We start from the raw sequence: 141,367 nt of genomic DNA, 5'->3' as shown, positions 1-141,367 counted from the left end.
CAACCCTAAAAGTAGGGCCTTCTAAACAATCCGAAGAGTCCAAAACGCATCACATAAAACCACACGATGTCACAGTGACTGTTCACAGCGAGATGGCCATACTTCTTCATAGTAAATTACTCCTCCTTGCTTGACCTCACATCTGTATACATCATCACTCTTCAGCTCATGACCTGGCGTGGGGTAAAAGATCCCTAAAGCAGTGAATGTGCCATCAGTCTCCTGGAAGATGTCAAATGTGGTGTGTTTTTGTGTCACTGTGCTCTCATTAATCTTCCAAGTGATGTGTATTAGTTTGGAGTGTAATCCTGTAATGATACACGTAAGTATGGCAGAGTCAGTCGTCTCCGTCCAAAGTCCAAGCGGTAGCAAGATCTGTAGTTTGGGAGCCACGGTCTTGACACGAATGCCTGTGGGATACAATTATTTCTAGTAAGACCAAAATCTATAGGTACAAAATGCATGCTCAGAAATATAAAGTCCATCGCAAGGGCATCATGTACACACTCACACAGCCAATCTACCTACCGGAATGTTTTGGGGAGGTGGGAGAAAACCAGAAAACCCAAACAGACAGTAAACTGAGCTCATGATCGAACCTAGGGACCCTGGACTGGTGAGGCGAAAATGCTACCTGTCACCATACCACCTTCAGTGAACCTTTCTGGAAAAATCACGTGACGCTGCATTTGACCACGTGAAGCTTTGAAACCGCAAAGGTGAAGAGGTGAACTGTCACGTGAAAATAACTATTCACGTGAGAGCATCACGTTCCGAGAAAATGAAGCCGCATGCTGTAAATGCGAAAGCATGTAAACGCATCTGACAAGAAAGGAATCGTGTGGAAAATGAAGTCACGTGGGAAAATACACCGATCAGACATAACATTAAAACCACTGACGGGTGAAGTGAATAATTTTGATTACCTCGTTGCACCTGTCGAGGTTTGGGATATATTTATTAGGCGGCAAGTGAACGGGCAGTTCTCGAAGTTGACGTGTTGGAAGCAGGAAAAATGGGCGAGCGTAAGGAGCTGAGCGACTCGGACGAGGGTTAAATTGTGAGCGCTAGATGACCGGGTCAGATCGTCTCCAAAACGTCAGGTCTTGTGAGGTGTTCCTGGTATGCAGGGGTTAGAACCTATTAAACGTGGTCTAAGGAAGGGCAGATGGGGTCATGGACACCCAAGGCTCATTGCTGCACGTGGAGAGCAAAGGCTCGCACGGAAGAGCTACCGTAGTACAAATTGATGAAGAGTTAATGTTGGCTATGATAGAAAGGTGTCAGAACATACAATGCATCACAGCTTGCTGCGTGTGGCGCTGCGTAACCACAGACCAGTGAGGGTTCAGTCAGAGTCCAAAAGCACCTACAATTGGACCATGGAGCAATGTTCTGCTGGGAAACCTTTGGCTCCTGGCATTCATGTGGATGTTATTTTGACACGTACCACCTACCTAAACACTCTTACAGACCAAGTACACCTCTTCATGGCAACGGTCTTCCCTAAAGTCTTTTACAACAGGATAATGCTCCCGCTACGCTGCAAAAATTATTCAGGAACGGTTTGAGGAGCACGGCAAAGAGTTCGAGGTGTCGACCCGGCCTCCGAATTCCCCAGATCCGATCGAGCGTCTGTGGGGTGCGCTGGACAAACGCGTCCGAAAAAAATCCGATCGAATCTATCACGTGCGAAAATAAAGACGCATGCACCCCGTGTGAAAAATAACCAGTGTGCATCACGACACGTGTAAATCTCACACGGGACACCAATACAGACGTGAAATAAGCGATAAATATACGTTTCTTACCTTTAACAAATAGTTGAACGCCTGGACTAAATGAAATGACGTTAGGGTCCATGTGTCCTCCACTTAAGCTGTGAGACAGAAATTCCGATCGTCACAAACTGCAGAAGCTTGGGAGGTTTGCACTGATGGGTTTGATCAGTTCATATGAAAATATTCCTTACCTCAGCAAAAGAAAGCCTGGGATCAGGGTCTCCGCTCTCATCGTCAGCGTGTCTTCGGTGTACGCTCACTGCACACTCTGGCGCTTATGGTGTATAACGCTGGTGGTTATGTCGAGAGATCCCAAGTGTGTGTTTGGATGATCTGATGTTGCACAGCCCACTGCTCACACAGCCTCCTAAATAACTGACATACATACAGTACATTCTGACTGATCACAGCCAGTATCATATTCACACCTTTTCAGGATAATCCTAGCACTCTTGCTCTGAGTGTGTACGTGTGTGTGTGATTTTTTTCATGTAGATATAATCGATGTCCCTTCATTCGTTAAAATGCTCTTTTACTTGTATAACTGTGTCGTTTGTACTCGCACCGACCGCTTCTTATGCACAACGTGTTGCGTTTAGTCGTGTTCTTCTAACTAGTATGTATTTGTCCACGATCATTTGACGGAGAACTCTAGCATCTTCTCGCCATTTTCTTGAACGGTCGAATCTGTAAGATCGGTCTGCGTTCTCACTAGGAAGTCGCCTTGACTTAAAGTATCAGCGTGAACGTAGACTTCCTTCACGGCATTCATTTCTAAACATATTCGAATGGCGTTTTGTATCCTGAATGCTTTCTGATTATAGCCTGGATGTGATTCTAATGCTATTTGTTTGTTTTCTCGTGGATAAGAACGCTCTGTTCAGTAGAGACACGCTGTGAGGTTTACGCGTTACGTAGCTGCGGTTGGTGTTTTCCAAAGGCACCTGACAGTTATACTGTAAAAACAAGCTCGTCTGACAGTTGTGCACTTGGGAGCTGTTAAAAAACAGGAAAGAGCTGTTGGCATTGTCGCTGAGCCAGATGCACCCACTATAACTACTTCTGCTCGCAGCGTAGCATGTGTGTCATTTTGGTGTTTCTCCCTTCCCATGAAACATCATACATATATAGAGTATATACTGTGCATATTTGAGAACAAATGGCTAGAACATGCCCGGACTCATCATATGTGAAATGAAGTGTTTAAAAGATTTCACGTGGTTTATTATTCATCCTACTTTTAACTAGCAAGCCGAAGGATCTTTTTAGCTGGAGCAAGCAAAAACTGCTAGGAGCGTATAGCTAGGCCGAGCCCTCGTGAACGTAAAGGAGATACTGGAACAGCAGGATACGTTTGAGGTACATCCATGGCGACAATTAACTCTACAGAGCTTTGTTTTTGCGTATATAAGGCTCTTTATAGTATCCACCAGGTGCTTGGGGAAAAAGCTTCCCCTGGTCTGTTTTCGAATAAGGTGACACTAGAAAAGTTGACGTGTACACTTTATTATTCATTACTGTATGCCATATCTTTCCACTAGAACACAGTGTTGATTCCGCACAGGTTTATTCAACGAAAACAATCAAATCAATGATGTCTCACAGTCGTTAATATGAAATCAGCTGAGTGTAAACAATGTGCAAGAAAACACGATGACGAAAATGCTGTGTAGAAATAATGCTTTGAGGCTGATGAAAAGCTAGACAACGCTCTAGACAAAATAAAGGTTATTAATGATGTTTCACTCAAGGATCTGTAGAAGCACATGCACAAAGAGATCTTTACACAGCTTTAGAAAAATAATAATAATAATAATTATCAGCTGTACCTAAGGCATGTTTTTATTTCCTTCATTTTTTTCTGAATATCCACAGTAATAAGTTGCTGTGTCTTTTTCTTCAACGCGTATGATCCGTAACCGAAAATGCACTCTGGGCCTGTTCCGGGGTAACACCACGTATTTGTGTGGGTTAATTCCTTCACTGTAGCGCACATGCGGAGGCACAGTGAAGTTGTAGCTCAGCAGGAGTTGTACACCTTGAGCAGGCTTCTGCTTGTACCAGGTAATTACCCCGATGTTCTCTTTGGTCCTCAGTGGGCAGATGAGGGTGACATTTTTGCCCCGTTTCACTGAGATGCCTGTGGGGGTTTGCCATAAAAAGCCTAGAAGAACACACACACACACACACACACACACACACACACGTTTTACTATGCTTGTGAGGAGTGAGGACGTTCCATTAACATAATTATTAATGCAGCTAATTATTGCTATTCTGCACCTAAATCTAACCTTAAACCTGACCTCACTGACCACAAGGAAACCTTTTGGTTATTATTATAATTATTATTATTTTTAATAAGAGTGTTGCAGTGTTTGTTAAAAAGCAGCTTTTGTCATGAGGACCAGCCAAATGTCACTGTGGGGACACAGAGTATGACAACAACAACAAAAACCCTCGAATCTAAGCATCTAAACTCACAAATGCCGGTAAAAATCCCACTCCGGTTCCGATTTATACACGATGTTATTTCTCAGTTGTCATATCATACTATTACGTAGTAGTCATTACGTAATAATAACAACCGAAGAGAACTGTACCGTTAGATCAGCAACATATTACGAATGGGTTATTATAACACTTTTATATTGAGAGAATATGAACCCAGTGTAATATACTTTTCCATAGTGATTGCTCGGTTAGTACCAGAGGAAGAAATAAGGTACTCACTGTGCAGTGTGATACAGAAGAAGAAAAGCAGAGCCACTTTATGAATCATTTCGAGCTCCAGAAATTGGTTGTGTGATGTGAGCTTATAGGATGGACCGTCTGTATGACTCCAGGTATTATCTCAAGGACTACCGATGAGGGCAGTTTCTCACCGCCCTCAGGTTGATTGGGTGGACTTGAAGGAACTGAAACTACCACAATGAGTTGTTGTTGTTGGTTTTTTTTTTTTTTTTTAGTAGAGTACGTTTAGAAAGTAAATGACTATCCATTTACTTGTTCCTCATTCTTGTATGTTACAGTCTAACTGTAAAATGTATTAAATTCGTTCATTTATTTATTTATTTTCGAAATCCCTACACATGAAATGCATAGGTTTTCGGAATGTTTTGTAAATGAAAATCTCTGAAACGTCAAACGGCATGATTTCTAACTAGAAGGAGTCCGAAAACATTTCAGCTGCTTTGAAAGCTAGATCTTTCCGTTTGTAGTTCTCGTGACTATATTGATAATAATGCGTATTTGGGACAAATGATAAAATAGCCAAAAAGTGGGCCTCATTTATCAGAATTTTAGTGTAGCTGTGTGTAAATTACACAGGCAAAAACCAAACTAAAAATGAACTCAGTAGAGTTAAGAATGTCGTTTATCGACATACGCGCTCGAAGAAAATTGACCTTAGCGAATGTTTTACAGGAAGCACACTGGTGCTATGGACGGGGGCGGAAAAGTACGGAGAAATCAACTTCAGGGAAAGTGTCAACATCTTATTCAGTTACAAGTGGAAGAATCCAGCTAAAATGTACACAAGTGAAAGTAGTTAGTTAGTTAGTTATAGTTATATTTATACAGCGCTTTTCTAGACACTCAAAGCGCTTTACATAGTATGGGGGGGGTCTCCTCAACCACCACCAGTGTGTAGCGTCCACCTGGATGATGTGACGGCAGCCATAGCGCGCCAGAACTCCCATCACACACCAGCTATTAGCGCAATGTAAAACCAGGTAAGTTCATTTAACTCAAAAAATTCAAGGAAACTAATTACCTCAAATTTTGTAAGTTGATGAATCAATTCATTTAAGCCAAATACACGTAAATAGAGTCAACTGAGTTAAACCGTTGTTCTATTTAAGTGTATTTGGATTAAAGAATTTGATTTATCACCTTAAAAAAAAATTGAGGTAAAAAGTAGGTATCAAAAAGTAACAAGTAAATATGTTTAACTGGTGAAATTGCGTAGGTCATGGTTTCATGTGAAGGGTAACTTTTAGTGCACTTTAATACGGGACTGAAACTAGACTTAACATTATATGTAGATGACTACTGGGTTTTCGATTTGCGGACATAAAATGAAGGAAGAAATCCATCCTTGCCTCTAATCTTCTTGATATAGAAATTAAAGAGCTAATTATTCGGAAGTAAAATATCCGGTAAAAAAAAAAACTCATATTCACCATTAGCTAGAATTCGACTTTCTGCCTAGCCAATTCTGATAGCTACTGGAATTGGTGCTCGTCTAACCTGGAATTAGGAAAGAAAACAAGCTAATGTCCTTAAATAGAGCCATGAGCGTTAACGTTAGCCAAGAGCCAAGAGAGTTAATGTTAGCAGATCAGTGAAACTTAACATACCTTAACATGTTTTATCAAATTAGATGGCTACGCTAACAGTTCATGTCTGTCATGAGGCAAATGCACCTCATTTTATATGAGTATTTGCTTACTGAGGTAGGGCTCATCCTCAAGATTGACAGCTCGGCCATGCAGGCCTTATCAATCTTCAGACAAACCGGAAAAGCTATTGCACTGAATACATTTGCTATTGCACCGCTAAATGTCTTCTTTTAAAGGAGACCATGATTAGTAGTGTAAAGTATTCGTGAATTGCAATCATTTAAGTTTAGGTATGTCATGTTCAGGTCTATGCTCAAAAATGGGGATGACAGGTAAGAGGCTAATTAGGCTAACTAGCTAGCTATCTGGCTAACATCTCCAGATATACATTCAATTATATAGTCTATTTTTGTATGTCTATTTGAGGTACATATTTTAACATTGCTTTCTCTTTTATTACCCTTTGTTTTATTAACAATTAGGCACCCTTGTTTGTCTTATGTGTGCTTGCATTTCTTTATTTGGGTCTGAGTATAGCTCAGGTCTGGGCTCTTCCCAGCTTCCCAGACTTACCACCAACCAACACGGCCATCATGAAGATTCTTGACTTTTTTTTTTTTTTTGCATGAAAAGCGACTGCAAGAAACCTACCCAAACATGTGGGTGGCACTGAGGATATTTGGGACTATCCCGGTGACAGCGGCAGCTGCAGAGAGAAGCTTTTCAAAGTGATTAAAACATACGTGCGGTGTACCATGGCCCGAGACATTCTGTACAGTTGTGTGCTTTCAACATTGTGGCAACAGTTTGGGTAAATATGTATGTGACGGTCAGGTGTCCACAAATATTTGGCCCTGTAGTGTAGATGAATTAAAGAATAAAACATTTGTAAATCTGGCAGTCCTTTTTTTTTTTTTTTTTTAGCTCTGTCTTACCTATGAAAAATGTATACAGAACTTTACTAAAAGATTAATAAATGAGGCCCGTTGTCTCGATGAATTAATGAAACCAGTTAAACACAGTACGATAATATATTGGTTGTGTTACATAAAATGAATGATCCTTATCTAGACTTTCAAATTCTAAATTGATCCGGGAGAGAGTATAGGGTTTTGGTCTATATTTCTTATATAAGAGTGCATTTAATACTCCAGAGTGGCACAACAGGAACGCTTTCCGCTTTATTGTTGGGCGATCATGAGTTCCTAACAATGCCACAGCGGTTTGTTTATTTATTTATTTGTTTATTTTACAAATAAATCTCCCTTATATTTATATTTCTTCTCATATTCATAATGAATAAAGACAGCCGAGTAAATACAGCATTCCGCAAATAAATTACATTCATCTGTTATTAAAAACCTTTAAAGAAACCAAGCACGGTCTTAGATCAAGAAAAAGCACAGACCAAGAAACTGAGAATACCACTGTTTTGCCAAAATTCCTAAAAACACGTTGCACTTCCAACTTAAAACTTCAAAGGCATATTTCACTCAATTGCGTTACGGACGTAAATTTGGAGGACGGACCGTTATCCGTCATCGTTATGTAATCATGCTGAGTGACTCACAGTTCAAGAGAGTCCAGCGCTGAGTAATGTGTGAACCAGAAGAGGGTGCTCTTGGAATTTGGTGTAGACCATGTACAAACTTGAGGCTGAGATTACACAAAGCCAGACTGTCCTGATAAGAAACTGAAAACGTCTTTAGTGAGAGTGGAATGGGTAAATGATCATTTTATAAACTGCCCTGCGATCCAGGTTGTATCCCCGCCTTGTTCGGCAGTGTTCCTGTCTTTGGCTTTGGAGCAACCATGACACTCACCGGAATAAAATGGTTCCTAAGGACGACTAAGTTAGGATTACTTGTTGGATGGAACACATCATAGTAATGGTTTCCTACCTGCATTTGTATTTTTAACTCCTTTTCAACTTACATTCCTCACGCTGAACGTATAGGAGCTACTAATATTATATGTGTTAAGATGCACCACTGAATAATAAGATCAGAGTGTATGGGGTTCATTTGATTATACAAACTTTTAGTTTTTATGTTACAAAAAGCCCCACCCATTCCATCTTGAATCATGAAATCCCCTGATTTTTTTCGTTTGTTTGTTTCATTTTGCGCCTCTCACTTTTCCTCTTTACAGATGCAGGGGGAGGAATCCAGACCAACCCCTTTTAGAATGGCAGTTAAAGGAATGGCTGACTCTGTGTGTGTGTGTGTGTGTGTGTGTGTGTGTGTGTGTGTGTGTCCTCTCAAAACCTGGCATGGCGTCTGGAAACACTGAGTGGCTCCTGCTCTAGTGGTCTTATGAAAGTGTGTTAAACAAGACATAGTTGACGGGACAAACAATCTGCGGTACTTTCCTCTCTCCAGCAGGCTTCTTGTCCCAACGCTGGAGCTGGGAAACCTGCCAGAGCACTCCCTGAGACTGAGAAATGGAATCCGAAACACATACACAGTCGAACCTTTTCTCTAGAAACCGAGAGTGACTTTAACTTTCACTTTCTGATGAAATGTGATAAAAAAAAAACAAAAAAACAAAAAAACGATCCACATTGCTCTGTCTTTCTTTCTTATCAAATCTTTTCAACGTTGTACATCTATGCCTCATGTAAGGATATGGAGAAACGGTATGAGCAGGTTTTCCCAGGCACGCATCCCAGCACCAGGAGCAAGGCCACACCTCTTTTCCTGCCCAACAGTAGGCAGAGGTTTAAGGGGGAAGTCCAGCCCTGAAAATCCTCCTACCACAGCAGCCAGCCTCTGCTTCAAACACTCTCTCTCTCACACACACACACCGTCTTTGAGACTTTCAGTACTGACAGGACTTTTTTCATCGTTTGGTATTTTATTCCGAGAACTTATCTATCTAGAATGGCTGCCTCTAAATCGTCACACACGGTGCGCAACCTTATCTTCGCTGTGCTGACACTTTGGTCGATCATTTCACTCATCATCATTGTGGTATGGGCCACCTCGCCCGACTTGAAGGGGGCCAGCGAGTGCAACGCCAACCTGAAGACCCTCAAGGAAAAGTTTGCCAAGGAAAAAGACGTATGGAGCAAAGACCGGCATGCGTTGGAAGAACTGGTGGGGCAGGGCCGCCTCAACCAGAGCCTGTTGCTGACTCGCATAGACCAGCTGAAAGACCAACTGCAATCGCTCAATCAGTCCCTGGAATCTTGTCAGCAGCAAAATGTAAGTCTTTCTGGTTCACGGTTTCTGCCTGGTGGATATTATAGCTCGAGAACTGGCCGTTCAACTACGTTTATCTTGTCCTTGGGGTGTTTTAAAGTGCTTTCTATAACATGAGGTTGAAATGATCGAAATAATCATCATCGTTTGTTTTTTAAACGCTACAGGAAGAACATACACGCAAAAAACGCATTTAGAAGTAATTAACTGAACGGAAAATCACAAAATCGAACAACTAAGCGCAAACAATAAGAGCAACACTAATGTATAGAACGTACTGTAACCTCGGAAACCCTCACTGGCAGATTCACACACTCCTCACTCTCCTATTCACTTCATCATAGGTATTAGATCATTTTTTAAAATATAGTTGTCTGAATAAGATGCTTTAGCATGAATAACTGACTGATACGCTGTGACTTTTAGGGGTTAAAAGGACTGCACTGGCATTCCCAATAAGGTATCAGAGGTCCCAGGTCATTTCTAATACTCAGAGGTCACATAGGCACTAAGCGCTCACACCCTCTTGCGATGCAAAACACTCCTTAACACGGCAACGCTACTATCCACAGCCAAAGCTGCCGACTCGCCTCTAACCCACGAACCCATGAACTCACTTAATTAACTTCCATCTCGTGTGTGTGTCTGTGTGTGTGTGTGTGTGTGTGTGTGTGTGTGTTTCAGGACATGCTGAACGACAACATCACTAGGCTAAAGGATGAGATCGAGCTGCATAAAGCCATTGAGGCCAACCTTACTGCAAATATCACACAGCAGCAAGGTAGGAAAATCCAAGTCAAATTTTCCCCCCTCCCGTTCCAGGCTGCTGTGAAAGGAACGCTCTCTTACTGAGGATATTCTTAGAGGCTTTTCTCCCATGTAGTCATAGAAACCGAGAAAAGAAAACAAATAGACCCAGATTCGTCAGTAATGCAGTTCAACATGAAATGTCGGATTGTAATATTGAAAACGAGGCGTTCGCGTTGATTTGGGTTGCGACGAGAATCTTTTTTTAGTAATCGGTCAGATTGTTCATACTTTGCCCAGATAAGGCCAAGACTGGTCTGGTCTGCCTGTGCTCTGGGATACCGAGTAACAGACTATATGAGGGATTCTGTTTTGTCAGTCTGTTTAGCAATTCCTAGTCTCACTCCATCCTTTAATATCTTTTTTTTTTTAAAAGTATAAAGACTGAAATTCATATTACCATCTGCACAGCCATATCCGACCTATTTTTTTAAAAATTTTTTGTTGTTGTTGCTTTAACCCATATCCTGTGTAACCAAACCACAGGAAATGGTTTGCTGCTAAAAGCAAGATATATTTGCGTGATAATAAGAGAACCAGCTTAGGAGAAAGCTGCAGGTGGTGAACGAAATCAGACGTACACTCTCCGTCTGTGTTAAAGATTTCAAGCTTGAGATAGCTGGAGGAATCTGATCTAAAATCAGGACGCGATTTCATGCATTACTTAATCATTAAAGCTGTGCCAAAGATAAAACATGCTTTATGTGAACCACTTCTGCTCAAAATAGCCAAGTGACTTCATGGAGGCCTGAAACGCTCGGATACCTTGTTCTCTGGCAAGACGTGGCCTTATAAGACAATGGGATTCATTCGATATTTTCACGAAAGAATGTCTGGCTTTGGATGATGTTGCTGTTGAAAGATTGTTGATATTTTTTTGCCTTTAGTGCTGTGTGCTTGTTTATCGAGTCAGGAAATCCCATCCTAACATAAAGGAGTCGTATTTAAAGTCGAGTCAAACATGTTGCTCTCCGATCGCTCCGATTTTAGACACGATCGAACTACTGCAGCATAATCTGACCCAGACGGCCTTCGAGCTGGGGATGTGCACAGACTTGCGGAAGGCCGCTGTGAATCTTCAAACTGCAGCTGAGAAGCAAACCCAGGGCTGCCAGTCCAGCAAGCAGTTCTTACAGAAGCAACTGTGAGTCGTTTTTTCACATTCGATATGCTTCGTCATAATTCAGGTCGACTTTCATTAGTGGAATGAGAAGAATTTTGGCTGAAACCTTTGCCAGACAAAATAAAACATCTGCTGGATGAGGATGTGAAATTTCATGTTTCATGCTTGATTGTAGAGAAAAGTGCAAAAGCTTGCCCCAAACTTCATCCCAAAATGATGGACCTCCTGGACCAAGAAGTGGTGCTGTCCTGGTCGGGCTTTTGTGCATCAGCTTTCTTTTAGTACCATGTAAGTACTCAGAAGAAGTCCACAGAACATTATTATGCATTTGATCTTGTCCTTGATTATATGAAATGACTACGGCTAAATGCTTTTTTTTTTTTTTGCTTTTGCTTTCATTTCAGAGCGGAGCTAAAGAGAGATTTTGGATGAAGATAATCGGATACAAATTTCAGTACAACACTGTTTCAAGACACCTGTATGACGTGTGCAGCGAACCTGGACTTGAAGCACGTTACTTTCGTAAACGCACTGCTGTAAAACAAACAGGAATGTTCTGTTCATTTAGAGTTATTTACCTTTGAAGGGAATATAATAAGATGGGGTTTTTTTAATTATTATTATTTGTTCCTGTGCTATAAACAACAACAACAAAAAAATTCTGTTTCAGTACTGAATTCAAATAAGCCATTCAGCATTAATCTTTTTATTTTTAATTTTTTTTTTTTAGCTTAAAATCAAATATAGCCTGGAGTTTTGGCTATTAATTTATGGTAACGTTATCAGAAAGGTGTCTCTCCAAGTGAGAACCAGATTTTGATAACTGCTGAGAAGTTAAAACCTGCTCAAAATATTCTGTCATAATAACATATGTCAAATATCTCCGGTTCTCAGCTACTACTGTTTGTTGGAACTTCATTAGACTGATGTGTTTGTGCTTGTCTCGTATCGATTAATGGATTCAGACCAAAAAAATAATCATCCTAAACTGCATTATCTATTATTTCGATCATTTCTCACTTAACGCAAAAAAAAAAAAAAAAAAAAAAAAATTACTTATGCATTACTAATGCATTACTAATGCATTTTACAAAGAAAAAAAAAAATAGAAAAAAATTGACTTGGGCTGGCCTTAGATGATACAGACGCACATTTTGGTCATTTTTACAGCTCAAATACTTGACAGTATTAATTGCTGGGGGCTGATCTCGACTTAAAGCCCATTCTGATTGCACTGTCAACAAAGTTTTTGCCTGTTATGTCTACCGCAGCCTGTATTGTCTCTCGCTGATCTTCGTTTGCTTCTTTATCTTGGAACAAACTGTTACAGTATTTCTCCAGGCTCCAGGGATTACCCTGTCTGCCGTGACGATTCTTCAAATTCACTGACCAATCTGTGAAGCTCATTTGATTGCCCATTAAAACTCATTTGCTCATCTGGCACCAACTACAACTAAACCTAACTCAGTCTTCTTGCAGAGTGACCTGCAGCAGACGAAGCTAATCCTAGCTAGTCATGATAGAGAACATATTCAAATGTCCTGCATTAAAGCAGATATCACCCCAGAGCTTCTTTTGTGAATTCAGATTCACTCGCGCTAAAACCATAATTGAGTTTGACCAAAGTGGCTTCACCCATTTCCTTTAAACGGTCTCATAACTTGATGAAAACGGGCATCATTTCATATGGATGAACCCACCGTACGCCTAACACGTGAACACATATCACTTAGTAAACAAGGCCCAAGACAGAATGTTTCTTAACCGATATATTTTGATCATAGTGAACTATTTCTCACGTCATGAGCTCCCAATAAAGTGCGAGCGTAAGTGCTGAATTTGTTCGGCTGCATACTGAATGTTGTCTCAGATTATATTTGGCTTTATGAGAGATTTATTCTAAAAAGACTGTCATTAAGCAGTGTGTGGCTTGGTGATTTACAGGTCTAATTCACATGTGTAGTTGTACTGATTTAATGATGTCTTTATATGCTATTTTTCCTTTAAAAAATTTTTGCTCTCTTTCCACCTGCCAAAAATGCCAAACTATTCTGAAGGTTGGAAACTCTTTTTAAATTATTCCGGGAACTGAACAAATAAAGTACTGTCAAAATCGGACACTTCCCAGAAGTGAGTTGGGCTCTAGCTCAAATTAGCCCACACATGATAAGGCTTAGTGACTGTTGTTTGACTTGGGAGAAAGGAGGAGGGAAAAATATGGGAGTGATCACAGAAAATGCGAGTGCCGGCTGGTATGAGTGTATTGGAATTATCGTGGAAATAAACTTTTACCAACGAGACCATTTGAAGTCTTCGAGTTTGTCCTTGCAACCACTTGAATATGCAGACATTTCATATCGATCAGCCAATAAGACGAGCATCATTAAGACAACTAATGAGATTAAAGTGTAATAATACATTCTGGAGGTTTACCATGATTCTGGTTTTGCATTTTACATGCTGTGTAAAATGTCAATAAATGTAAATAAAAACAGAACGCGACGACTGGGAAATCTCGTAAACCTGTATGTTATTCACAGTAGAACATAGGAAACATATCAAAGGTTTAAACTGAGGAAATTTATCGTTTTAAGGAAAAAAAAATAAGGTCATTTCGAATTTGATGGCCGCGACACGTCTCGAAAAAGTTGGGACGGCGGCAACAAAAGGCTGGTAAAGTAAGCATTTGTTAAAAGAAACAGCTGGAGGAACATTTCGCAACTAATTAGGTTATTTAGCAAGAGGTCAGTATGATGACTGGGTATAAAAAGAGTGTCTTAGAGAGGCGGAGTCTCTCGGAAGTAAAGATGGGATGGAATCTGGAGAGAAGCAGATGTTGGTCTAAAACCTGTATATACCTTTCAGCATTGATGGTGCTTTTCCAGATGTGTAAGCTGCCCATCCCATAGGCACTAATCCACCCCATACCATCAGAGATGCAGGCTTTTGAGCTGAGCGCTGATAAAAATCCGGATGGTCCCTCTCCTCTTTAGTCCTCTTTACTTTAGAGGACGTGGCATCCGTGGTTTCCAAAAAGAATTTCAAATTTCAATTCATCTGACCACAGAACAGTTTTCCACTTTGCCTCAGTCCATTTTAAATGAGCTTTGGCCCAGAGAAGACGGCGGCCTTTCTGGATCATGTTCACATATGGCTTCTTCTTTACATGATAGAGCTTTGACCAGCGTTTGTGGATGGCACGGCGAACTGTATTCACAGACAGTGAGTTCTGGAGGTGTTTCTGAGCCCATGCAGTGATTTCCCTTACAGAATCAAGCCTGTTTTTAATGCAGTGCTACCTTGTAGAAATAATATGGAAGAATCTTCTTCAGGAAATAAACACTCTAAGAGTCTCTGGGTGTTGATGTCAAAAAAGATTGACTTTATGAGTCAAACAACAAAGTCGAGCTGGTCTGCAGAGCAACTGATATAAAAATAGTCTGCGTTATATAGCGCCTTTTAACCTTAGCGGTTCTATAAAGCATTTTACACTGTTTCCCATTCAGCCGTTTACACACACACACCAATGGCATGCCATGCAAGGACATCTGGAGCAACTTGGGGTTCAGTCCCTTGCCCAAGCAATTTCTTTACAAGCTTTATATAATTCTGAAACACTGATCTCATCTGACAGGGATTTCCCTTTTTTATTATTTTTTTATTTAATCACACCTTGGCCTCATGCCACTATTATTTCCAACTCCTGATTTACCCTCCCTGACTTCCTTTTAATGGTGGTGTAGTACAGCCAGCTCTCTTTTCCTTTTTTTTTTTTTTTTTTTAAAGATTACATTCCAAAAGGCTACATACATTCCCAACACAGACAGTATACTGTTTCGCCCTTTGGGTACACGCTTAATCAAAAGTTTTAGTGGATAAATTCGTTTCCTTGATAAACATGTTCCTTTAATTAATCACTCGAAAATGGTCTTTCGCACCTTATACGTTGGTTATACATGAGCTGGTTAAATATTGATTGATTTAAAAACATTCTCTTTCGGCTGCTCCTGTTCGGGGTTGCCATAGCGGATCACCTGTCCACGTATTTTGATTCTGGAACAAGATTCCCATCCTGACGCAACCCTCTCCATTTCCAGGCTCGGGACCGATACTGAGAACGCACTGGCTCATGCGACCCTCCAGCAGATGTGATCGGTTCTCTGATCGGGTCTCGAACCCGGGCCGAGGAGATGAGTGCGCCGCATGCTAGCCACTAGTCCACCAGGGAACCGGATTCTGCTAAATACTGTGGGAAAAGAGGATTTTCAGAGGCAGATTGCATCTACTTCAGTACATTTCAGGCTGAGTTGTCAACACTGAGCAATAAAATATAGACTGTTTGAAGGGACTTGCCAGATAAGTGACCCTTCCTGGGGTTTTAGGTACGGCATTGACTTCCGAGCACAGGTAAAACTCTAAAACTAGTGCTTCTAATAAAAGTCAAAGCAATACGTTTGCATGAACATGTGATATACATAGTAGGCATGCAACTATTGGTGTGACATCCATATACACAGTACATTCTGAAAACATTCCCATGGTTGGGATTTATAGAGAGACAGCTGACCTGTGTGAGTTGATCATAATTACTACAGACATCCTCCAGCAATATTACTTCACAGCAGCGAAGTAACCGAATATGAATACGTTACTTGGAATCAACAGATAATGTGTTCTAAACAGATAGGAATGCAGCTACAAATAGGCATTCTTTTTTTGGGACTGGAATCCCGCAGGAGGTTTTTTTTTTCTTTAATGCAGGTGAGCGGTCTCGTAACGCTCGTAGCTCAGAGAAAGACCACGTTCATTAACATACAATGGTGCTTAAAAGTTTTTAGATATCTGCATGAATATGACCTAAAACATCATCAGATTTTCAAACAAGTCCTAAGAGAACCCAGTTAAACAAATGAGACGCTTCGTCATTTAACTATTGAGGAAAAGGATCGCAATGTTACATATCCGTGAGTGGCAAAAGTATGTGAACTCTCGAAGTTGCCTCTAAGATGCTTAAGAGAGACAACTCTTGCAGTTGCCTCTAGGATCTAGGATTAGCAATTAATTTGAAGGTGAAATTAGAGTCAGGTGTTTCGAATCAACGGGATGACGATCGGGTGTGAGTGAGCGCCCTGTTTTATTTTAAGAACAGGGATCTATCAAAGTCTGATCTTCACAACACGTTTGTGGAAGTGAATCATGGCACGAACAAGGGAGATTCCTGAGGACATCAGAGAAAGAGCTGTTGACGCTCATCAGGATGGAAAAGGTTACAAAACCATCTCTAAAGAGTTTGGACTCCACCGATCCACAGTCAGGCAGATTGTGTACAAATCCAAGAAATTTAAGATCATTGTTTCCCTCCCCAGGAGTGGAGACCGACAAAGATCATTCCAAGAGCAAGACGTAATAGTCTGTGAGGGCACAAAGGAACCCAGGGTAACGTCTAAGCAACTAAAGACCTCTCACATTGGCTAATGTTAATGTTCATGAGTCCACCATCAGGAGAACACTGAACAACAATGGTGTGCATGGCAGGGTTGCAAGGAGAAAGCCACTGCTCTCCAAATAGAACATTGCTCTCCTCCGCAGAAGTCAGAAGGTTATTGTAAAAAATGTTTTCTATTTATAGAGCAAAATAGAACTTTTTAGTTTAAATGAGAAGCGTTATGTTTGGAGAAAGGAAAACACTGCATTCTAGCATAAGAACTTTATCCCATCTGTGAAAAATGGTGGTGGTAGTGTCAAGGTTTGGAACTGTTTTGCTGTATCTGGGTCAGGACGACTTGCCATCATTGATTTAACAATGAATTCTGAATTATTCCAGCGATTTCTAAAGGACAATGTCAGGACATCCGTCTGTGAACTGAATCTCAAGAGAAAGTGGGCCATGCAACAAGACAGCGACTCTAAACACACAAGTCGTTCTACCAAAGAACGGTTAAAGAAGAATAACGGTAATGTTTTGGAACGGCCGAGTCAAAGTCCTGACCTTAATCCAATAGAGATGTTGTGGAAGGACCTGAAGCGAGCAGTTCATGTGAGGAAACCCACCAACATCCCAGAGTTGAAGCTGTTCTGTACTGAGGAACGGGTTAAAACTCCTCCAGCCGATGTGCAGGACTGATCAACACTTACCCCGAACGTTTAGTTGCAGTTATTACTACACAAGGGGGTCACACCAGATACCGAAAGCAAACGTTCACATACTTTACACTCACACGTGCAATATTGGATCATTTTCTTCAATAAATAAATGTCCAAGTATAATATTTTTGTCTCATTTGTTTAATCAGGTTCTCTTTATCTACTTTTAGGACTTGTGTGAAACTCTGCTGATGTTTTAGCTCATATTTATGCCGAAATCTAGACAATTCTAAAGGTTTCACAAACTTTCAAGCACCACTGTACATTCACAGCGTTCATTCATTAATCCTTAGCAGCTGCCTGGTCAGGGTCAGGGTGCTATAAATTAGGCTACTAGTTTATATTATGGGAAATAGAACCAATTTAAAAAAAGTGATTAGAAAATGTTGAGGTCAGAAAATAAGAACTGTGCAAGCAGGATGAAAGAAACAGGCTCGTGCACCAATTATGCCAATCATGGAGTGATTATGAAGTGATGTAGCTGAGGCTGAGGAACTGTCAGAGCCAGAATTCACACACCATGCTGACAGTGCTAGCATTTCTATGAATAAATAAATAAATAAATAAATAAATACAGGCAGGAGGAGGGCGAGACAAATATTTGGAGCACTAAACAACTCTACACACAGAAACAGTTATAGAGACAGATAGTGAAGCTTCATATACAGTAGTAAGTACAGCTTTATTTCTATAGCACTTTTTAAAACAATGCCTACAAAGTGCTTTACAGAAGACATCCAGTAAACACACGGAAATCAAATCAGTAGTAAGAACTAAAATTAAATAAATAAAAGAAATAAAATGCCTGGCAAATAAAACAGAATAAATAAAGGAATACAATTTTTTTAAAATAAATAAATAAATAAATAAATAAATAAATAAAAAAGGGAAGATTAACCGGTTTGAGGAAAGGCCCCAGTGAACAAACGCACTTTAAGATACTTTTTAAAAGTGCTAATTGAATCAACTGCAGGTAGGTTTTTTGTTCTTCTTCACAGCTTTATTCTGAACTCTTTGTAAGTGTTTATTGGAGCTCTTTGGTAAGCCAACCAAAACACCGCTGCAGTAGTCGAGGCTAGATGTAACAAATGCATGTAGGAGTTTCTCGATATCTGGGGGGGGGGGTATCACATACTTTATAGCTGTTACGAAGGTGATAATATACTGTTTTACAAACATTGCTAATATATATATATTTTATTGTTTTTTTTAAAACTGAGATCCCCGTCAAACACGACCCCTAAATTCTTAACGCAGTCATTAGCCTTGAGAAACAAGAAGTCTAGATATGGCATAATTCACTTTCTCTATGATAAAAAGTACCTCGGTCTTATCTTTATTTAGCTGCAGAAAGTTCTGTGACATGCACAAGTTTATGCAGTTTACAAGGGTGCTAATCGACTTGTGGGCATCTGGTGCAAGTGAGAGATAGAGTTATGTGTGTTCTGCATCCTGATGAACGGCGATCAGTGGTAGCGCAGCGGCTAAGACGTTGGATGACTGATTGAAAGGTCATGAGTTCACATCCCAGCAGTTCTACACTGCCACTGCTGGGCCCATGAGCAAGCCCCTTAACCCTTAACTGCTCTGTTATATAAATTAGATAAATGTAAGTCACTCTGGATAAGGGTGCCTGCCAAATGCCTTACATGGAGCAGCTGTGGGTCAGGTGTTAGAGCGGGTTGTCGACTAATCGTACGGTTGGCGGTTCGATTCCCGGCCCACGTGACTCCACATGCCGAAGCGTCCTTGGACGAGACACTGAACCCCAAGTTGCCCCCGATGGCAAGTTAGCGCCTTGCATGGCAGCTCTGCTACCGTTGGTGTGTGTGTGAGTGTGTGAATGAGGACCAGTGTAAAGTGCTTCGGAACCACTAAGGTTTAAAAAGCGCTATATAAGTGCAGACCGTTTACCATAAATGTAAATATCCACTTCAAATTTTGGGGCAGCCAAAATGTTGGGCACTTGAGCAAGGCCCTTAACCCCCAAGTGCTCTGTTGTATAAATGAGATCAATGTAAGTCGCTCTGGATAAGGGTGTCTGCCGTAAATGTAAATGAGATGCTATACCGATTAACTACACCAGCTTTAAATAACAGATGACCCAAAATTGAGCCTTGGGGAACACCACAAGATATAAACTAGCCTATAAGTCATTTTATTCCTAATAGTACTTATGAACATGTTGCACACAAATATATATATATATATATATATATATATATATATATATATATATATATATATATATATATATATATATATATATATATATATTTAAAAAATAATAATAATAATAATAATAATAATAATAAATATATATATATATATATATATAAATATTTTTTTAAAAACTACATTTCCCACAATCCATCGCGAATTCGTATCGGAAATGACGCTGTTACAGACACCCCACCCCCCCCACCCCCTCCCTCCTCCCTCGCTCCAAAATAATCATCCAAGATGGCGGCGCCCGTGGAGGTCCTGGTTACTGCTGATTCCGCAGGGCAGCTGTGGAACTGCGCTATTTTCGACCCTCACACCGGAACAAATCTCTTATCCTACCGAGGGGGGAATTCATCTGCTCGCTCTTTAACCATCCTCAACGGAGAATACATCCTCGGAGCTCAACTCGGCAAGAACTTCATCAACGTGTGGGAGATACAAAGAAAGGTAAGAGGAGAGCTCGGCCATGCAGCTCGGCCATGCAGCTCAGCCATGCAGCTCAGCCATCTCCATGAAGAGCTGCACTTTCACCGGGCATGAAATAATGGCTTCCACGAGCTTCTATAATGCACTGTGTATCCAAAACAGAGCTGTTTGGGATTAAACAAGTGAGTCATTAATCACAAATGTCAATGTAAATAACTTTCATTTGTATTTTTAGTAATTAATCAGAAGTTTCTACTATAAACAACAGATTACACACAACTCATGTTCCCTAGCTGTCATCTTCCTGGTGTATACACTCCTGCCTCTTTACTCCCTCTACCCAAACACACACCCCTCCAGCCATCAGTCAGTCAAACGGAGTTCAAATGGAGTCACCGTAATGGTCATGAACAACCAGAATCAAAGATACTGTAGTTATTATTAGGTCTAATTGTCTGTTCAGTCAGCCTGTTCATTCATCCATCCATCTTCAGTAACCGCTTCATCCTGGTCATGGTGGTGGATCCAGGGCCTAACCCGTGAACACTGGGTGCAATGCACTGGTGAATCAGTCATCAGGTTATTATAGGGCACCATGAACGCACTCATTCACACTTTATCTGCAGGGATCTCCAAAATCCGGCCCCTGGGCCAAACGTGGCCCACAGGCAGATGTTAATTGACCTGCGGCAGCATGCTTAGCTAAATGGTAAGAGCCCGGTACTGCCTACTCAGCGAGGCGTTTTCCAGAACCTTCAGACTGACTGCCTGAGTGGTGGAATGACCTTCCAACTTCAATCCAGACAGCAGAACCTGTCACCATCTTCAAAAACCGGCTAAAAACCCCACTTCTCCTGTGAACACTTAACTCACCCCTAGCTTGTATTTTGATGCGGTCTAATCTGGCTCTCCTTTGAAAAAAAAAACAAACAAAAAAGTTTGGATACCCCTGAACTATTATCATGGACTGTTGGAGGAAACCAGAGGGAACCCCCACTAAAACAGTAACCTGCTCTTGAACCAGGGATTCTAGAGCTGTGAGGTGGTAACACCTTTTTTTTTTCCCTCTTGAAAAAGTTTCGTATTGTTTTTCAGTTTAATTATAGGTTGCAGTTTCACAATAAAGGTAGAAAGCTTCTGACATGAAGGATCACAAAAACCTGCCATTTTAACAGGGGTGTGCAGAGTTTTTATTTCCACTGTTTTTGACCAATGCCCCTGATGTATGAACAGCCAGGTTTTGTTTATTAAGTAAAGAAGTGCTGTGAACTTAAAGAGGGCTTGGGAAATCCTTTCTGCTGAAAAGCTTCCTTGCTTGGTTCGTTGTACTGGGAGATGATTTCACGTCGATGAAGCCAGATTTCACTGTGGTAATGGACGTCAATGAATCTAAATCGAGATTTTGAGACCTTTACATAGGGGCTTTGAAATTCAGTCCTCTCCCAGTCTTTATTTCTGTTCCCTTATGGCTGTAAAGGGTTGTATCAGGTTCGGTGGAACAGGGAATGAGGCTGGAGTTCAAAACACTTTCATTAGAGTCTCTATGATGGCAACTTACATGCAAGTGTAAACATTCACTAACAGGGTTACATGCTTCCAAACTATCTGGACAATACATCTGCACTTAGTAGCAGTGTGATTCACACACCGGGCACTTTATTAGGAACACTCAAACTGGCTCTTGGCCCATTAATAATGAGTCTTTATTTATCATATATTTGCACAGTGAAATTCTTTTATTCGCATGTTGAACTCCCGACCTTCTGTTCAGTAACCCAGAGCCTGGCACTGCTGGGTCTTGAACCCCCGACCCAGAGCCTGGCACTGCTGGGGCTTGAACCCCTGACCCAGAGCCTGGCACTGCTGGGGCTTGAACCCCCGACCCTCGACCTTCCTATGAGTAACCCAGAGCCTTAACCGCCAAGCTACCACTGCCCCAGTTATTCTCAGAACAGCCTAGATTGGCAGCGCTGGGGCTTGAACCCCCAACCTTCCAATCAGTAGGCCAGAGCCTGGCAGCGCTGGGGCTTGAATCCCCGACCTACAGCCTGGTACTGCTGGGGCTTGAACCCTCGACCTTCCTATGAGTAACCCAGAGCCTTAACCACCAAGCTACCACTGCCCCAGTTATTCTCAGAACAGCCTAGATTGGTCATGGCATGGATTATACAAGGTGTTGGAAAACTAGATTTTGTATCATGTTGACGTGATTGTGTTACATAATTGTCATGTTCATGGGACGTAGTTTATTTTTGGACTACTTATGTTTTGTTACATTTATCACACTGAAAGTAGCCATTCTTAGATGGGGAATTGTTTTCATAAAGGGATGTAAGTGATCTGCAACAGTATTCATATTGGCTGTGACATTCAGACGATGCTCGATTGGTGTTGAGGGGCCAGTGTGTGCCAAAAAAAAACTTTCCACGCACCATTGCACCACCAGCAGCCTGAACTGTTGACCCAAGTCAGTTTGGGTCCATGGATTTGTGCTCTTTATACGATCTCATTACCCTCTCCATGTCACAGCAGAAATCAAGATTCATCATACCAGGTGATGTTTTCCAATCCGTAAATTGTTCTTGTTTCAGTGAGCCTGTGCCCAGTGTAGCCTCAGATTCCTGTTCCTGACCACCAACAACCATGACGCGGTCAAAGTCACAGAGATCAGTGACTTCCACGTCCCCTCCCCTCCCTTTCTGAAGTTTGTCCCCATTCCAGTGTTTGTGAACATTGGCATGATGCTGCCGCGACACGATTGGCTGATCCAGACTGTAAACACTCAAAATGAGATGAATTGTTTGGAAACTTTGCTTACCGCTTGCCTTCTTTCACTCATTTTCATTGTGCGCTATTAATAACACTGTATGTACTAATCATCCGTTGCCAACTAGTCTTGAACTGTAGATGTGTTGCAGGCTGTGTTCCATCATTTAGAAACTTAGTAGGAAATGGAAGTATGTAGTACATAGATAGAGAGTACAATGAGAAACGTCAATGCAAGCACGTGTCATGAGTACCCTGATGTATCTAACATCTCAGTTGTCGTCCCTCGTCATATGATTGCTGTTCGTGTCTTCAGCCCGGCGAGGCTCGGTGACGGATCTGAACCCGGGACTATCTGTACCCTCGCCGAGTGTGTTGGGGTTCATACGATTTAGGAACGGTCCACTGGAGTAGGTTTGAAGGGGTAACGGTCTGAATCCGGAGGGGCCACGGGGTCTCTGTTTCCCTTCCAAAAACACGCATGTTCATGGATTGACTACGTTAAATTCCCTCACGCCGTGAACGTCTACATCGAGCATTGCAGTGGTCTGGCGTCTCGCTCCGGTGCGGGTGCGTTCAGGCCATGTGCCCGTTGTTCCTGGGATAGGCGCCGGATTCACCGCGACTCTGACCCAGATAAAGCGGTCACTGAAGTCGAATGAATGTATAAGTATGTATGTTTACCAAATGATTCGTTCAGAGTGTCAATTACTGTGCGTGAGGCAGTTTTGCACATACACCTAAATACAAATGTGCCAATACTTTATCCTTAGTGAAAATGTCGCAAAGCTTGAATGGCCTTGTTGAGCATTTTTGGTTGAAAAAGCAACCATGTAAAGAGTTAAGAACGAATATTAGCGTACACGTCTTGCTTTTGAAGCAATATGAAATAAAATGAATCCAGTATGATGCATGATTTAAAGCACAGCTATACTGCAATAAAGGATTCTGAGAGAGCTGAACGGCCTTTTTTAAAAAAAATTTTTTATTTTATGAGAATGCTTTTCTTCATTAAACCAGACTGGGATACTTTTAAATAAATTTAGTGAATAAATTTGCGTAACGAAACCGTTCCTGGAGTATAAAAACGTATTAATGCATTTTTATTTCCTTCAGATATCACCACTGGTTTGAAAGCGAATTCGATTTTCGAGTTCATCACCTGCCGCGGATTTGCTGGTGCAGGATACACCCTGGATCGTTCCTTTCGTCTCTTTCTCTTTTCTACTAAGTGGAGTCTTTTGGTTTCTTCCGTCTCATCTCCGTCGCGCTGTTTTAAGTATTTAGGTTCGGGCGCATCGCCGGCTGCCCTGATGAAAAGCGTAACGGGTATTTTTATAATATTCTTTTACCGAGGAAACCACCGCGTGAGTCCTCCATCCCTTCAGCCACCTCGTAGGTTGTCCTCCATCCGTCACCCCCGAGCCTCCAGATCACGGTGGTTGCTGTAAACGTGCGCAGTTGGTTTTTGTTGAAAGCGGTGCATGGAAAAGGTGTTTAGGGTTAGTCGCCCTTCAAAGAACCCTCGTGCTCCCCTCTACGTGTCGAGAACTCCTTACGGTTTTTACATCACCTTTTATGTTACCCTATAGACCCTGTTAATGATTAGGAAGCCATTTGTGATTCAGTACATGTAAATGGGAAATATAAACTTGGAAGTGTGTGTGTGTGTGTGAATAAAAACGAAAGAACTTGAACCATTATGCGTGTGATGCTCATCCTGGCAGGAAAGTAAAGGACGTTTGACAAAAACTGATAGAAAATCCCGACATTGCTACTGAAGATTGCAGCGCTGTAGTGTCTGGTAGAAGATCAATTGAAGCCAGAGACATTTTTAGGATGATTTTGCTCTGATTGTCCTTGATTCAGCTCACATGTTACCTGAGCGAGAAGGGAATCCACGTTCTCTACAGATATAGCCCGGGTCATATTGCAGTGTGTGTATATATATTACAACTAATAAAAAAGCAGCATGCTGAACTAATTTAACCAGTTCAACATAATTAGTTGCACTTTTCCGCCTTTGTTAACTTGTTATCCGCATTAACCCTGATTCCTTATGAGCAGTTGATGTTGAGTACATGTTCAATATACAGAGTACTGTGCGATTAAAGTGTGCTTAATTCAGCTGTGAGAATGCCTTTGTCTGATTCGTTATCGTGCTTAACGTGTAGCCGAATACCTATGTCTTGAATCCTGAATTTTTTACCTCATTTTCTGTTCTTACGTCTGTGTTCTTCTACTTCTTACTCTAAGGACCAACTTCAGCAGAAAATTGTGTGTCCTGGGACTGTAACCTGCCTTACAGCCTCCCCTGATGGCCTCTATGTGCTGGCGGGCATTGCTGAAGCGATATATCTATGGGAGGTGAGCAGACAAAATACAATCTGTGGGGTTTTTTTCCCCTCCTATAATGAAGTAGTTTTAGGAAATAATTAACTTGATATTCAACCATCGGTCTGAGGTTTTTCTTCTTCTATTGCCGCTGCTGTCAAGCAGTTCCTGACCACACAGCTAATATTATTACTTATTATTAGTACGTCCCGTACTCTTTAAACCCGAAATGGTAAAAATGCTTGTTTTCCTGTATTTTGTTGTCATTTTGGATGATTAAATCATTCATCGTCTGTGATTTATTTATTTTATTTTTCAATTGTAAATTGCAAACAGGAAAATCAGTACCACACAAGCCTAGTACGCTGGGAAAATAAGCTCATTGAATTGACTCAAATTCAAATATCATTGAATATTTCAAATTCATTAGAGATGCACCGATACTAAATTTCTCAGCCGATACCGAGAGCCGATTATTCAGAGTGATATCGGCCGATACCGGTAACCGATTATTCAGAGCGATATCGACCGATACCGATAGCCGATTATTCAGAGCGATATCGACCGATACGATAACCGATTATTCAGAGCGATATCGGCCGATACCGGTAACCGATTATTCAGAGCGATATCGACCGATACGATAACCGATTATTCAGAGCGATATCGACCGATACCGATAGCCGATTATTCAGAGCGATATCGACCGATACCGATAGCCGATTATTCAGAGCGATATCGGCCGATACCGATAACCGATTATTCAGAGCGATATCGGCCGATACCGATAACTGATTATTCAGAGCGATATCGGCCGATACCGGTAACCGATTATTCAGAGTGATATCGACCGATACGATAACCGATTATTCAGAGCGATATCGACCGATACCGATAGCCGATTATTCAGAGCGATATCGACCGATACGATAACCGATTATTCAGAGCGATATCGACCGATACCGATAGCCGATTATTCAGAGCGATATCGACGATACGATAACCGATTATTCAGAGCGATATCGACCGATACCGATAGCCGATTATTCAGAGCGATATCGGCCGATACCGATAACCGATTATTCAGAGCGATATCGGCCGATACCGATAACCGATTATTCAGAGCGATATCGGCCGATACCGATAACTGATTATTCAGAGCGATATCGGCCGATACCGATAACCGATTATTCAGAGTGATATCGACCGATACGATAACCGATTATTCAGAGCGATATCGACCGATACCGATAGCCGATTATTCAGAGCGATATCGACCGATACGATAACCGATTATTCAGAGCGATATCGACCGATACCGATAGCCGATTATTCAGAGCGATATCGACCGATACGATAACCGATTATTCAGAGCGATATCGACCCATACGATAACCGATTATTCAGAGCGATATCGACCGATACCGATAGCCGATTATTCAGAGCGATATCGGCCGATACGATAACCGATTATTCAGAGCGATATCGGCCGATACCGATAACCGATTATTCAGAGCGATATCGACCGATACGATAACCGATTATTCAGAGCGATATCGGCCGATACGATAGCCGATTATTCAGAGCGATATCGGCCGATACCGATAACCGATTATTCAGAGCGATATCGGCCGATACCGATAACCGATTATTCAGAGCGATATCGGCCGATACCGATAACTGATTATTCAGAGCGATATCGGCCGATACCGATAACTGATTATTCAGAGCGATATCGGCCGATACCGGTAACTGATTATTCAGAGTGATATCGACCGATACCGAGAGCCGATTATTCAGAGTGATATCGACCGATACGATAACCGATTATTCAGAGCGATATCGACCGATACCGAGAGCCGATTATTCAGAGTGATATCGACCGATACGATAACCGATTATTCAGAGCGATATCGACCGATACCGATAGCCGATTATTCAGAGCGATATCGACCGATACGATAACCGATTATTCAGAGCGATATCGACCCATACGATAACCGATTATTCAGAGCGATATCGACCGATACCGATAGCCGATTATTCAGAGCGATATCGGCCGATACGATAACCGATTATTCAGAGCGATATCGGCCGATACCGATAACCGATTATTCAGAGCGATATCGGCCGATACCGGTAACCGATTATTCAGAGCGATATCGGCCGATACCGGTAACCGATTATTCAGAGCGATATCTATTGATAGCCGATTATTCGGAGCGATATCGGCCGATACCGATAACCGATTATTCAGAGTGATATCTATTGATAAGCGATTATTCGGAGCGATATCGACCGATACCGATAGTTCTGCCTTTTATACCTTCTTTTAAATGAATAATAATTAATTCCACAATTCTGAAAGAAATGCACATAAAAACTTTATTCTCTCCATTTCAGCAAGTTGTTTGACAGTAACTGTCTCATAAACATTAACACATGACTGTAATGAACATGAACACATGAACTCAGTTCTGAAGATTAAAGTAAGATTATGAATTTATTGAATGTTATTAATTCATATTAACACTGACTGAAGTGTAAAAATCCTCCCGTTAGTCTCACATTCACTCTCCACACACACAAGCGTTTCTACTTCATCACCGACATCAAACTGGTCGTATATAACATCAACTTTTTATATATTAATACTAACTGGATATGAAATATACTACTCGATAAATATATTTTTCTGTACAATATAAACTTTTTTGTCAACTCGTCTTCATTTAAATCTTTCAGCGGTGTACTGGAGCTTTAATTCAGCTCGAGCAGCACGGGGGGGGGGAAATAATTTCGACTCGACGCTGGAACTCCCGCTTCACTGCTGCAGCGTCCGGCGCAAAATTTGATCAGTGCAGAGATTACAGAGATCACACACCGCAGTTTTATCCTCATTCCACACGAGAGACATCATCTTCACACAGCACGGATACGATGTGTTTTCCCGCCCTCTCTTGATTGACAGGATACAATCTGCCCTGACCGTCGGACGCTTTTAAACGATCTAGCGTGAAAAATTGCCTCCATCGGCCGATACGTCAGTGCATCTCTAAGACTCATTTCTCGGTTCCACGGGATCAAACGGCGTCACATTATCACAGGTTGCTCTCGTACGCACACCGTGATTGGCTCGTTTTGAAAAGTACCGGACATGTGGATACGTAGGTGAAAAATGGATACCGTGTATGTAGATGGAATAATAGCGCGTAATAAAAGGGTCTGGTGTGTTTATGGGATCTGATATCGATGACCACGCCGCATGCGTCTCGTCACGCCAGCGTCGCATTATATTCCTAACAAATTTCTTTTCATATCTCTGGACACGTTTATTCACCTTTCGAGTTGTAAATGAATCATGTCTGCTTTATGCTTTAATGTAGGTTTCAACAGGAAACCTGCTGGCTATTTTGAATCGCCACTACCAGGACTTGAGCTGCCTGCGTTTCACTGACGACAGCAGCCATTTTGTGTCGGGAGGAAAGGACAATCTGGCACTTGTATGGAACCTTGCCAGGTACTTGATGATTTATTCATTTTCCCTTTTTCTGTGTGCCACTGTTCAATTGTAGTAAAGGCCCAGAACGTGTTTCCTCTGCAGGAATTCACTCCGCTCGCTTGCTTTTTTTTTTTTTTTTTTTTTTTTTTGAGGCGTGTACTTGTAATTTTATAAATCCCGTATCTTTTCTCGCTCTCTAGGTTTAGACGAATAGCTTGTTTGTGTCCAACAGGTATTAATTGGTGTGTGATAGCTTTGCCGTGAAAGGGATTATTCTATTAGTGGTTTTTAAAATAGTTTTAAACGCGATGTCGGTGAAAAATGTGAACAGCAACGACAAACGATTAAAAGTATTCCGAATACATGCTTAGAATTGGGACAGGGTTTGATATGCACTACGATGCGTTCTCTATTCTATACATGATTCGCTTTCATTTGATACATTCTGGCCAATTCAGAGTTGTCGGAAAAGCTCTGGGAAACATCCTTGGCCACCCGGTTGCCGTGACGACAGGCGTCGATTTTCCCACGAAACACTTTGAACGCCCAGGAATCATTTGCTCATAATTTAGATCGAACGTTCCAGACGTTCGTCTTGAATTCTGACTCGGTTTCGTGTGTGCAACTCTCCCATCATGCCCATAGATGGCAATGCATGTCTTTTACAACGTGACCACGAGCACTGAGGGAAATGGAAAAACATACGCTCTGCATTAGAATTCCTGATCTGCTGCTGGAAATAAATGTAGGAAAGAACTGGGTGAGACTTTTCACATCTACATTTATTTATCCGGCCAACGCCTTTGTCCAAAGCAGCTTCTAAGCGAGGCGGTATTATATCCGGTCGGGTTGTTTGAGAAGCCTCCGAAATGAAGAAACGAGTATCCACCGACTGACTAGATGCAAATTGTTGTTCTAAGAAAAGTAAGAGCAGAGACGAGGCACAATAGTGCAGCAAACCCTGATCACTACACGGTGAATCGACTATACGCGATATAGCCATGATACCTAATAATACACACAGAATTCAACAAGAGTGGGGTATAAGTAACCATAACGTACATTGGGTGGTTTTAAAAAAAAACAACAGAACTGAACAGATATATACACACAAACGTATATATATTCAGGAAGAACTGAAGTGTGTGTGTTTTTTCTTTTCTTGCCATTAACGTTGAAGTGAAACTCGACGAGCTTTGTCTGTGGATGTTTTCATGAGAATTGGATCTGCAGATTCAGTCAAGTTGAGCAGTAGGGATTGGGATATGATAAACAGATCACATTACCATTCTCAGAGACTTTACTACGATACACTATATATAGATTTTTTTTTAAATAAAAGAATCAAATTTACCTAGAATTTAGAATAAATAATGAATAAATATTACAATGAATTGGTCATTTTTTTTTCCTCCATTCCCCAAAATTGGTAATCTGTCAATTCCCACCCACCCACCAGTTCTACCCCTATCATACGAGAGCTACCAGTCGTCCGAGACACACGTAGCCAGTCCACCACGCTCGTGCTGCGTCGCAGTATAACACGTCCGGAGGAAAGCGTATCTGCCTTCTTTCGCATACATGAGCTCACAGGTGCCTGCGAAGGGCCGGTGTCGCTTTGATTGACAGGGCAGAGAGATTATACCATCTCTCCAACCCAGACAGCACAGCCAATTTTGCTCTCTTGGCTCCCAGGTCAGTCCACCATTGTAGAACCAAAAGTGAGAACAGGCGGTCTTACGTGCATCAAGGACTTGACGTGAGGAGCTCTGTGGAGTCAGAGGAGCGAGGTAAGGAGTGGTGAAACGTGCTTATTTCGGATGACTGAACACCAGACACGCAATGGTTTAATAATGCAAGTGGTAAGGACCGCCAGCAGAGAGTTGCAGTAGTCGTGCCAAGAGAGGCATAATGCCTCAGGGGTTGAGAAATCATAAATGTATTCACTAGCCCATGTTGAAAGCAAAAGCTCCAGTATACTGACCAGTCCCACGGTTTCATTCCCGCATATTTATAAAAAGTAATGGCGAACATCATGTATGGTGAGCTAGTTAATTGTATTAATGCAGACTCGGTGAAACAAGCAATTTTTTTTTTTTTTTTATCATTCTCCCGTTCTGACAACATTTCTAATATAGTGTATTGAGATCGCTCCATCGGCAGTGAGCCGTGGCGTCGTGTCGTCGCGTCGCACATAAAATAAAAAAACAAACAAACATTTGTCATCCGTAAGCACTGATTAATCTGCGCCTATGTGTGTAGTGCAGCAGGCTGTACTATAGTTATGGTGTTGAGTATAACCTTACAATCCAAATGAACCCCCCCCCCCCCCCCCCCCTTTGTTAATTTAATTTGTCTGCTTGGCAACTATGAATTTAAATTAGTAACTAATAGCCTAGACACAAACTATTCTTGTTCCTCCAAGACTCAGTCTATGGCTTTGACCACCCAGGATGTCTGCTTTAGGAGTTGTTGCATAGTCCGACAGGTACTATGTAACTGTGTTTTATTTATCTGCACTACTTGAACCCAGGTCTAGGTACTCGGACCTCGGTGGCAATGGCACCACTTGGTTTCTAATAAACGCTGGGGATTAACACAGCAGAGCAGCAACGTGGAGGCTCATCGCTTGTCTTGCTGGACCAGCCTGGATCCACTCTTATTTTGATGGGTGCCAGCGGTTCAAGAGATGACTCATACTAGAGATCATAGTGCTCGGCTCTAACGGAAGCTTGGAAGAAAGTCGAGCAGGAGTTTCCGCATGTCGAAGGCTGTAGAGGGAAAACCCAAGCGGTGTTCCGAGGTGTTAACTTCCAGTGAAGGCTGGAAGAAAAAAAAAAAAAAAAGTCGTATTTTGTTTTTGTTTTTTTTAGCCTGTGACGATACGCCTTGACATCTCTTAGGGCAAGTGACCTATGTAGGAAGACCTAGTCATTCATTATCTCTCATTTGGTGTCATTTTGTATTTATTTCTGTTTTCCTCCACTCGATAGCCTCTCTGTCTGAAGTTCTCACAAGCGAAATACCTTGAATGTCTCAAGAAGCTACGAGTCCTTGCCTTAATAATTGAAACAGTGTTTCTGAACTCCCAGCCGTGCCTTCTAGTTCACCCCTACCGTAAATCATTTTTTCATCGACGTCTGAAGTCGAACACTCAATAGCGGCCGTAAAAAGTGCATCAACCCGCCACCCCCCACTCACCCTTTGTGTTTGAGCATTTAAAAAAAAAATTATATATATATATATATATATATAGCACATGGTGAGTTTGAAGAAGCTTTATTTTGTTAGAAATTAGTTTGAGAAATGATTGTTTGGAAATTGTAATCTCACAAAAATGTTCCGATGTGCGTCTCTGAGGATTCCGAAAGCGTCCTCTTGGCTTCCCTGATGTCCGTGTCCTTTCCTGTTAAGTGACGACGTCGAGTGCAGTGTCGCATGAAGAATAATGAAGCGGCGTATGAGGAGAATTTAAAGCACAAAGGCCGCGGGCACTGTATAATCGCCCTCTTTCCCATGAAGGATTGGCACCGCTGTGGCAAATCTCGATCGTAAAATGCTCGAATTCCACCAGCAGTTTCCACCCTTGGCGTATCTGCGAGAACAAACTCACGCCTTGTCTAAATGAATGCAACATTTAAACAACCCGGGTGGGGTGGGGGGGCTTAATTTGCCGTTAAATAATAAATAGTATGTAAGTAGAGTGATAAAATAGCAAAGTTGATCATCACGATCGAGCATGCAAGAACGTCAAATTAAAATGGAAGTAATGGGATTTTGCCATTTGTAAGTACGAAGCAGAATACTCGGATGTGGACGTGCTCTTCAGACGATGAGATTTAGCCGTAATCCAGATTAAAACAGAAAAAAAGGCTTCAGATATTTCACTTTATGTGTGACGAATCGAAAATATGTGAAAGTTATTACGATTATTTTTTTTTTTATTAAATGAAGAATTCCACGATATTCACGTTTTTCTGAGACGCACCCGTATTTCATGAAGTGTAGCCCACACGCACTGCTCCGGACGCGTAGCTTCCTCCGTATGCCGAGTCAGGAAAGGATACAGGGATTTAAATTCAGTCTGCGCAATGCTAGATAGATAGATAAATAAATAAAAGGCATGTAGCTACAGGTCAAGAGCGTTAGTTGGTTAATATTCACATCAAACATCAGAATAGGGGGAAGGATGTGACCGCAGAGACCATGGCGTCGTTGTCGGTGTCAGACAGGCTGGTTTGATGATTGGGACCTTGACTCACAGATGACTGTACCCTGCTGAGTGCTTATTGGCTCACTGTTGCGAGACACGCCTGACGCGTATTGTGCTTCGTGTAAATCAGACGGAAGGCATGACAGGTTCATGAATCAGAGATGGGTTCTGTCCTACCGCTTTCGCTGCGTTCGTTCGTATGCAGCTTTGATGAACGAGGGCCTTTTGTCACTAATCTAAATGTTTGTCTCACTGATTAAAACTGACCTTTTGGGTATTGATACAGACATATGGAATCAATATCCTCTTGGACACGTTTGAAGTTCTGATCACGTTTAGAGCTTAGTCATGCCCCGACCCCCTTTTCCCACATAGATACAAAGTCCATTTTCACACTTGCTCTCTCGAGGCATCCGGCGCAGTCTACTGCCAAATTCCCTTGTATCAAACCCCAGATCACTGTTTTCAGGTGGAGTGGGGAGATTTTTCTCTGAATCACACCTGAGTTTGATAGCAGCTTTCATGCTTTCTTACCAGACTTGGTAAGATGCGGTATCTATGAGGTATCAGCCATTTAAAGGGCTAGGCAATATGAAATATATATATATATATATATATATATATGTATATATAATATAATATTATTGCAACAAATTGCTGTTTTATGCTTTGCGATTTTCACTGTCTGAAATTTCATCACGAAACGGCAGTTAAGCGGAACTGTAGAAGACGACAAAAGATCTTGGAAGACCGAGAAAACTTTGAGATCGAACTGCCTATAAGCTCGGCAGAAAGGTAAAACGGAAACCCCGTCTGACTCTAAGGACCTGCAGGAAGGTTTAGCTGACACGGAAGCGGTGGTGCGCCGTCGTACCGTGCAGCGCTGCTTACATAAACATGATCTGCATGGAAGAGTCATCAGAAAGAGACCTTACCTGCATCACAAAAGAGAGCACTTGATGGATGCAAAACAACATCTAGGCAGATCTCATTGTCGCAAGAACCTAGAAGCCTATGTATACATTTCAACAGAAATCGTCCGGTCTGTTTTATACGCTCTTTAAAATCGCCTTAACAGTGTCGTGCCTGCAAACAGTCACGTGGTGCAGTATTCGCAGCACTGCTACCGCTTCCTACATCTTCACTATTGTATTACACTCAAATCAGGACAGAAGCCTATGCGCTCGTACATAACAACACGTCTCTTTTGGTACTTTAAACGACACCCTGTCCGAAGTAAAAAGCCATGACGATGATGATTGATTTTAATTTGAAATATAATTGATGCAAGCGAAGGAGTCTGTAATCGGTGCAGCTCCAGAAGCAATTAACGATCATTCTAAGGTGTTACCTTAAAGTGCTCCCGAAGTGGTTCCTTCGATTTGTAAATCGCTTCACTTCGATTTGTAAATTTATTCCGCGGTAGGTTCGGTCCACCACGTTCTATACTGTGTTATGTCCTTCCATGGAAGTGCTGCTGAGCAGAATTATGGGATTGCATTTGCTGATAATATTATATGTTGTTGCATTCATATTTGCCAAAACACCCTTCATGTGTAACAGCTCTTATCTCGGGAAAATTCCCCCCCCACACACACACACCCAAATGCTGCCATCCTGGAGATAATGAGCGTCTGTGGAATTCTGGGGATTAACAGTTTGCTGTGCCGCTCAGGTTCCCATCCCTGGCCCAGGGTTGATGTTCATGACAGCTGTTTCAGCAGACAGGTTGGCTTTGCCAGAGGTTCTGCCAGTTAAGGAAGGGTTGACAGAACCGGGCACAAAAAAAAATCTTTCTCTTTTCATCTGTCCCGCTGTCTGTTCATGTTTTTCCTCAGTCTATATCTTGCTCTCTCCCTGCCTCTCAAGTATGTTCTTTTGCTCTCTTGATTTTTGTTTCTTTCTTTGGCATATGTTCCTTTGTTGTTGTTTTTTTTTTTTCCCCCCCTCCCCGTTACCCTCTGTTGCTCTCTCTGCTGTCACCGGATCTTGCGCTCGGACTGCAACAAAACAGACGAAAGCTTTAGTTAAATGTGATGTGTTAACTTGGATCTCGGAGCTCCGCTACACATGCACACCTCGCACACGCAATTCACAGTTCTTTTTGAAAGACGTAAACGATCGTTTGCGGGTGCCAACATTTTCTAGGTGGTTTAGAATTGATCCGAAGAGCAGAATTTTAGGTCACGCGAGAAGAACTCGGGCAGAAATGCACGTCGTCTGTACCGAAATATATGTTTAAAGGACCGAAGTGTAAATTAAACCATATTCGGTTCAAAAACCAACCAGAAAATGGGACTAAATTAATATCATTTGTTTGTGGGGATTTATTTAAGCCTTAAGCCTGTACCTTGAAGACGACTTCAGTAAGTGAAATTATCCTGGAGTAAATGCAGGTGCAGAAGAGATAGGGGAATGTTGCTAGGGAAGGTTATCTCCATGTAGAGTGTGTGACCTTGAGTACCGAGGCACAGGTCGCTGAAGGCTGTACTCACGAAGCTTCAGTATACCCGAACATATTCTGTACTTCTCCGCATCCGCATTTTCTGAAGGAATGGGGAGAGTTCTACAGTCTAACATGCAACATAAAAATAAATCAATAAATAAACCAGTCTGCGTCTATTTCCCCAGTTCACTGTAACATCACTCTCGGCCGTCGATTCCCACCGTTATATTTATATACATGCGACAAACGGTATTTTTTTTTTACTAACCAAATTAGAGCAGCGGTTTGCAAACTCCTCCTACGTTGGCGTGGGTTTCCTCTGGGTTCTCCAGTTTCCTCTCACCTACCAAAAACATGCTGGTAGGTAGATTGGCGACTTTAACCGGCGTCCCGTCCGTGGCGTATTCGCACTCTGTGACCCTGACCAGATTAAAGCGCTTACCGAAGATGAATGAACGAACATCACAGAGGTCATTTAATCGACCGGCGTAATACAAGTATATCATATCGTTATCGTAGTAAACTCTCAGAGTGCGTGCCTGTGAGTAATGTCAGTATGTATAAAAATTTATCGACTTTCATTTCCCCTAGGGGACAGTACAGTTAGTGACAAATGTATTGGCACCCTTGGTAAATGTATGGAACAATGTATTTGTGGCTTAATTTTACACTGGAATGGAATAGACATCTAATCTTTTAATTGAAGTAAATACATTTTTTTTTTAAAAAAAACAAACAAAAAACAACCCCTAACAAATTGAAGAGATGACCAAGCACCCTGAACGACCGAGAGCTTCTGAACTGAGAAGTTTCAGTTTCATTCCTCTGTATGCTCCAATCTCAACAAGCATTATAGGAGACTCTGTTATGTTGGTCTCGGCAGGTGCACGAAGTACTAAACGAAGGGGTGCCGATAATTGTGACATGATTTTGTTAAAAAAAATTTTTTTTTGTCTTTAAATGAATACATTTCAATTAAAGGTTAGATTCCTCTTTATGTAACGCTATTAACCTACCAACACAAGCCTTTTGTCCACCTTTGCCAATGGGTGCCAATATTTCTGCACATGATTTTTGGTGACAAACTGGTACAACATGGCCTATATTGCGTATGAGTCAGTAGTTGTTTTTATTAGCAAGCCGGAAAAAAGAAAAAAAGTTTGCACCCCCTTTGATGTATGCTCTTGTTAATTTATGGGAATGTGCCTTATTATGGTGTCTAATGACTTCGAACCCATGTTTACTTTGGTCCATCTTATTTAAGGCAAAAAAATTCAAATGCGATTCCAACTCTCAAGCCATTTTCTTTGAGCAATCAAACGGGTATGGAAAATACCTAAAGACCTAGAACGGAACATTTTGACATCCCAGAGACACATAGATACAAGCACATAACACTTTGAAGTGTAACATTTATATATCATATATCAAATGATATTATAATGAAATAACATATATTATAAAATAACTTTCTATCATAAAGAGAATTCTCAAAAATCCAAATCAAACAACACGTGACCTGAAAAAAGTTCTTAGAAGCAAGTCTGAATTGTAATATATACCTCTGGATCATTTTCATGTTTAAAATAAAAGTAATGATGTAAACACTGTAATAAAGAAACCTCTAGAAAGCCTAACCTGAAGTAAATTAGAATTTCAAAATAAGGCTGTGCAAACGTGTGCGCTTTTTATTTTATTTTATTATTATTATTTTTTTAATAATGTAACGTAATGTAGTTTTTTTTGCAGCATAATATCATTATAGATGATCTTTTTGTAAATGATACTGAGGATCTTTTCCACCAGACTTGGTAAACAAGTTAGTCAAGTCTATTAATAAGGTTTGTCCCGTCCCTTCAGGCCTACACCTAAACCTGTCTCCAAAAAGCCCCTCTCAACGAACACACGTGCACACTGACAATGCCGTTGTGTCATCATGTCGCATTGTGGTCTAGAAAGTGCTGGTCTGGGTGCAGAGTTTTGTTCCAAGCAAGCAATTACACACTTGATTACAGATCGGGACACTTACCTGTGTCTGCAGTCACACAGTCGGGCAAATCACATCCATCTAAACCCTGTCCATAGACCTAGACCGGAAGACCTCTGAATGTTTATTTTTTCTAGCTAACTGCATAATGCATGTTTTAATGTTACACCGCAGGAGGATATTAAATAGCACTAATTTTTGGGAGGATAAATAATCAGAACCTACCGGGAAAAATAGGTGTCTAAACAACAAAGGAAGGTCAGCATCTCTGTTTTCATGCCCTTTGAGTCTCGCTGGATTTAAAAAAAAAAAAAAAAAACGGACCAATTTTCGCTCTGCTCCTCCTTCTTGCAATGAACTTTCGGTTGAAGGTCAGCTACTGCTTCCATTACATGTGTCATTAAGTCCTCCATAATCACAGGCTTATCTCCCACCCATGTAAGCTGAGACGCATAGCCTACACTTGTAAAAAATAAATAAATAAATAAATCAAAATAAAATAATTGACAGCCAGGAAGATCTGCCTTCCTGATTGGAACGATTAGTTATTGATTACAGAGCATAGATCGGTCACAGTATGACCTCAGTATTAGGTTAACCAAATAATCTCCCTTCAATTCAATTCAACTTTATTTGTGTAGAGTTTTTTTATTTTTTTTTTTACAGTGAACGTCGTCACAAAGCAGCTTTACGGTCAAGATCAAATTGTCATTTAAATCGATCTCTAGCGAACAAGCCAGACGTGCCAGAGTCAACTAGAGGAAGGAACCAAACTCCGCAGGGAACCCATCCTCATCTGGGTGACACCAGATTGTAAATAATTTCCCTTCTTTAACTGTGTACTATAAAGTCAAGCAGTGCTAAGTTTGTGTGTGTGGGGGTGGAAAAAGAGCTCGAGTCGGAGCATCGTTAGAGTTTCAAGCTTCTTGTATTGAAATGAATTCATCGATTGTTCAACGAAGAGTAAGGATCACCGCTATCTCAGGAGGAACCTGTAGCGTGGCAGGCGGGGGTTGATGTTCGGGAGAGAGAACACAGATTATTAGGTGTGCTTTTGTCTTGTGATGGTTTAACATACGTCGTGCGCAAACAGGGACTCCGGCGAGACGAGCTATGACAGCATAAATAAAAAGGGTGAGCCGGGAGGTAAAAAAGACATGAGGACACCCTGGGACATAAAGCAGCAGGCCAGTCGACTGTCAACAATCCTGAGTGAACATGTGAGAGTAGGGAGGCCACAGCATCCAGACATCCCAGTTTACCAAAAAACTTAAGGAAACAGATTTTAGGTTGAAGGAAACAGGTTTTCAGCCTATACCTAAAGACCGAGAGTGTGTCCGAGTCCCACACTAAATGGAAGGATGTTCCATAACTGGGGGAGCCCCCTGCTGTAGCCTTCATTATTTGAGGTACCAACAAAGAGCCTGCTCCTTTTGACCATTAAATGCTTTATAAGTCAATGGTAGTATTTTATAATCCAAGCGAAATTTTTTTACTGGGAGCTATTGCATTGTGGATAAGATCGGGATGATCATATTGTCTGGTTTGAATAACATCGGCTGCATTCTGGACTAACTGGAGCTTACAATAACTAACATCAAGGCATTACAATAGTACAACCTTGACGTATCAAAAGCACAAACTAGTTTTTTCTGCGTCATGTAGTGACTTTATAATTCTCATCTTGGCAATATTTCTGAGATGAAAGAAGGATATCCTCGTGATATTATCTACACGGGCTTCAAATGAAAGACTGGAGTCCGTAATCACAGCAAGGTCTTTTACTGCTGCGCATGATGCAACTGACCAGCCATCCCGAGTTGCTATGTAATCAGAAAGCTTGCTTCTAGCTGCCTGTGGTTCTAGAAGAAGTACTTCTTTTCTTCTTGTCAGAATTAACTAGGAGGAAGTTACTCTGCATCCAGTGTCTAATATCCTTTACACGGTCCTCAGCTTTATTAAGCTGGGGTCTGTCAACTGGCTTTGCTGATATAAAATAGAACAGATCACCGTGCGTCGTCGGCATAAGAGTGGAAGCCAATACCGTGTTTATGAATAATTGCACTCAGATGGAGCATATATAGAGGAAAGAGCCTTGTGGAGCATTAAACTTTACCTTAATATTCATAGAGAACTCACCATTTATATCCCCAAACTCCTAACAATCAGTCAAATAAGACCTGAGCCAGGAGAGACGATATTTTCTAGTCTATTTAGAAGAATATTATGATCTATCGTGCCAAAATATGCACTAAGGTCAAGCAACACAACCCTGATTCGAGTCCAGACTCAGCAGGTCATTTACCACTTTAACCAGCGCTGTCTCGGTACTGTGATGAGGCCTGAATTCTCGATAGGTTTCATGAATGTTATTCCTATACAAGTAGGAGCAAATCTGCTGTGCTCCAGCATTTTCTAGGCGGTCTTGGGATAAACGGGAGCTTTGATATCGGCCTATAGTTAGACAGGTCAGGTTTTTTTAATCAGGGGTTTTGATCACTGCTAGATTTTTTTTTTTTTTTTTTTTTTACAGCTACAAGGATTTAGGTATTTAGCCAGTGCTAAGGGAAATATTTTGAACTTTAAGTATTTGATGTAATGGTCTATATATAATTCACAGATAAACCTGGTTTTGTAAGGTTCTCTTAGTCAGCCACTTTATTAGGAACAATATGCTAATACTGGGTAGGCCTCCCTTTGCTCTGAAAACAGCCTCAGTTCTTTGTGGCATGGATTCCAGAAGATGTTGGAAACATTCCTTTGAGGTTCTGGTCCATGTTGACATGATTGAATCACACAGTTCTTGCAGAATTTTTAGGAGAACGTTCATGCTGCGAATCTCATGTTTTACCACATCTCATTGGTGTTCTATTGGATTCAGATCTGGTGACTGGAAAGGCCATCGAAGAACTCATCGTCATGTTCATGAAACCAATTGTCGATGACTTTTGCATTGTGACATGGTGCATTATCATGTTGGAAGTAGCTATCAGGGTCAAATAGACAGCGACAATACTCAGATAGGCTGGCTTGTGGTGAGCCTGAGAGCACTGCAGGCTCAGCTTTCTGTTCTCGGCTCACAGAAGTGGTATCCTATGTGGTCTTCTGTTGAAGCGCATCCACCTCAAGGTTCAACGTGTTGAGGATTCTGAGATGGTACAGAGTGTTTATCTGAGCTACTGTATTCTTTGTCAGCTCGAACCAGTCTGGCCGTTCTCCTTTGACCTCAACAAGGTGTCTCCATCCGCAGAACTTCCGCCCGCTGGATGTTTTTTCTTTATCGCACCATTCTGAGGAAACTCTAGAGACTGCTGTGCATGAAAATCCCAGGAGATCAGCAGTTATAGAAATACTCAAATCCGGCCACCTGGCACCGACAGCCATGCCACAGTCAAAATCACTTGAGATCACGTTTCCCCCCATTCTGATTGTTGATGCGAACAGCTGAACCTGAAGCTGTGCGCCTGTATCTGCATGATTTTATCCATTATTATATAATAATAAGTCACAAGGCATATGATACTGCCTATAATGCGAAGTCACAGTATATGAATTTGGAAAATAACGATCAACTATACAACCTAATTCCACTTGTATAGTTCAGGCAGAGAATCTATGAAGCAATGTTGTGTACGTTTAATAATAAATAAATAAATAAATAAATAAGATTTAAACAAGCAGAAGAGATGGTGATCGGGTTTAAACTGTAAGTGATTTGTGTTGCAGCGTCATACAGTTGGACTCATCTCACACTCCAGAGCCTCGGCACGTGTTATCACGTCACTCTCTCCCCATCACGGACATCCACTGCGGGCTGATGGGACCTCAGGCAAGAGTAGCCACTGCGTCGTTAGACCAGACCGTTAAGGTAAGAATATTTATAGTCTGAGTAATAACAATTTGATCGTGATTATAAATCACATTGGACAATAAATAAATAAACAAATACATATATACATATATACGCGTGTGTGTATATACAGTATCTCACAAAAGTGAGTACACCCCTCACATTTGTGTAAATATTTGATTAGATCTTTCCATGTGACAGCACTGAAGACATGACACTTTGCTACAATGTAAAGTCGTGAGTGTACAGCTTGTGCAACAGTGTAAATTTGCAGTAACTAGTATGAGGGAGTGTGAGAGCGATGACACCAAATTTAACACACCTGCTCCCTATTCACCCCTGAGACCTTGTAAAACTATGTCACATGACACTGGGGAGGGAAAATGGCTAATTTGACCCATTAATGGCTGTGTGTTGAGTTATTTTGAGGGGACGGCAAATGTACACTGTTATATGTTGTGTGTGCGTTTGGGGGAAAAAAAGCGTTATGAAGCACATTGCTTAATGTGTGTTCGTCTGCCCCAGATGAGTGTAAGCTTTTAATGCTGGGTGTTCAGGAAACATTTTATGGGGAAGCACTTGCCACCGAAATGAAATTTTCCCGAGCGGCGATCTTTCGTAATGACTCCATGGTTATTATACCGTACTCGCATGTAGTAGTAATATTATTTAATATCCTCCAGTGACTTGACTCCAGTTTATTGCAGCTTGTATATTGGGTCGTAGGAATGGTTTAATTTTCAGTAGTAACTAGGATGGAGCTCTCATCAACTGGTACCGCTTGAAGTACCATGGACCTCATTTCCACATGGACGTTCTCGCTGTGGTTGCTGGGACTACGGTTGCAGCGATCGTCTCGGGACTGCAATTCCCACATACAGTTCTGCACTCGGGTCTCCTTTAGTGAACAGTGGACTAGTTCAACAACAGACTTCATGTATAAACCATAATAAACTTTCTTTTACTTTCACACTATCCGTCGTTACCCAGATGAGGACGGGTTCCCTTCTGAGTCCGGTTCCCCTCAAGGTTTCCTCCTCATATCGTCTTAGGGAGTTTTTCCTCACCACCGTCACCACCGGCTCGCTCAATAGGGATCAATTCACACGCTTAAAATCTCTATCCTGTGTTTCTGTAAAGCTGCTTTGAGACAATGTCCGTTGTTGAAAGCGCTCTACAAATCAAATTGAATTGAACGCACAGAAATAACGAGGCTTCAACTGTCGCGATCCCTTCTTTAAGCCGAACTTAAACTTAATCTCGTTTATAGATGGCCCTGTGTTCATCATACCTTCCGTCAGCTCTTCAACAGGAGTCGTTAACAACCTGGCACGTGTAGTGTTCACTGATTTGTGTAGTGGTATTCAGCTCGTAGTGTCAACTGCTCAAGGGACATAAATATTTATAAACATATTTAACGACTTGCACACCCACTACCGTTAATCCCGTTAATCCTGTTAAATACGAGAATGATTTTTTAACTTGCAGTATAGTAATATAGTTTTAAAAGAGACCAAATTGCAGAATTATCTTTCTGACGTGCGTGGCGTATGAGACGACATCCGTGTATTTACGCCGTAGTGGACCTTTGCCATTTTATTTTGTTTGCACAGAGTAGTCGGTGACTTGAATGAGAGCTCGCCAGGCATTTACAAGGCTCTCCGCTATTTAAGCAGTTCAGGAGGTTAATTTTCAACAAGAACATAAGCACCCTCCTCCTCCGGCTCTTGTATTTATTTATTTATTATGATAAAGCTCTGTAAAATCCTCCTTGCCGTGTAATGAATGCGACCTGACAGTCAGTGCTGTTGATTGAATGAAATCGGATCACCAGTAATCCATTCAGTTGTACGGTGTCTGTATTTCTACTTACGTATGTAGCGGTTTATGCTCGTAAAGTGTAGTGCAGTCTGTAACTACTCCCAGACATACCACTGAATTACAGCTAAACACTATGCCAATATAATTAGCGTTTCATTCTGAATCCAATGACTTGGAGTACGGAGTCTCAACAATGAAAAAATACGTCACTGTCCAGATATTTACGGCCTGCGCTGAAGCTGGTTCTCCTGGGTGGTTGGGGTTTTGTCGGTCACTTGGAATAAGGTCAATACTATATAGATTAAATGTCTATGTGGAAGGTCCAGAGACTGCTGTGATTGATTGAGGGTGGTGGCGTGCTGTCGCCGTTGGTCTGAAGGCTTCGCTAAGCTTCTTATCCGCCAGCGAAACAACATATTGTGGGGGAAAACAGTACGTGTCACGCTTGGATCATTTCCGATGGTCTGGATTTAAGGGAATTGCGTGTATTTTGTATGGCGTGGAACTTTCTATAAACTACGCTTGTGTTCAGATATGTCGGATTGCCTGTAACCCTTGACCCATAGCTATAGGCAGAGGCGTGGGTGGTTAACATAACACAGCACAGATTATTATTATTATTATTATTATTGTTATTATATAGGTGTCAAATAACATTGTGCAGTAAATGTATTATATTGAAGTTCATAAAAGGTCAATGAAGCAATCATTACCAACGCAAACTAGAGCATTACTTTTTATGGGCTGGTGCTATGGTGAGAAGCAGAATTAACCAATCAGGATCGTGCTTTTTTTTTTCCTGTTTCTATTTGAAAGCTACCGTCACGCTAGCTGCACTCTGAGTATAGGGATTCGAGATGACTGCCAATGAAGTACTTAAGGTTAAAGTAGAGAAAGATGGTTCTGGATTTATACGATTAAATATAAATTCCCCACAATTAACATCTCGTTTGAGTGATTATACAACAGTTAGTTCCGGTCTACTAATTTGATTGGTCGAGCGGTCTTCTCAGAGTGTTTTATATTTACTACACGCCAAACTGGGACGCGTCACTGTGTGTATCAGTCTGCTAGTCTGTGTGTGTTCGCTACATAAAATTCCACTTCCTAGTTTGAAACTGTTCCTACGGTAGTGTTGGAAACATCATCACTGGACATGACGAATGAACTTTTTAGGAATAGGACTATCGACTTAAAATGTGAACGCTAGACAGTTGACGATGAAAAGGACGAAGGGAAGCCAGTTTCATCAGAAGCGCCTTTAACAGGAATGTACAAATCAGTGTGTGCGCCTGCTAGCTAGCTAGCTAGCTAACCGACGTGCTATAAAGTGAGGGTAGCTTCTTCGGGAACTATTTCCGCTAGCGGACCAAAAATAAACAGGACGTTTGGCCATACTGTGTTTCCGAAATGTTTATGGAACTGTTGTAGGGGCGCACGGTGGATTAGCGGTTAGCACGTTCGCCTCACGCCTCCAGGGTCCGGGGTTCGAGTCCCGCCGTGGCCCTGTGTGCACGGAGTTTGCATGTTCTCCCCGTGCTGCGGGGGTTTCCTCCGGGGTACTCCGGTTTCCTCCCCCAGTCCAAAGACATGCATAGTAGGCTGATTGGCGTGTCAAAAGTGTCTTTAGTGTATGAAAGGGTGTGTGAGTGTGTATGTGATTGTGCCTTGTGATGGATTTCCCCGTGACCCTTAAAAGGAGTAAGCGGTAGAAGGTGTATAAAAGCAATATCGTCCTCGCTAGTTTGTTTTTATACTGAATATCCGCACTCACCCTGCGGCCTCGTGCCTCGTCCGATTCACAGCCATAGCAATATTCGGTATCACTGCGTTATTAACGTGGCGAGATTGGATGACGGTAGGTGGCTTAAATAATTAAATCGCAAATTTATGCCACCACTCTGCTCCTGCTTCTGTCTGGCATCTACCTCAATGCATGAACGTATCAAATTATCCATATAATATAATTGTACAGATCACATGGTGATTAAAAAAAATAAATAATTCAGTACCTCTGAAACTTATTCCTGGCTTTGTCATTGTTCTACAGGTGAATTTTATTTTATTTTATTTATTTATTTATTTATTTTTTAAAAAATTCCTAGTCTAACCACGTTAGGCTTTTAGTACACATCACCGAAGTTCTGCTGTGTCCTCTAACACAAGCCCGTTAAAGCACTCTCTGGCTGAATGACTCTCATTGTCACTGGATGTACGAAAGGTTACCTGTATACATATAGTGCCTCCACATTTTGTCGAAAGACTGGAATTGAAATGCACCGCTACCATTTGATTTACACAATATGTTTAACATTTGAAGGAGCGGGGGGGGGGGGGGGGGGGGGGGGGAACAACAACAACAAAAAAACATTTCTGTCGTGCCAGAAAGGTTAAATATTCACCACGTATTCGCCCCTCTGGGTCAGTCCTTGGTACAGCCACTCGGGTCGAGTCTTCTGAGATGAATACGTGACCGTTGTAAGTAATTTGCCGCATTTCCGTACGTTTTTTCAATTAGGTATCAATTTTCTGATTAAATAATAATAATAATAATAATAATAATTTAAAAAAACGAGCAAAGTATGTGTTTTAAAAGTGAGCTGCCTTCCAAAAGGAACTACCCCAGTTTCTCTAGTCTTTGCAGATTCTCATGTTGTTGTTGTTTTAATTGGAAATTCGGTTCTCTAATTAGGTTCCACAATACTATGCTGGTTAATACCCTATGTAGTGAGCATATATAGTGGATAAATAGAAAGCCATTTCGGATTCAGCTTGACTGTGTAAATGATTTCTGCGTAAATTCACTAAAGTAAAAAAAAAAAAGGAGCGTGTATGATTTTTGCCTTGTAGAAGGTATACACACCTACACAAGTCCATGTAAACGTCAAATAACAACATGGATCATTTTCGAGGGAAATGTTGTGGCCTTTTGTCGAAGAATAGATTTTTATTGGCCCTGCGATGGACTGGCACCCTGTCCAGGGTGTACCCCGCCTTGTACCCGATGCTCCCCGGGATTGGCTCCAGGTCCCCCCGCGACCCTGAAGAAGGAGTAAGCGGTAGAAGATGGATGGATAGATTTTTATTGATGCGTATTTGTCACCTAAATTCAGGCCTGTGGTGATATAGGGACAATTTCTGATAAGTTAACATACATTTTTCAGTCGTTATCTCTCGGAAACAAGGTGCTGCAGTTCCGATTATGAACTGTTAACACTTGGTCGACAAATATTAGTAAATAATTAAATTAGTAAATCGGGGCCATTTTAAATTTGGGTACATCCCCTAAATGTTTGATGTGTGTTCATTGACGTTAATAGTACAACCGAAATGGTATTACCGCTAATTGACAGGCTGCTAATTAATTGGAGATAGATTGCCGTGAATGATAAACCGATGCAGCTGGTGCTGTTCCGTCACTTGTGCATTCTGGACATGTGTGACCTCATGGTGGGATACAGATTGTTTGGACTTCGTGCCAGCGTTGCTGTGAGAGGATTAGGTGAAGTAATCAAGCCTGTTAACCATGACTGATTTTGAGAGCGTTTGCAGGAATGAGTTTTCTACCATCCAGACGTGTGGCTAGAAGGTCTCATCTGGGCAAGTAGACACACAGGTGCTTCTCGAGGTAGCGAGTGTTCTCGGTCATCACCGAGTACACACTGGATTTTTCACCTGGAACATTGGTGATGTTCACAGGGAGCCCAGATGAGCAGGAGTGACAGGAGAGGTGCAATCAGGTTTGATAAAGGCCAGACGAATGCAGTCATTAGGGATTGGGACTGCAGAGTACATCCCTTTTGCTTGTCCCAAAGCATAGCCGGATAAATGAGATGTCTTGTATGTTGTAGAAACATAACTGCACTTCAGAATCTTCAGAATCACATCGTACAAGCTGTTAAACAAGAACTACTCTTTTGAAAAGTGGTGTGGAGAACATCGAGCATTTTGAGAGTGTCTGCACACCTAGCGTTTGTCCCAGACACCTAGCGATTTCTCAGCCCTAGAAGAGTGTCGATCTGATCAACTGTATATAACTACAGCCTGCATTAACCCAAGAGCAAATTATGACATTTATATGCATATAGATCAGAGCTGCCACAGTCTGTGTAGAACAAACTGTAACCCAGTTAGTAAGGGGTTTTTTTTTATAAAAAAGAAATATATATATATATGTATATATAATGTGTGTGTGTGTGTGTGTGTGTGTGTGTGTATGTATGTCTGTGTGTGTATATATATATGTGTATGTATGTATGTGTGCGTGTGTGTGTATATATATATATATATATATATATATATATATATATATATATATATATATATATATATATATATATATATATATAAATATTTGATGATATCTTTTCATGTGACGACACTGAAGAAATGACACTTTGCTACAATGTAAAGTAGTGAGTGTACAGCTTGTGTAACAGTGTAAATTTGCTTCCCCTCAAAATAACTCAACACACAGCCATTAATGTCTAAACCGCTGGCAACAAAAGTGAGTACACCCCTAAGTGAAAATGTCCAAATTGGGCCCAGAGTGTCAATATTTTGTTTGTCCACCATTATTTTCCAGCACTGCCTTAACCCTCTTGGGCATGGAGTTCACCAGAGCTTCACAGGTTGCCACTGAGATACTGTATATATATATATCTGTCTGTATGTTATGTGTGTATATATGTATGTGTGCGTATGTGTAATATATATATATATATATATATATATATATATATATATATATATATATATATATATATATATATATAATCAAAGTTTTATATATATATACATACATATTTATGTATACATACACACATATATATATATATGTATGTATATGTGTATAAATCTAAATATTTTTTATTTGTCAGTTTTATTTATACCGCATCCCTATCAGTGTATTTCTTGAAATGCGCGTGACTGTAGCAAACCATGATCCATCATATCTACAGTGACATGACAAGCTCAGATAATAAATGACTCCCAGAATGTCCTTTGAGAGCTTTTTTGAAAACCTGCCAGATGTTGGGATTGTATAAGTATAAAACTTACTTTACTACTTTATTACAAATTGCAATTATGAATGTAATGAAGAAGCTCGATTTTTCTCGATCCAGTCACAGATGATTATGCTGCTCTGGCTTTCGCTCACTCTTCCTTCACAGGCAATTATGCTGCTCTGGCTTTCCCTCACTCTTGCTTCACAGGTGATTATGCCGGTTTGCTTTAGCTCGGCCTTCCTTGTGTTCTCGTGCACGCAGCGGGGCTTCCGACAGCCTCATACTATCATGTTTCTCTCCGATTTGGAGAGGTGAGATAGAATTCAGAGTGCGTATACGTTGCCAAAGCTGCTTAGCCTTCACGCCGAGATGCCCGATTGCTCATGATTGGTGAGCGACTCGAGGCACCTGCCCCATTCATTGCTATTCCTTTTCTTTTTCTGGCTGGTTATAAATCTTACATGGACCATCTTTGCGATTTTTTATTTTTTATTTTTTTGAACCATTCTAATGATTTCAGTTGCTTTACATTGTAGTTTTAGACCTTGATCTTCTTGTTTAATAATATTATATAATAATATAAGATTTTGAAAGAACGCTTATATACGAGAATAAACATCAATCCGCTCGGTACTAATAGTTGATTTGTGTAAATCCTCCGTTTTTTTTTTTTTTTCCGTACCGAGGAATGACGAAGAAAAGAGTCATCGACTCCTAAAAGAAGGAGTCGATTCTGAACAGCTGAAACGACTCGTTAGTGATTCCAGACTTTACTACCTGTACTAACCCACGTAGGTTTGTAGCACAAAACCCCACCGCCGGTCTTCATCGGCAGCTCGCTGACAGCGTGTACTTTGACCCGCCCTCAAACATTACACTGCAGTAGTTGCGTCCTGAAAGAGTCGCCTTCATGTCTAGAAGACGTCGTTTTCTGCGCTGCAAAAGCAAAACCACTGCGCATGGACTCCTGGAGCACGAGGATGCGAAGCGTCAGTGGTTAAAGTTCGTTTTAAAACGATACCACAGCAGTTCAGGTCTCGTCATGCGTTCCCGTCATTTCACCGATGACTGCTTCTCAGGTCCACGTGGGACTTGCGAAACGGTTATCCATTAAAGACGGGGCCGTACCCACTTTATTTGGACCATCTTGCACATCTGGATCACAACCCGTGCGAATGATGAATTATTTATGTATATAATTTCTACTTTCACCTCACGCCTCCAGGGTCGGGCCTTGTGTGTGGCCCTGTGTGTGTGGAGTTTGCATGTTCTCCCCGTGCTGCGGGGGTTTCCTCCGGGTACTCCGGTTTCCTCCCCCAGTCCAAAGACATGCACGGTAGGCTGATTGGCGTGTCCAAAGTGTCCGTAGTGTGTGTGAATGTGTATGTGACTGTGCCCTGTGATGGATTGGCATCCTGTCCAGGGTGTACCCCGCCTTGTACCCGATGCTCCCTGGGATAGGCTCCAGGTTCCCCCGTGACCCTGAAGAAAGGATAAGCGCTATAGGAGATGGATGGATGGATATTTTCTAACGAGTGTTCCAAGTGCGTAGTTTTGTGTTGTATACGTGTACAAACAGTGCACAGCTGTTAGCCTGCTAGCCTCTGCTAACCGGCTAACTCGCGTTGTTCCCAAACTACATGCAAACTTACCACCGAGAAACGTCCTGTTCTCCTCGTACTTGCGACTGGGTTCGGGTTGCCCTTCCGATGTACCGCTATCGGACTCGGGCTCAAATCGATAAGGTAAAACCGGCGCCATTATTACCGAGCTGAAATTTTGATACGGTTGTGGGCGTTTCCTTTCCGACACGCGCTGTGAGCGGTAGACCGATCACAACAGACTGGAACATCTGACCAATCAGAGCAGAGTAGGCTCTCTGAAAGGCGGAGTTTAGAGTGAACGAGTCCTTGAACGAGTCGTTTGTGACCCTGAGAGAAAGCTGTGACGCTACAATGTAAATTATGAGAACGTTTGTGGTGTTTTTTTTTTGTTTTTTTTTAACCTTGGAGGCATGTAAACCTATTGTATGACACCTCTAAAACAAAATCTGGCACGTTTATATAGCATAATACGGGAACTTTAATATCCCCAGAAATATTATTCCTAGCCACATGAAATCTGGCAGACGTTTTCTATCTGTTTAAATGCTTAGACACCACAGAAGGCTATCGTTTTCTAATGGCGTCCCGAATATGTCAAAAAAAAAAAAAAAAGTGCACGGTTCCTTGCGATACCAGTGGCTTATAGACACAGATGCTAAGTGCCGTAGTTTTTCCCTGAACTTCTATATTTCGTTGACTGTGTGTCAAAATTTAAGCTTTGAACAACCAATAGAATTCAAGATATTAACATAATTACCGGATACATTTCGGAATGTGCACGGTTGACACGCCTCGATAGTAGAATCCTGCGAAAGCGTGTGAAACACGTTTGAAGTGTTGTCAAGAACACAGGAAGAAGGAGTCTGGAAATCTGAGACGTGCAGTAACAACCCTGGCTGAACTGACGTGGAACGACCGTACCGTTTGTGTGTGCACCTTCAGATTCAACAGTAATTCCTCTTCGATTCTGCCTTTTCTGGGTTTGCCTGACATGTATTATTTATTACATTAGATCACATATGGTGAGTCAGTATAAATATTATATGCACCTGTAAGTAATTTCATACTTTTTTTTTTTTTGGTCAAGTCTCAATGTTCTCCAAAGCAAGCCTTCCTCTGTTTGTCCCGCGCTCCCAGAGTGTCGCTGCCAGCTACTTTCATCAATCAGCTGAATAATTTTGGGGTTTAATTTCTCCTGGCTGCCGCACATTCGTCATCAGCCGGGTGTCTGGTGTTCAGTGTCGTCGGCTGTGGTGGATGCGTGTCCGTCGCCGTAGATGAACGATTCTGTCCGATGTAGTTTGTTACATCCGAGCCAGAGGTCACACGAGTCAAACCATCGGAGGACCTAATGAATGGGGAATAAATAGGTTTCCTTCATTACCTTTACTGTCGAGCGGAACCTGGCTAGAGGCAGCAGAGCTATTCCCAACCATCACGTTAAGCCCTGTCCTTTTTATGGATGTGCCGATATTATTACGTTTTCTCATTATGGTAATTCTATAACCTTCCATTTGTTTTACGATCATATTATAGTTTCTTTAAAAAAAAATAAATAAATAAAAAAATCAGTTTTTGTGCCGTTCCTCAGGTGTTCATGAAACACGTCTCAAGTGATTATTGTTATTTTAGCTTTGAAATTCATGCTTATATTTTTTTAAATATAAATGATTATACCTTTTTCTCCCTCTCCAATGACTCATGATGTCTTGCCTTGGTAAATCATCTCTACTTAGAAGAATAATACGCAGTTTGAGATGTAGCCTGTGTGTATCCATTGTGCTGTATGTTTACTGGCCAGCAAAGGCCAATGACAGTCAGTTGTTTTTTTTTTATTTTTTATTTTTTTGGTTTTTTTTATAAAAGAATCCTGTGTGTGAAGCACTGGCTTGTCTCGTATTTAAATTTCAGTCATGTTCCAGTCACAACGAATTATTCAAATGAATCTCTTGCTTTACACAGATAAAGTTTGTACTTTTGGACAGTGTAAAAAAAAATGGGTTGAGTATTTCACCTCTGCTGAAATGAAGGGAAAAATTCACTCGGTACTGTCAACTTCCGCAATATACGCCGTTCAGTAGTACCGTTTAGATGTGACTCGGGCTGCAACTTACGATAATTTTCATAATCGTGTAGTTGGCAGATTATTATTTATTTATTTCGATTAAACAGATTTTTTTTTGGGGGGGGGGGGGGCGCAAACTTTCAGTACCATTTTTTTTTTTCGTTTATTTAAAATAAAATCCACAAACTGAGTGTTACAACTATAAACTTCAGACTAAAACTTTCTACAACTGTTTGTCCAATTATATAAGACCATATATAACCAAGTGTATAAACAGTAAACTGCAGAAAGTGATTGTTGTTGACTCTGGGTATGAGGCTAAAGCTAGCGTCGTGAGGTTACGCGCGTATGACGTCACGCGCCGTCGACTAGGAAGCGGCTCATACTTCCGGTTAGTAAAAAAACCGTTAGAGTTCCTTTTAAGACGATGTTACCGTTCTGAAATCCATACACTAGACGGTAGAGTACACAGTGCATAGTGTAAGTGCACAGTACGTCATTTGGGAGAAAACTTTAGTATTTAGACGTCTGTAGTAACTCAGCAATTACAAACCGATTGTTTTGACATGTACGATCACCGTTTATACCGGATACACAGAAGACTTGAATTCTCAAATCTGATTGGTCAGAAGGTGTCCATTTGTTTTTGTATAACAGCATGGCTCGGACCGTAGTTCTAGCTGTAACATGAACAACAGGTAATGTTAATGCACTCGTTCTAATACGTTGTTGTTGCTATAGTAACGGTTCATACACAGGGACTTGTACGGCGGACGCGCCACGTAATCTAACGTGTATATAAATTCTTTAAAAAAAAAAAAATGTTAACAAAGTAATTCTTATTGTTGATGTGCCATGGTTGTGTTTTTTTTTTTTTTTTTTTTAAAGGAGACATTTATTTAACATTTGTGGAAGTCTCAGTAACAGTCACTCAGTAATGTCTTGCAGATTTTCCCAGCATGAGAAAGTCTTCAGGACAGACGAGTTTATGCTTCCTGGTTTCTTGGTGAAATGACAGGCTGTGTTTTTTTGCGAGAGAAAGACCGAGAGTAGAGGGGAAGGAGATGCGGGCGAGGGAATGACTGTTCATAAGTGAGAACAGGAACTAACTCGTCTCTCCGACGTTCCACCATGCTAAATCTAAACCGATAACATGCGCAACATGCCGCTCATTAATAAATTAAATGTCGTAACCATTGGCAAAAGATTACAGTGTTTCATTTATTATACAGTTGGCTGATGGATAAGTGGACGAACATCTGGAGGAACTGCAGATCATGCAGCTGTGGGAAAATAATACACCTCGGCTTGCCACACCCACACCTGAGAGAGAGAGAGAGAGAGAGAGAGAGAAATGAAATATAAATTATATATAAATTAAGTTTCATTAAGTTGCCTAATGGCAAAAAAGTAAAAGCTTTCTTTAAATAGGACGGTAAAGTGCTAAATGATTTTGGCCCATTAGACCAGTGGTTCTCAGCCAAGGGGGGCGCAAATAGTTTTCAAGAAAAAAAAAAAAAAAAACACACACGAGGCATCATTTGTGCACTCGGTGTATTTTATTGCTTTTTAAATAGAATGTACGTAAATGAAAAAACTCCACGTTTTCTCTCCCTGTGTGTTTTCTTTTTGCCGGGGAGAGGCGGAGCTTAGCCTGCCTGTTATCTAGCCGTCAGTGCAGTACCAGTCTTGACGACTTGGCGACTTTTCAGACCCCTTTAGCGACTTTTTTGCACACACACACACACACACAAAAAAAAAAAGCACCTATTGACAAATCTAGAGACTTTTTGGACAAACCTTACGACTTTCCAAATATCAGCAGTACTGTCCTGTAAGCGCGAGGTCCTGCTTTCCGGCCGCACTCTCACCTCTCTCTGCGTCTGCTCTGCTCTGTTCAGTGAGGGGCCGAGAGCCGGAGATTTAACACTGTCATGGATAACGAGACGCGCCCTTCCTCCCAATTTCCATCATTCGTATGCGAATGTTTGTTTTTAGAACGCGGGACGAATGGAATGCGACATGTTTTACATGTAGAATAGTCCACGTTATTACAGCCTAGTTCTCTTGTACAAAGTAGTTCTAGTGTTCTGAAACATTTTCGATCTATCTTACAAAACAGATGATCGATTAGGTTATGTATCGATAGCTTTTATATAGAATAGATAATCATTATACCTGGTCTCCTCCAATATGGAGGGCAGCGTGCTACGTGATAGGGGAGGCTTGGAGGGGGGGGCGCTATAGTTCTGAAAAGTTTGAGAACCTTAGAAATGACCTAAATGTTTTCGGTATCTGTTCCTGTTGAATCCCGATTCCTCCCAGCTTTCCGCTTAAAGGTATCGTGCGTCTTTCATGGGGCGAAAGACACGGACGTTCTTTTTCCACTCGACTTCAGCACTTTTTGTTTTACGACCGGGTCGTCACACTGATCTCGTCCAATTATTAGTCCAATCCCGGCTTGATTTTATGGTCGGTTTGTCTCCTTTATGATGGCCCATCCGTCACTCTGAATCGTGGAAAGGGAGCCAAGGAGGGAACGCTAGAACACGATCGCAAACTAGAAGAACACGTTCACACCGGGGGTGCAGCCCTCTAGACGAGGATCCGATACCATGATTAAAGGTCAACAGGAAAGGGCAGGGAGTAATTCCAACGGGGCCATTTATGCTTATTAATCATTACCCGGTAGAAGTTATCTACGTGTGTCGGATTTCTTTTAACTCCGTGAGCTGTCTGTTGGCTTTGAAAAGGTAGTCTGTGAGTTGGATTAAAGGAGGATGAATGGCCTTAACCTACCTCTCTGTGAGATAAGCCGCATTCCTTCTGTGGACTTTTAAAACCTCCTCCTCAGCACTTCCTCTAAGCCTATATTATATTGGCTCAGGGCGCAATGACCGACCATCAAAGTTCTTGGCAAAAGTATTATCGTCTCTAAATAATTAGATCTGTCGAGTCATTAATTTGGGGGAACAGGTTGGAACAGAAATGTGCAATGCAGAGCAGACTGATATTTATTGTCCTCAGTATCAGATGGTTTATCGCTCCAAGTCTTCCAAGGTGATAGAAGAGGGGTCTTTCCTTTCATGTCTTCCCTGCGCGATGGGAGTCTGGTTTATTGTCTCCGTATCTGGTTTGTTTGTTTGCGTAAACGTTTCCCAGCTCAGAAATAAGTGCGTTACAGAATTACCGGCACTCTTTTACCGAGTGGAAATCGTCCACCATAGTTCAAAGTGGGGAGTGCGTACAAGGAAAAGCACCTGAACGCGGACCGTCGCTCTTTTAGGGGCTGTTTTGCAGCTGGTGGTTCAAAGGCGTTTGGGAAGATTCACGACGGTGTCAGTTCTGCTAAGTTGCGGGGTATTTTGCGTCTGCCAGGAGGTTAGGCCAGATGGATCTTTCAGTATAATAATGAGCACAGACGAACATCCGAATCAGCGAGACGTGATCGCGGGGGTCACGAAACCCAGGTTCTGTAACCCCGTGGTCTGATTCGAAAGGGAATCGTTCACACGAGCGGACCGAAAACATCTACCAGAGAGAGAAATGTTCTGCAAGGGGTCCAAGAACCTTCTGCATGTGTCTCTAACCATCTTAGACTTTTATAGGAAGAAGCTCCAAGGAAGGCTTCATGAAGTATTAATTGTGGTCATGCCAATAATAATAATAATGTACGTAATAAAACTTCTGTCGAAATCATTTTTACTGTGTGTATAAATTAGGTTTATCAGTAAAAGATTAATGCGACATGTCTTTCCTCGTGTATTCTTACAGCTCTGGGAAATTTCCTCTGGAGAGATGCTTTTGTCGGTCGTCTTTGACGTCAGCATCATGTCAGTGACCCTTGACCCCTGTGAGTACTTCCTGTTCTGTGGAGGAAGTGATGGAAATATCTTTCAGGTGTCCCTCTGTAGCACGGTAAGTGTAATTGTTATCTAATTTGACTAGCTACGTGTTCATCTGTTTCCATGTGAATGTAATGTCATATTTCAGTATAATTCATTACACATGCATGGTGTAAAAAGGTTCAGTTTATCAGTAATTGTGGGCCCTATTCGGTGTCGGAAGTCACATCGATATTTGCGCGGATGCAAGCGGAAAGTATGTTTATTTAAACGGGACGGTGTGTAAAATCATGTGTGGCTCGACAGAAGGAGAGAGGGAGAGGGAGGTAAAGAGAGGGAGAGATTATTAGGTATGCTTACTTTCCCGTGATGGATAAGACTGTGTACTTTGTGTAAAAGGAATACTATTCATGGTAAGCTCGAGTAAACAATTACGTTTTCAGCCTGGACTTAAACACCGAGACTGTGTCTGAGTCCCCGAACACTAATTGGATGGCTGTTCCATAACTGTGGGGCTTTGTCAGAGAAAGTTTTTCCTCCTGTTGTAGCCTTCACTATTCCAGGTACCAACAAATAGCCTGCACGTTTCGATCTAAGTAGGCGTGGCGGATCATAGAAGACCAAAAAGTAGCAAGGGGCAGGTAGCAAACAATCCAAAATCACGAGACAAAAACGTAACCAGCGTAACCTAGTAATGGTCAGGCGATCAGAATTAACAAGGGAATCCAGGATCAAAGAAACCAAAGGACAATAGCAGAATATCAATATCAATAAACAAGACTTGGAGCGTCAGGAACAAAGAATACCGATCAGTACTACACAGAGGATATGTTTAGTGTGTGCTTATAGAGTGGTCAGAGGAGATTGAGTCCAGTTGTGTTGTGTGTATTGAGAAATCAGGTGACAGTGTGTGTATGTGCTGGAGGCTGGAGTCTAGGGGAGGGGGTAGGGAGAAGTGGGGGGGCTTGGCATGTTTGTCGGCTAGGAGCAGAGTCCCTAGCCGATTCCAGCGTATCCATGACAGCGAGGAAAGTTCCTTGTATTCGTTCACCTTACCTTGTCCCTCGTGTTCGCGGTCACGATACACAGGTATTTAAGTAGATTTTCTGCATGGCTCATTCAGATTATTAAAATCTCCTGTGTGTAGTCCATGCCTCAGAGGCTGCCAGGGTTTTTATTTATTTATTTATTTATTTACTTTTTGGAGCAGATGTTTCTGAGCTGTTTTTCTTCTCTAGCATCTAGACCACCACCTTTAAACACAAACACTTGCATTCAAGGATTAATGGATTGTCATATTTATATACTTAATATTGGCCTCTACTGGCTGTCCGCTGATTTCCGATCGCATTTACAATGCCCACAGCGTTGTGTTCCGCCCTGCCCGACTCCCGTGAAAATGTCTGAGTAGCGTCCAAGTCCGTAGGTACATCTGAGGTCTGAATAGCGGTGTGCGAAATTCGGGTGTTAACTCCACACCGCACGCACCGCGTAACTCAAATTTGCGGGACTGTAATGACTCCGGGTCGGATGGAGAAACGGCGCTTCGTGTACCCATTCGTTGTATTTTTGCGTTCGCAACGGAGTTGCAGTTAAAACTCGAGAGAGATCTTTTCAGAATAATTACTGGATGGAATGAGATTATTATTTCTGGTTCTTTCTAAACGACTTGAGATCCTGTAGCGATCACTTCCGGCGAAGTAATGACTTTACATCGCACGTCCGATGGGCAAACATGCCGGAGTGGTGTCATGCAGGAGAGTGCTGCATGACACCAGGAGAGTGCTGTTACCGCTCTGTGTACGTCTGCTTCGGTACCAAGTCGGTACTAAAACTCAAAAACAGTCAACGGTACCAGATTTTCATTAGTACCGGGTCAACCCTGACAGGTGATCAGGTGGGAACGTTTCATGGGTGCAACAAGAAGACATTGGAGCCAAAGCATCAGCAGCTCCACCGGTCACCATGGCTACGTCCGAAACCGCATACTTACCTACTATATAGTAGGCGAAGTACTGTACACGTGTTTCTCTCGAACGCTCGTTTTCCACTTTCGCCGCTATTCTTGCAAAGTGTGTAAAAGCCGCGCCCCTTAAAGATCCGTGCGGGTAGTGTACCCGTGCTTTCAGGAAGAGCGGCTGCTTCCCCGCGGTATTTATTCAAGCAGCCGAGTTTAAAATCATGGTAGCGGTTGCATTCTAAATGTTGTAGAATAGTTTAATTCCAGTGTATTATTGCGAAAAAAGAAAAATCCTTGTTTTTGCTTGCTTCATGGTTAGCATACGCGCGTTTGACGCTAATACGGTCAGGAGTCCTTATTAAAGAGCTAATGCTTTAACTTTTATTGGGGTAAAATAAATGTGGGGGGGGGGGGGGGGCATGATGGGGTTGACAAATTGTATACACCAGAGGCTTTTTGACGAGCGATATATCTGAAATGTTTGTCTTTAATATCAGTCAGAGAAACATTTCTGCTCTTGTCTGGAGAACTCTCGTAGCTTTAATAATGCACGACTTGAAGTATACAGAATGGCGTTTTTAAAAAAATACATACATTATATCGAGATTTAAGTTTATTCATAAAATAGCGTGTTGCTCAATTAGCATGTTTTTGTGTTTTGCTTTGGTACCGAAATTGGTACAGAGTACCGTGGAGTTTTACTGGTATCGCTACCGTGACAACCCGAATTATTTCCGTTTAACAGCACGTGTGTTTCCGCTTCTACCACGGCGCTTTGTTGCGGAACGTCCGCGAGACAGGTCCGTTCCCGTTAGCGCCGCGTTATAGCAACGACAAACATTCGTTCTCTCCGCCTCACAGAAACGCCGCCTGTCGTCGTGCGGAGAAACTGGGAAGCATCGACGACGCTGTCTTGAGGATTTTCCCGTGCTGCGATGCTTTACAAAGCACCACGGCGGTTAAAAACCCGGACGCACAAGACCCCTTTCATGAACGTTCAAGAAACCGGCCCGTACCGGATTTCGCCGAGTTTTTCGCGTGATCGTTGCAGCCGAAAATTTTTGTGCTTTTTAAAAAAAAAAAAAAATTCTTTATGTAGAACATTACGTGAACTGGCAAGATTTCAACTCTGGAAAATTGCGTCTTGGCCCAAATCTGCGGAAAATCTGTGGTAATTTTGAGGAATTGCTCAAGTCCTGTAAACTGTTGCTGTTTTCATTCCAGAGCAATATTAATTGAATAGGTGAAGGAGTACGCTCAGCATACAGGTCCTTCATGTGTTCCTTCAGCGTTGATTCACTGTGACAGGTTCACCTCTTATGAAAGACTGCTTCAGTTTGTTTGTTTTCCCTGCATTGGGTATTTTCTGATGTGTGAAGGTTAAGACACGAGCAGAAAAGCGTACATCGTGATAAGGAGGAAGGATGTCAGAGCCTTGGCCCTCAAAGATTCGGTTCTTATGTGCTGTCACCTCAAGCCGCCTTTCCGCAGGAAGACGGCATCAAAGGGAATTTTCAGTTGAATCAGTAAAAGGGTCCAGGATGATACTCGGGTTTATGATATCGGATGCTTACTTTTATAGAGATCCTTTTTCCTGTCTGTTTGGTTGAGGCCTGTGCTGGAAATTAGGACCGCTGGACAAAGATCACAGTTTAGTGTACACTTTCGACCCACACGGACGTATAACGTACCATTTGAAAGCGTTACAGAGGCGGCTTCCTGGTTAATTGTAGTCTCTCTGAAGGTGTTTACACCCGGTATTAATTTGTGTCTCGTGATTGGATCACGAGTGGTCAGCTGAGACAGGTAGGCGTTAACACCTGGCGTTTTCATGCGTCTCGGATGAGTCAGCATCGATGACGTGACTAGAAAGGGTTGAAAACCTGCAAAAAAAAAAAAAACAACACGTCACTAATATCAGAACTCAAAAGAAGACGTGTATACACCGATCAGCCATAACGTTAAAACCGTTGAATATTGTGCCGCCAAAACAGCTCTGACCCGTCGTGGACTTCACAAGACCTCTGATGATGCGCTGGGGGAACTGGCACCAAGACGTTAAAGCAGATCCTTTAAGTAGTGTAAGTTGTGAGGTGGGGCCTCGGTGAGATTTGGAGGCCGAGTCAACACCTTGGATTCTTTGTCATGTTCCTCAAACCGTTCCTGATCACTTTCTGCAGTGTGGCAGGGCGCGTCATCCTGCCGAAAGAGCCCACTGTCATTAGTGAATAGCGTTGACGTGAAGAGGTGTACTTGGTCTGTAACAGTGTTTAGGTAGGTCATGCACATGAATGCCAGGACCCAAGAACATTCCCCGGATCATCACACTACCTCCACCAGCTTGACTTCTTTCCATAATGCATCCTGGTGCCATGTCTTCCCCAAGTAAGAGACATGCACGCACCTGGCCTCGACGTGATTTAAAAGAAAACGTGATTCATCAGACCAGGCCACCTTCTTCCATTGCTCCATGGTCCAGACGTGCCCATTGTAGACACGTTCAGCAATAGAAAGGGGTCAGCATGGGCACTCATGGGTGAGCATTTTACGCAGCTGAACCTATTTCATGTTCTCCTTTCATTAATCACATCAAAGGAAAATCAACTCCAAAGTGGCGGAGGTCAATAAACGAATTAAATGTGAATTGCCGGCACGGTTACCGCGTAGTGTGAGCGCGGACACCGCTGCGAGTGTTCAGGCATATTTCCCTCACACACGAACCAGACCACTGTACTCAGGGCTATCCATTATGGGGAGCGCTTTATTTGTCTTGAATCTCTTACATTATTTCCAAGACACATCTCATTAATCTGGAGAGAAGACATCAGTATACACTGTAGTCCTTTTTAAAGCTGGTCCTAATATAGTGATCATTGTCTAACACTAACAGAGAGAAGTTATAAGCTCAGTATCTGGTGATTCGTGTGTTGCATACTTTCCGACAATTCGTTGTGCTTTACCGCTGTAATATTCCTCAACGTGTTATGATGCAACAACGATAATAATAACAATAATGTCCAGTGCCTTGTCTTTTTTTCTTTTCGGTTTCAGTGAGCCTGGGCCCACTGTAGTCTTGACCGCTAGTGTTCCCACATCGGAACTTAACTGAGTGTTAAAACATATCAGATGATGTGATATCTTACATCAATACCACATGTATTACCGATGTGACCGTTCTAGAAACATGGTCTGGTTGAAAGAGTCAGGAGGTGTTGTGTATTGTTGCGGAAGGCAAATATTATTCCTAGCTTATACAGAAAGCTTCCTGTGATCTTAAAGTGCACCTATTATGTTTTTTTTTTTTGTCTTTGTTTTTTTAGATATTACCTTTCATGTAGTGTGTGATAGAGCTGTTTGCGAATGTAAAAAGTCTGCAAAGTTTCAAAAATCTAAGCGCACGACAAACGGAGTCATCGACTCCCGACAGAAGGAATCGATTCTGAACAGCTGAATCGAGTCGTCAGTGATTCCAGACTTTACTTCCTGTACTAATCTACGTAGGTTTGTAACACAAAACCCCGCCTCTGGCGTTCATCGGCTGCTCGCTGACGGCGCTAGACCGATCACAACAGACTGGGACGTCTGACCAATCAGTATGCTCTCTGAAAGGAGGAGTTTAGAACGAATCCTTTAGGACGGATCATTTAAGGAGTCGTTTGTGACACTGGGAGGAAAACGGTAACGCTGCAATTTAAATTATGTGTTTTTTGATCTCGGATGCATGCATTAAAAAAATTTGACGCGTTTCAAAACCATAATAGGTGCGCTTTGAGTTGCAAAAACGACTACTGTGTGCATCTTTGCCAGATCTCAAATCTCAGGCTGTGGTGTTTAAACTATATCTTTAATAGAGAGCCGATAAATGAATGAGATTATTCTGTTACTGGGTATTATGTAGAGATTGTAGCATTCAGCTGGTTTGTAACATGAGTTATCATGCTAGCTAACATGATAGCTAACATGAATAATAGTTGTTAGTTATCCATGTCTAATGCTTTCCCATGTTCCAAGGGTTCCTTGGCACTAATTTACCATCAGTAACTAAAATCAGTGTATGATTGGAGGCAGATTTCTTTCTTGTACTTGTACTTTCATTTTGTCCTTCAAGTCAACTTCAGAGTATTTATTTTGATTAGTAATTACACTTTTATTTATGGGAAGATGACACTGTACAACAACTATTTCGCTGCCTGAAAAGTTTTGAGTGTATTTTCGGCTGCTGAGCTCGAAATTCACCTTGAAAACTTTTACATGATTGCATAAAAAATGTCAACATTCTCGTCACTGCTTATATGAAACTTAATTTAAACCGGTTTCGAATTGCTAGATTGAATTACCGTATGTAGAATGAGCGTGATCATCCATCCATCCATCCATCCTCTATACCGCTTATCCTTTTCAGGGTCACGGGGAACCTGGAGACTATCCCAGGGAGTATCGGGCACAAGGCGGGGTACACCCTGGACAGGGTGCCAATCCATCACATTCACACACCCATTCATACACTACGGACACGCCAATCAGCCTACCATGCATGTCTTTGGACTGGGGGAGAAAACCGGAGTACCCCGAGGAAACCCGGGGAGAACATGCAAACTCCGCACATACAGGGCCACGGTGGGATCGAACCCCCGACCCTGGAGGTGTGAGGCGAACGTGCAAACCACTATGTTAACCAGATGTTGGTACTGACTGTTTAAACCGTGCGATTAGGCCATGTGTGGTAGAATAGCGCAGTGGTAATACGGCAGGATATATGTATAACGTATGGAATAATATGTAGAACACCTGGGTTCGATCCTCAGTTTAGGTAAGAGTGCTGTGAAAATACACGATCGGATCATGTCGGATGTTCATCCATCCATCCATCCATGCATTTTCCGTACCGCTTATCCTACACAGGGTCACGGGGGCATCCTCGAGCCTATCCCTGGAAACTCGGGGCACAAGGCAGGGGGACACCCTGGATGGAGTGCCAACCCATCGCAGGGCTCAATCGCACACCCATTCACACACCCATTCACACATCAGCCTACATGTTGGATGTATGAAAACAAATTGTGTTAATATACCTCACTTCAATCACGAGGAAACCGTGTGCGCAATTGAATCAAGTACATTTATCAAGCTTTTTTTTTTTTCCTTTTCCTTTCCTCAGTGCAGCAATGCAGCTTGGATACACCAAGTACTGTCGTTTAATTTGTGAATAGAACAGCTGTGCTAAAAGGTCTCATTACATTAAAAAGGACTGGCCATGCTGTACGGATATGCTTCCAGGACCGACAAGTGTGGAGCATAAAGTACTTGTCGACCCAACAGAGATCATTTTGCCTCCTCTTCAAATAAAACTCAGGTTGATTCATTTTATTTTTTTCCCTTTTTTTTTTTTTTATTATTTTCTTTATGAAAGCAATAAACAAGTCAAGTGAAGGATTTCATTGCTTGAGACAGATGTTTTCCAAACGAACTGAAGCCAAGATAATCTTGGTGCAGTCAGTGATGAACCCGGTGAAAGAATCTCAAGACACTGCAGTGATGGAAAAACCGTAGCAGTGAAACTGGAATCCAAAAGATGTTGGCAGATTATTGCTGTACCCTTCGATGAGAAGCACCAGATGCAAATCAGCAGCAGAACATGAAGTACTTGTCCACAAGTAGCACTATCAAATGATTCAACACGTTCATTAGGTAAAAGTGGGGGCACGATGGGGGCTTAGTGGGTAGCACCACGTGTTGCCTCACGCCTCCAGGGTCGGGGGTTCGATTCCCGCCTCCACACTGTGTGCGCAGAGCTTGCACGTTCTCCCCGTGCTTCGGGGGTTTCCACCGGGTTCACCGGTTTCCTCCACCAGTCCAAAGACATGCACTATAGGTTGATCGGCGTGTCCAAATTGTCCGTAGTGTGTGAATGTGTGTGCGGTTGTGCCCTGCGATGGGTCGGCACCCCGTCCAGGGTGTCCCCTGCCTCGTTCCTCCAAGTTACTCCAATGTTACTTCTAGGAGTTGATGTTTTTAGTCGGCGGTACGTCAAACGGAACTTAATAATGACTTCCAGGCCTGGTGAGTCAGAGTGAGTGTGGGATGTTAACCCTGGCAACTAGGCTGGTGTTGAAATAATCTTCGTCGAGAGTTAAGAGAAACGCGAGTTGTGCTCGTCATACTCGCAAACAACAAATACTGAGAGATTGAATGTTTTCTGCACAATCGAATCCTGCCAAGGACGATTTCTTTTGTAGTTTTGGACAACCTCGGTGTCTTTTTAAGCACTCAATCGTTCATGTATACACTGTGGTAAACATTTTGACGTTTGTTTGAGATACTTCTTTTGTGCAGGGAACAGGCCTTCATTGCGGTAGGCTTCCTCCAGCCTACCCTCTCTCACAAACTCTTCCAGTTTCACAAACTTGCGTGATGTCTGTAATGCATTTTATTGTTTAAAATGTAATGCTTGGATTCATTTCTGCTAATTATGTGATTTTTTTAAAAAAAATTTTTTTTAAATCCTAGCCGGACCGGAGTGCCTACTGAAAAGCGTTCATATATGAAAAGGAAATAAATGACTTTTCGCGGTCTGTGGCGTAATCCGTGCCTTTGAACTCCACTTGTCATGTTTAATTAAGAATCCTTGAGAAAGTCATTTAAACAAAAGGAGGTGGTAGTGGGGGGGGGGTTATGATTTGAGTCAGCAGCAGTGCAGTTTAGTAATCTGGACCACCCATGTATCTGCGGCGACTTTTTCGCCCCTAATTGATGCAATTAAGTCAATTGATCAAACCCGTTTAGAAGATGATCAGGGCCAAAAAACACACTTTAAACTAATGGATGTCGAGGCGAGGATCGCGCTAGCTTCGTACCTGGATCGTGAGCTCATTTGCTTAGAGCCCGTTCTACGAGAGTGCAACATCTGTCTTCCTTTTATACTAAATGTTTCTCTCTTGCGTTTTCTCTCTTTCTTCCTTTCTTTTCATATCGACAGGCTGCAAGTCGGGATAAGAACTTCCAGACGGATGGCGAAGGCAATCAGCTGTTCAAAGGCCACAGGTAAACTGACGATCACTTTTAGCATACAGTGCGGTCTAGCTTGCTCTTTCACTGCTTTGATGTTCTGAAAGCATCTTACCAAACTTTTTATTTGGATTTTTACCCAGATTTTCCCCAGTTTTGTCAAAGCCAATTCCCAACGGCTCCTTTATTGCTTGACAGCTGCCAAGCAGTGAGAGTGATGCCTAAGGCTGAGAACGCTGATATGCATGCCGATGTGTTGTAGGCGTGTTTGTTGGCGGGAAAACTTTTTTTCCGCCCCACCCTTTTTTCTTTTTTTTTAACCAGTGTAACTGGCAGTCATGTGACCATGTTGAAATATGGATGGTCTGTCCCAGATTATCTCCAGTTGCCTGAGGCATGGTAATTTCATAGAATTCAGGAAGGGAACCCGTCCTTATCTGGGTAACGACGGATAGTGTGAAAGTAAAAGAAAGTTCATTATGGTTTATACATGAAGTATTTGTTGAACTAGTCCACTGTTCACTAAAGGAGACCTGAGTGCAGGACCGTATGTGGGAATTGCATTCCCGAGACCATCGCAGCAACCGTAGTCCCAGCAACCACAGCGAGACCGTCCATGTGGAAAAACTATTTCATGCTACTTCAAGGTAGGGCATCCGGATGGATCAGGCATCCGGAGTGCAGAAATGGTCAGGATCTCTGGCATCTCCATAAAAACGTGTGGCTCAAGAGAAGGAGAGAGGTAAAGAATAGAATGTTCAATCAAACTCTGGTAAACATTTAAATGTATCCAACTGATCCTCTGCCCGTTGGATAGCCTCGTTCGGAGACCCTGCAGACAGTTGCCCTGGACCCAGCCCATCGTTCTTTCTGGTGGATGTGTGATGAAGTATTGTACTACCAGAAGATCGAAGACCTCTCTGGTGATGTTGCAGGTTGCAACCCACTCGGTCACGGACCATCCACACGCAGCCGGCACGCTCTTGAAGAATCCACGTAGGCTTCCAGATCGTCCTTGGAGACATCTTTGCAACCGTGAGCTGGTGACATTGTGGCGCGGATGAATTGACCCCAGCAGGATCGCTTGCGCTTAGCAGCAAGCTCCAGAGAATCTACCGGTCCCTGGCCCCCTTGTACTCGCACCTCAAAGCACAGTTGGTCTTCAGATCACTGGGCAAGGATGGCTTGACGTCTAGTGGAGGATGGCGACGGACACGATCGTTTCGGCAAAGTGGAAGGACTCCACGGCGGCGTAGCAGTCCTCGAATACCGAGTTTCGGCACCTCTGTGACACCCCTGGTCAATCACGAGGTGATTGAGGATGCTGCAGGCCGGAAATGGAGAGAGCAGAGATGTTCTTTTTCTTTCTATCCTTTCTGGTGCTCTGGAGTGTGCACAGTATGCACAATCCTTCCTTACAGTTTGCTTTCTCTATCATCTGACTGCCATAATAACAAGCCAGAGAGCAAGGCCAATTATGCCTTCGGTGGTCCTTTTGAAGCAGGAGCAGGTTTTCATCCTGAACCATCATTTGTTTAGACCCACGTTGATATTATTTAGTGTGCCATATCTGAGCACAGCCAGAAAAAGGAAAAAAAAAAAAAAAAAGCATTCTACCTGGCAAGGGCCGTCCTCTTTCTGTCAACTGAAGCATGTGTAGTGTTTGCACAGGCAGGTGATGTGATCATGCTCCATCCTCGAGTGGGATACACGTGCATAAATAATGCACCCCAAGCGTGCCAAGCGACACCGGCTCAATTGCAAATCCGTGTCTCGTGTGTGCAGGAACCTGGTGACGTGCCTGTCCGTGTCCATGGACGGTACGCTGCTGCTGTCAGGCTCACATGACGAGACCGTCAGGATGTGGGACGTTCAGAGCAAGCAGTGCATCCGCTGCATCAACCACAAAGGTGAGTTCCACCCACTCCTCTGGCAGCATCTCTCGCTCTTTCCTGCATTTTAAATCGCGTCACGCTCTAAAGCTCTACTCATAAACATCCGTGCTTAGTCATGTTTCCAGCACTCGCCAGATGACCCGTATGCCATGCACTCTTGGAACGATACCAGAGATCTCTGTTTGCTTCTAAGCTTTGTAGCCATCGTTTCAGATGGATCATGGAAATAGGATGTGGAGTATTATACAAAGAGAATACAACACGAGCAATGCAATCCAAAGAGCGCCTTGCGGTCACGAGTTACACCGAAAGCCACCCAGTACCATGAAACTACTAGTCTGTCCGAGTCTTTTGTACACTAGAACGTAGTTTTGGAGAAATCTGGCCTTTGTTAATCAGTTTCCCTTTTCACTGACCAACTTTCTCAACTTACCCAAGAAATATTCTAGCGTTTCGGTCATCTCCACTGTTTCCAGTCAGGTTTTCTCATCTCTAAGCACAACAAGCGAAGGCGCGCTTCCATCTCAAACCTTTCCGAGAAGTAACGGAGTAAAGTTTTCAGACCTGGAACGGTTTCCGAAAAATGACGAACGAGACATCAGGTTTAGGAAAAAGTTCGTTTTTTTTTTTTTTTTTTTTTTTTTTTTTTTTTTAATTAACCACAGCATTATCGTCACACTCAAACGAGCTCATTTTTGGTTTCACGTCCTAAAGGGAAGAATTCATTAGACTCGTTTGGACTCGTCACGGAAAGTGTATCAACACGCACCAAAACATGTCTTAAAAAAAAAAAATAAAAAAAGGAAATTTCGCTTGAAGTTAAAGAAATAGGCGTGGTATTTATTGAGGTGAAAGTGTGCGGGAGCCCTGCACATTGGAAAATCTTACTGCTGGGGCTGTGTTCAGACTGCATGAACACAACGTGTTCTTTCTGGTCAGTATCAAGGCCTTGAAGGTTTTGCCCGCATCCCTTTCCCTTCCCTTTTCTTCTTGTTTGGAGCCCTGATTAGCCGCTTAACATACCGATGACTTGGGTCATGTTGACTTGCAGCCAATATTTTGAAAGCTTTTTTTTTTTTTTTAAATATTTATTTCAGTGCTGCCAAGTTCAGTTAAAGGAGTTAAATTGCAGCACGTCACCTAAAGTCTAGTTTAGAATTTCTTCCTAATGGTCGAGGTATGTTTTTTTTTTTTTTTTTTTTTTTTTTTTTTTTTTTTTTGTTTTGTTTTGTTTTTGTTTTGTTTTTTCCTTCCCTAACTGAAATTCTGGCAAACGGAGAGAAGCAGCAGGTTGGAACTGCAGAGTCAATCTCAGCTTTCATGACACATACAGTGAGGGGAAATAAGGATCCGCACACTGTTATTTTTTTTGTTATTTAATATAGTCCTCCTGCATATATCCACTTCAAATTTACCCACATACTGTCTCCTGACTTTGCACAACAAATATGTTTTTGTTTAGTTTTTTCCTTTTTGTTGTCGTTGTTTTTTTTTTTTTAAGCTGATAGGGAATGAAGTATTACAGTTTCAATACATCCACGATAAGAAGGGCTTTATTTATTTATTTATTTATTTATTTATTATTTATGTGGTTTTTTTTTTTGTTTTTGCTTTGTGCTTCGCCCTTTTTCCCCACTTGAAAATCATCCCAAGGTTATGAGGATCTCTCCGATGCAGTTGCCATTTCAAAATCCTCTATAAATCATCAATGGGATTCGAGTCAATTATCGACGAGGCTGCTTTCCTGTTGAAACATCCATCCTCTGCTATATCCGAACACGTCAGTCCGTTCACGTTCGCCGTCCACACGGTGATGCGTGAAGCCCCAGTGTCGTTTGCAGACAAGCAGCTCGTATCACGATGAACGCGTCTCCTTACGTCACGAAGCTTCTTTCTCCGAATACGGCAGGCTGTATTATCGCTCCACGAGAGTTGTGATTGGTGTAAATGTTTTCAGACGTGCATCTCTGCGCTTCTTTTTTTTTTTTTTTGCTTTCGTTTTGTGGAGATTATAGGAGATTTCAGGTCGTCCTGCAACTCGTAACCGCTGGCTTTTCTCTTACCTTACTGATCGTTACGAGGGAGCGCGTCGTGAAACTTTGGGTGGCGCACCTGTCCGGGGAATCTCAGCACATGTCCTTCCACCTTTTTAAATGGACCGAAATTAATTGGACAAACTCCTATAATACTAAATGACATTTTTTCATATTTGATTGTAAAACCTTTAGGGTATACATAGGCATCGCCAGATGCTGGGTTTCTTCGCCGTTCTTCTTCCCGGCCAGGCCTTCACTCCAGCTGTCTTCAGTTCCTGCCTGTTCTTGGAGCATTTTCTGTCATACAGGCGGTTTTGTTTACCAGTGGGAAAAAAATTCCGTTTTTTCAGCCGGATGACTGGCAATGGCAGCTCTTTGGATTTCATATCGAGAGTTAACAGCAGCACGTTCCAAATGCACCTATACCACATGTATGCGACGTCGACTCCAGACATTGTATCCTCTCACTTTTAAGCGCAATAATGAGAGAATAACACATTATCTGGCCACGGAACAGCTGAGAAGCCAACTGTTCAATTACTTCTGGTGAGCACGTATTAAAAAGCGCTGTAATTCTTACACCGTCTACCTGATTCGCAAAAGTCTGCACTACCGCTATCGAACTCCGATGTATCGTCGTCGACGGCTTTTCTGCTCGTATTTTTCAATGCGACGTCAAAAGACGTTCGCGTCTGTAAATTCGAAGCGGATATATGCAGTGGAAGTATAACGAAACGACGAAACGACCTCGACGATGATCGTCGGCGTCCAATAGACGTGCAGTGACAGATGCGCATTTAATCGGGCGGAGAAGGAGTATGATCAGGCTTCGCCGCCTGTCTGAATAGGGCACTTAACACTGTAGTACCTGCAGTAATTAAACAAGCATCAAGAGCTTTTGTATTTTAGTTAATAACCTGCCATGTGCTTGTCGTTCATCCCACTAAGTCTTCACAATCCCTCTAAATCTCAAACCGCCGTTCAGCCTCGTCGCCTCCGTTCGTTGTTGGAAAAAGAAGTTCACATACCATCCCCACATACAGTTGTTTTTTTTTGTGTTTTTTTTTTTTAGGTCATTTTCCAGTACTCCTTTCTTTAACATGGAAACTGCTTGTGAATTGAGAAACGCTTTCCATTTGGACAAAATAAATAAATAAAAGAAATCTTTTCTATTTGAGTGTTTATTCAACACTTTCATCTAAAGCATTTGATCTGGAAGGCAATTAAGCCCACTTTCACGCTTATTCCCCAGATACTGTTGATCCCTGCCCTCACTCCCTTTTATCTATTTTCATTAAGGTCTGCAGCTAGACACGTATGTAGCTGAGCATCGAGCCAGACCCAAACAAATCATGCCGTTTTACAAAATGACTTTTTTTTTTTTTTTTTTCCCGAGCTCAACGCGTAGGCAAGAGCGGTTATGTATCGGCGTGTCGGAGCGTCGGGATTATCAGACACGAACGCATCCTCCTTCGTAACTGTCGACATGGGAACAAACCCTTTTAATCACCCGCTTTTTAGGTATCGTCAGTGATGGCGAAGGGCGAACGGTGTTATAGTTAGGAAAAACACGCCGGAGTGCAATAGGGCAGCAAGCTCGGTGGTTCAAAAAGAAGGCGGCGTTCGTTAAAAACACCGCTCGCGCTCAGCACGAGCGAACTCTGTCAGATGTGGCCGGCTGTGCTGTCGAAACTCGCGTTAATTACACAGCCGATTGCGATCTTGACTCGGCAACTTCAATCCAAATAATCCTGGAAGGACTTGAAGCTGGAAGTCGATGACGCTGAACGGAATGCATCCTTACTCATAAATATTCCCGACGAGTATCGTATCGTATCGTATCGTACAGGGCATCGTGGCGTACACTCTACTGTGTCTTCAGACATGACGATAGCGTCCAAAATAATGGACTATGTAATGAATAGGACGTGATATCAGACACGGAGATCGTCGGAGACACTTCATTAAGAAGCCAGACAAGTTCTTTTCTCATCCCGTCTCGATCTCTGCTCCGAAGATCGGAGCGGGGGGATCTGATACCGAGTGCGTTCTTTTACGAGTCTTTGCTAGGTGTCGAAGAAAGTTTTCAGTCCTGCAGGTCATGGACGATTCTGTTCTGATAAGTCTTGACTGATTTCTTTCTTTCTTTTTTTTTTTTTTTTTTTTTTTTACTTGTCTAGGCTTCATCACTTTCCTGGCATCCTCTGTGACTCACAGCTAAACTGCAGCAAAACTTAAGGTCATATTTACAGTCAATACTGATCAGACCTAGATAGATTTCCCAGTAGTGTTTCAGTACTGTGAGCAAAAATAACAGAGCATCACGCGCTAAGCTACTATAGCTTTCAGCGCAGATGGCTTCTCCATGCTCTTGAGTTTTAGTAACTCTGTCCTTTTTTTTTTTTTTTTCTCCCCCCCCTCCATTTCGCTCAGATTCTTTTCTCGTCTTAGAAAGACGTCTTTGAAAACCGAGGCTTGTGCGTAGCGCGAGTTGTTACTCGTACAAGGAATTTGCCTTGGTGTGCTGGTGCCGAACAAGAATCGTTACATACGAGAAGTAAAATCATATTAATGAGATAAACGAGAGAGAAAGTTATGGAAATGAGAAGCGTGAAAACAAAACTATAAAGCTATACGAACTATGAGCGTAAATATGGAAATAGAACGAACTAGGAAATGAAAAATAAAGATATTAACATGTACATTAGTGCAGGATGTGCAAAAGTAGGCCGGTGGAACGCATGTGAAACAACAGCGCGGGGTCGTTCGTTGATGTAATGTCCACGGAGGCGGATAAGACACCATGGTGTGGGTCATGAGTATTGTTAATGAGGTCGAAACTGGTTTTTGTGCCCACGCTGAGAGGGGTCAGCCACAATCTTAACTGCCCACTTCATGGTCCTGGAAGTGTACGGGTCATGAACGGGTGGCGAATGACACGCTGCAGTCTGTCCTGAACCGGATGCTGACGCAGGAGGCGAGTATGGACTCGATGATGGGAGTGTAGTGCACCATCATTGTCTTTGGTAGGTTGAACTACTTCAGCTGCCACAGGAAGTACATCCTCTGGTGCACTTTTTTTTCATCGGAGAGCTGATGTTCAGCTCCCACTTGAGGTCCTGGGTGGTTCCCAGGAAGCGGAAGGAGTCCACGGGATCGACTGGCGAGTCAGACAGGACGATTGGGGCAGGTGGGGCAGGGTTCTTCCTGAAGTCTACCACCATCTCCATTGTTTTCACAGCATTGTGCTCCAGGTTAGTTCTGACTGCACCAAGTCACCTGATGGTCAACGGTGTGTTGAAATCAGATCTGAAATCCACAAACGGGATCCTGGCGTAGGTTCCCGAGGAGTCCAGGTGCTGGAGGATGAAGTGGACGGCCATGTTAACTGCGTCACCTGTTGGCTCTGTAGGCAAACTGCAGAGGGTCCAGGAGAGAGTCTGTGATGGATTTGAGGTGGGACAGCACAAGGCGCTCAAAGGACTTCATTACCTTAGATGTCAGAGCGACGGGCCTGTAGTCATTAAGCCCAGTGATCCTGGGTTTTTTGGGGACAGGGATGATACTGGATTGCTAAAAATAGTTTAAAAAAAAAAAAAAGTATTCCTGAGACAGCTCAAGAAACTTAGCATTGCACAACTTATTCTCATTGCATTTACGTTTATATTCACCGCATTTGGCAGATACGCCAAACGTTTGTGGACAACTGACCATCACACCCATTTGTCCTTTTGGAAACATTCCAAATTTAGTCCCCCCTTTGCTGTTAGAATAACCTCCAGTCATCTGGGAAGGCTTTCCACATGAGCATTCATGAGGTCTGGTACTAATATTGGATGAGGGGGTCTGGGGTGCACTCAGTGTTCCGGTTCATCCCAAAGGTGTTCAGTGGGGTTGAGGTTATAGCTCGGTACAGGACACTCGAGTTCTTCCTCTCCAACCTTTACAAACCATGTCTTCACGGAGCTCGCCATGTGCACAGGAGCATCGTCATGCTTGAACACGTTTGGTTCCAGTGAATGGAAACTGTAATGCTACAGCATACAAAGACATTCTATACAATTATTTACCTCCGACCCGGATTCCCACAGGAGGTTCATTTCACGACCTGGGTTCAAGCGCTGAGAAGAGTCTTGTATGCGTGCCTTCCTCGGACCTTCAGGGGTGGTGGGTGAAGTGGAGATGAGATGGTATCATAAGCTGGTCGGGCTCAGCTGCTGCATCGTCCAAAATACAACCACCCCTTGCAGAGTGGTCGGTCAGGAAACCCCCCCAAAGCCTCTCCAGCAAGTGTCCAGATAAGCTAACCAGCACCTCTCTAACCTCTTTCTTAGTAAACGCAGTGACTATTGCGATATCACAATTTTAGTACCTTCACATGTAGTGCACACCACCAATCAGTCTATTTTTTTTCTTTCTTTCTTAAATTCACAGGCAAATTCTACTAAATCCCGAAGGCTGGGATTTGCACAGACTAATGTGCCCTTTTCCGACACCCCTCTATACCAGTATATCTTCTACACCTCACTCCATAAGCCTTGGCACAGTGAATAACAGTGTCCCCCTGTATTAGAGCTGTTGAGATGTGATGTGTAGAGGAACAGCACTCTGAAAGCTGTTACAAAGAATACAATGCAAATCAGTTCGGCTTACGGCTGCATCAGAGCAAAGTCGTCTTTGGAAGCCTCGCGAGTCGTGCGAGTTCTTTCACGTTGTCGCCGCCATTAGCTACACGCGTAGCTTTTTTATTTATTTATTTTTGTAACGTTCACCCCCTCCATCCCTGTGGGAGTTTACCGTGCCGAGAGGCTGTATCTGCAGTGTGTTGGCAGCGCTTGCACCGAGCCCACCGCCCTCCCTCTCTGTGATTCCATAACTTTGTGGTTCTGTGACCCTACCTGGCATTGTGCACAGTTTATGAATGCGTGTCGCAGTCGGAGTGGCCCAGGCCATTAGTGTAATTCCAGCAGTAGGAGCCAGCACGCAGTAAATCGATGGTTGTAATTGAGTGAGAGATAATTAGCCAGCACTGATAGCGCACGACAAGGAATAAATAAATACACCAGGCTTCTCGCACGACATGCGGCATGGGATTCAAACAGACGATAGGTTTATCGTTTGTTTAATGCCTCGGTTCACTTCTACTGCTTAAGTCCACTAATAAAGGTAATGTGCCAGTTTTGGATTAGAGAGTAACCAGATTTGCATTCTGTTCCGTTTGATTAGCGGGTACGTTTTACAGGCTCCCAGACGGACGGACCGCCCCGGTCTTCGGCTCCCGGCGCCCACCTTTTATTTCCCTATCTTTTATTTATGAGGTTCTCAGCTGTTAAGCTGGGAATTTACATTTACATTATATTTACTCATTTGGCAGATGTGCAGCTTGGGAGCGAGTCAGAACGCAGTCCAAGCAAAGAGATGAGCCGCTGAGTGTTACGGCGTAAAGGTGGAAATTCTGGCACAAACGTCTCGTCACGTGTATGGAGTGGTGGTTACAGCACCCACCCCCACGTCACCCCCCCCCCCCCCCCCCCCCCCCTAAAATGCGACGTATAACCCGGTTTTCATGACTAAACACATACCCTGGGTCTCTGACACACATTCTCACACTTCTGTCACTCTCTCACAGCCGAACCAAACGCCACTCGCGCTACTCAAGACTCCCCGTGATGCGAATGCATTATTCAATTCCCCGCGTCAACTGGAAGGCAGACAGAAATTTGGAGCGCACCTCGTAATTCTTTAAATATGGACTCTTTTTCTTCTTGGGAACACGTACTCTTTCGGGAACACGCAGCGCGCTCGACATCGCGATGAGTTTGGCGGGGTCATGAACCGTAAAGTAAACTTTTACGACGCATTTTTACATTCGTTTATTTTCTCAAAACGGTGAAAATAATGATCCAAGTTTCAAACTGCTGAATGTTCGAAAATTACCCCGGCATGCAAATGCAGGCCTAGGGAATATTTTTATACTGTAGTAGCTGATTTATTTATTAATTTATTTTTTTTTTTTCTATTCCAGTCGCGTTCATTAATCAGCGTTATGCAGTCTCGAATCGAAAGTGCAAAAGCCTTTAGCCAAACTGAATTTCAAATATTAATACGCTCACATTATTATTTAACGCGTCGTATTGATGTTCGTTGTTATTTGCCCGTAGAGGATAAAGTAATGTATACGAGCAGTGTGTGTAATTAATATATTGTTTTTTTTTAAGAAATCTGGGACTCGGCATTATAATATAATACAGTCGAGTCTTCCTGAAGGGAGAAGTTTTGAAATGGAATAATTTGGACAACAAAATGTGTGAGAGAACTTTTTCCGTTAGTCTGTTATTTGAAAGTCTGAAATCCCAGGTCCGTTTTTTCTCAAACGTCCTTAACTTTCATGTTTATTTCTTGTAAATACTATACACCTACGTCCAGATTTATTGTGACTGCATATCGGTAGTCTAACCGAACAAGCCTTCGGTGTAGTGTTGAAGCATCAAATCAGCCAGTTTGCGGTTCTCGACTCGGCCTTCCGACGTTTCCACGTTTATTTTTGTACTTTCCTACGAACGTATCAGCTGGCGTCAGTACTGTACGCTCTCCAAGGAAGGTTCTTTCCCTTCGTGTCGAGGCTTTTGACAATCGGAGGGGATAATCTCCAGGTTCTCTTGCATTAAATCAACACGCACACGGGCTTATTCTTTCATTCGAATCAGCCTTTGGCAGGAAGCTCGGTGCACTGATGAGAAATTAGCTCCCCGCCCAACCTACGGGCCCGTGCTGATGGGAAAGTCTGGTGATGGAGTATTTGAAGCCTTTGGAGAACTCGGCCACGATTAACATTTAAACGAAATTCATCCGATGCCCGTAAGGGCTTCGGTTCCCTTCAAAGGAGCCAGCTGAGGAGAAAGCTACGCGCTCGTGTACATAAACCTGTCTGAGCTCGCCGGTTTGCGAGCGCGGCGGTTCGACAGCGTAACGTTCAATTTCCTTTTAAAGCTCAATCTGTGCTTAATCTCGACCTAAGACGCTGACATTTAAGTTAATGCGGTTATGTCACTACCTAGGGGGCAAACTGTGAAACATGGCAAATTCTTCCTTGTATGTCGTGCTATATATATATATTTTTTTTATTTTAGTAGCAGTACAACTTGCCAAGCTTTGTGGTCTGTAATGGAATTTAAGTTCTCATGATTGGGTATTGTAAGGAGCTACCCATTGGGAAGCAAATAAATAAATAAATAAATAAATTCTACCCCCCTCCTGTTAGTTTCTTGTTGATTTTGATTCATTCCTGATTCAACGAGGCACATCTCTTTCACCTCGCTGCCGAATCCCCCAGCCTATAAGTGCAGGGCTATAATACAGCGATGATTTTGTTTTTATGGCGCCGTCTGAGAATCATTTGATAAATTCATAAATGTTTTGGAGAGGGCCTTTGCATGTCTGCTCTATTTCTCTGACTAGACAGCGTGCACACAGAGAGGCGGTCCTTCATTAATAAATCAGGGCCAGTTCACAGAAAAGAGTTGGTCAACCCTGAAATGTCTGCCAGTGAGGAATTGTGCAAATCATTATGGGGCAGTGGTGGCTTAGCGGTTGCTGATCGGAAGGTCGGGGGTTCAAACCCCAGCACTGCCAGGATCTGGGTTGGTGATCGGAAGGTCGGGGGTTCAAACCCCAGCACTGCCAGGATCTGGGTTGCTCATCGGAAGGTCAGGGGTTCAAGTCCCAGCACTGCCAGGCTGCCACTGTTGGACCCTTGAGCAAGGCCCTTAACCCTCTCTGCTCCAGGGGGCGCTGTATCATGGCTGATCCTGCGCTCTGACCCCAACTTCCTAACACGCCGGGGTACGCACAGAAAAGAATTTCACTGTGCTGTAATGTATACGTGCCCAATGAAGACTCATCATCATTATTATCCTTTGTATCATTATGAAACTTATGAAACCCTCATGGCATAGTGTTGCAATATGCTAGTCTTGTAAAGTTCCAGATGCTAATAAAAGGTGAGAAGAGATATTGTTAATGTGACCCGTTGGTCGTTTTGTTTTTTTCCCATGCGCTTAGAAATGTCTCAAAATTCATCCAAATCGTACAAACCGTGAAGAAATAATTGTAGAATCAAACTATAGAGTCACTCGGAACGTAACGAACGCAGAAGGAGGTACAATACTCGTTCAAGCCGATTTAGTGCGGCTCGGCTTCGTATTTTTGTACTGCCGCTTCGTGTGTTTCAGGTATTTCAGTTCACGCGTGCTTAAGGACGAACCGTACGGAAAGCCTCATAGATTTGGGAAAGACGTCCCGTCATTTATGCTTCAGAAACCAGACCGTTAGGTTAAAAAGACTTCAAATAGCATCACGTTGCTACAGTCGGTCAGTACTGTACAGCTTGAGCTTAAACGCTGAAACGTTAGCCACGATAGCAATACGCAGATATAAAGGCTACAATAAACGGCACAGTTCATCCGCTCACGACTGAAACAAATCGACGACACACAGGTTTGCCGACACTGACCACTGTTATGTAGTTTTAAAGAGCAACCGGTTGTACGTTTTATCGTTTAGACTTACGATTAATGTTGTGGAAGCGCGTCTGCAAAACAAGTCAGTTCCCGTTATCGCTTTGTTTTATAACCGCTATAAACCGTTCCCTCACCCGCCTCTCTCTCTCTCTCTCTCTCTCTCTCTCTCTCTCTCTCTCTTTTCCCTTTCCCCCCTCAAAGACGCGAAATAAATGTAGCTCGCCACGCTCCAGAGAAACTGCGAAACCTTCCGTTCTGTACAATTTATAGTGTCTGAAAGCTTAAAGTAACAGCTTTACCTTTGACTTACAAAGCGCTGACACTGGAGACTCCTTCCAGAATGGTACGTTTTCACCTCACATAAAACTTTATCAACAATTACATACTTTTGATCATTTTTTAAATCAGTCCCTGTGTCCATAATGTATTAATACAAGTACGTTGTTGTTGTTGTTGTTATTATTATATATCATGGAGGCATTCTGTTATAGAAAATTCATCAACACCGTCTAACCAATAAGAATCCACTTTAATTATGACTATAAGGATGATGAGCGGTCACAGCAGAGTGAAATTCTTTTCTTCGCATACCCCAGCGTGATAGGAGGTAATAACCGTGTTCAGAGCACAGGGTCAGCCGTGATACAGCGCCCCCTGGAGCAGAGAGGGTTAAGGGCCCGATAGTGGCAGCTTAGCAACGGAAGATAAATAAGGAAGGAAGGAAGTAAATAAATAGATCATTTTCACTCGACGGATTTAATGTATCGAATGATTTTCTCGCGTAAACAGGGCTGTGAGTTTTGTAGCCCGGACTCTCGATGATATTTGGCCTTCCTCACATTTTAACAGCTGGAAATATCTGGTCAGAGGAAAAACTTTCTTGAGGCACAACAGGAAAGGGGGGGGGGAAACCCGATAGCGCTAATTAGGACAAGGAAGTGTCTGTACTCGCCTGTCAGTCACGTTGCTTGTCTTTCCTTCTCGGACTAGCATTGGGGAGTTTGGGAGCGTGGCTTTGGGGGAACACTGCACGTCTTGGCTGTTTTGATTCTGAAGTTTTAAAACAGCTCGCTTCAGCAAAACACTGCCAAGATCTTTAATTATCTTTAGTACCTTGAAGCCGCTTAAGGTTTCCACATCGTTTACGTCGTCTGGAACGAGACTTTCCAGAAATGTGACTCGGCCGCCGCCGAAATGACACCTTGTTGTCGAACGCGTTAAATAAGAACGACGGTTCGACATAAGACGCGTACCATTTAAAATAAGGGAGCAACAGTAGCAGAGGATATGTACATGTGCAGGAAACGTCTGTGTGTGGAACTGAAAGTGGAGCGTGGCATATGTAGGGAAATATGTACGGTGGTGCTTGAAAGTTTGTGAACCCCTTTGAATTTCCTACATTTCTGTGTGCTAAAACATCATCAGATTTTCACACAAGTGCTAAAAGGAGGTAAAGAGACCCCGATTAAACAAATGAAACAAAAATATTATACTTGGACATTTATTTATTGAGGAAAATGATCCAATATTACACGTGTGAGTGGCAAAAGTATGTGAACGTTTGCTTTCGGTATCTGGTGTGACCCCCTTGTGTAGTAATAACTGGAAGTAAACGTTCGGGGTAAGTGTTGATCAGTCCTGCACATCGGCTTGGAGGAGTTTAGCCCGTTCCTCAGTACAGAACAGCTTCAACTGTGGGATGTTGGAGGGTTTCCTCACGTGAACTGCTCGCTTCAGGTCCTTTGATAGAACGACTTGTGTGCTTAGGATCATTGTCTTGCTGCATGACCCACTTTCGATTCAGTTCACGGAAAGATGTCCTGACATTTCCTCGGAATGCAGTGTTTTTTCCTCTCTCCGAACATCACGGTTCTCATTTAAACCGAAAAAAAAAGTTCTTTCTTGGTCTCACCCATCCATAAAACATTTTTCCAACGGCCTTCTGGCTCGTCCTTGTGATCCGTAGCAAACTACAGAAAGGCAGAAATGTTCTTTTCAGAGAGCGGCGGCTTTCTCCTTGCAACCCTGCCATGCACACCATTGTTGTTCAGTGTTCTCCTAATGGTGCACTCGTGAACATTAACATTAGCCAGTGTGACCGATGACTTTAGTTGCTTAGGGGTCGGGTTCTCGTTACGTACGTCTAGGACCCGTGTGAAAACCTGCTAACGTTTTAGGTCATATTTATGCAGAAATGTAGAAAGATCTAGATGGTTCACAAACTTTCAAGCACCACCGTAGGTCTACGATTTAACGCTGATCGCAGGATGTGACGCTCTGTAAGAAGTTTCGATTAAATACAGCACCTTTCTCAAACCCAAGCTTGCTTGACATCAGCGTGATAACGTAACAGTTCTTACGTAATACCGCTTTGTACTTTCGCACCGTCCGTTGTTACCCAGATGAGGACGGGTTCCCTTCCGAGTCTGGTTTCGTCCTCATATCACCTTAGGGAGTTTTTTCCCCACCACCGTCTCCACCGGCTCGCTCAATATGAATAAATTCCCACACTTAAAACCTCTATCCTGTGTTTATTTATTTCTGTAAAGCCGCTTTGAGACAACGTCTTTTAAATGTTAAAGGAATATTTTTATTCAAATAAAACTGAATTGAAGCGGTTAAGCGGTGTGTGTAGCATGCATAAGCCAGGAGTGATCTTGTATTTCTTTGATGCGGACGGCTCTTGCCGAAAATGACTGCATCTCGGGGAATGATGTAGTTTGTTGTAACACGTTCCTTGTGCTGTTGTTAATGGTGGTATAGAGAGCCATAGGGAAGGGCAGATGACAGCTAATTATATTTTCTGCCGTCTGGATTATGCACTCCAGTCAAATACTCTCCTGTAGTCATTGACCCAGAGCTGATACGTATATGGTAATTGGTCCATAAGAAAACACTCTGTGTCTGTGTTTCGCTTGTATTGTTAGTCCTGGTTAGTGGGAACCTGTCAGAGGCTGCACTCGTACGTTCAGGCTGGATTCTGAATAAAAATAAAAATGAAAGTAGCGTCAGAAACAGGGGCATATCTGGAGGCTTGTGGCATTGGGTTTTAATCTGTTTTCAAAAGATTAGTGGCTGCCTGAATTAGATCTCCTTGTTGACATGTTTTGCACAGTGCTGTTTGTGTGGGAATTTTTTTTTTTTTTAATTAGACCACTTGGGCACTGATGTGCGGTTTGCTATGATTTGTGGTTTATGTTTTGCATGTTCTGCTTTGACTTTTTCAAACCATGGCTGGTACAAGAACTGCTGTAGAGGCTTCCCATGTGGTTCATTTCAGTTTTTTGATGCAAGTCTCAACAACCAGACTTTTCTCCACTGTAACCCAGGCCACGGTTTCCAGGGTGTCGTTTCCCATTTAACTTCAAAAATAAATAAATAAATGCATAGGAGAGTGCAATACAGTATGCGACAACGATACTTAAAGACATGCACACGATCCATAATATGCATTGTAGCTGATTTATTTATTTGTTTGTTTGTTTGTTTGTTTGTTTGCTAAGAAACCAGCAGCAAAACTGTAGTGTTACATTTTTTTATTTTTTTTTTATTTTGAATTAAAAATAAATAAATAAAACAGTTTGCACTCAGTTACTAAGTGTGTTAAGAATATTTAATATTGAAAAGGAGGGAAAATATATTCTGTAAAATCGAATATATCCAATCAGCAGCTTTCAGTCAGAGTTCACAGCCGTCATAAAACGACATTAAAATGTTATGTAATGATTTTGTGATTAACGGTGATCTCAGAAAAGTCTGTTGTGATATAATTTAGATAGAGAGAGAGAGAGTGCTTTATTGCTTTATTGATCCCTGAGGGAAATAGTGTTTGTCACAGCCCAAAATCTCAAATCACAAGGACACATACAATCAGATAGTGAGTTAGGTTAAAAATACAATTATATATATATATATATATATATATATATATATATATATATATATATATATATATATATATATATATATATATATAATATTGTGCATATATGATGTGTGGGTGTGTGTGCATATATACGTGTGTGTGTGTGTGTGTGTGTGTGTATGTATATTTTATATATATATATATATATATATATATATATATATATATATATATATATATATATATATATAATATTGTGCATATATGATGTGTGGGTGTGTGTGCATATATACGTGTGTGTGTGTGTGTGTGTGTGTGTGTATGTATATTTTATATATATATATATATATATATATATATATATAATGTGTGTGTGTGTATGTATATATATATATATATATATATATATATATATATATATATATATTTTTTTTTTTTTTTTAATTTGTGTGTGTGTGTATATATATATATATATTTTTTTTTTTTTTATTATTATTTATTTTTTTTTAATTTGTGTGTGTATATATATATATATATATATATATATATATATGTATATGTGTATGCATATATGTGTATATATATATATATATATATATATATATATTTTTTTTTTTTATTTTTTTTTTTTAATTTGTGTGTGTGTATATGTATATATATATATATGTGTGTATATATATATATGTGTGTGTGTATATATATATATATATATATATATATATATATATATATATATATATATATATATATATATATTTTTTTTTAAATTTGTGTGTGTATGTATGTGTGTATATATATATATATGATATGTGTGCGTGGGGGTGTGTATATACACACACACACACACACACACACACACACACACACACACACACACACACACACACACACATTGTATATCCACATATGTAAAGTTAGTTTGATCTGCCGTAGTAGTAAGAGACAGTTTCTAGTTTCTGACTATGAAGAACCTGTTGAAGATGAAGTGGATCTTTGGCTTTTTAAGGTGCTTTCGGATGTGCAGAAAATCACTTCGGTGCCTATCGTGATGTCAGACAACTAATCCCCCGGATCCTTTAGACAACCCTGTTCCAGAATCTCAGAATTGTATACCTTAATCTCCACGAACTCTGCCCAGGTGATGCTGAGATAACAGGGTACATTGTGCTGTCTATTTTATGGATCTTTTTTTTTCTAAGAGGCAATAACGGAGAAAGATCCTTTATTTAGTTGGACAGATGGGCAGCTTAGATGATGTGAGACTTGTGTGTTTGACTGGAAGTAATGAGCAAATAAAATGGGTGGTTTTCAGTACTTGAAAAGCACTTGAGCAATTGTTTCGGTCATAAAATTTGAAGGGCATCACTTTGAGTTAATGCACTTTCCTGATTTTATCATCCTAAAAGTTGGGTGTAAGGTTTCACACCCGAACAACTCGTCTGATTTTCGGGAATTTTCTCCCAAGTCTTAGGTTGTTTATTCTCTGCAGTCATACTTTCTCATTGAAACTTTTCTTTGGCTCTGTTTTTTTTTTTTGCTTCATTCGTGTCTGTGTTTTTATTCGTTTTATGCTAATTGATCCAGTTTTTGTGATTTAAACTGGAAAAGTGCAGCTTACTCCCGTCGACATTCATTGTAAAGCTTTTGTGCTTAACATATCTTTTATCCTGGGGTTCTTTATCGATGTGGAACAGCATGAAATATAAATTTACAGGATGGCACTTAAATTTATTGAAGCCCTGCAGGAACCTAACGAGGAGATGCGTCATATGTTTTTGCCAACAGGTCAGGTGACAAATGCTGCTATAATTCCAGCCCCCGGCAACATGTTCCTGCCTGATAGTCGTCCTGGCATCCCGTTACCTCGCTTCAGCCGCCATCTGAACAATTCAGAGCAAGCAGAGGGAACCGGAACGGGAGGAATGTCTCTCCGGCTGGGCGCCAACTGCCAGGTATTGTATGGTTAGAAAAACATGATGGGACTTATCGGAGAAATCCAAATGAACAATATTTCATAATCTGATACTGATTGGAAGTTATTAACGATTTACAGTTATTACTGAGGGTATACGGAAGCTGTTTCCGTGCAAAATGAGGTCTTTTAAGCAAGACCGACATGGCGGTTCCAGTTTGTATGCTGATGTGTACAGAACTGTTGACCGTGTATTTTGTTCTGAGACCTCCCCATCTGTGATTGGTCCAAATTCCACTGAACGACACGTCAGTTTCATTTCCAGGTCTGTTCTGGCGTTTTTTTTTTCTTTCTGTACATTTACTTGCAGTCGTATATCCCGGACCTTAACATGCCGCATACGAGAGATAATCAACCCTATTATTGAAAATGGAGACAAATGGTCCCATATTTGTCATTAAAACAGTGTGTTGCACGGTAATTATTTAGAGCGTACCGTGTTTGGGACCCGTTGTAACGATTAGTCGTAGGAGATGTCGTGGATGCACCGACAGCCGTTTTCACGTCTTAACTAGAGTATGATAAATGTTACATTACTGCTAACAAACAGCTGTTTGTGGCCCATCGGTAATCCATTCACCGGCCAAATCAATTATAGGCTCGTGAATAATGTGGCTTTTCAGAGCGTTCAAATTGCCTGCCACCTGCTGTGTGTTTACATCTTTTTCTGTTTGCTCTTTAACATTTCCAGCCATTTCACATTCACTGTTTACACTGCAGCCCATCCTGCAGGTATTCTCGTGTGTGCCATGCTTCCACATTCTCCAACGCTGTGGTTTGCTCTCCTCGTTTACTTTAAGGCTAATCCCCGTAGCCTGTGGGAATATCGTCATCTTGCCAAAACAAGCCTTTTCAATAAAAGGTTTCAAATAAGCCTGTATGGTGTCATAGAGCCTAAAACAATTGAGTGGTAAAGTGAATGATTTTGTTTTATTTTTTTAAAAAAAGGTAGAAAGAAAAAAAAAAAACAACACTATTCCTACTACGACCAAACTCACTCTCACTGAGGCAGCACACAACATGCAAATGCACATCGCTATAAAAATCTACATTTTCACAGCGAAATTTCTATATAGCGAAATTTTATAGCGAAATTTCCATATAGCGAAATGTTGTAGTGAAATTTCTATGTAGCGAAGTTTTATAGCGAAATTTCTTTATAGCAAAGTTTCTATATAGCGAAATTTTATAGCAAAATTTCTATTTAGCGAAGTCTTACAGCGAGATTTCTATATAGCGAAGTTTTATAGCGAAATTTCTTTAGAGCGAAGTCTTACAGCAAAATTTCTATATAGCGACATAGCGAAATTTCTATATAGCGAATTTTTATAGCGAAATTTCTATATAGCGAAATTTTGTAGTGAAATTTCTATGTAGCGAAGTTTCTATATAGCAAAGTTTCTATATAGCGAAATTTTATAGCGAAATTTCTATATAGCGAAGTCTTACAGCAAAATTTCTACATAGCGAAATTTCTACATAGCGAAGTTTTATAGCAAAATTTCTATGTAGCGAAATTTCTATATAGCGACGTTTTATAGCGAAATTTCTATATAGCGAAGTTTTATAGCGAAATGTAGTGAAATTTCTATGTAGCGAAATTTTGTAGTGAAATTTCTATATAGCGTAATTTTGTAGTGAAATTTCTATATAGCGTAATTTTGTAGTGAAATTTCTATGTAGCAAAGTTTTATAGCGAAGTTTCTATATAGCAAAATTTTGTAGCGAAATTTTATAGCGAAATTTCTTTATAGCGAAGTCTTACAGCAAAATTTCTATATAGCAGTTTTATAGCGAAATTTCTATATAGCGAGATTTCTATATAGCGAAGTTTTATAGCGAAATTTCTTTATAGCGAAGTCTTACAGCAAAATTTCTATATAGCAGTTTTATAGCGAAATTTCTATATAGTGAAATTTTATAGCGAAATTTTGTAGTGAAATTTCTATGTAGTGAAGTTTTATAGCGAAGTTTCTATATAGCGAAATTTTATAGCGAAATTTCTATATAGCGAAGTCTTACAGCAAAATTTCTACATAGCGACATAGCGAAATTTCTATATAGCGAAGTTTTATAGCGAAATTTCTATGTAGCGAAGTTTTATAGCGAAATTTCTATGTAGCGAAGTTTTATAGCGAAATTTCTATGTAGCGAAGTTTCTATATAGCGAAATTTTATAGCAGATTTCTAATGAATTTCTCCTGCATAACGGTGTCTACATTTGGTTATTTGGATATTATTTGGAGGAAGGTTAGGCTGTTTAGGACATATGTTGGTAACGTATAAACACAGGAAGGTCATTACCTTACGAGGGAGTGAGGATCAAAACCATGCTTTCAGGACACAGAGGATATAACCTACAAGTTCATTTCTTTCCAAAAACGTGCGATGTTAATCCCCTGAAGTTGATTCTTTTCCATGTAAAAGCATGTCCTGAAGTGTTTAACTCAAAGCTGAATTTTTTTTTTTTTATTTATTTATTTTTTTAAACAAATTTATTAACAAACATAAATTTTAATCCATTCATAGTTATGTTCCATGGTGGTTTTTTTCTTTAAGTAGCAGAACATTAAAAAGTAATTAAATGAATAATATATATATATATATATATATATATATATATGTACGTATGTATATGTGTGTGTGTGTTTATTACATATATTTATTATTAGTATTTCCTTTGAATTAGCTACTACTGTAGAAATCATTCGACTTAGTCCATTAACATAAACCTGTGATTCGTCAGCACTGTGGTATAAACATCATCCAGTTCTGTGTAAAAGTATTTGCCCCATCCTGATTTCTTCTGTTTCTGTGTATATCTCATACTAAGTTGTTTCAGAAATGAAAACAAAATCAAGATGAAATGTAGGCAACCTGAGTAAACACAAAATACTCTTTTTAAATGATAGTTATTTATTGGTACAAAAAAAAAAAAGTTATCCAATACCAACTGGACCTGTGTGAAAATGTATCTGCCCCCATAGTTAAAGTGGAACTTTCGTCTACTCTAGATTCATTACACCAAGTGAAATATTTCAAGCCTTTTTTTTTGTGGTTGTAATCTTGATGATTTAACGTTGTTAAACAGAACCAGTGGCACTGACCCTAATTGTCAGCACCACTTGGCCATCGAGTGTAGTTCGTCCTCCTCCTCTGTTTTCGAGAAAGCCGGTGATCCTGATCAAATCTTCCACGGTTGAATTGCAAAATGACTTTTTGATTCGATCCCGTTTTGAGCCGAAAAGCCACGTTCGCACTGAGCAGCCCAAATTGGTAGGACGAGCAATATCTCAACTAGACGCGTTCTCGAAGCACGTGCCGTGTCGCTGTCATACGGCTTGCACACGTCCCGGCGATTCTTCTTCGTTAGTAAGATCTGAGAGGTAAATTCGCTGAAAGGCAAGCTCTTCACTTGCAGTCATATAGGCGGTGTTGAATTGTATTTTTAGCTCCTTCCAGTCGGTCTCGTCTTGTAGCTCACATGCACGAGACACTGCTTGTGCTACCGGTGTTTTCTGTGGAGCGCTCAGTCACGAGCTTTTTTTTTTTACGCTTTCGGCTTCGGCCCCGTTTTCCCACGGTCTCTTTCTTGAAATCCGCTTTCCCCGATGTTTCTCTGCCCGCTTTGGAACAAAAGTCACGAAGCATTTTCTGTGCGAGATGATCATACCTGAGCCATGCACCCTCTTGAATCCAAGAAGTCTTAAAATGCCCTTCTGCACTTTTACTTGGGCGATCGTCGATGATGCTCCGTGTCACCGTCATTTTCTCGCTGGCTCGCTCTCTCATGCTGGCACAACTGGAGCCTGTTCATGACCGTTCTCAGGTGGACTTTCTTATTTCGTTTGAACATCTAAAAGTACTCACTAGGAGATCTACACAAAAGCAGGCAAGAGATCGGGCAGATACTCTTTCACAGCACTGTATATGCAAAACGCATTAGATAAAAATCTAAGAGAACATCGGCTACGTTGTTTTGCTCAGCGTATCGAGCGATTTTAATATGAAACGGTAACAAACTGTCTTATCGGTCGTACGGCTATTACGCCACGGATTTAATCAAAGCTTTTGATGAGCTGCAGTGGATGCCGTGATGTGCGGTGTCACCCCTGTGTAGGTGTGTACATAAAACCTTTACTGCATTAAGAATAAGTGCTTTATCGACCATGCCGTTTAATAAACGCTAACTCCAACGCTGTTAAACAGATAGGACGAAGCTGTAAATACTGCTGCATACAAGCTGACACCGAGTCAGACTTGATGGATTGTTGGACAGACCTGTTTAAGATAACCTTATTGGCAGTTCAGTGGTTGCAGTCATTGTCGTACCGTTGTCGCACAACGGGGACGGATGGACTAGGTCCAACTTTGTTTTTGTTTTTTTTTTTGTACCAGACACTTAGTCTTTGCTGTATAGGTGTTTGGGGTCTGAACTGCATATGAGGGATGCACCAAAATTTAATGGGATTAAATTTGTGGCAAAAGTATGGAACGTAGCTATTGGAGAAACAATCTAAACTATACACACCGAGAAAGAAGGGAAAAAACACAGACACGGAAAACTCGGGTCTGTAAATAAACAGCGCTGTTTGTTAACCCTCCTTTTCGCTAGTCATTGTTTACGTTTACGCTCCGCAAGTTTTTGCGGTCGCCATTCTGGCACAAATCCCACGTGTGGGCGGGGCTTAGCAGCGATTCACTGTCATTGGCTAGTGAGATTTGGACGGACAGCTGTCCCTGACCTGGACGTAGAGACTTCAGCGGTGTGAATTTTGGAGAGCGTTCTGGATGCGGTTCTCTGTGTAGTCGTAGTGTTTGTACTTTGTCGCGGAAGTTATTTATTTACTTAGTCAGAATATTCCTTCGTAATTAATATCTGAGGTCAATTCCAGATGAGCGGCACGAAGTGTCGTGGTTGTCATCGTCCTCCTCAGCTGGACACTCAAGCCGGCGATCCAAATCTCACTAGCCAATGAGAGTAAATCGCCGTTAAGCCCCGCCCACACGAGAGATTTGTACCAGAATGCCGAAATGGCATAAACTTACGGAGCGTCAACGCGAATTTACATTTTTTTTTTTTAAAACAAAATATGTTTTAAAGCCAAAACACATGTCGTGAAATGCTGAAAATTTGAGCGAGAACTTCCTTTTTTTTTTTTTTTTTTTTTTTTTTCCTCTTACAGACATAATATATTGCTTAAAAAAAAAAAACAACAACAACTTTTAGATCTGCAGGATTTGGCAGATTGCCTGATCGAGAGTAACTTTGCTTTGTAGTTTCCATCAAAAACTCACATTATTCTCACATTAGTACAAATAGGTCAGAGTCTAAGAATATCAAAATAGCTAAATACTCGGAAAGCTAAAACCCTGTTATAAAGGAGTTAGTACCAGGAGTTGGTACAGAAACAAATAGAGGTGGTGGTTGTTTTTTTTAAATATATATATAAGTTTCTAGTGAAGAGGTAGGTCTTCATTCCTTGTTTGGAGACAGCCAGTGACTCAGCTGTTCATGCAGCCAGGGGAAGTTTATTCCACCACCTGGGGGCCAGTACAGTGATTTATACCTCTACTGTCTATATTCTGAGCCCATTTGCTGGAAAAACGACAGCAAATCAGTGTGGGAAGGAGTTGTAGTCTAAAAGAAAAGATGGACAGAAATGATTATAAGCCAAAATAAGACCTGCTGGTTTTGTGTCGGTGTTTTAGTGCTACAGGTACATTTAAAATATTCTACCACTTAGCTGTCATAAGCTACAGTACATAATGATATACAGTGCCCTCCACTAATATTGAAACCCTTGGGGTAAATATGAGCAAAGAAGGCTGTGAAAAACTGTCTTTATTGTTTAACCTTTTGGTCTTTTTGTTTAAAAAAAAAAAAAAAAAAAGACAAAAATACTCAGTGTTCAGTAAACCAATTGTTTGTTTGTTTTTAACAACAGATCCAAACGTCAAACAATAAAGACCATTTTTCACAGCCTCCTTTGCTCAGATTTACCCAGGGTGCCAATATTATTGGAGGGCTCTGTAAATACCAAAGAAAGCAGTAGCGCACGTACCGTCAGAGCTTTTCATTTGTAATAAAGTGACGAAATAAACACGGTTCATGATGGTGGCTAAGAGACTGTTGATTAGCATCTCTTAATAACCCAAACCCGATGTCGATTCGTTTTCCTCTGTATTACCTATCCTCGGTAAATAATAGCACATGCGTTATCTTGGTCATGGATCCGTATAGTTAGATCTCACTGTATAGGACTGATATATTTTAATATTTATTTTAATAAGCTTTCGAATCATTTTTCAGGAGCCGGAGGAGACGTATCTGGAGAAGGCAGACCGCCTCCATTCGCTTATGTGTGCTGTTACAGACAAGGTGGGTGACGATCACAATCGGTTCCGCACCTCTTTTACTGCAGCTACGAGTGAACTGAGATTGTGACCGATGCCGCAGATACAGTTTATAAATGGTTTAAAACTAGAGATGCACCGATACTAAATTTCTCGGCCGATACCGGTAACCGATTATTCAGAGTGATATCGGTATCGGCCGATATCACTCTGAATAATCGGTTACCGGTATATATATATATATATATATATATATATATATATATATATATATATATATATATATATATATATATATATATATATATAAAGTGAGAACTTCTGCTTCTTCAGACAGGTCACAATATATCACGAACTATTTGCTTAATTAATAGCATTTTTTATACCATCAAAGTGCATTTAAAAAAACAGACATTAAACAGAACTGACTCGGATATTAATGCCCTGAGATCTTATTATTCCAAATCCAACCTGCTGAGTACAGGAAGGATTATAGCGTGATATAACCGAGCCTCCAAGGTTGAAGAATCCAGCCACGTTAAACACTATTATTCCTATAACCTTCACGCGAGGTTATTTTTTATTCAAGCTCTTCACCCAAGAGGCCTTCTCACAGCAGTTCAAGTGGCTCCTTAACCTGTTGACCTTTAGGAGCGAGAGGCATTCTGTCACCATGGGACCTTCCCGTCTGTGCTTAGCTCTGAAGAACGTGAAGTTAAGTGGATTAGTCGCGCTCGCTCAAAACAGAAGCCGAATCCTGCGGGCGAGCCGAAAACCCACAGTGTTTATTTGAAGAAAATGCTGAAATAAATAAATTAATGGAGAGCACGAGAGTTTTCTAACCCATCCACCCATTCCCCCCCCCACCATCAAACCCCACCCCTTCGCCATGCTTCTTAATCTGTGGGAAAATTGCATTGCTGTCCTCCACCATTTGCCCGCAATGCTGAATTCTCCACAATAGGAATGTCGATATCTGCTCTACTAGATTAGGGATTTATTTATTTATTTATTTATTTATTTTTTAAATGGGATTTGATGACCTCATCAGGAAGCCCAGCCATTCTTCAAACCCTGACAAGAAAGTCAAGTCACCCTTTATTTATTTATTTATTTATTTATTTATTTATAGCGCAGAACCGGTCCTTGGTTCTCTTAAAACCTATCCATGTTTGAGATTTTCCTCAACCGCTCAGCAAGTAAGCATCAGCTCGCCCAATTTCCCTTCGACCCACGAATGACCTTTTTCGCATGTCCTCGTCGTGATTGCAGTCTGAAGGAAAATGAACCCGCTTCCCTGCACCCTCACGCACGGACGTCGGATCAGATGGACTGCTTTTCAAAAGGTTGCTGCAGAAAGAAACAACAGATCTAATGAGGAAATGATTAAGAGCTGTAGTTATGCATTATCTGGCGCATAATGGACTTCTTTTCTTTCTTTTCTCTCTCCACATTCAGAGTGTGTTCGGTGATGGAGAGAACACAAAGGTACGCGTGTCGGAGTTGGAAGAAGAGGTGCGGACCCTGAAGAAAATCAACAAAGATCTGTACGAGTTTTCCACACAGCTCCTTACGAAGCCTAATTAGAAAGACCCCGAGTGCCATCATCTTACCCAGAGATTGTTCAAACAGCGGCCGTTCACGAATAAAACGGCAGTCAAATGTTGTATGGATTCGGTCACACACTGATTTATCTCCTTCTTTTTCTACGAGGTATTTGAAATTCTCCGAACGTGTGTGACGTCGTGTGATAAACTTTTCTCTTTTTTTTTTTCTTTTTTTTTGGGGGGGGGGGGGATATCCATCCTGTCCACGTTTTTGTATACTGTTTCTACATTATGAGATATGCAGAACTGACCGGGATGTACTCAATAAAACGTGGAATCGAATCCATCAGTAATGCAAAGCGATCATTTTGGATGAGCTCCGTTTTTCTCATTTTACGGGTCCTGTGTTCGGCGAGGACGGATTTCCTCGCATCGCTTCATACTCCGTAGCGTTTTCTGAAAAAGACCGGTTTGTTCTTTTTCTTCTTCTTTCAGGGGGGAAAATACAACTCTCCCAAACTGCAGGGAGAAAACCGAACCGAACAAGTTTTCACATCTCATTTTTAGGAAGAAAAATAAACATACCCATCCAGCAGTGCAAATAGGTTTCCACTCTTTGATAGCTACCTCAAAGTTTACCGCACCGGGCTTAATGTTCTGTAAACACCTTTCTGTGCGTTGCAGCTTATTTGCCGGGGAAAATAAAAAGAAGGATTTTCCCTGGCAGGAGATGTCAACTCATCTTTCCTCTTGTACTTATACTTCTTGTTGTACTTTCTGTGACCCACGCAAGCATATTTCTTCCATTTTCTAGTTTCTCCTGAATCAATAAAAAGACCTCAAAGTCAATCTCAACCAGCTTTATATATATATATATATATATTTTTTTTTTTTTAAAGAAAACTTTCTCATTCAGCTAAAGAAAACGCCGCTGTTCCGAACGTATGAAGCGTTGGATTTTTATCTAGTTAACTCATTTAGCCTTTGTGATGTAGATCTGAAATTTCAAATCTCATCGACTTGAGCAGGATGTGAAGAAGGCTGATAACCAGCGCCCGCGCTCATCGCGTTCCTTTTGAATCGCACTCTTTCACCTGTTCCTGTTCGCAGCACGGGGAATTGCTTTCGTGTGCATTGCCTTCGGTGCGATCCTATGCGTTTAGGCGGCAGGAGTTTATTGCGGATCGACATTGTGTGGAAATGGGAAATGCAGGGAAGGGAAAAAAAAATTAAATAAATAGACGAAAACCCTTCTCGGGCTGTAGCGTTTGTCTTGCTTTGTGTTTTTTTTTTGTTGTTTTTTTTTTTATTTTATAATTGGTCACTCTTCTAGCCGGATATTCTAATAATAGTTTCGAAGGCAGGAAGTGCGCTGGTGTTGTGATGATCTGCCGAAATTAAACTAACAATGCGAATCTTGATTACAGATGAGCACGACGGCTCTCGCGTCCCGCTGATTGCTGAAGCGTGACCAGCTGCGGCGCAGCTTAAAAAGCAATGCTGTTTCTGTCCTTGGTCAGAAAATGACCAGAAATAAATGCTTTTATATGAGAAAAGCAGAGACGTGAAACACAGGAAACAAACGCTTCATGTTAGACTCAATAAATAAGGGATTTTTTAAATATATATATATATATAGATATATAATAAATTTAAGCAGTTCTGCTATTCGTTGTAGGTTGCTAGTCTCGTTATGTACAAACACACATCTTTAATGACCTGCCGTGAGAAGCGGAGTGTAAACAACCCAATTCCAGCATGACTTCCCCTCAGAACTCGTAACATCACATGTGACAAGGGATGAGGGTCTAATCCAGAGCGCGTTCTTCATATCGATGCACGTGCACTTGTTAGTAAGAACAGTGTTTACTTTCTGGGAAGTATGTATCGAGCGGTATTGGCTGGCTCACTGCCTAACTTGCTACCTGACTAGCAGACTAAAGGGTTTATCCTTCATGTCCAATAAATCAATGTTGTTTTTGAAAGCTGAAGTATTTTATTTGATCTATTGTAAAAAAAATCATTTTTAAGTGGGTTTTCTCCTGAATTATTGGGCGGCTGTGGATCAGGTGGTAGAGCGGGTCGTCCACTAATCGTAGGGTCGGCGGTTCGGTTCCCGGCCCACGTGACTCCACATACCGAAGCGTCCTTGGGCGAGACACCGAACCCCAAGTCGCTCCCGATGGCAAGTTAGCGCCTTGCATGGCAGCTCTGCTACCGTCGGTGTGTGTGTGTGTGTGAATGCGAACCAGTGTGAAGCTCGGTGCAGACCATTTACCAAGAATTGGTGCGACCCGTACTCTCGCCATTTCAACTTAGCACGGTGATCAGAACAACTAAAACCCAGAGCGGGTTAACTTCAGGTCTGGTGAAATCATCAGTGTACGTCTGCCACACGTACGCTGCTATCTGATTTTCATTCTGCAAAACACAGGCAGTGATCTGACCAGTCAAATCCATGAAATATAAACATCACAAAACGTACTTTACTATACAGGAAAAGTCAAGTTATTATCAGATTGCTCTAAATAGGGGGGAAAAAAGAAGTCTCATATTATCTCGTTACTCTGAATAACATTGATTATCTCATTACAGTGGCACCTGTCGAGGAATGAGCGGCAGGTGAACAGTCCATTCTCGAAGTTGACGTGTTGGAAGCAGGAAAAATGGGCAAGAGTAAAGATCTGAGCGACTCGGACAAGGGCCAAATTGTGATGGTTAGACAACTGGGTCAGAGCGTGACCGAAACGTCTTATAGGGTGTTCTTGATATACAGGGGTTCTTACCTATTGAAAGTGGTCTAAGGAAGGTGAACCGGCGACAGGGTCGTGTCCAGACCAAGCACACCTCTTCATGGCAACGGTATTCCCTAACGTCCGTGGTCTCTTTCAGCACGTTAATGCGTCCTGCCACACTGCAAAAAGTGATCAGGAACGGTTTGAGGAACATGACGAAGAGTTCAAGGTGTTGACTCGGCCTCCAAATTCCCCAGATCTCGATCTGAGCATCCGTGGGTCTGCATTCCTTTGGCGATGTAGGGTATCTTTCAGCCTGCTTGAACGACGTGTCCATTTTACGTCATCGCCGGTCGCGTTACAGACTCACGCGGTTACGGTCGCGGGTGTAATGGACGTGAACAAAGTGGATTATTTATCCTCTAAAACGCATTTAGAGCAGGGGTGTCCAATGTTATCCACAAAGGGGTGATGTGGGGCGGGTTTTCATTCTAATCGAGCAGGAGTCACACCTGACTCCACCTGTTTAATCAGCTCAGTTGGGCTTTTAATAGACTCGGGTGCGGCTTCTGATTAGGCGGAATGAAAATTTTCCATTTCCGGATAAGATTGGACACCGCTGGTTTAGAGGAGAAACTAAGTTGATTGACTGAGCACACATTGTCTAATTAAAGTTCCAATTGCACAAAAGTTTCGTGTTTTTTTGGTTTGAACGGGATGGTTACGTCATCTCTGTTTACCGTGTATGTTATCTGGAGAAAACACATGTAGCACTTTAAAAAAAAAAAAAAAAAACAATTTTATATATATATTAATATATATATCACAAATTCAAATTACTCCATTTGTCATAAAGAGACCGTTCTGATTTTTCGATCCTCATTTCATCCTGTCCTTTTGATTATTTCCTACCAAATGCCTTGCTGTAGATAATTGTGTTTGGGTTGCCATTCATTGAAAATGATTTGCAGTTGATTTGCTTCATTTATTCAAAAATGCCAGCTTGGAATGCGCGAATGCGGCGTCACTGTGGGTAGCATCTGGTCATGTCGATGAGATTTGTATAAGCAAACGATTCTAAATTGTCCTATGGGCTTCGAATAAAGTAAAAAAATGAATAAATAAAAAATCTCTCCTAAAACGAACTGGGGGAGGAAAAGGGAAAAGTTCGGTTGCGGTTTTAACTACTTAATTAAGCAGAAATTGGCTTTATATTTGCTTTTACAGAAGGGATCTGCCCCTTTTATGTAACCTCGTTTAATCCTCACGTTCTTTTCCACTTGCGGCGACGGTGGTGGGAACTCATTAGCTTTTATCAGCCGATGGAGGCGTTTCCCAGAGAGATCAAATTGAAAGGGGGTGAAAAAACGAGGGCAGGAAAGCGATGTCTCATCCAGACACCCTTCACTGGGATGGCTGTGCTCGAGGGGTCTTCTGACTGGCAGCCAAGTTTAAAACAAGGAAGGCATTTTAACATGCGTAAACACACGTTAAGGAGCTCGATCTGCATCGGGATTAGAATCCGCTTTTATCTGCATGGGTCTTGTTCGGAAACGTCGATGAAAATAGTGGTGCCTTGTCCGTAGGGGCAGGTGGGCCAGAGCTCCGCCATTTCCATCAGCTATTCATGGTGTTAATATTCAGTTCTCATTTACAACTCCGTAGATAATATTCCGTTGGAATTTTAATCACCTATTTTTAGGTGACCAAAGGATTTTTGACATGTAAGTTGATGTTCCCATCGATTTGCTCGACTTTCTAGATGTTGTGCGGTTGTGTGCTCACCTCGAGAGTTATTATTGCACCTAGTGGTCAAACATTGCTACAACAACTGCAACAGAGGCCATTTTGGGCAAGAAACACACTGCCCCCATGCTCACCCCATGAGTATTTTCATTTCATTTTCATCAGAGCCTCAGTGGTGATGGGAAGCACACCTGCTGTGTCAAACACAGTCGATTAAAGGTTAAAGACTGCTGGAATCTCAACTGGCCATTATGGGGTTACTTAGAAAACTCACCAGATGGCCTATAGCGTTGAGTCGCGTGTGATAAAACAGAACAGAAGACGAGAAAGGCTAGCTGCAAATACGGCTTTAGCTATGACCTGGGCGGAATGTATACAGGCAATGTTTGTGAATTATGCTCCTGGATAGAACACGGTGGGGTTTTCAGAAGTAAGTCCTTATCAAAATATTTTGATAGAGTTTGGAGCCAGACGGGTGTGACAGACAATCCGGGTTAAATGAAAAGCTCTTCGTTCAAAATGACACATCCGGAACTGGATAAATTATCAATCCGTAAAAAATAACTTAACATTGCCAGGTCAAAGTAAGGTCAAACTTGTCATTGCTTCCAAGCCTTCACTATGGAAACTTCACCACTTAACCCCCCTTAAGATATGGGGCCTTGAGAAAGTGTTCTGCTCTAAGTAGCTAACGGTATCTTTGTGCAGTATGTCAGTCTCTGTAAACACCAGGGATATCGCTCCACACAACAGAAGTCCCCGCTGTTTCCCGCTTGGTTAAGCAGTCTGCTGAAGTGTGGATGCTTAATGAAAAGGATTTCCTCTTTACTATCTCCCCTCACGCTGAAGAGAGCAGAACATCTGCATTCCTCCATTTGCTGCAAGTAAAGTTGAAGCTTCGATTAACCTTTGTGGGTAGTTATGCGGTAAAACGCATCGCAGCTGCGACTCGAGACTCCGCCGAATCCTTTTCGACCGCGTAAACTTTCCTCATTAACGAGGTGAAAGTGTCAACTGGCATGAAGGGTATGTCCTTCAAGATAAAGGATGTCATGAGACCTTGTGTCATAAGCCATAGACGGGCTCGCATTGGACATGTGCACCTCTTTCCCAGAGCCATTGACAGAGCGGCTTCCTGTTTCAAAAAGCCAATCACCAAATGGATGTCGCGATCAACTCGGATGAAAATATATGACGGCGTATTTGTGATCTGCACTCCGCTCCTGCAAATCAATCTGTCTGATGGATTTGAAGCTGTCAGAACACCGGCTTAGAGCCTTGTTTATCAATGCGAATTGTCATCGGTGATTTCCACACTCGGGTTTTAGAGCCCAGAAGATGTAAGGTTGCCAGATTCTGAGAGCGGTCCAACACCAAGATAGGACCGATGGATATATACAATATATAGTATATGAACACTATTTCGTACGCCATTTGCTCCATCCTTTAAAATGTTTTCGATGCCATATACTCATTGAGAATTGGCCACAGTCTACCTTGAAACACATTAAATATCTTCATATTGAATATATAGGTCATGTTTTGCTGTCAGCTCCTAAATACAGAATCGCAAGAGCTTCTGTTCTAACTCGGCGTTTTTCAGTGATGGTCAACGTCCTAGTAATGAGAAATCCGTCGCAGCACTACTTCTCGAACGGACTCAAAGTTCTGCAACAGAGTGGAGGAGACGTGGGTCGGCAAGCTAGTGATCTGCGAGATGGCACGTACGGTGGTATTAGCATGAATCCTGAGCTAAGTGTACGGATGAGAAGGTGAGAGGGAGTTCAGCGAGACGGCTCGTCGCAGCGTGAACAGTAAAAGCAGCACTTCTTACATTTAAATAAGTTTTACTGTATATACAAGATCAATCAACATAGTCCAAAACGTAAACTATACTGTTTGCTGATTCGAGTAGGTAAATACACAGTACTTATGAGTTAGCCAGCGAAACTGTTGCTAACGAGAAAAAAATGCGGGCGTCCGTATTTTTCCCCCCACTTTTTAGCTTGGACACATGGGGGATCGAAATTAATGATGTAATTAATTCCGAGCTCTGAGTTGTCGGAGTCAAATGAGGAATAATTCCAACTTGCAGGACTATCAGCAGGTAGTCAAACAGCATTGTGGGTAATGTAGGAAACCGTTAACCAACCTGACGACAAAGTTACACTGAAAAAGTCCAGCCGGAATTTCATCACGATATAAATCTCGGATACCACTGATGATCAAGTGTCAATCATAAATATTGATATTCAAGTCGTTCACAGTGGGGGTTTTTTCCCCCCCCCCTATTATTATGGAAATAGTAATAGCTAGGGTATGAGGACCGTCTGCTGAACTCCCTCGTTAATAAATATAATGACTAACCTGCAAAATGGAATTCCAGTGCGATGCAGTTTTCATGTGCAAACGATATACAGTACACTTTTGTGTACATCTCGTTCTAAATTGTTTCAGAATCTAAGATGAAACAACGGGCAACTCGAGTAAACGCAAAATCCGATTTTTAAACGATATTGTCATATATTAAAGCGACGAAGTTTTCCGATACAACCCGGGCCTGTGTGAAAATGTATTTGCCCCCATAGTTATTAATTCCCCAAATCTATGAAACTGCATTGATATTGGAGTTCAGCTGGACCAGACACACCCAGGCCTGATTACTGCAAACCCTGTTCAATCACATCAACACTTTAATAGACCGTTTTCAACAGAATTAAGTCGGTTAAAAGGTCTTACCCAGTAACACGCTCTGCCAAAGTTGAAAGAAATTCCAGAAATGATGAGGAAGATGGTGATTGGAATACATCACCATCGTCTGGGAAGGGTTACAACGGTATTTCAAAGGCTCTGGGACACCAAAGGATCACAGTGAGAGTCGTTATCTCCAAATGGAAAAAACTCGGCACAGTAGTGAACCTTCCCAGAAGTGGCCGACTTACCAAAATTCCTCCAAGAGCACGGCGACGACTCATCCAGCAAGTCACAAAAGAGCCAAGGGACCTACAGGCCTCTCTCGCATCAATAAAGGTCACTGTTCATGACACCACTGCGAACCCAGAAGAACATTGAGGCGTGTCTGAATTTTCCCAAAACTCACTGATGATCCTCAAACCTTTTGGGAGAACGTTCTGTGGACTGATGAGTTGAAAGTGGAACTGTTTGGAAGACAGGAGTCTCACTACATCTGGCGTAAACCAAACACCGAATTCCACAAAAAGAACATCATACCTACGGTCAAGCGTGGTGGTGGCAGTGTGATGCTGTGGGGATGCTTTGCTGCTTCAGGTTCTGGGCGATAATTGAGAGAAACATGAGTTCTGCTCTCTACCAGAAAACCCTAACTGAGAATGTCCGATCTTCAGTCCGTAAACTGAAACTCAAGCGTAACTGGATTATGCAACAAGACAATGATCAAAAGCCTAGGAGTAAATCCACCTCTGAATGGCTCAAAAAAAGCGAAATTAAAGTGTTTGAGTGGCCTAGTCAGAGTCCTGCCTCGAACCAAGTGAGACGCTGTGGCAGGACCTTAAACGGGTAGTTCGTGCTCAAAACCTAAAGCAGTTCTGCGAAGAAGAGTGGGCCAACATTCCACCACAACGCTGTGAGAGACCGATCTCCAGTTATGGGAAGCGTTTGGTTGCAGTTATCGCTGCTAAAGGTGGCACAACCGGATTTTAAGTTTAAGGGAGGAATTAGTTTTTCACATGCGTGATAGTTGTTGGATAACGTTTTTTTTGCTTCAATAAAGCAAAATAATAAACCCTCTATAGTGTGTTTACTCAGGTTGCCTTCGCCATACGTTGTACTTCATTTGAAGATCTAAAACGATTTAGTCTGAGACGTACACAAAACCGGAATCAACCGAATACTTTTCCACACCACCGTAGATGCGTGGCCGCACGTTATTTTTCCTTAACAGAGAAGTCTGTAAAGGGGTCTGTTACTTTACGGAATAACACACATCTGACTTAGCGATCTGATCTAATCTCGTTTAAACAACCGTAAAGTTATAATGACACGAAGCTGTCGCTCCACGGTGCAGGAACTGCTAAGCTTCCTGAGGGTCACTCATTATTTTCGGTTTGCCTGTAGACCACCGCTTGGACGACCTCAGCGGATACATTCCTGCTTTTTCTACCGCAGTAACACAACAGCTGTCCCGTTCGGTTCTACCATAATGAGCTAGAAAGACCATGCGCTTGAGCCAAATGTTTGCTTTTACTGAGACTCTTCTGGCACGTGTCCATCGCAACCCGGCAGCCGGACTCTTCTCTAACGTGCCTTATCATTTCGAATATCCTATTCTGTAACTTTTCAATGTTTTCATGCCTCCTTGTTAGCTTATGGGCTTGTCTTGATCTTACGGAGGGTTTTTTATATATTGTATTTCTTCTTAATCTCGCATGTATGGATTTCTTTAGTCAGTTTTATCGGGTTTCCATAATAACACAATCCCCCGTAATTGGTTGTTATAGGTTCCATTTTCTCGCCTCGTATTTCCTGGTTTGGACTTCACCCTGCCTGCTTTTTTGAATATTCGTAGTAATTTGCCCTGACCGTGTTTGCCTGCGATCTCGTTCCCGCTCTGGATAATGACTTCTATTCATCTGGCTGCCAAATAGTATGAAAGTAAAGAAAAAGTATGTAATAAATACAAAAAGACTTCAGGTATGGAGAATATTTCCCCATTATTACTTCTAAGCGATGCACACAGTTTATAGTGTTCGTCTGTACTATCGTTACCTTACATTCGATTATTAATTATCATTACGTTATTCAGTTTTCGGATTCCGGCACTCAAAATAGCTCTAATCTAAACGGAAGCCCTCACTGCCTCTGCCTCGTTTCTGTCTAGGATGAGTAAAGGAGGACGGGTGAAGCCTTCACTGATTAATAATCCTTTCAGCGGAGTTCGGAGGAGCCGTTGACATCGAATACGGACCACTCGGATTAAAGAACTAATAATAATAATAATAAATAAATAATCCTAATGCTTTGCGATCTTTGCAAACAAGTTTAAGATAAAGCCTGTCAGAGGTTATATGGCAGTATTTAGTGCTCAGAAGCATTAAATATATTCTAGAATTACAGCTGGGAAACTGGAAAAACTGCACTGGAAGCTTATATGATACTGACAATCCAGATTGTTCACTGTGGAATATTCATGACTTTCATGCTGCCAAATGCCTTCTAAAATACCTGAGGTATTCAATCCAGATCCAGATGATCTTTTATGAATACAAACCTGCTGACAAATGCACAGAATTGTGAAAGCAGCGTCTTTTTTTATGCACTGATCTCCACTTCAGTCAGCTGGGACTGAGAACGAATCGATCTCCTCCACGCACGGCCGTGATGGTATAACGATTTCACGGTATCCTAACTATACAAACCAAACGTGTGTTTTCGGTGTAACACACACGTCTGTTCCCTTTAATGTAAACAAACTAACGAGCAAACAAATTCTTTTTTTTTTAAAAATCGTGGGTCATACAGTTCACGTATGTAGTATTCCATCTATGTAACTTCTAGAATGTTCTAGTCTTTCTAGAATAAAGGGGGGGGGGAAGCTAGCTAACCCTGTCCAGGGTGTTCCCCGCCTTGTGCCCGATGCTCCCTGGGATAGGCTCCAGGTTTCCCCGTGACCCTGAAGAAGGATAAGCGGTATAGAAGATGGATGGATGGATGGAAAGCTAGCTAGTAGCCAGTAATCAAAATTTTGGTGGCTTATCAGATGCTAGCTGCTAACTAGCTACACGAGTTGCATGTCTTTTAACCTACAAAATGCATCAGTTCATTGAAGTTGGTGTTCATTCTCTACAGAATCGCGTTTGAGTCATAAATATCACGACTGAGCTGCTAATTGCTAGGCTTTTGTTAGGAAAGTGCGAGGAATACGGTATGTCTTGACACCGGCATCGTGTCTGACAGCATGCTCGTTTATCAAACTTCCGATATGAAAATACCAGCATCTGATACCACATGATACTACGTGATGTGATCCTAGTGCATTCTGTTGTGCTGACGAACGGCCGACACGAAATGACGGCGATCTGGACGTGTTTCACGCGTCACGTTGACGAGCGAAGCGAAGCAGACCGCAAGCTGACTTGAAATGATGAGAATATCAGGAGGGAGTATTTCTACACGTGACCTGATGGAAACACGGCACGAGGAGTTCATTAGCTAGAGATACAAGGCCGCGCAAAGCTGCAGCTCATGCAGACAATATATCCGCAGACAAGCCTAGGTAAGTGAAAATAACATTGCTTACCCAGTGTATTGTTTTTAAAGCGCATGCCGACACACGGGGGTCCTTTCTTGGCCGCAATTAAACAGGGGAAACATAAACAGAGCTAAATAAAATGGTCCCTGAACGATTAATGCTAAGTAAGTTGCTCATTTCTTCTGTGTTACTATTGGGAGCGGTATCTATGAGTACCAAAGAACATGTACTTGTACTCAGTAAGAAAACAACGGTATCAGTATGGAGCCAAATTTAGAACTTGGGTTGTCTCTATTATTTCAGTCATTTTCATATTCGTTCGTTTTCTCGTCGCTTCTCCCGATGATGGTTTGCAGTGAAAACCAACGGCTGAGAAGGTCATCCTGGACGTCTCTATCGCATCCATAGATTCCAGATCTTCCTCGGGGATCCCCAGTCACTCCAAACTGTGAGATATAATCTCTCCCACAGCTCCAGGGTCTTCATACAGTGGTACATGCCTGATACCGAGGCATATAAACATGCTTGAACCACCTTGACTGGCTCCTCTCAGCTCAGAGGAGCAGCGACTCTACTTCAAGACTCTACTGCGGATTTCCTCAGCTTACCAAGGAAAGGAAGCGCAGCAGTCCATGGGGAAGAGCAAATGTATTCAGATCTTTATTCTTTTAGTAACTATCTACATCTTATGACCATATCTGAGGTTTGGAACTGCTTTACCACGACAGACCTCTCTACCGTGAGCGAAACACTGCAGCCGCCGACTCAATCCGAGCCCCACACGAATTTATGGAGGTACTAGAGATCCAGATCCTTTCTGACTCTGGATGGAGCTCAAATCTTCTCTAATTCCAGACTGCTGGGACTACGGCTGCTCTTAACGCCATACAGACTTCATATAAATCCATAATGAACTTTTTCACACTATCTGTTGTTACCCAGATGAGGATGGGTTCCTTCTGAGTCGGGTTCCTCTCAAGGTTTCTTCCTCTTAAAACATCTTAGGGAGTTTTTCCTCGCCACCGTCGCCACTCAGTGGCTTGCTCAGTTGGGATAAATTCACACCTTTAATATCTGTATACCGTGTCGATATTTCTGTAAAGCTGCTTTGAGGTAATGTCTATTGTAAAAAGCGCTATACAAATAAAATCGAATTGAAAAAATAAATTGAATTGAATCCGTTTACCAATCTGTCAGTCTTTTTCCAAATGTCCATCCCACTCTTTTCTACGAATCATGGATTTGGAGGTGTTGATTCTCATCTCAGCTGCTTCACATGTTCACGTCATCCACTTCAGGTGCTGCCGAGAGAACAACATAATCTGCTAATAACATGGATGTTACCATGAGGTAACAGGAAGCTTGCAGTGACATAGCCCTGAGTTTCATCGAAGTACACACGCTCCTTCACCACGACGACGTCTCGACTCACGAGTCGTCTCCATATGTCACCGTGGTAGAATTTACATAATTTCATGCACGAGCAACAGTGCAAGGATTAAATTATTTACACAGAGAAAGTGCTAGGATATTTAATGAAATGCCTTTGTGAAGAGGATCATTCTTACCTCTCATTATCGAATGCTGAAATACGGTGGAAGAAATTCCACGCTCCCGATTAAAAACATATATATTCGAGCATATTTTGAACGATACAAGCCCGTAGAAATATATTAATGTGATGTCACTGTCCATATCAGTATAGTACATCAGTAGTGCACTGGATGTAAAAAGTCTACACAACCCTGTTAAAATGGCACGTTTTTGTCGTGAGAAATAAAACAAAACAAATGAAACCAAGATAAAATCATGGCAGAACTTTTCCCACACTCTGTGTGAAATTTACAACCTATATAAATTAAGCGGAAAACAATCCGAAACATTTCAGGGGAATGATAAAAAAAAACAAAAAAGTTACAGTGACCTGGTTGCGTAAGTGTGCACACCCTTTTATAATTGGGGATGCGGCTGAGTTCAGAATGTACAGGGTCTGACTGTGGAAGGGAATCATCGTAAAGGTCATCATCAACAGGCAGAGAAAATTGGGCACCACAGTGACATTACCAAGAACAGGACGTCCCTCCAGAATGTACAAAAGGACAAGACAAAAACTTACCAGGGAGGCTGCTTAGAGATCTACAACAACATTAAAGTAGCTGCAGGAATATCTGACAAGAACTGATTACTCTCTGCATGTGAGAACACTCTCGTATTCTTCACATGTCTGGGCTATGGGGTCAGGCGGCTAGGCGGAAGACGTTTCTCACAAAAGACATCCGAGCCCAACTAAATTATCCGTAACCGTGTGGCAAAATGTGTTATGGTCCGATGAGACCCGTTCCAAAAGGTATAATAATTTCAAAAGTTTTGTTTGGTACAAAAAAAAAAAAAAAAAGGACATCACTAAAAGAACACCATACCATTAGGACACTACGGACACTTTAGACACGCCAGTCAGCCTACCGTGCATGTCTCTGGACTGGGGGAGGAAACCGGAGTACCCGGAGGAAACCCCCTAACTCAAGAAATCCACAAATATAAAGTATTCACAACATTAAAGTCCACAATAAAGTTATGTGTAATAAAGTGGATTGACACTGGGGGGAAAAAGTATTGAACACGCTAAGAAACAGCAGTTCTTCAAGGCAAGGTAAGGCAAGGAAGTTGAAATCCATAAGTAATTATACCCCCTATCTGTGCAGATTAATATCAGCTGGGTTAGTAAATTGATGGTCTATAAAAAGGCTTTTCGTTACCAAGGTGTCACACAAGAAACATCTCATGATGGGTAAAAGCAAAGAGCTCTCCCAAGACCTTCACAACATTATTGTTGCAAAACATATTGATGGAATCGGATACAGACGTATTTCAAAACTTCTGAATCCTCCAGTAAGCACCATCGGGGTCATTATCCACAAGTGGGAGCAACGTCACTCCGTCATCAACCGGCCACGCACAGGAGCTTCTCGCAAGATTTCTGACCAGGGAGTCAGAAGAATAGTCAGAAGAGTAGCGCAAGAGCCAAGGACCACTCGGAAAGAGCTCCAGAAACACTTGGAGGCAGCAGGTGCCATCGCCACAGAGAAAACAATAGGCAATGCGCTCCACTGCTCACGCTCACCCCGCAAGACTCCATTACTAAAGAAAAGGCATGTCGAAGCTCGTTTAAAGTTTGCTACAACTCATTTGGACAAGCCTATGAGATACTGGGAGAGTGTAGTCTGGTCAGACGAGAGCAAAATTGAACTTTTTGTCTATCATACTACACACCATGTTTGTAGAAGAAATGGCAATGCACATAAATGGCGCACTTATATCCAAAGCGCTTTACACTGTGTCTCATTCACCCATTCACACACACACACTCACACACCAGTGGTAGCAGAGCTGCCATGCAAGGCGCTAACTTGCCATCGGGGGCAACTTGGGGTTCAGTGTCTCGCCCAAGGACACTACGGCATGTGGAGTCACGTGGGCCGGGAATCGAACCGCCAACCGTACGATTAGTGGACGACCCGCTCTAGCACCTGACCCACAGCTGCTCCATAAAAAAAAAAAAGTATTGGCACTAGCAGAGGATGGTTTCGATCCATCGACCTCTGGGTTATGGGCCCAGCACACTTCCGCTGCGCCACTCTGCTTCTCATACACCCCAGATTGTACTCGAACCTACAATCCCTGGTTTAGGAGGCCAACGCCTTATCCACATCATCCTTAAAACACTACACCAACAGTGAAGTGTGGAGGTGAAGGATCATGGTGTGGGGCTGTTTTTCATCGCATGGTACTGGCAGACTTCATATAATTGAAGGAACGATGAATGGAGCCCTTTACCGGGAGATTCTTGAGAAGAATCTGCTGCCATCCAGCAGGAGGATGAAGATGAGACGTGGGTGGACTTCCAGCAGGACAACGATACAAAACATACAGCAAAGGAAACTCTCAATTGATTTCAGAGAAAATAATAAAGGTGTTAGAACGGCCCAGTCAATCACCTGACTCGAATCCAACTGAACAAGATTTAAAGACAATATGTTTAGAAGAACGGACCAAAATCACACCTGAGTACTGCGACACGTTAATTTCTTCATACAGGAAGTGTGTTGAAGCGTCATTACAAACAAAGGCTTCTCCACTGAGTATTAAATACGTTTCAGTGAGCGTGTTCAGTACTTTTTTCCCGTGTCATTCCTCTTTATTACACATAACTTCATTTATAGACTTTAATGTTATAAATTGTTTATATTTCCGGATTTCTTGAGTCAATACCAAAGTCTGGTGAAAATTTCATGTGAATAGCCTCGCTGGAAATGTTCACACATTCAATACTTATTTCCCCCACTGTGCATCCAAATCAACAAAAGACTGACTTATCCAAAAGAAGATCGACGTTTTAGAATGACCTAGCGAGAGCCTAGACCTGAATCCAACTGTGGATCTGTGGGGTGTCCTGAAGAGGGCTGTACACAGGAGACGCCCTTACAATTTGATGGATGTGGAATGTTTTTGCAAGAAAGAGTGGGAAAATATTGCCAAGTCAAGATGTACCACACTGATAGACTCATACCCCCAAAGACCGAGTGGTGGAATAAAATCAAAAGGTGCATCAATAACGGATTAGTTTAGGGGTGTGCACACTGTTGCAACTAGGTCATTGTAAAGTTTTTTTTTTTTTTTTCGTTCACCTAAAAAGTTCCAGATAGTTTTTCACTTTATTTGTATATACTTTGCAATTGCACATTAAAGGTGGGAAAAGATTTAACCTGATTTATCTTTTACTTCATAAAATCCTGCTATTTTAACAGGGGTGTGTAGATTTTTTATATCCACTGTACACCATTATATTAGCTAATTATTTTTCCTGATCACATTATATTACCGTCCTACCGGTATACCATCTTACCCCCTTTCTTGAGTCCGATCAATGAGCCAAATCTGAGTGTAATCCAGTGTAATCCTTTAAAACTTTAAGTAGATTGTAAATATGTCATTTCATATAATATTCCCAATAAGTTCTCGTCGTAAAATTCCCGGATGAAAAGTCCAATCTTGCTGATGAACGAATGCTAACTGGTTCTTAATCAAACCTCCAGAATAACCCCGGGTTGTTTTGTCACAATGACATTTTAAGATTTCTAGCCATAAATCCTTGAAGATCAAAGATCTAATAAACTACCCGGCAGGAATATGTCCAAAGCACTCGAATGCAATATTCCCTCTTACGTTTCACGTTCTTATGGTAGCACAGACCGGTTTGAAATGTTAAAACAGCACTGTGACATTTAAAAAAAATAATAATAATAATAAATGTTTTGCAATGCCAATTTCTGACAGGAAATGATGTAATGAGAGACAGTCCTTCAACCTTCAGAGAGGCACGGCGTGTATTATTTAAAAGATTAACACACACGTCCACGTTCTTTGCACACGGCTCCGACTCGGACAAATCACGGTCGGGTCCATAAGTATTTGGACAGTGACACGGTATTCGTGATTTCACCCCTCGGCACCGCCACGATGGGTTTGAAATGACGCGGTCGAGATGCGATCGGGGTGTGGACTTTCGGCTTTTATTCCAAAGACATACCGCGTTGACTGTTAAAGAATTACACATTAATTTTTTTTTTTTTTTTACAGAGACCCTCCATTTTCACAGGTACTCTCAAAAGTAATTAGATAAACCAACATCGTTGTAAATGTCAGGATTATTTTTACCACTTGGATGCAAATCCTTTGCAGTCGAAGACTACGTGAAGTCTGGAACCCATGGACGTCAGCGAATGCCGAGTTTCCTCCCTTGAGATGCGTTGCCAGGTCTTTACTGCAGCCGCCTTCAGTTGCTGCTTGTTTGTGGGTCTTTCTGCCTTCGGTTTTGTTTCCGGTAATTAAAAACGCATGCTCAATTGGGTTGAGGTGAGCTGACTGACTCGGCCATCACTCGAACATTTCTTTGCCTTAATAAACTCTTGTGTTGCTTTTGCGGATTGGTCAATATCCATCTGTACTCTGAAGCGCTGTCCGTCAGTTTTGCAGTATTTGACTGAATCTGAGCAGAAAGTATAGCACTGTACACTTCAGAATTCATCCTACGGCTTCTATCAGCAGTCACATCATCGATAAACACCAGTGACCCAGTTCTATCGGCAGCCGTACACGCCCATGCCGTAACACTTCCTCCACTCGTTCGACAGATGATGTCGTATGCTTTGGATCATGAGCCCTTCCTTTCCTTCTCCATACTCTTCTCTTCCCATCATTCTGCTACAAGTCTTCTTGGTTTCATCTGTCCAAAGAATCTTCTTCCAGAACCGGGCAGGCTTTTTTAAATGAGAAAATTACGAAAATTGTGTCACTGTCCAAATGCATATAGACACGACTGTAGCCAACATGGAATTTCTGCAGCCATGCCATGGACAAAAAGGCAGACTTTGCTGTCTTTGCTGACTGTGTGCTCTGTACGTCAGAATTTCCGACCTGACACTCGAGGGGGAAAATAAAAACGTAACAAAAAAAAAAACACACCCCCTCAGATCAGAATTCCTACACGGAAAGCCGGGAAGGTCTCCTCGGCGCATGATGTCGTATCGACATCGCCGCTCTCAGCCTCAACAGTAAACAACGTAGCACCTCACTTTACTTTTATATTATGATTTGCTTTGGATTAGTCAACATTCAGACATTAGTTTGACGTCGTTAAATCGACAGCACTGACTACACAGTCCGCTGTTTTGACATCCACGTGATTCATTTAACTGGCTAGCTTGTTGCTAACAAAAGACCAACGTGAAGGCGTCCATTTTGTAGCTCATCATTCAGAGTTCTGACTCCCCACTTCCGAGTTAAATCAAATGCTCTCGTCTCACCCATAAACCGTAAAGACTTCAACTAACATGCCTCAGTAACCTAACGTATAAACATAAACACACCCAAGTCTCTCAACATCCCAAATCAGCTCCGCTCAGACAGAACTCTAGCTGAAATATAATTATATAGTCACAAAACCTCACAAAAGTGTTTCTTTAAATATATTATGTAGCTTAATGGGGCCAATTATTGTTAGATTGGTAGCTCATGTGCAACACTTTGAGATGGGAACTTCAGACACCAAACATACAGGGCGGCTGTGGGTCAGGTGGTAGAGCGGGTCGTCCACTAATCATAGGGTCGGCGGTTCGATTCCCGGCCCACGTGACTCCATAAGTGTCCTTGGGCGAGACACCGAACCCCAAGTCGCTCCCGATGGCAAGTTAACACCTTGCGTGGCAGCTCTGCTACCGTTCCTGTGTGCGTGAGTGAATGAGACACAGTGTAAAGCGCTATGTAAGCGTGCCATTTATTTGACATATCTGACTACATTCAGAGGGAATTTGACGGTTGCATTATCAGCTTTGTATGGTGCTGTTAAATACATCCCTCATAGGCTTGTGATAACAACAGTACTCGAATAAAATCTTGTCGATTTCAAGCTTTACAAAGTATAGCTAAGATGGTATACTTAGTGAACCCTTCAAAATACGGTACAAGCCTGCGACTTATCAAGGCGCTGATACAAGTGTTACAAGGTTCCGTATCCAACAACTGACCAGAATACAATCTGTCAGGCCGAACTTGCAGTCAAACGCACGTAAAAGTCATCAATCACATCAACAGGTAACAACATAACAACAAAGAACACATCTACATAGACATGTGCACACATACACACTTCAAAGAATACTGAGGGTGTTTGGTTAATACCGAGAAAGTCCAGATTCATTGCACCCTAGATGTGTTTGGAATTGAAGGTGAGTTGCAGAGAGTGTGAAGGTAGATCAGATCAGTTGATCCTGCATGCTAATCAATGCTGTCTCCAGGCAATCGGCCCAGGGGAGTCACGCTAAAAAGAACTAGTCACTGTTGACAGTGTGACAGCAGCTCCGCTAATGTGCCCAAGCATTCCCCTCTTCAGTATTAGGAGACGGAGCAAAAGCAGGTCCATTATGTATTCAGTGAAGGTAGGGCCGAATGAACAAATGAGATTTAATGGCTGCACAGTTGTGCAATGTCACTTTGGGGGCGTCGCCCATGAAGTTTTGTGCAAGCCGTGCAATTTATCTGCAGTCTGGACAGAAACTATGATATAATTCAGGATGATACCGTGTCAAGTTGTGACATAAAGCTTTATGCAGATGTGTTGGTACAGCTGTCCTGGCTATAATGATGTGTTCATTGATTGCGGCTGGATGCAGCTTGCCTTGTCATTTTATTACACCAATGTGTTAACTCCAAGCCAAAGCTGTTTAGCTAAGCGTGCTTCCGATTTCCACTGTTTTTTTGTTACTGTCCGCTCCACTTATCATCGTTGTATTTAAATAAATAAATAAATCCATCAGCATGTGCTGCTTAGACTGGAGCAGAGTGGCCAGGATTACCTTCCAACAAAACCCTGGACGACTGAAATCATAATTAAAAGGAGAATTTGATTTCCTAATTGAACGAGGATTTTTTTTTTTTTTTTTTTTTTTTATTAAATAAAAAGAGGACATTATCTTCGGTATCCATAAATGGAATAAGAATGCGAATAAAAAAACAAAAACGATTACGAATATTAATAAAGCAGTGATGGCAAAGTTTAAGCCCTATTGACCACTGCAGACATTTTTAGAAGGTTACCCAAAAGAAAATTAAGTGCAAGGGCAGTAGCAGAAGTAAAGTAGTCTCTCATTCTTTCTAACCTTTATGCAATTTATATGAAAAGTACTGTAGCGTCCAGTACTGTGATCTGTAATAAAACCTGTCATCAGTCCACCTAATACAGTCGGGTCTGGACGTATATAGACAGGGACACAATTTTTGTAATTTTGCCTCAATACACAACCACAATAGATTTGTGTATCGGAGTTTAGACCTTCAGCTTTAATTCAAGGGGTTTAACAAAAATATTGCACTAACGGTTTAGGAATTACAGCCTTTTTTTTTTTTTACAGAGTCCCTCCATTTTCACAGGCTCAAGAGTAATTGGAGAATTGATTGATAAGCAGTTTCATGGCCAGGTGTGGCCTGTTTCCTCGTTATTTCATTACAAATGAAGGAGATAAGAGGTCTGGAGTCTGATTCCAAGAGTTGAATTTGCATTTAGTAGTTGTTCATGGGAACTCTCAACATACGGTCCAAAGAGGTGTCGATGCAAGTGAAGGAGGCTGAAAAAAAACCAAAACAGACCTATTAGAGAGATAGCAGAAACTTTAGTGGCCAAATCAACACATTCTTTTTTTTTTTTTTTTTTTTTTAAAAAAAGAAAGAAAGAAAAGGAATGCACTAGCGAATACAGCAGCACTAAAAGGCCTGGGAGGCCATGTTAGACAACTAAAGTGGATACGCCAAGTCAAGAACACTCTGGAGGAGGTAGGCATATTATTATCAAAGTCTACAATCAAGAGACGTAAATACAAATGGTTTAAGTCAGTGGATTTTAAAGTGGGGGCCGCGGCCCACTTGGGGGCCACCAGGGGGCGCCCAGGGGGCCTCAATAATTTGGTGTGAAAAAGAAATAAATGCATGATTTTCTTTCTTTCTCACTCTCAGACAACCACACACACACACACACACACACACACACACACACACACACACACACACACACACACATACAATCAATTCCTAATGTAATGTAATGTAAAGATATAAGATGTCATTATTAATTTAAAAAAAAGGTGGATATATTCAGAAGTCTGTATTTTAATGTGTTTTAAAGACATCTTGCAAAAGGGGGGCGTCGGTCAAATGTTAATGCCATTTGGGGGGCCTGGCCCTGGAAATGTTTGGGAACCCCTGGTTTAGGTAACACTCGAGACCAGAAAGTACAGATTAAACAACAACAACAATAAAATAAAATAAAATAAATAAATAATAAAGACTGGCCAATTCTGATGCAAGATGAACTTGTAGCAGAATGATGGGAAGAGAAGAGTATGGAGAAGGAAAGGAAGGGCTCATGATCCTGAGTATGAGCATGTTTCGGCTGCCGATAGAACTGGGTCACTGGTGTTTGTTGATGATGTGAATGCTGATAGAAGTAAGCAGGACGAATTCTGAAGTGTATAGAGCTTCACTTTCTGCTCAGATCCAGTCCAATGCTGAAAAACTGAGAGGACCGTGCTTCACAGTACAGACGGATATCGACCCGAAACGTACCATGAAATCAACCCAAGAGCTTCTCAAGGCAAAGAAATATCAAATGCTTCGACTCTCAAATCCATTGTGGCGGTGTACAGAATCAAAATGGCAAAAAAAAAAAATGGCATCCTTGTCCAAATACTTATGGACCGGACTGTATGTTTGGTAGTCTGGGGGAAAAAAAGACATAAAATCAAGTGTTGGCCAAAATCGTTTTTCTGTCTGTAACATACTTTGACACACTTTATTAAACTTTATGAAACCATAACCATACGATATTTCGGCAAAATGACAGAAGAATTGTTTTTATTGACTTTTTTGTTGTTGTTGTTCGTGTTGTGTGACGAGCCAGGTTAACAAAAACACTCTGCCTCAAAATGTCTAAAACATTGCTAGCTGTAAGTGAGGTTTTCTCACACAGTCAGTGCCACACTTTGATCAAGTTGTTGGATAATGAAACAGATCTAAACCTCGTTAATTCAGATATCCAGATACTCGCTCTCAAATGTCTACTGTGCTCCTGCACCAGAGTCGGAATGAAACCTTTAAATGTGAAATACATGCAAAAGGGAAACCGACCTCACTGAAGGCTTTTCCCAGGTTGTTACACATGATAAATAAAACTATCGGAACGAAGCGAGTAATTGGGTCGTTTCTAATGAACAAAAATGTCCCAAGTTAGACAACAGTGGGTTTTTCCTGATTGGTCATGTATGCATATTTGCTGATGGATTGTTATTGTTTACATCATTTACATTAAGTACAAAATGTATGGAATACTTTTTACCTCGATTTCTTCCATGTTACAGGATCGTTCATCTGTTTATTAGTTCTATAAACAAATCCATTGTATGAAACTGTCATGGTTGGTAACTGTAGGGATATAGGTGGAAACTCGGACATATTCCGAGCGGTGAATCAAAACAAGGATGAAATGGTCCGAGTCGTTTAACCGGACAGAAGGAATCGATCCGGTGAAGCGAGTCGGAGGCGCGTCGTTGGCTGCAGTCGCGTGCTGTCGTCACCCAGTGATGTTCAGCTTCACCCGGCGCCTTCATGTCTCCGAGGATCCCTTCAGCTTTTCGTCTCGGAGCACCTGACAGGAACAATAATCGAATATTGATGATCCATTTGAATGACTAACGTTAACAGACGTAAGAATTAACACGATGTGATTCTCTCCTACTGAAAAGACATTATGATATTATAGCTGTAGGGACTGTACATTTGATTTGGTCTCACTTCACTTTCACACACTCACACTCACAATTCTCCAGAATTGGGGTGGATTTGATTGAAAGTTTATTTGGCTGCAACTGGGTCAAATAAATAATTGACAAACTGACTAATCTCTCTCTCACACACACACACACACACACACACACACAAAGATCCATCTGATTTGGAATTTTTTGTCAACTCGTCTTGTCTGTCCCGTGTCTGTCTGGAGAGACTTCTCCGCCTTCCCATCGCTCTCCCTCCTCCCTCCTTCTTTTCCTGAGCCGTTGCATCCCACACATTCGTGCCGCAACTCCATCCAGCACCCGCACATTCCTTTCCTTGAAAATAAAGGATTTTTTTTAAGCCAAAAAAAAAAAAAGAAAGAAAGAAAAAAAAAGGAAAGAAAGGGACAGGGAACGCAACACGAGGCAAGCAATGCAATCTTTTGATCATGCCTCATTGCGCGTGAGAGCGAAGCAGGATGAATTTGATTTGCCCCGGGCTCTTGGCGTACTTCTTCAGCTTCGGATTGTACCAGGTGATGCTCCAGTGCATGATCGTGCCGGTCCACTCGCACCCGCAGCCGTGCCGCGTGCTCGCCCAGGTCGGTCACACCGTGCGCCTCGGCGTGCTCCTGCCTTCCCGGCGGCCCATGCGCGTGCGAGCCGCGCTGGACCGTGCGCTCAGCGCCATGGCCGAGAGCGGAAGCCAAATCCTGCCCTACAACCTGAGTCTGGACGTGGTAGCGCGCGAGCCGGCCGGCGGTGACCCCGAGTCGCTCTTCCGGTGCTTGTGCCAGTCCATAGTGGTGCAGGGGGTCTCAGCGGTGCTCGCTTTCCCCCAGAGCCAAGACGAACTCGTGCAGGTGGAATTTATGTCGTCGTTTTTGGAAATCCCCTTCGTGAGCATACTCGAGCACGGAGAGGCGCTCAGAACGGAGGTAACGCGTCTTCTCCATTCCCATAACCCCAATGCGTAATGAGAAACTGGGCATGTTTTTGCACGCGCACACTTAAAAACTGAACAGCTTATTAATGCATACACTGCTGAATATGTTGTGTATTCTTGTCCTGGGAAATAAAACTCCGAGTTTTTTTTCTTCCTTTTATATATATTTATATATATATATATATATATATATTAAACACTGGTCATTTTTGCTGCGTTTGCGCGCCAGTCGTAGCCAACTGTTGCCAGGCGCGCGCGTGCTCGCGTGCGTGCGTGCGTTTCCCCTCCCAAAATATCCTACTTCCGTAAACAGGGCGGTCTGTATTTCACTTAATGAGATTACCCTGTGCATATCGGGTCAGTAGTTGTGCATCCATCATCCAGCTGTTACGCAGGTCCAAAACACATTCCACAGATCAATATTTTTGTGCATGGATCATGTTGCATTTTTATTATTATTTTTTTTTTAAAAGCTTGAAGAAGTTCTGATGTTGGTAAATGAAAAAGCTTCCTGGCCTCAACCTATTTCTAGACTGCTGTTTGCTTTGCATATATTTATATATATATATATATATATATATATATATATATATATATATATATATATATATATATATATATATATATATATTGCATGGCCTTGTCCTTGACTTGTTGTCATTTGGCCCTGCCTTATTGACTTTCTCAGACTTAATATCATATAGTCTTCCAGTTAATTGAAGTGTGCTGTGTGTTTTGCACCTGTATTGGCTGTACTGCAGGAACTGGCATGCCTCACCAGCACAAAACCACTTACATCACAAGGTACTTAAAGAAATTAAAAGGGGGAGAATCTCACACGCTGTAAATCTCACAGCTGGGAAAGGACCCACATTTGTTTGTTCAATATCCACTCGTTAAAATCACTTTTGTACTGTTTAAAAAAAAAAAAAAAAAAAAAAAAACATTGCTTAAACTAAGGCGTTTGTTTTATTTCTTTAATCCTTTCCGTTAAAACCTCTTTGGAGTCGAGCTCTGTGTTTGTGGATAGTTCAGCAGCTTTGAACTACACTGCAGTCTGAAGCCCTTTATTCAAAGCTTCTGAAAGGGCTTTTCTCACGCTGTCACAGGACGACCTACGATCTAACGGAGACGCTGAGAGAGAAAAGCCCCAGCTTGCTGTAGAAGTGCTCGGAGATGCCGTAGTGCGTAGGACCGCACGGATATGTCCTTCAGTGCATTTGCCGATACTATCCGTTCGATCACATGATGCTGGTTCAGTTCTCATGTCTGTCTGGTTGGCGCTTGAGAATATTCCCACGGAGAACGCAGGCACTTCGGAGTAACGTGTCGAAGTTAGCGTGCCAAACCTCGCTGTACAGCTACAATGCTTTATTTAGTGTGTGCGATAATTATTTGAATAGTCATTTCACTGTACGACACTATACTGTACTATACTAACGAAAAATAGAGCTGTCTTTGGGTTCTTTCAGGGTTCATTGGATAAGTAACTGTTCTTCGCTTCCAACACAGTTTGTACTCGGAACCCTTTGTAACAGTGTGTAGGGATCTACACAGAACCTTTAAGGGTTCTCCCAGAGGGACACCTGAAGAACCTCTGCCCTTGGTGTGCTCGATCACGGTGTCATGCTGTACCAAAGCACAGCAAGCTAAGCATAAACCTGCCGTGCATGATACGAAATATAACATGTCCGGTATGATATGTTCTAAAGATTTCTTCTGATTCCTTACATGGTTTCATCGTATTAGATATTATTCCACAGGCCTGTATTTGTGCTCATTACGGTTCCTTCATTGTCGGCCCACATGACAAAAAGCAATTGATTCTGAACCAGACTGATTCAGAACCAGACATTGTCCACATTGGTTCTGACCCCGTGTGTCTTGAAGGCCGTGACCCAGAGTGTACAGGTTCCTCTGACACAGCAGCATTAAGCTCACACCATGAATCTCATTAGCGTAGTAGCCGGAATGTGAGTTCTATAGGAGTCGAACGGGGTTACTTTACTGTACTTTACTGGTGGGGGGTGGGGATCAGACCAGATCGGTCCGAGTGCTTCAGCAGCTGGTTTTCAAAGCAGGCTTTGTGTTGTGCAAGGTTAGCTCTGGTCAGCAGTTCAGACACAGGAGCTCAGACAGATACGGAATATCATATTAGATGACGAGGTTGCGCACGGCGTTTTCATAACATATGCGTTATATCTCAAATCGAGCTAGAACGGTGGAGTGGTGTATATGCGCTTACGTGATGGGGGAATGATGAAGGGACTCAGATTTGGTCTTCCATGCTTAGAAAAGAAAAAAAGGCTTCTTTTGATGTTTAGCAGCTGGACAATTCTATTTGGAAGCTTTTCTGAAGTGTATAGGGTTCCAGGTGGGATCTTTAACCCCAGAAAGTCCTAGCGTCTTTGAGCGTATTTGTCTTAAAGCGTATTGTTCAGTACGTGACAGAGTCTTTTTAGTCATTACAGTAAAAACGAATGTAGGAGAGGAATGAGAGGGAGGAATGTGAGCGTGTACCTGCTGACAGGAAATGTGATGAATGTGACGAATACTTAAGATGGAGACTTTTATTCTCAGAGTGCGATTGGATTTTGTGGGGTTCATTTTGTCGGATTTTCTCAGTACTGATGCATCCATTGCACATTTTATCACGTTTCTTGCCTCCGACAAACCTGATATCCGTCGTCCTGAACCGTTTATCGTGCGCAGGGTCGCGGGGAGCCTGAAGCCCTATCCAAGGGAACAAGGGTACAAGGTGGGGGTGGCCGACCCATCGCAGGGCACAATCGCATACACATTCACACACTACGGACACTTTTGGACACGCCAATCAGACTACCATGCATGTCTTTGGACTGGTGGAGGAAACCGGAGAACCCGGAGGAAACCCCCGGAAGCACGGGGAGAACGTGCGAGCGCCACACACACAGGACGGAGGCGGGATTCAAACCCCCAACCCCCGGAGGTGTGAGGCGAACGTTCTAAAGCATATAAGAGTTACGCTCTTAAAAGGAAAACACTCAGCGCTGCAGATCTGCAGTTCAAGGAGACTCCATGACCAGAATTGTGAAACACTGCCCTTATCGATTTGTCATCTTTATTATATTGCAGAATAACCAGCTACCAATTGGAAGGTCAATGAATATTTTCGGCACATATTTATAGTTCACGGAGGAATGCCGCAGGAAGGAAAACGAAGAAATCAATGAATTTAATCAAAACTATGAAAGCCAATTATCTCTCAATACTGTCCGGTCTGTTCAGGACGGCACACAGAGTAATTATTTTCTGTGAATGTCAGTGCACATGCTTCATCACTTTCTACAAGGTGGTATAAAGTTTTCATTTGCTCCCCAAGCATGGGTGCACGTACTAATGTAACAGGGGAGGGGGGAGGGGATCGGTTCAGTGACCTAATTACAAACTCTTCTTACAGTTTTGATGAAATTGGCATTTTGGGTGGGATGTGTGTTGGATGGTTGCACACTGTAACATGGAATATAAGGAATTAGAGGTTGCAGGACTAGAAATTATGACAAGGCAACCAGTAGTTCAAAAATGTAGTCATCTTTAACATCGGTAAAGCATCAGGTGTCTTAAGGGAATCTCCGTTTTTAGGCTGTTTAATTTGTACAGCGAAGAACGTGTCAAACTGCACGTCCATTAAGAGCAGCACACGGGCTACAAATGACATTTCCGGCGTAGACGCTGACGGACGTACAATATTAGAATACGGATGGAGTATATTCGAATTAGATCAAAATCACAATGTTGTTTGGGGGTTTTTTCTCTCTACGTTTCGCATTTAAAAACATCGAATCTGAAAGCATTTTCGAAAAACAAAATGCACTGCGGAGTTCGTGTGTTCTCCCCGTGCTGCGGGGGTTTCCTCCGGGTACTCCGGTTTCCTCCACCAGTCCAAAGACGTGCACGGTAGGTTGATCGGCGTTTCTAAAGTGTCCGTAGTGTATGAATGGGTGTGTGAGTGTGTATGTGATTGTGCCCTGTGATGGATTGGCACCCTGTCCAGGGTGTACCCCGCCTTGTGCCCGATGCTCCCTGGGATAGACTCCAGGTTCCCCGTGACCCTGAAAAGGATAAAGCGCTATAGAAGATGGATGGATGGATGGATGGAAAATTCACTGGACGGGGTGCCACCCCATCACAGGGCACAATCGCTTACACATTCCGGATAATTTAAAATCCCAGGCAGGCTACAACGCATGTCTTTGGACTGGGGGAGGAAATCCCTGGAGAACATGTAAACTCCACACACACAGGGTGGAGGTGGGTTTCGAACCTGTTATTTAACTATAAATAACAAATGTGCAAAATAATATCTCTGTGCTACCACGACACGTTTTTTTTTTTTTTTTTTTTTAAAGATACCAGTTATTAAAACGCACTCTTTTGGATGAGCTCATGAAAGAAAGCATCGATTTTGAAAGCGTTGCAAGGAAGCTCTTTATAGGTTAAAGAGCGATGTCTACAGCGGCGTATGGGAGGTTTTTCCACCGTGTTCTACTTCAGCATCGGTAGCATCCGAAAACTAGTCTGCGTCGGCTTCTTTGAACCGGGATATACCACTGGTCTGACTTTACCAGTGCCGGTCCCAACCGACTTCACTGTGTCGCTGTGTCAGCGTTTTTATTCCAATTTTATTTCACTTTAAAGGACTACAAAAAGAAAGATTTTCGAGCGGGCGAGGGGTTGGGTGGGAAACACTCTCGTGCGCTCCTGTCCACAAAAGCGACACGTTTCCGACGTCTCTTCTATCAAAGCCTGCCTCTTTTTTTACCATATCCGTCTGCATCTTTTAACCATCTGCCTCACGTTTTTCTCCACAGTCCAAACTAATCAACCTCCCCCGAGCGGCGACTGGTGAATATATTAGCAGATCGGTTTCTGCAACCCCTGGCGGGAATACTTTGTTAGCTTTATTTGATAAAGATGCTGTCACGACAGGTCAAGCACAGATAACTCTCACCACTGACCTTGACACAGTCCTACCGTACAGTATCTAATCCTGGAAGTAGCAACAATCATGCTAAACTTTACAGAAAGCACCCGTCTGGTTACGTGGCAGCTGCTTACTGAATAGAAGCCCGTCAGGGCCTGAGAAGCAAAGTCCTAATAAGTATAAAATTGAAGGAGACCTAGAAAGGGACACTGAGGAAACCAGCGGAAGATAAGTCGTAATGGCACGCAGGTGTGGAAGAGCGATAGGAAGAATTGCCTTCTGGCCTGGAGGCTTCACAGAGAGATATCTCTCTGACAGAAAGCTGATTGCACGAACATCCTGCTCCCGCTGAAGCTGTACTTGTGTATTTTGTGTACAGTCAGGCAGCTGATTAAGTTTGATGTTGAAGCTAGTGCCTTTCTTCTAGAAGAGTGCACGTTTCTTAAATATCACCGCGGACGGAGATGGAAGACCGACTTTAAAAAGCTAGCGTCGGGCGGGAAATCGTACGGAACGAGAGCTGACACAATCGCGGGGCCGCCGTCCTAACAAACGAGAATTTGTCTCCCGATAGAGCGTTCTCTGTCTTTTCCCTCCGTCGATCCGGGGGCACGCCGTGCGATTCCGGCCACCATTCGGGCGTCCGGGACAAATTTGGAGGATCGGAGAAGATTCCTATAATCCTAGGTGAAAACCCGTAGTCCTCGATCGCCAGTTTCGACGACGATCTGAAGCGCAGTCCTGTAGTGTGGCTTCTCCGAGTCTTCTTGCGTGCGTCTGTTTATTTTAACGTCTTGACTGACGTGAATGACAACAGCGTGACAGTAATCCTACAGTGTGACACGGCTTACGGCGCGGATCGCGTCCGTACAGTCTGACAAGCGACAGTCGTGAAAGGACTATTGAAAATCGCACCGTGTGCACCCGGCTGTAGAGACTGGCTCGAAAGTCTGTTTGTTTTTTCGCCATCGGAGGAACGGTTAGCCGTTAGCCCGATATACAGTGACATCGCCGTATTGATCTGCCCTCTTCTTCACCGCGCTCCAAAGCATGCCTCGTCTTATCAGTTATGAATTAGTTATGAGTTTTCAATGTTACATAAAAGGTCTCGGATCAATACTCTCATTTGTTGTTTTATTGATCTGGGACATAAGAATGAATTAGCATAGCTTTTACGTTCATTCGTCTTTAGAAGGATGGGCATTCTTGGGATGCACGCTTACAGATAATGAAAGCAATGAAAATGTAACGGTACAATAAGCAGAAGGAGCTCTTAAACCATTGAGTAACTTCTACATTTCACATTTGTACATAAGCCGTGCTTTCTTTTCCCCAACATAATGTGGGATCGTTTAAAGCCCCACTGAATTCTTCCCCACAAAAACAAAAACAAATCATCTGATAAAACTGTATTTACGTTGTATTTATCTTTGCGTGCAATCTGATGCATCCGCTAACACCCCAAAGGGAACTAATCCACTGCTAGACGGTACAGTAAGGCAAAGCTTGTACGACCGGATACTGTAACTGCTGTGTGTTCTGTGGTTTTGGAAGAAAAGATCAGGTTTAAACTTATCATTTGAAATGTAATATAGATGGTATATGACCGGTAAAGAACTGATCTTCTGGAGTAAAGGAAACGTTGGTGTGGTACAGGGGCGGAGAGATGCAGAAGAGTATAACGTGACCAGAACACAAGACGAAATGATCCACAACATAAAAAACAACACAAAACAGAAGATAACCACACGAACATGACTGCAGTGCAAAACAAATGCACCACAACACAAGACAAAATGATCTACAACACAAGACAAAATGACTAACACAAAACAAAATGAAACACAACACAAGACAAAATTAACAAAAGACAAAACAAAATGCACCACAACACAAGACAAAATGAACCACAACACAAGACAAAATGAACCACAACACAACACACAATGCACGACAACACAACACACAATGCACGACAACACAAGACAAAATGAACCACAACACAAGACAAAATGCACGACAACACAAAACAAAATGCACGACAACACAACACACAATGCACGACAACACAACACACAATGCACGACAACACAACACAAAATGAACCACAACACAACACAAAGTGAACCACAATACAAGACAAAATGAACCACAACACAACACAAAATGAACCACAACACAACACACAATGCACGACAACACAACACACAATGAACAAGACAAAACAAAATGAACCACAAAACAAAATGAAACACAAGACAAAATGCAGGACAACAATTAACGATCAATTACAATCATCATTATTAGTCGTGGTGTTGTGTGAAGTGATGTTGTGTTAAGATAATGTTGTGATGTTGTCAGGTTTGGGAATGTCTCATGGTCACTTTGAAGCGTAACGTGTCTCCTGGCCTGCACATATTTATCAACTAAAACGATGCTTGTCTAAGGAGGTGATCTTCACAGCGACGTGAACCCGATCCAGTGATCCCACGTATCTCCGATACTGTATTCAAGTCTGCTTCTGCAAAGGAACGTATTTAGTAATTAAAATACATGGCAGTGCTCTGATAGTTTTAGCTAATTGTTGTGTGTGTGTGTGAGTGTGTGTGTGTGTGTGTGAGCCAGACAGCACAATGACCACCATTTTGGACATGGTGACTGGACATGCAGATGGTCACCTCAGCATGCGTTTCAAACTTCGTACGTGTTGTTATTACCTCACGGTGCGAATAAAGAATTCAGCTGATGCCATCAGCGAGAAGAAGAAAAAAAAAAGAAGCATGAAATAGGATGGCGAATGTTGGCACGCTGCTTCAGAGCTAATTCAGTCTTCCCCTCTGACGGTCTCCTGGCAGCCGACATCCTTGATGGATTCCGGACAGGCTGTAAGCGTGCCAGAGCCTGTCACGCAGCGCTGCCACGCCACCTCTGGGATTAGCCGGCCTGGAGTGATGCTGCACTCCTCTTGTTCAGGTCATGATCACCATTTCCAGAATGCCAGCTTTTCCACTCGCTACTTCCAAAATACCTCAAAGTGACACGGGCAGGCTGGACTTCTAATCTCCCCAGTGGTGTTGGCAGAGGGCAGCACATCTGCAACTCCTCTTGTTTAGTGAGTCGGGAGAAGTCACGCTTGTTTGGGGGTTTTTTTTCCCAGTCCTCTGTTATAGTAGCTATTCCACTTTGACAGGATGAGTGGACCTTTTCCTTATTTGCTTTTCCTCAAGGCAAAGGGTGGAACAGTGTGTGAGTGGGTGTCCATTTGACCACCCTAAATCTACCTTTCTGCCTTGAAAACCAGTAGAGAGAGAGAGAGAAAGAGAGTTTATGAGAGAGACAAGGCTATAGACATTTGTACATCAGTTTGTATTTACACACACACACACACACACACACACACTCACTCAGGAGACCAATTATTTGGCAGATGGACACAGAGTGCATTTGCATAATAGAGGATGACTGATAAGAAACAAGAATGATTTGGAAGGCAAACAGGACGCAGAACCGTCTTATAACGGAATAAATCTGTTCTCATTTTTCTCAGCCGTGGCCAATCTTTTAAAAGCTTTCCCCCTTCTCCGTTCATTCGTTCATTCATTCATTCATTCATTCCTGTATTCTTTCTGTTTCTTTTCCCCCTCACAAACTGAACATTGTACACGGTGTATATACACTCACCAAGCACTTTATGAGGAACGTCTGTACACCTACTCGTTCATGAAATGATCTAATCTGCCAATCACGAAGCTCCTTTCTAACGGCTCCTTCCAGAACGATGATGTCACAACGCACGAGGCGTCTCGAACCGGTTTCGTGAACATCCCGACGAGTTCAGTGTTCTCCACTGGATCCATTCGAGCACCTTCGGGATGGTGGGAGATTCACGGTATGAAAGTGCACCTGAGAAATCTGCAGGAAGTGCGTGATGTCAACAAGAAGCAGAATCTCAAAGCAACATTTCCAACAGCTTGTGGAATCCATGAGATGAAGAATTGAGGCTGTTTCGAGAGCAAAGCGAGGCCGTACCCTCCCGGTATTCAGTATTAGTATAGTGTTCCTAATAAAGTGTCCAGTGAGTGTACAGTGCGTACGGAAAGTATTCAGACCCCTTCAGTATGTTCACATTTTTGCTATGTTGCAGCCTAGCATGCTAAAATGCTTTAAATTGCTCTTCCCCCCCCCACATCAATCTACACTCCATACCCCATAATGACAAAGCAAAAACAAACAAACAAAAAAACAGATTCAATTGCGTTATTAAAAAGAGGAAACTGAAAAATATCAGACTGACATAAGTGTAAGGCTGCAACATAAAATGTGAAGAAGAAATAATAATGAAAGAGTCTGAATACACCTTTTTCATTTCGAGGAGTTACGCCCTTCCTGACGCAACCCTCGCCATTTTCCAGGCTTGGGACCGGCACTGAGAGAGCACTGGATCGTGTACCATTTGTCCAACAGGGAACCGTCTGATCAACAACATGACCCAATATAATCCTATAAAATCAGTTTTACATATATATATATATATATATATATATATATATATATGTAAAACTGATTTTATAGGATATATATATATATACTACAACACAAAACAAAATGACTTCAAACCTAAAATGAAATGACTACAACAGAATACAAATTCAACACAAAACCATATGACCCCAGTCGAAACCAAATGACCCCAGTCGAAACCATATGACCCCAGTCGAAACCAAATGACCCCAGTCGAAACCATATGACCCCAGTCGAAACCATATGACCCCAATCGAAACCAAATGACCCCAGTCGAAACCATATGACCCCAGTCGAAACCATATGACCCCAGTCGAAACCATATGACCCCAGTCGAAACCCAATTACCCCAGTCAAAACCATATGACCCCAATCGAAACCATATGACCCCAGTCGAAACCAAATGACCCCAGTCGAAACCATATGACCCCAGTCGAAACCATATGACCCCAATCGAAACCAAATGACCCCAGTCGAAACCATATGACCCCAGTCGAAACCATATGACCCCAGTCGAAACCCAATTACCCCAGTCAAAACCATATGACCCCAATCGAAACCATATGACCCCAGTCGAAACCAAATGACCCCAGTCGAAACCATATGACCCCAGTCGAAACCATATGACCCCAATCGAAACCATATGACCCCAGTCGAAACCATATGACCCCAGTCGAAACCAAATGACCCCAGTCGAAACCATATGACCCCAGTCGAAACCAAATGAACCGCGATACAAATCAGGACGCAGTATCATACAGAAGTATCGTATAATCATCATTTTCCGCTGAACCGACATGGTCAAACTCGTAAAAGCTTATTCTCTTCACTATATATATTTTCCTTTTCTTTCTTTCTTTCCCATTGTTTCTTTCTCTTTCCTGCAAATTGAATGTGATATATACAATCTGTCTTGATTTCATCCTGCTAAGATGCCAGATTATCTCTAGCTTTTGTTTGCCCAGTGTTTACTGTGACGAGCCAAACTCATGCTCAAGCTCACATGGAAACTGACAGTGTGGAAGTTTGGCAGCTTTCTGGACTGATTATATTTCTCCTCGCTGTCGCTGCAGCTGTAGCTGCTGTTTCTTCTCGTTCGTCCGTTTGAACCGAAGCTTCGATTGAGACGAACACCGAATCAGATTTATTGACCGAATCAGATTTATTCGTCATTCGTTCTGAGCCGGTGTCAGTTGTTAAAAGTGCACCGTCTGTCGTGACTCATTCTCTTGTGTCTGATCAAACGTGTCGAGCTTGGGCTGATTCCTGCAGTCAGTCAGTACAGGGTCGTTGTGTGCTGAGTGGGCTGCTGTCCTTTATTTTCACAAGAAGGGAGAAAAAAACAACAACACTTCAACCAGCTGAATGAAGTTGCAGACACTTTTGCTTGCTTTTATCGATTTATTTTACGACGGCAGTTCAAGTATGTGAATGCTGGGTGTCTCTTTTTTTCTTCTTCTTTCATTTTGTCATTTTCATGATTTTTTAAGCTCTATCTCCTGCACAAGGATTTGTAGGTAAATGTGTTGGAGGGCCGTGTGTGGCCGGAGAATAGTGAAGTTACAACAGCCTCACTCCTGGGTGAAGAGACCACAGTGTCTACAGTCTTAAATATATGTATAAGTATATATATGTGTGTGTGTGTGTGTGTGTGTGTGTGTGTGAGTGTGTGTATATATATATATTTATATGTAATGTGTGTGTGTATGTGTGAGTGTGTGTATTTATATGTATATATATATATATATATATGTGTGTGTATGTGTGAGTGTGTGTATTTATATTATATATATATATATATATATATATATATATATATATATATATATAAATAATGTGTGTGTGTATGTGTGAGTGTGTGTATATATATATATATATATATAATGTGTGTGTGTGTGTATATATATATATATAATGTGTGTGTGTATGTGTGAGTGTGTGTGTATATATATATATATATATATATATATATATATATATATATATATATAATGTGTGTGTGTGTATATATATATATATGTGTGTGTGTGTGTGTGTGTGTGTGTGTGTATATATATATATATATATATATATATATATATATGTGTGTGTGTGTGTGTGTGTGTGTGTGTGTGTGTGTGTGTGTATGAATGTATATTTTTTCTTTTTTTTTAATATAAAATCTTTGTATATTTATAACACTGCTTGTTACATTACCCTAATTACATTAAATCACAAAAAAAAACCCTGCTGTAAACACTGCTGCGAGGGTTGTTCCTAGTACCGCTGCTGAGGGAGCGATGGTAAATTTGACATCTTTTTCTTCTTCTGCCCGCCGCAATCCGTCTCTCTATATTTCATTTCCTCTCTTGGAAAGTCATGGAAAGGAAATACAGGTTGTATTTTCTTTTTTCTCTTTCACTGTTGGAACTTATCGTAATGCAAAAAAAAAAAAAAAAAAAAGATATTTGCTCTGGTCTCCCATCCACCTCTATAGAAGTTTACCCTGCTATAGTGTACTCTCTGTTCGCTTTTGTATAGTTTTACAGAAATGGATGTATATATGCGTGAACACGATCCGTTATAGCCGATGTATCTTGTAGCATGATCGAAGTGACGTGCAGGTCTTACTTTGTTTTGGAAATGTCTTGAATATGGTATTAAAAGGTATTCGATTTGACGTGCTGATACCTGCAGATACTCTGTACGCGCAAACTATATGCCACATTAGCACCTGTGGTGATCTCTTTTCATGAAGCAACATCCACGCCTCATCAGGAGGAGTGAGACTAGTTCATAAGTCAGTGGAACTCTACGGAGATGCAGAGCAACCCTGATAAAATCACTAAAATGACTCGCTTTGTGGAAAAAACAAGAGCTTCTGTGCGAATGTCCAATTTACCATGGGAGGGAAAAAATAAATAAATAAAGATAAATAAAAGTGGGAACGAAATCAGTTCTAAATTTCCCGTTTTAACTGCTCTGATTGGATTTTAAGGGAATTGTATAATTGTCCTTCACACATGAGGGATACTCTCATTACAATACAGCATATTTTAAGGATCAAGAGACTTTGACCAATTTTTTATTAAAGCCTAATACTGGGCATAATTCTTCATTCCGTTTCATTTTTAATTCAGTCGGTTCGGTCGCAGAAGCCTGTTTCAGATATGTCACATCCCTAAGGCTTGTTTTTTTTTTGTTTTGTTTTGTTTTGTTTTTCCACAGAACTCACAGCACTACAGAACAAAACAACAAATATTCTTACTACTATATTTTTAGGTTGATTCTGAACTCCTTCATTTGTGTCAAACCCTTAATGAACTGATAAACATCTATCACGTGTGAAATCGAGCGTCTAAACCTTAGTGTTGAATTTCGGTCCGCATCTTTCCTGAAAGTTCATATAATCAGATATGTCTTGCTGTACAAGCAAATGAGACAGTTTGCGAGTGAATATGAATGCACCAGATGCTTCCATAATGCCAGGAGATACATAAAATTGTTATATATATATATATATATATATATATATATATATATATATATATATATATATACATGGCAGCATAGTGGTGCAGCGTGCCGTGTTGCTGTGTCACAGCTCTAGGGTCCTCGATTTGGTCCTGAGCTCTGGTTACTGTCTATGTGATGGGTTGATATGTTCTCCCCATGTCCACATGAGTTTCCACGGGGTTCTCCACTTCCCTTTCACCTTCCAAAGACCTGCTAGTAGGTGGATTGTTGACTGTGAATTGCCCCTAGTTGTGAATGAGTGTTTGAAGGTGTGTGTGTGTGTGTGGTGTGGTGTGGTGTGTATGGTGCCCATCCCATTCAGGATGTAACAACTAAAAGTAATGAACTAAAAAACAGTTATTTACATGCATATCAAAGCCTTGAAGTTAACACTGACCTTTCCTGCGTTCTTTAAGGCATGGTCGAAAATAGAACTGAACATACTATATAAATGGAAATATACAGTTACATCTGCATCTCTTACGTCGTTTGTTTGAACCTGGAGTTTTGTTCTGCTCTCCTCCCCCATACATGACTTCTTAAATATCACTGCGACGACTTTGTTCATTTTTATTTTAAATGCGTGTCATTTGCAAATCAAGGTTTTTGCAGAGTGCATTTGATTGTTAGCGGTCAAAGCTACGGTATGTTTTTGACTTTGATGGTGGCGTTCGTTCTTGGACTATGCGTGTGGAGGCAGCGGTATGACGACAGATGGCAACCAATCAGCGACGTTATTTAATGGGGCAAGATGTTCGGCGGAAAGAAATCGTATACCACTTGGATTCTCGATCTCCTATACAGAATGCGACGTACCGGTGTCAGCTTGAGCAATTTCCTGCCTTGCCCACGTCAGAGACCACTACTAACTACATTCACCATTAGTCTGCACCATTAAACTCTTGGTATTTTACTCCCTGCTAGCAAGATCTCTGCTGATGACTTGCCTTGAAGTAGGAAAGCTGGACTGGAGCCATGCAATAATTCCCCTACATCCATCCTGTGCAGAGCATCGTCTGAGCCCAAGGATTTCAGTCCTGCAGCCTTTGTCATAACAGAGGGGCAAAGCTAGTCATTAGCGTGTCATTTGGGATTTAAGTGAACTTTCTGCACTTTTGATTAGCCAAGCTCTGTACTGAGCACCTGTACTGGCGCTCTGCTGCTGCGCTAAAGCCCTGAGCTCTCATCGGGGAAGCGAAATAAAAATGAAGGTAATGTAAATACCGTCAGTAGGTAATGCTTTCCCACTGTGCCCGAGCGTCGATGTGATTATGCAGCAATGAAGTACGCGCTGTAAATAAATCTTTGTGCACAGCAAAAAAAAAAAAACTTCCAACGGTGGAATTGTTACTACAAACGCAGTACTACACAGTGGAGACTAACAGGCGTAATTAAGAATGTGGGATCAAAGCGGTGTGGGTATGCATGCTGAAATTGATGGAGGAAAAGCAGTGTATTCAAGCCAGGCTTGTGCCTGATGTCTGTATAAGGCTATTAAAAGATTTGTCCTCAGTCAAAGTGTATCAAATTCACAGCATGGAGTAGTCACATGCATTAAACTGATATTAAAATCTCGTAGGACTGAGCCACGGGATTTCATTCTTGCAGCCATTGTCCTAAGAGACTCGCCAAGCTGCTCATTAGAAAGTCATTTAGGCTTTAGCTTGTAAACTTTCTGCACTTGACCAGAGAGCAGTATGAAACTGTTGCGTGGGATCTGAATACCGTGAGGATTTCACTGGATTATGACAGTGAAAATATGTTACTTATATTATTTAAGATGGTAATACTGAAATGCCACAAACATTTTAAAAATGTAAAATAAAAAAATAAATAAATGAATGAATTAAAAACATGAATTAATTTCATCTTGTTTGGAAAAACTACGATATAAGGAAAATAAAACATTTATTACTGACGCTAGGATTTTACTCTAGAAAACCAAGTTTACAATAAATAAACCAAATACAGCTGCGATCATAATGATTCAACCCCCATTGCGAATCAAGTTTACTGTCAAAATTTAGCTGTTTGCGATGAACAATTCAAACAAAAGCATTTGAAATAATGCTTCAAGTGGTTCCCCCAAATTTTAACTGAAAATGATGACTTCTCCAATCTCAAAATTATTCAACCCCTTCATGGCAAGTGTCTTTAGTACTTAGTAGAGCACCCTTTTGCTGTTATGACCTGCTGCAAATGAGGCGCAGAGCCAGACACCAGCTTCCTGAGGAATCTTAACGCATTCCTCATGAGCAGTTCAGTAATATTCTCGGGTTTGCGTGCTGCAACCGCCTTCTTCAAATCCCACCAGAGATTTTCGATGGGGTTCAAGTCAGGTGACTGTGACGGGCCTGTAGAATCTTCCAGGACTTCTTCTGCAACTAAACCTTGGTGGAATTTGATGTACGCTTGGGATCATTGTCCTGTTGGAAGGTCTAGTGACGCCCGAGCTTCAGCTTCCTCACAGACGGCGTGACGTTTTCTCCTAGGATTTCCTGATACTTCAGTGAATCCATCTCGCCTTCCACACGCTGCAGGTTTCCAGTGCCGGAGGATGAAAAGCAGCCGCAGAGCATCACCGAGCCTCCACCATGCTCGATTGTGGACAGAGTGTTCTTTCTTCATTCTTCTTCCTCCAGACGTACCGCTGATCCATCGTGCTGAAAAGTTCCAGTTTTGTTTCATCGCTCCACAGAACAGAATCCCAAAACTTCTGTCTCTTATTTATATGATTTTGAGGCGACGTTTCTTGTGCTTTTGGGTCAGTAGCGGTGAACGTCTTGGAGTTCTGTCATGGAAACCTTCTGCGTTTAGTACGCGCCTTACTGTGCTCACTGAAACCTCAGTGCCTGTTACACCGAGTCTCGCTGCAGGTCCTCTGCAGTCGCTCGAGGGTTTTTCACAACCTGCCTTCCCAGAAATCTGGCTGCAGCCGTTGAAAGCTTCCTTTTTCTGCCCCGTCCAGGTATTTCATACATTTTCTGCCCCTAGCCAGTTCAGGTATTTCATGTGTCCACACCTGGTGCAACCAACGTAGCCCTTGATCAGATGCATTACTTGAGAAAACACCTGCTTTGTGTATTTGTGCTGTTGTGAGGGATTCTATTCAGCGGGGTGAATAATTTTGAGACTGGAGAAATCATTATAAGTCGCATTTTCAGTTGAATTCGGGGAAACCACTTGAAGTATCCGTCGTGTCGAACCATTTCAATTGCTTTTGCTTGATTTGTTCATCGCAACCAGCTGAAAATCTGTACAATTTGACAATAAACCTGATTTGCGACTGTAACTTATGGTATAGTATAGAAATATTATACTGTACACGTATTGTACTGTTCATGTATTCAAACCTGTAGTGAAAAAAAGACCTGCCGTCAAAATTTTCCGCATTTCTCTCATTTCGTCAAAAACATTTCGGCAAAAAAAAAAAAAATCTCTGCATCCTTCACTTTTTGTCGTAAACCACCCTTACTGTGTTTCCTTGTCTAATCTAATTCTCATTACTTTTCCGTAACGTTGTTTACTGTAATTGGTGTTATGCAGCGCTCCAAGTTATCCTGTCTTCATTTTAGGTCTGTGAAATATTACACAGACATTTATCACTGTGACAGGAAATCCTCTGACACCTGCTGACGCCGCCGTATCCCACAGAGTTCCCCCGTTCTTCACTTCCGCTGTGAACGGTTTGACGGTGCTTGTATCATTTTGATTAATGTTGAATAAGCCCAACCAATGAATATTAATCCTTCTGGCACGATATACGTCGAACGCTCGCTTCAATTCCTCCCTGCTGTAACGCGACTGATTCAGCTAATTAGCAAGCCCCTGGAGTGTCGAATCAGGTGTGCTAGAGCAGGTGGAAGTAGTAGTTTGCAGCACTGCATCCTTTAAGGATGAAGAGAGAGTTTGGAGTGATCAGCCTATCATTTAGTGAATTACTTTAATATGCACGAAGCAGGAAACCGTCCACCGTAATACGTATGGAAAATCACGACTTGTTCATTGTGTGGTGGCTCGGAAAAGTAAAAGCAAGTCACGTCGATATTTACGAGTTAAATGAGACGTATTCATAACCTTCAAAGCTGATTTTCTGAGTGCAGCATTCAAATTATGCAAATCACATGCGCGTTGTTCACGCCTCCAAAGTTGCCTTCTAAACACTTGCCTTTAAGCCATCAAGAAAATAAAATAAATAATTCAATCACGGAGAGAAAATGCAGATTGAAGATGTCATATTACATTTGCTCTGAAATGTAATATGATGTAAGCCAAATACCATTTAAAAAATCTAAATGCGAATATGATGAAATACTGTATGAATGAGATCACAAGCCTTGGAATAAACATCTAATAAAAGTATGTGAATAATCCTAGTTGTAACTGTCACAGTAATTACTGTATATTTGTTTAATGTAACCGTTTACTGCGTAGTGTTGCCGTAGGGCAACAATTAATCGATCTCCGAGTTTTTAAGAGGTAATAATACAAAACTACTGTTTGACACTAACCTTGACACAACAGCACAACAACGAAAAATGCCACGTCACATGACTATCACAAACAGCACTTCCGTTTCTGCGGTCACATGGCATGGTGAAGGTCATCATCGGAGGGCTCTCGAAACACGATTCAGTTTTTCCAAAATTTACGCAAAAAGGAAAAATTGTAAACACTATCTGAGATAACATTTAAAAAATTTTTGTCATTTAAACAAATGCATATATTTTTAATGTTCTGTTAAATGGTCAAATTTAACCGTTGCGGCAACAATATGCTATCCTGCTATGGAACTGTGGGACGTGCATTTACGTTTACATTTATGGCTCTTCTCCAGAGCGACTTACATTTATCTCATGTATACAGCCGAGCAGTTGAGGGTTCAGGGCCTTGCTCAAGGGCCCAGCAGTGGCAGCTTGGCAGTGCTGGGGTTTGGATTTGAACTTGAACTCACAACCTAGGCAAAAAAAAAAAAAAACACACTAAGGTTCTCTTATAGTACATTTAAATTTTTTCCCCACATTCAAAGTAAGAAAAATTGTTGTAATGTCAGACATTTTGCATTTGCAACCTTATTTTCTAAAAATGTATGTTTCTAGAGAAAGAATGAACAATTCAAGAGAAAGAATGAAAACGATACGTCCCACAAAACATGTTGGATCATGAATGAATTCTTGTATGTATTTTGTAAATCCATTCGAGTACTAGTAATTTTTTTTTTTTTTTTTTGTAGAAGAAATAACTTACTAAGTGGCAAAAAAATTAAATAAATAATAATAAATAAAAAACGTTATCTGACTACAATGTACCAACTACACAATCCCATTGATAATTCAAGTAACCGATAACTGATAACTAATTCGAGTAATACAAATCCATAAAAACGTGTTTTATGTAAATGTACTCATTCATGAAGTCGAGGGTTAACAATGTGTCTTCCATTCATATTATATCAGGTTTAAGAATAAATAAATAAATAAATAACTTTAGCTAGCCCATCCTTTTTGTCTTCTTCTTCCACCGACACTTAATCGTGTGCACAAACTAGCGAAGCCACGAGATTCTAAATCAGTGTCATGACACCGAATCTTACGAGTGCGCGAGATATCAGCTACGTTATCAAGCTTCGAATTCGCTATTTTGCTTCCTTCCGTTATTATTCCAATATTTCATTATACCAATGCGTCACAGTTTTTGGGTAATTTAATGTGCTCTCCTGTAGTGAAAACGTGCCAGCGATTTAAAGGATAAGCTGACCAGGCGCTCGTTAACCATGCTTCCAGCTTTTATTCAATTTATAACTTGATCCATAAAAAAAAAAAAAAAAAAAAAAAATCGCCTAATAAGCAGTGTCTACGCCGATGCTGTCTGCTCCATCGTCCTCCTGTGAAGTCCTGTGACTGGACAGTAATGAAGCGACTTCGTTAAGAAAGGACGATGACGTATGAAGAGGGTCAAATTTATGTACTTAATATTGGCTTCAAATATTGACATACAGTAGGTATTTGTGTGTATTTACATGAATTTCAGCACGACGTCAAATGTCTGGACTTAACACTGCTGCTCAGTTGAACTGATATCACACTACGGTCAAACATGTATAAGTCGGAAGGACGTGTGACCGAGACACACGTCTGCTTTACTCAGACTCCAATCTGCACGTGTAAATCTGACCTAAATTCTGAATAGCACTTACGTCTGTACTTATGTCTCGGGTCTGACTACCGATGTGCACAGTTTCAGTATTGAACTCTGTTCACGCAACTCGTCTGTGAGTATCTCAGGTGCGCTACTTTCTCGCCGGGTGTGGAGTTTGTGGCATTGCTTTTCGAAGTGCAGACAGCTTTCACCAGCGATGCACTCCAGCCATGGGAAGCAGGAACTGTCGACTGTGCTAATGAGTCCAGCTGCTGCCAGCGGCTTTTAGGATGTCTGCAGGCTCAAAGCATCAGATCTCCATGCAACTTTTCTTAACCCAATACACTTTCGCTAAGTATGGCTTCCTTCTAGAATGATACAAGAGCATTACACTAAACAGTGTCGCTGTTGCCATTTACTCGACTAATTATGTTGTCCGAGGGACAACTGTTTTGAAATGTTTTATTTGTTCTGCCTGGATTTGCCAAAAGGGAACTGAGAAGGAGCGATTGGCTCGTTTAAACGAATACTGCAAATAGCTGTCTTACACTACACAGGCTGTTTAAACTGTTTGCAGGGGTATGATACCTCGACTGGAGAATTGCAATAATTGGTTATGTGCCGCTACACAACTTCCTGCAGTCGCTACAAGCGCGCTACAGCGTCTCCTTGCTGTGTGCGGATTGTTTTTAGTCATCTGGTCTCCGGTCCAATCCGAGTAATCTGCTCACTCTGGTATTTGGACTTCCTTGCATCTCAGTTTCAGCGTGTCCTCACTCATCTCAACACATAAGTAATGTGCGGCGCTTCTGATACCGCGGTGTCTCATTAAGGTTCTGTGCATTGGCAAGATATGACACGTGTCTTGTATATGGGCGATGATCTGATGCACGAAGGATGCATTTTAAGCAGGAAACATTTGACGCGGTACGATTTATCCGCGGTGCGCTATGATGCAACGCAGTACAATTTCGTCCGAGCTCTTCTTAGCGGTTGACGGTTAAAATGAGATCGGGTAAATGCATCTAATTAACGATCTAATGAATGTAAAATACAAACTGGGCTCATCGTATACTTTCAACCCATAATTGTAAGTAGGGTTTCGAGAGAATTCGGTGGTTTTAAATAAGACACAAACACTACACAGAGAGCATGAACTGACACTAATGAGCATTTTCAAACGGAACGCTAGAACACTAAAATCCAGGAGCGATTGAACTTGGCTGAGAGGATCTTTACAAAACGGCATTAGCGCAAACTGAGGAAGATGTCAGAGAGATCTGGGGAATATTGTAGAAGTGGTGGCGCGAAAGCACTCGACTAGTGTAGTGCTGCCCAAAGAGTCAGAGACTGTGAGGGCCTTTTAAAGAGTCTTTGAATGGCTGAGATGTGGGATGTAGGTATAAGTAATAAGGCAAAGTGGAGTGTTATGCGGAGTTACAGAAGTCTCCCTTCTAAGAGCCGGCCCTGAGGCACGAGGTTGTCCGTGTAGTGCATGGTTATAAGAGCAGCATTGGACGGTGGATGCTGGGGAACTGTCGGCCATGAGAGCAGGTAGTGGCGTGTCACAGAGGACAGAGAGTGAAGCTAAAACTACTCACCCTAGTGCTCCCAACAATACTGGGTGTCCCAAAACTCTACGCACCACGTCGGTTGTGCCTTCGTCAGTGGGTGTTCATGGACGTCCACCTCTCGGTTGGTCTTCCAGTCTTTTTGAATTTGCCTGTCAGATCCTGCTACCTGGGCATCACTGGGCACCGAGCATATCTCTGATCACCTTTCCAGAAATATGCTATCCAGGTGATTCTCCCCACCACTGGCCAATATGAGGCGTGAAACAAAATTCAGCAACTGGAGAAAATAGTTTTGCTTTGAAGAGTACATGCCTCACTATTGTTGGAGGCCATGCTCCCTCTATCTTCACACCATGAGGACTTATTCTTAACTAGAGAACGTTTCTAGATATGAATCATCATTTTAGTGAATTTTACTGTTATTTTACCCTACAAGCATCTTTCATTGAATCTTTACACTTGGATTGGTGATGCGCTTGCTGTTATTTACAAAGCATCTTACTCAGACATTGCTGCTTACTATGAAATCTGGGCTAGACTGGGATATGAAGTAATGAATGAATGTAAATACGAAAAATATATGCTACTTATGTTTTATAGCTGGCCCTATAATGATAACTGCCTCTGTGTTTGAGATATGACCCAACATTGTCCTCTACTCCTACTGCCTGTCCTATTTGTCAGCAATTTCAACCACAGGACCTTTAAATATGCCTAAATACAGCTTCCATGTGGATTCAGCCTAGCTTCACTATGGAGCCCCTGCACCCCATGTCCACAGTTCTTCTTGTATGCCGCACTCTAAAAAAACAAAACAAAAAAAAAAAACAACAACACTGAGTTAAAAACAACCCAAATCGGGTTATTTTGAACCCAACGGCTGAGTAAATATAGGACAGAATACATTTTGGGTTAAATGAACCCATCCACTTGGGTTGTTCATTTTAACCCGGCGAATGGGTTGTTTTTTTCCAAAGGATGGTTTCATTCTTATAAAAACGCTGGGTTCGTTTGATTTTATAAATGGGTTAATATTTTCAGGGTTATTTTTTTACCCTTTGTAAATGTCAAATCTACCACATTATAAACAAATACCATGTCAACATGGCATCTCCCTTATTTACGCACAAGAAGGTGTTCAGAAATGTATTGCCAGAGCTGCTAAAGCGGTGTTTATATATAGCCTTTGAAGTATATGACTCAAATAAGTCGTGTATTTAGGAAGAAAATGTCAGATTTTGACCAAAGGAGACGTTTAAAACATCTAAAAAAAAAAACCGAGTATCCGACTTACAGTGGGCGTTACAAACGTGTACGCCGAAGCTAACGAAGACGGTGCGTTTAGTGCCGTGTAAACCGGACAGTTATCGCACATCTTTGCTTTTTCTAGTGTAGCAGTAATGGTTTTATTGATAAATATATTCATACGAACCTTCACTCTTAAAGCAGATGCGATAAAAATTAACACATGATACGTATCTAGTTCAGGACAACACATTTCGTGTCGCTTTCAACACAATCGGCGTGTTAGTGCATTTAACACGTGCTCTGTGTTAAACATTTCCACACAGAAATGTGTTGAAAAATAATAGAGGTGTGTTGATTATACTTGTTCCCCTACAATTATCCTATAATGCGATTTGTTTGTATGCTAAAATGCTACTAAAATGCTCAAAAAATACACAAACTATTGCGTGGAATTCAGCGGACATTTATTCAAATCATTTAAACATTTAACAGATTGTAAGATTTGGAGTCTTCTTACAAATCTCTCGGCCATCTGCGAAGACAGGAGTCCCACTCCCTTCCATTTGTAGAGCTGTAAAAGAGCAAAAAGAGTGCTGGGTAGTTATTAGCTACAAAATATGGACAAATGCCTTCGGGCTTCAACTGAGAAAGTGTGTAATTTTGGAAGCGTGAGCTCCGCTCTCCTAATGAATAAAATGGCGCTGTAGACTCACCAGGAAAATCGAGCTGACTTGCGAATATTTATTTTCCCGCCTTTAGCACCTCGCTGCTAATTTTTTTTTTTTTTAACAACCTAATTAAAGTGAGCCAACATTACGGAGATAATGGAAAGCATTAGAACATAAACCGCATCCTCTCTTTTCATCACGTTAACCTTGTGAAGAACTTTTGGCCTCGACATTACTGAGCTAGCTAAGTTACGCTAGCCACTGACCGTCTGCACCTGTTACCCAGCATTAACATTCACCCAGTACATGAAGAAACACGGCTCTAACCCATCCTCCTAATGCTAATTACTACAGCTTGCCTTGTTCAAAACACCTGCTAAATGTAGTTAACGTTAACCCACTCTCTGTATTACAGCATGGCGAACAGCTGTAATGCTACGTTATCGCTAACTTTCAAAAAGGTCATGGGAAGATCTATAATTTAGTAAGGATCTAATAGATCCTTCCTGAGTGTGTTTCTCCAAATAAATCCGTCCGAGTGAAAACCGTTACCTCTATCTGAGGCGAATTCGAACAGTCCGCACTGAGTTAATTTGAGCCAAGGAGCTGGGCTGAGGCGTCGGGGTGGGGGAGGGGTGCATTGATTCAGCTGTCAGTGAAAATAACCCAGCCCTTAACCCAACGATCGGGTTACACAAAACTACCCAAAAACTTCCCAAGCCTGAGAAAATAACCCAATCGAATGCCCCGAAAGGCTCAATCCAGCGTTTGAGTAGAACAAATATCCCAGCATTCATTACTAGCGTGGGTTCTGTTTATCCGTTCAGCACGTTCACTAACACTGTCTCCTATTAGTTCAGTGAAGCTCCTCGTGTTCCCGAGTCCTCAAGTGCCATGGTTTGAGAGATTTATTCCATCCTGTTAATCAGCAGTTGTTAGATCTTTGAAGATACGTGTTCATTTCCGTATTCCGTTGTTTATCTGCTGTATTTCTGAACACATTCAAATCCCTGTGCAGCATTTTTAATCTTCTCGGGATCTTTTGTCGGGCTTTAGAGATATCTTCCATTTGCATTAAGGTCTCCACACATGCACAGAAATCTGCATTTCTTTGTCTCCCTGACTAGATTTTTTTTTTTTCCTTCTCCTTTTAATATTCATGTAATATGGTAGGAGAAATATCCATCACACCAGTTCACCATATTATAGTTTTTGCCTCACGGCGTTTTAAATTTCCGTCATAGACCCCGATTGATGTGTTACTATGCACAGTGTTGTTTGCCGAGAAATCTCTATTCATATAGTGCATTTGGGCCGGTCATTTGGGAGTAATTCCTAAACAGCCCTTGTATTCAGAGTTTCTCTAGTTATTTCTCCAGGTATGTACTCAAATGTGAAGTATTACATCCCACGCATTAGAGCAAATATCTCTTCAGGACATTTAGACTGTGTTATTGTTTCCGAAGTTGTAACGAATTCTCTTGTGTTTGGCTCACGTGTTAGTCCTGCCTTCATGAAGCCACTGCTTTCTCTGATTGAGTGTCACTCACGAGGACACCGGTCTGAGGCTGTATACGCCACAGATACGAAAGCTTGAAAGATATGCGAGATATGAAAGGTGCCTCATTGACTTCACTACTTAAATATAAATGGCACCAGTGGAATGGAAAATCAGACATTTTCAATCAGTATAAACGAATGAGTTGTTTTATTTTTATTTAAGATTATTCAGGACACTGTCGGGTTTCTGTGTGTAGAGTATCGCGACTCTGGGTTCGGCTGCTGGAGAGGTGTGAGCCCCCTGCTGGCCAAACAATTCACGCCTCTATACGGTAACATTGGTACACAGATAAAAAAAAAAAAAAACAGCACAACTAAAGCTCAAGATCATATTTAAACCTAGTAGTCTAAGCAAAATAAAAATACTTTAAATTTTTTTTTAGGTTTTTAAAGCCCTGAGTGTCTACTAAAGCCCTGATGGGCAGCGAAACCCGGTATTAAACTGGCCCCGGTGTTAACTTCTGAAAGATTCTGAAAGGTTTGTGGTCTAGGTCAGAGTTCCATTCTGTAACAGGTCTGCACCACAGAGAACCTTCTGCATTCATCATGCTCTGCATTCATCAGGATTAACGGTAATAACTTGGTGTTGTCGAAAATGGTCATGTTTTCCATTAAGCGAAGCACTGTCATGGATTCCCATAAAGGAATCGGTCTAACATTTTACTGTCGGGGTTGAAAGAGACCATTGTGATTTTTCACCCATTTTTGGCAGCACAGATTTATTTATTTATTTATCAATTTAACGTTTCAGGATATTTTTCATCATATTTTTCATAACTTTCATACCTGCACTATATATCAAATATATTTTTCTCAAAATGCCTTCCGTGATAATCCTTTTAGCTTTAAAAGAACTAACATCCATATCAGTTACAACACTTTTTCTTTTTTTTTAATTTTGAGTAGCTTTGAGTTTTAGTGATATCTGTAAATTTATGCAAGATCCGCACTTGTCATACATGTAAATGGTGACGTTTTTTTTTGTTTGTTTTTTAATAATTCCACAAATAGCGATGTTTTGATGATCAGTGGGTGTTATCACACACACACACACACACACACACACACACACACAATCAGAGTTATTATTTTTTGTAAAATGGATTTTTGTACTATGCAAATAGGGTCTTAAGGGCTTAAGTGAGATCTTTTGATCTACTGTCCCGTTTGCATATTTTAATAGATTTCTGAAAGAGATTTGTAATACAAAATTGATTAATGTTAGCAGGTTACATTTCATTCTAAAAGGAGTAAAGAAAAGATAACAAGCCTAGTCGAGTGTTGTACCTTGCCTTAAGGACACATAATGTCTGCCTCAGGAATATAACCTACGCTTCTTTGAATCTTTTCACATATCGATTCTCTTGTCACATGAACGGGTTAAAAATCCTTGTCGTGAGCTCTGTTCTGAAACTGTTCATCTCTCCCTCTTCTGCTCGTTTGACCTCCCTGACAAAAAGAGAAAAAGCACCACGTTCAATCTCTGACACTTAAGTGTCTCTCGTCCAGTGCACTCGACATGAAACCTTAGACGCCTGCCTTAGCTGTATGTGTTAGTCTAGCATTCAGTGTATGGAATAGTTAACAAGGCTGGTCCATACGTTAGATTAAGATAAGTGCATACGGAGCTTTGATCGTATTTTTCCTTTTTGTACTTCGTATTTCTCTCTCTCTCTCTCTCTCTCTCTCTCTCTCTCTCTCTCTCTCTCTCTCTCTCTCTCTCTCTTCCGTTTTCTGATATCTAAGATAATGCTATATTATTTAATTTTCCGAGTTGAATGCTAGGTCGAAATCCCGTCTAGTAAATGGATACACTGTGTAAACTTGATAGAAACCGGTTCTGGTTCTTTTCCTTAAGCTCGTCAATCTTTTGTTCCGCCCTGTTTCTTTAAGGACACGTGAAGGATGAAAGCTGGTGTTAAACTCTCTCAGGACGTGGAATACCATTGGATGGAGTTCAGCCATGCAGGACAAAGCATGCAATTTAGTTTCCTTTCTGGAAACCTCAGATTAGCTGTGGTCCGTTCGCCGTTTTATTGTGTGCAGCCAAAGAGAAGCACACTGCGTGAAATAATAATAAAAAAATTTTTTTTAAAAGAAAGGATTTCAAGTATCATTAATTATGATAATTGAGCAAAACATTTGTTTCTTTAGCAGCTCCAGGCCATCGGTCAAGCCTGTGCGATAAGCATGTGTGTTTCTCAGAAAATGGGTCAAACAAATGCTCACGTGTATCTAGGAGTAGAGGACAAAAGGCGAATATGGTGTCTGTAATAGTGTTTCACAAGCTTGATCACTACAGAACTATGGCCATAGAGAAAAGAGACGATTTCTAGTCAGTAATGCCAGAGCACAGGCAGAACTGAAGCAATCAGCTGAGAACGCTGGGTGTCAAAATGGCCTTAATGATTTCCATCACTGAAATTAAATATGGTGTGTTCGCGGAACATTGCTGCTGTCTGCTCCAGCTCCTCCTTGGTCACTCCCACTGATCATTACTGGCATTTGTGTCTAGGTCGTTCTGACCTGTAATCTCATCATTTAGCTGTTTGTTTGTTTGTTTTTTTGTAAAGTCCTCCTTGTTGATTTCCTCCTAGGTATCTCAAGCCGTGTTTCTCTGCAGTTTCATGATTGTGTCCCACTATTGTTAAAATACGCGTTTAAAGTAAAGGTTAAGATGTCTTATTCACGTCTCCTTTACAAACAAAGCACAAATAGCTAGCATTGCTTAGAAACAGATTAATATCCATCCTTAACGTGGAAAACCATCGCCCATTCCACGAGACGAAAACAAGCGTTACAAGTTTTAGCTTTAGCTTTAGCTGACCTTTATTGTGTGGATCCATTTGAGAGTTCATTTAAAGGATTTTATTCATTTCGAGAGTTGAAGAGTTATGTTTTGTCCATATTTTCACTGATGTCGTGGTATTGACTGAAAAAGTCACGCGCAAAAGTTTAACACTGCGAGCAAAAGCATAGTTTTAAAGTACACCTTTATCGCTTCCAGTTCCTGAAGAATGCCCTCATTGTCCACATGACAAATGGTCATATGCTGAAAATCCATTAAATCCATTAAATGCTCATTTCCATTCTGAAAACCTTTTAAATAGATACAGGGCCGAAAGGGCTGGTATTTGGCTAAAGGAACTTTAACGTTATTATTGTAGTAAGTATTCAGTCACAAGGCACATCTTGTACCAGGCACACCAGGTAGCATTGCTGCCTCATGGCTTCTGGGTCCCTGGTTCATGTCTGAGCTTGAGTTGGGCTTGGGTCTTCTCCCCATGTTCCTATAGGTTTCCTCTGGGTTTTTCAATTTCCTCCCACTGTCCCAAAACATACATGTCACTAGATTGGCCACTCTGCATTGCTCCTAGGTATGAATGTGTACATGAATGGTGCCCTGAATTGCTACGCTATGCTATATATACGCTATGCTATGCTATACATATATATATATATATGGTTGGTGAACGTGTGGTGCATTTTATATATATATACACGCTACGCACTAT

At 41.8% G+C, this 141,367-nt stretch overlaps 4 protein-coding genes across 4 annotated transcripts in view; 3 read left to right on the top strand and 1 right to left on the bottom strand.

Moving 5' to 3' along the window:
• Positions 1-2,809, bottom strand: part of si:ch211-1a19.2 (uncharacterized protein LOC100142650 homolog) — a 3,564-nt gene extending 755 nt beyond the window's left edge. The window contains exons 1-3 of the mRNA XM_047158229.2: positions 1,973-2,809; positions 1,812-1,879; positions 1-410 (exon numbers count right to left, since the gene is read on the bottom strand). The exon at positions 1-410 is cut by the window's left edge and continues 755 nt beyond it. Of these exons, the coding sequence (XP_047014185.1) occupies positions 70-410; positions 1,812-1,879; positions 1,973-2,013 (450 nt within the window). The 5' untranslated portion in view covers positions 2,014-2,809 and the 3' untranslated portion in view covers positions 1-69. The remainder of the gene's footprint in view (positions 411-1,811; positions 1,880-1,972) is intronic.
• A 6,057-nt stretch (positions 2,810-8,866) lies between these two features.
• Positions 8,867-13,557, top strand: si:ch211-1a19.3 (uncharacterized). The gene is made up of 5 exons (XM_017477779.3): positions 8,867-9,330; positions 10,012-10,108; positions 11,125-11,278; positions 11,433-11,545; positions 11,662-13,557. Coding segments are annotated over exons 1-5 (690 nt in total). The 5' UTR covers positions 8,867-9,006; the 3' UTR covers positions 11,664-13,557.
• A 6,278-nt stretch (positions 13,558-19,835) lies between these two features.
• wdr18 (WD repeat domain 18) lies at positions 19,836-91,014 on the top strand. The gene is made up of 10 exons (XM_017477719.3): positions 19,836-20,074; positions 25,076-25,186; positions 28,540-28,673; positions 41,028-41,169; positions 55,425-55,568; positions 64,432-64,496; positions 66,246-66,370; positions 82,561-82,727; positions 89,061-89,129; positions 90,563-91,014. The coding sequence occupies exons 1-10, from the start codon at positions 19,865-19,867 to the stop codon at positions 90,689-90,691; spliced, it is 1,296 nt and encodes a 431-aa protein (XP_017333208.2). The 5' UTR covers positions 19,836-19,864; the 3' UTR covers positions 90,692-91,014.
• Positions 91,015-112,339: 21,325 nt separating this feature from the next.
• grin3bb (glutamate receptor, ionotropic, N-methyl-D-aspartate 3Bb) overlaps positions 112,340-141,367 on the top strand; it is a 61,212-nt gene continuing 32,184 nt past the window's right edge. The window contains exon 1 of the mRNA XM_017477617.3: positions 112,340-113,677. Within this exon, the coding sequence (XP_017333106.1) occupies positions 113,219-113,677 (459 nt within the window). The 5' untranslated portion in view covers positions 112,340-113,218. The remainder of the gene's footprint in view (positions 113,678-141,367) is intronic.

Source organism: Ictalurus punctatus, chromosome 10 (genome assembly GCF_001660625.3).
Source record: "Ictalurus punctatus breed USDA103 chromosome 10, Coco_2.0, whole genome shotgun sequence".
Lineage (NCBI taxonomy): Eukaryota > Metazoa > Chordata > Actinopteri > Siluriformes > Ictaluridae > Ictalurus > Ictalurus punctatus.
This window is presented reverse-complemented; position numbering and strand designations above follow the sequence as displayed.

Bases quoted from the DNA above. Each gene is read 5' to 3' on its own strand.
- si:ch211-1a19.3 (XM_017477779.3), top strand. From the start codon at position 9,007: ATGGCTGCCTCTAAATCGTCACACACGGTGCGCAACCTTATCTTCGCT. The intron at 10,109-11,124 runs GTAGGAAAATCC...CTCCGATTTTAG, and splicing joins AAATATCACACAGCAGCAAG to ACACGATCGAACTACTGCAG. The intron at 11,279-11,432 runs GTGAGTCGTTTT...GCTTGATTGTAG, and splicing joins CAGTTCTTACAGAAGCAACT to AGAAAAGTGCAAAAGCTTGC.
- wdr18 (XM_017477719.3), top strand. From the start codon at position 19,865: ATGGCGGCGCCCGTGGAGGTCCTGGTTACTGCTGATTCCGCAGGGCAG. The intron at 41,170-55,424 runs GTAAGAATATTT...GTATTCTTACAG, and splicing joins CGTTAGACCAGACCGTTAAG to CTCTGGGAAATTTCCTCTGG. The intron at 66,371-82,560 runs GTGAGTTCCACC...TTTTGCCAACAG, and splicing joins CCGCTGCATCAACCACAAAG to GTCAGGTGACAAATGCTGCT.